The sequence below is a fragment of the Cervus elaphus genome, chromosome 12 (genome assembly GCF_910594005.1).
Source record: "Cervus elaphus chromosome 12, mCerEla1.1, whole genome shotgun sequence".
Lineage (NCBI taxonomy): Eukaryota > Metazoa > Chordata > Mammalia > Artiodactyla > Cervidae > Cervus > Cervus elaphus.
Genome location: NC_057826.1, coordinates 17,546,077 through 17,664,622, shown reverse-complemented (window position 1 = coordinate 17,664,622; position 118,546 = coordinate 17,546,077). Strand labels below are relative to the sequence as shown.

General features: G+C 39.9%; 4 protein-coding genes and 1 non-coding gene across 6 annotated transcripts; 4 read left to right on the top strand and 1 right to left on the bottom strand.

The window, feature by feature from the left end:
* The first annotated feature begins 14,427 nt into the window (after positions 1 to 14,427).
* Positions 14,428 to 36,292, top strand: LOC122704881 (acyl-coenzyme A thioesterase 1-like). The gene is made up of 3 exons (XM_043919964.1): positions 14,428 to 15,360; positions 33,244 to 33,446; positions 34,912 to 36,292. Exons 1-3 carry the CDS (start codon positions 14,904 to 14,906, stop codon positions 35,515 to 35,517), a joined length of 1,266 nt encoding a protein of 421 aa, XP_043775899.1. The 5' UTR covers positions 14,428 to 14,903; the 3' UTR covers positions 35,518 to 36,292.
* A 9,258-nt stretch (positions 36,293 to 45,550) lies between these two features.
* On the top strand, positions 45,551 to 49,201 carry ACOT4 (acyl-CoA thioesterase 4). Its single transcript, XM_043919965.1, is given in 4 exon segments — positions 45,551 to 46,501; positions 47,356 to 47,558; positions 48,350 to 48,589; positions 48,591 to 49,201. Coding segments are annotated over 4 exon segments (1,251 nt in total). The 5' UTR covers positions 45,551 to 46,044; the 3' UTR covers positions 48,942 to 49,201.
* A 10,110-nt stretch (positions 49,202 to 59,311) lies between these two features.
* On the top strand, positions 59,312 to 64,342 carry ACOT6 (acyl-CoA thioesterase 6). Of its 2 annotated transcripts, none has more exons than XM_043920794.1 (3): positions 59,312 to 59,944; positions 61,845 to 62,047; positions 63,687 to 64,342. In XM_043920794.1, the coding sequence occupies exons 1-3, from the start codon at positions 59,488 to 59,490 to the stop codon at positions 64,290 to 64,292; spliced, it is 1,266 nt and encodes a 421-aa protein (XP_043776729.1). In that variant the 5' UTR covers positions 59,312 to 59,487; the 3' UTR covers positions 64,293 to 64,342. The 2 variants fall into 2 exon arrangements, with proteins under 2 accessions (XP_043776729.1, XP_043776730.1); XM_043920795.1 differs by having other exon boundaries at positions 59,813 to 59,944; positions 61,963 to 62,047.
* Positions 64,343 to 71,980: 7,638 nt separating this feature from the next.
* On the bottom strand, positions 71,981 to 72,087 carry LOC122705966. The gene has a single exon (XR_006344235.1). It is a non-coding gene; the product is annotated as a U6 spliceosomal RNA (small nuclear RNA).
* A 3,851-nt stretch (positions 72,088 to 75,938) lies between these two features.
* On the top strand, positions 75,939 to 117,663 carry DNAL1 (dynein axonemal light chain 1). The gene is made up of 9 exons (XM_043920275.1): positions 75,939 to 76,059; positions 79,555 to 79,861; positions 87,120 to 87,158; positions 91,538 to 91,647; positions 94,289 to 94,344; positions 102,045 to 102,100; positions 108,633 to 108,759; positions 109,616 to 109,756; positions 112,537 to 117,663. Exons 2-9 carry the CDS (start codon positions 79,859 to 79,861, stop codon positions 112,575 to 112,577), a joined length of 573 nt encoding a protein of 190 aa, XP_043776210.1. The 5' UTR covers positions 75,939 to 76,059; positions 79,555 to 79,858; the 3' UTR covers positions 112,578 to 117,663.
* The last annotated feature ends 883 nt before the right edge of the window (positions 117,664 to 118,546 follow it).

The window sequence follows — 118,546 nt, the reverse complement described above, 5'->3', positions numbered from 1 at the left end:
TTTTTTTTAAATTCTAAAGACACAATTCAGAGAGATACTGGCTTTTGATATGTGTCTTTTTATATGTGTCTTAACTGATACGATTTCTTTTTTATGAATCTAAAGTAATATAAATTCATAGAAAACTTGGAAAACAGAGAAAATTATTCATTAAAAAATGAGTTTCATGTAATCCATTCACTTTTTTAACATGATTTTTAAAAAATTGTTTATTTTAATTTCGGTTATGCTGGGTCTTTGTTGCTACAACTGGGGACTCCTCTTCGTTGTGGCACACAGGCTTCTGACTGCGGTGTTTCTCTGTTGTGGAGCACAGGCTCAAGGCAGGAGGGCTTCAGTAGTTGCAGCTCCCAGCCTCTAGAGTAGGGGCTTAGTAGTTGTGGCATATGGGCTTAGTTGACCCATGGCATGTGGAATCTTCCTGGCCCAGGGGTTGAACTCATCAACTCTGTATTGGCAGGTGGCTTCTTATCCACTATACCACTAGGAAAGTCCAGAAACTAGCACACTTAACATTTTAGTATATATCTCTCTTTTTCTTCAGACTTTGATTTTCTATTTATGTATGAATATTTTAGGAAACTGGGATTTTTGTGTGTATTGAGATTTTAATCAATTAAGTGTACATCCTTTTTACCTTAGCATTATATGATGATTATTTTACCATATTTACATTCTTCAAATGCATGATTTTTAAAAAACAGTGGCTTATACTCTATTGGTGCTAGTATCCTTCATTTAAACAATCCCTGATGATTTTTCATAATGAAGTCTGGTGCTGGGGTAATGGGACATGTACATGTATTAAGTCTGTGTGTCACTGATTTTCTTCTTAATTTTTTAATTTGGCTGTGCTAGGTCTTAGCTGAGGCAATGTGATCTTCAGTGCTGCGTGAGAGATTTTTGTTGTCGCATGCAGGATCTAGTTTCCTAACCAAGGATCAAACCCAGGCTCCCTGCATTGGGAGCACAGAGTCTTAACCACTGGACCACTAGGGAAGTTCCCTGGTTATGTCTTTAAGAGAGATTCTTTGAAAAGAAATTATGGGGTCAAACTTGTAAACAGGATTCTTTGCTATACATACCAGAAACTGTCAATTACACCATCAAGGACCCTGTGAGACAGCCAGCCATGCCGCATTGCTAACGCTGGTGTAATGTGGGTATGCATGTGTGCCCATGTATCTAATTTTTATAATTTTATAAATTTTATGGTTTGAAAAGAGAATCTCATATTGTTGTGCTTTTCTGTTTTTGTTACTGAGGTTGAATATTCTCTCTTATCGGGAAAATATTTGTATTCCTTTTAAACTACATTTCCCATTCCTTCAGAATGTTCATCTATGACTTCATGACCTATAGCAGCATTTCATTATGTATTACAGAAGTAAATAATTCTAATATATTTTAGTCACATTATATCAGCTTGTTATTTGCCATTTAAACTATGTGTATGTGTGTGAATATATATATATATATGTGTTAGTTTTACAAGATGAGTTGATGATGGATGGTGGAAATGATAAGAAATATGTATATTGATCTCTACCTGTACCTTTCTCCTAACTTCCAGCACAGAGCTCCTAAAACCCTAAATTCCTAAGTGATACAAGCACCAGTAGCATCTTTTGTTCTATTGAAGTGACTCTGGGTGGGCTCCTTGGCTGGAGACTAGTAACCAGAAAGACCAATCCATGATTAGAAGCTTGGAATTGTCAGCCTGCTTGCCCTATTCTCCAGAGGAGAGAGGGGCCAGAAACTAGTGAATAATTCATCATGCCTCTGTGAGGAAGCCTCCATAAAAATCCCAATAGAATGGGGTTTGTAGAGCTTTCAGGTTAGAAGGTCACAAAACAAGTTTGTTAATTTAAGATTACTGAAATCATACCAAGCATTTTTTTACTACAGTGGGGTGAGACTAGAATTCAATTACAAGGGGAAAAAATTACAAAACACCCCCCTTCACAAACACATGAAATCTAAACAATATGCTACTAAGCAACCAATGGGTATGGAAAAAAATCAAAGGTGATATAAAAATAAATACCTGGATACAAGTAAAAATGGAAACAACAATCCAAAATCTATAGAATGCAGCAAAAGCAGTTTTATGAGGCAAGTTCAGCTGGATATAAGCCTACCTCAAGAAACAAGAAAAATCTTAAATAAATAACCTAACCTTTCACCTAAAAGAAATTTTTTTAAAAGGCCAAAAAGAAAAACCCCTGAAAGTTAGTAGAAGGAAAGACATAATAAAGATCACAACAGAAATAAATTTTTTTTCTTAGAAATAAATTTAAAAGAGACCCAAAAAAAGGGGGTGGGGGAGGTCAATGAAACTCAGAGCTGCTGCTTTGAAAAATAAATAAAATTGATAAATCAGACTCTTCAAGAAAAATAATTTAAATGACCCCTAAATCAGAAAATAAAAAATAAAGAAGTTATACTGACACCACAAAAATACAAAGATCATAAGCAACTACTACAAATAATTAATGTCAATAAAATGTACAACCTAGAAGAACTGGATAAATTATTAGAAATGTACAATCTACCAAGGCTGAATCAAGAAGAAATAGAAATAGGAACACACAGATTACCATAATGAAATGAATCAGTAGTAAAAATTCTACCAAACATTTAAAGAGTTAACACCTCACCTTTTCAAACTATCCCCAAAATTTAAGAAGTACAAAGTGAAGGCTTCTGAACTCATTCTATAAAAACAACATCATCCTAATACCAAAATCTGGCAAAGACACTACAAAAATACAAAACAAACAAACAAAAAATATATAAAACCAACATCATTGATGAAAATAGATATAAAAATTCTCAACAAAATACTAGCAAACCCAGTTTAATAATACATTAAAAGGATCATATACCATGATTAAGGATTTATCCCAAGGATGCAAGGATAGTTCAATATTCAGAAATCAATGTGATTAATTAACTGAAGAATAAAAACATGATCATCTCGACAGATGCACCAAAAACTTTAACAAATTTGACATCCATTTATAATAAGAACTCTCAACAAAGTGAGAAGAGAAGAAATAGACCTCAACACACTAACAAGCACATATAACAAGCCTATAGCTAGCATCATACTCAATGGTCAAAAGCTGTGAGCATTTCCTTTAAGATCAGGAACAAGACAAGGATTCCCACTCTCTCCACTTTTATTCAACAGTGTATTGGAAGTCCTAGCCATAGAAATCAGACAAGAAAAAGAAAAAAATGCATCCAAACTGGAAAGGTAGAAATAAAACTCACTGTAGGTGACATGATACTATATATAGGTAAGCCTAATGACTCTCCTAAAAGCTCTGGGAGCTGGTGATGGACTGGCATGCTGCAGTCCATGGGCTTGCAAAGAGGCAGACATGACTGAGTGACTGAACTGAACTGAACGACTCTGCCAAGAAATTATTAGAACTCATAAATGAATTCAGTAAAGTTGCAGGATACAAAGGTAATACAGAGAAATCTGTTTCTTCTCTACATACAAACTATCAGAAAGAGAAATGAAGAAAACAATTCCATTTATAATGCATCAAATAGAATAAAACACCTAGGAATAAATATAACTAAGGAGGGCAATATCTGTACTCTGAAAATTATAAACCATTGGTGAAAGAAACTAAAGACAAAAAACCAAATGAAATGATATGCCATGCTCATGGGTTGGAATATTTAATATTATTAAAGTGAATGTACAACCAAAGGAAATCTACTCATTTGGTAGAATCCCTATCAAAATCCAATGGCATGTTCACATAACTAGAATAAATAATCCTGAAGTTTATATGGAAGCCCAAAGGACCGTATATAGCCATAGCATTCTTGAACAAACAAGTAGAACAAAACTGGAGGTATCACATGCCCTGATTTCATACTATACTACAAAGCTGCAGTCATTAAAACAGTATGGTATTAGTATAAAAACAGATATATAGATCAATGGAACATAACATACAGTCCAGGAATAATCCCATACTTATGTGGTCAACTGATTTATGATAAAATATGCAAAAATATGCAGGGAGGAAAAGATAGTCTCTTCAATAAATGGTGTTGAGAAAACTGCTCAGCTACATGCAAAAGAGTCAAAATGGGTTACTTTCTCACACCATATACAAAAGTAAACTCAAAATGGAGTAAAGACTTAAATATAAGACCTGAAACCATAAAACTTCTGGAAGAAAACCTAGACAGTATGCTCTTGGACATGGTCTGAGCAATGTATTTTTGGATATGGCTCATCAGGCAAGGGAAAACAAAAGCAAAATGAAACAAGTGTAAGTACATCAAACCAAAAAGCTTATTAATGGTAATGGAAACTATCAACAAAATGAAAAGGCAGCCTATTGAATGGGAGAAGATATCTGCAATCCATACGTCTGATAGTGGTTAACATCCAAAATATACAAAGAACTCAAAACTCCCTTATGATTATACAGTGGAGGTGACAAATAGATTCAAGGGATTAGATCTGGTAGACAGAGTACCTCAAGAACTTTGGATGAAAAAAAAAAAAGAACTTTGAATGGAGGTTTGTAACATTGTACAGGAGGCAGTGGCCAAAACCATCCTCAAGAAAAAGAAATGCAAGAAGGTATAAAGTGGTTGTCTGATGAGGCTTTACAAATACCTGAGGAAAGAAGAGAAGGAGAAGACAAGGGAGAAAGAGTAAGATATACCCGACTGAATGCAGAATTCCACAGAATAGCAAGGAGAGATAACAAGTTCTTCTTAAACGAACATTGCAAAGAAATAGAGGAAAACAATAGAATGGGAAAGACTAGAGATCTCTTCAAGAAAATTGGAGATATCAGAGAACATTTCATGCAAGGATAAGCACAGGCTAGAATAAAGGATAGAAATAAAGGATAGAAACGGTAAGGACCTAACAGAAGCAGGAGAGACTTAGAAGAGGTAGCAAGAATACACAGAAGAACTATACAAAAAAGGTCTTATGACCCAGATAACAATGATGGTGTGGTCACTCACTTAGAGCCAGACATCCTGGAGTATGAAGTCAAGTGGGCCTTAGGAAGCATTACTATGAACAAAGCTAGAGGAGGTGATGAAATTCCACCTGAGCTATTTCAAATCCTAAAAGATGATGCTGTTAAAGTGCAAGGTCAGCCATTCTGGAAAACTCAGCAGTGGCCACAGGACTGGAAAAGGTCAGTTTTCATTCCAGTCCCAAAGAAGGGCAATGCCCAAGAATGTGCAAACTACTGTACAGTTGCACTCATTTCACGTGCTATTAAGGTTATGTTCAAAGTCCTTCAAGCTAGACTTCAGTGGTATATGAATGGAGAACTTCAGATGTACAAGCTGGGTTTAGAAAAGGTAGAGGAACCAGAGATCAAATTGCCAACATTTGTTGAATCATAGAGAAAGCAAGGAAATTCCAGAATAAAACATCTACTTCACTGACTGTGCTAAAGCCTTTGACTGTGTGGATCACAACAAACTGGGGGAAACTCTTTAAGAGATAGGAGTACCAGACCACCTTACCTGTCTCCTGAGAAACCTGTATTTGAGTCAAGAAGCAATGCTTACAACCAGACATGGAACAACTGGTTCAAAATTGGGAAAGGAATATGTCAAGGCAGTATATTATCACCCTGCTTATTTAGCTTACATGCAAAATATATCATGCAAAATGCTAGGCTGGATGAATCACAAGCTGGAATCAAGACTGTCAGGAAAAATATCAAACTTCAGATATGCAAATTATACCACTCTAAAGGCAGAAAGTGAAGAGGAACTAAAGAGCCTCTAGATGAGGGTGAAAGAGAAGAGTGAAAAAGCTGGCTTAAAACTCAACATTCAAAAAACTAAGATCATGGCATCCAGTCCCATCACTTCATGGTGAATAGAAGGGGGAAAGAGGAAGCAGTGACAGATTTTATTTTCTTGGGCTCCCAAATCACTGCAAATGGTGACTGCAGCCATGAAATTAAAAGATGCTTGCTCCTTGGAAGGAAAGCTATGACAAACCTAGACAGTGTATTAAAAAGCAGAGACATCACTTTGCCAACAAAGGTCTGTCTAGTCAAAGCTACGGTTTTTCCAGTAGTCATATATGGATGTGAGAGTTGCATCATAAAGAAGGCAGAGCACCAAAGAACTGATGCTTTCGAATTGTGGTGCTGAAGACTCCTGAGATTCGCTTGTACTGCAAGGAGATCAACCAGTCAACGCTAATGGATCAACCCTGAATATTCATTTTGAAGGACTGAAGCTGAAGCTCCAATACTTTGGCCACTTGAGGCAAAGAGCAGACTCAGTAGAAAAGACCCTGATGCTGGGAAAGATTGAAGACAAAAGGAGAAGCCTGTGATAGAGGATGAGATGGTTGGATGGCATCACCAACTCAATGCACATGAATTTGAGCAAGTTCCAGGAGATACTGGAAGACAGAGGAGCCTGGCATGCTGCTGTCCATGGGGTCAGAAAGAATTGGACAGGACTTGTTGACTGAACAACATAAAACTCAACATCAAAAAAATAAATAAATAAACAACACATAAAAAATGGGCAGAGGAACTGAATAGGTATTTTCCCAAAGAAGACATAATAAATGGCCAACAGGCACATGAAAAGATGCTTAACATCACTAATCATTAGGGAAACAAAAGTCAAAGCCACAGTGAGATAGCACCTCACATCTCTCAGAATGGCTATTATCAAAAAGACAACAAATAACAAGTGGTTGGGAAGATGTGGAGAAAAGGAAACCCTCTTGTATTGCTGGTGTGAATGTAAATTGGTATAGCCACTCGGAAAACCATATGGAGGTTTTTCAAAAACTTAAATATAAAACACTCATATGATCCAGTAATTCTACTTCTGGGTATTTTTCCAAAGAAAACAAAAACACTAATTCAAAAAGATATATGCACCCCAACATTCATAGCAGCATTATTTACAACAGCCTAAATATGGGAGCAACCTAAGTGTCCATCAATAAGTGAATGGGTAAAGAAGACGTGTTATATATGTACAGTGACGTATTGTGTGCTTAGTCACTCAGTCATGTCCAACTCTTATGACCCCATGGACTGTAGCCTGCCAGGCTCCTCTGTCCATGGGATTCTCGAGGTAAGAATATTGCAGTGGGTCGCCATTTCCTTCTCCAGGAGATCTTCCTGGGCCAGGGATTGAATGCAGGTCTCCTGAATTGCAGGCAGACTCCATACCAACTGAGCTACGAGGGAAGCCCTATAGTGGTGTGTTACTCATACATTTAAAAAAAGTGAAATATCGCCACTTGTGAGAACACAGATGGATCTTAAAAATTCATTTTAAAAGTTTAAAAGTTTTAAGTGGTTGAAAGTGAAACAGTACAAAAACAAATGACATGTTTTTAAACTTAAGAAAATCAAAGAGTAGTAGTATAGCATGTTCATATATGGTATGCCATGGTATACTTACCTACTGTAAGTAGGGATGGTATATACATACCTACTGTAAACATTAAAAGAAAAATCTAGTTGGATGCTCCCATCCTTGGGGGAAAGTGGTCACTGGAGGGAATATAGATACTATCACATCACATTGTAAACTTTTACGTATTGCTTACATATGTTTTTGGAAAATACATATTTTTCCTTTAAGAAACCTATGATTTTTCCTTATAAAGAAATCTAAAAAACAATATGCATACCTGGAGACCATGAGAAACAAAACATATCAGCTCACTCTCTATTATGAAATCAATCATTACATTTTGCTTTCCAGTATTTTTCTAAGACTTCCAACTACACTATCATGTTTGATCCCCATATGGGGGTCTTCTGTCATGTTACACACAAGAACTGTTTATATCCAGAGAATTAACTTAGTTAAGGCTACAGAACTACTTAGTGCTGACGCCAGAACTAGAACTCTAATTATAGTTCACCAGTGTGGCTTCTCACGGTTGAATTCCACATTGGGAGTTAGTCAGGGTTCTGACAGGGGTTGATCTTCAGCAGCTTAACATTCACTACGTCTCAGGATCCTCCTTTTCAATATTTGAAAAATATTGCCAGTGTTTTATGAATTTGTTAAATAGTGTATGTAACACAGATGGGACATTGCTAAACAATAGCTGTTACTATACTATATATCTAATAAAATGCTGGACATCCCTGAACATTATACATTAACATTGCTTCTAGGATCACATTCAAAAGGTTGACATTTAGTATCTACTAAGGCTGAACACTTTCATTCCCTGAAAGTGAAATGAAAGGGTTAATCGCTCAGTCGTGTCCAACTCTTTGCAACCCCATGAACTGTGTAGCCCGCCAGGCTCCTCTGTCCATGGAATTCTCCAGGCAAGAGTACTGGAGTGGGTTGCCATTCCCTTCTCCAGGGATGAGAGGTCCCTTCTTCTCGACCCAGGGATGGAACCTGGGTCTCCGGCATTGCAGGCAGACTTATTTACCGTCCCTTATGACACAGAAATTCCACTCCCAGGCATTCACTCCATTGAAACACACATATATGTCCCTCAAAATGGACATAAGTTTATTGAATTTTCAGAGCACTAAACCTAAGAGTCCCAAACTGGGAACTACGAAATGCCCATAGTCAGTAAAATTTGACAAATACTTTTATGATCACAAAATGGAATACTATTTGGCAGTGATAATGAGAACTCTACAACTACTCCCAACAATACCAATGAGCAAAATCAAACTGACACTTTAGTTTGCCTTCTTTAGAAGGCACAGTGATAATTCATCAACATAAAATAAAGAGTTGGGAAAAACTAACCCATTTTAATGGAATCAGAATAGAGTATTTTAGGGAAGGGAAAAGTGCCTGTGAAACCAAACAAAGGCTGTTTGCCCTATGGGCAGCCATCCAACCACTGAGAGATCTAGGTTTGAGGCTGAGAAATTGTTTATTAACAAAGCAGCCAAATGAGGAGACTGGAGAGCAAGTCTCAGATCTGTCTTCCCATAGATGAGGGCGTTGGGATATTTATGGGATAGCAGTGGTGCAAGGTGATTGGAGACAGGGAAAAGCTGAGGTAATGGATGTTCTCTGCAACCATACCTGGATTACATGCTTCTGCATATTCAAAAGTGGAGTCCCTTAGGATAAACTGAGTTTGGATTTTCCTGGCCCTCTGACATCAAAAAGGACTGGAAAAGGTCAGTTTTCATCCCAATCCCATAGAAAGGCAATGCCAAAAAATGCTCAAACTAATGCACAATTTTACTCATCTCACACGCTAGCAAAATAATGCTCAAAATTCTCCAAGCCAGGCTTCAACAGTACATGAACTGTGAACTTCCAGATGTTCACACTGGTTTTAGAAAAGGCAGAGGAACCAGAGATCAAATTGCCAACATCCGTTGGATCATCAAAAAAGCAAGAGTTCCAGAAAAACATCTATTTCTGCTTTATTGACCATGCCGAAGCCTTTGACTGTGTGGATCACCACAAACTGTGGAACATTCTTAAAGGGATGGGAATACCAGACTACCTGACCTGCCTCTTGAGAAATGTGTATGCAGATCAGGAAGCAACAGTTTGAACTGGACATGGAACAAGATTGGTTTCAAATAGGAAAAGGAGTACATCAAGGCTGCATATTGTCACCCTGCTTATTTAACTTCTATGCAGAGTACATCATGAGAAATGCTGGGCTGGATGAAGCACAAGCTGGAATCAAGATTGCCAGGAGAAAGATCAATAACTTCAGATATGCAGATGACACCACTCTTATGGTAGAAAGTGAAGAAGAACTACAGAGCCTCTTGATGAAAGTGAAAGAGGAGAGTGAAAAAGTTGGCTTAAAGCTCAACATTCAGAAAACTAAGATCATGGCATCCGGTCCCATCACTTCATGGCAAATAGATAGGGAAACAATGGAAACAGTGAGAGACTTTATTTGGGGGGAGGGGGGCTTCAAAATCACTGCAGATGGTGACTGCAGCATGAAATTAAAAGATGCTTACTCCTTGGAAGGAAAGTTATGACCAACCTAGACAGCATATTAAAAAGCAGAGACGTTACTTTGCTGACAAAGGTCCGTCTAGTCAAAGCTATGGTTTTTCCAGTAGTCATGTATGGATGTGAGAGTTGGACCAATCCAAAGCTGAGTGCCAAAGAATTGATGCTTTTAAATTGGTGCTGGAGAAGACTCTTGAGAGTCCCTTGGACAGCAAGATCCAACCAGTCCATCCTAAAGGAAATCAGTCCTGAATATTTATTGGAAGGACTGATGCTGAAGTTGAAACTCCAATACTTTGGCCACCTGATATGAAGAACTGACTCATTGGAAAAGACCCTGATGCTGAGAAAGATTGAAGGCTGGGGGAGAAGGGGATGACAGCGGAAGAGATGGTTGAATGGCATCACCAACTCAGTGGACATGAGTTTGAGTAAACTCTGGGAGTTGGTGATGGATAGGGAGCCTGGTGTGCTATAGTCCATGGGGTTGCAAAGAGTCAGATATGACTGAGTGACTGAACTGAACTGAACTGACATCAAAAATCCATTCATCAGACACCTGTGCAGGCTCAGTTTTAGGGGTGATGGTCCCAACCAGCCTGAGCCATACCCCCACTGGACAAAAGCTGCCTTCAAGTTCCTATAAAACAATTAGACCTGGGAAGGTATGCAATTAGAGTGGCGGAAAAAAGAAAAAACAACTAGAGCAGCTTAATTAGTGAAGGCAGTTTACAAGTAGAGTGGCTTTAACAAGCTGTTCCCCAATCTGTCGCTCTATGAGATAAACTCAAAAACTCCTGCGAGCCATCACATTCTCTTAACACTATTGGGCCACTGCTTCATTTCATTCATTTGGAACTGGAATGAGCATGGCTTCCAGAGTGCTGGTAATGATATTTCTGCATCCTTCTGCTCAAGTGTTTACTTTGATGAATTTCCATACTGTATGTTCTGGCTGTGAAATTCATCAAACTATATACACATAAGATGTATGCAATATTTTTAAAAGTTTTTTTTTAATGTGGACCAGTTTTAAAGTCTTTATTGAATCTGTTACAATATAGTTTCTGTTTTTATGTTTTTGGTTTTTTTGGCCCCAAGGCATATGGGATCTTAGCTCTCCCAATAAGGGATCAAACCTGCACCCCCTTCATTGGAAGGTAAAATCTTAATACTGGACCACCAAAGAAGCCACTTTTTTGTATGTCCCTTCAGTTCAGCTCAGTCACTCAGTCATGTCTGACTCTTGCTGACCCCCTGTGCTGTGGTCCAGCCCCGGCAGGACCAGGAATACCCAAGGGATGAGTGGCATTGGCGAGGAAGACAGACAGACAGACACACAGAGAAGGTTGCGTAGAAGAGGTAGGTTTTCTTTTTATTTTTAGGATAGCTCAGTTTTTATAGAATGAACGTTACCTCCCCCTTAAGTCACCGTATATTACATCAGATATTGGTTTGTGCTTCTGTCAATATTTTTTCCCATGTTTTTCCCCTATGCATTCATCTAGAACGTTTCCGATTACAGGGTTTATACTCAAATGTCCTGTACATAGTCTTTTTGCCTCAATGGCCTAACATTATCACTCTAACAAAAACAATGTTCCACAAATCTCAGGTATAGTGTAAATTCTTTGGACAATAAAATAATACATGGGAAGGGTCACAGTAACATGTTTGACGTTTCTGAGAATAGTACCATGAGAAAAACCTGATATTTTTCTTTACCTGAAACCACAAAATCTCAATTTACAATGATTAACTATTAAACAGCAAAAACACCTCTAAAGCAGCAAAACACCTCTATTAATAGTGAGATAATGGCAGTGAAGCTGGTTAATATAAGTCTTCTATTGAAATCCTATATACCCCATTTTCTAATTTTACAAAAATACCCATAATATCCCATGTTGTTTAAAGAAAGGGAAACAATGAACAAATAGCAGCAAGGAAATAGCAATAATGAAAACCCTTTCAACCAAGGAGCAAGTAAACTACAGCAGTATATCTACTTCTAAATCTAAATGCCTCTACTCTTTTCTATTCTAGAACATTATAATCTTTTAAGCAAGGAGCCAAACTATACTGGTGGCCTTTTCTTTTTAGACTTGATATTTATGGTCGTGTCCTGAGCCAGAGCAATCATGAGCATTTCCAAAAAGGCTTGGACTTTTCCAGCGAGGCCTTTCTACTATATATTATTATTTCCAAAAACTAATAGAAAGCCCAACAACAGTAAGACAGAAGGAAGAAAGGGACATACAGAGCCCCCAGGACAACCTCAAGGGGAAGAGCTGCCTTGCAGGTTCCTTTCTCGTCCCGGCAGCTCCAGAGGGGACATATTGGGCCCTTGGGGCAGCCCCGTGTAAGGAAGAGCTGCCTTGCAGGTTCCTCTCTCGTCCCATGACCTTGTCATGGATTGGGCGCATCCCGGCGGCTCCCGACACCCCTGGACTTCAACATGCCAGGCTGCCTGTCCATCACCTACTCCTGGAGCTTACTCAAACTCATGTCCAAAAAGTCGGTGATGCCAACCATCTCATCCTCTGTCATCCCCTTCTCCTCTTGCCTTCAATCTTTCTCAGCATCAGGGTCTTTTCCAATGAGTCAATTCTTCATATCAGGTGGCCAAAGTATTGGAGTTTCAGCTTCAGCATCAATCCTTCCAATGAACACCCAGGACTAATTTCCTTTAGGATGGACTGGCTAGATCTCCTTGCAGTCCAAGGGACTCTCAAGAGTCTTCTCCAACACCACAGTTCAAAAGCATCAATTCTTTGGCGCTCAGCTTTGGGTTGGTTCAACTCTCACATCCATACATGACTACTGGAAAAACCATAGCCTTGACTAGACGGACCTTTGTCGGCAAAGTAATGTCTCTGCTTTTTAATATGCTGTCTAGGTTGATCATAGCTTTTTTCCAAGGAGCAAGTGTCTTTTAATTTCATGGCTGCAGTCACCATCTGCAGTGATTTTGGAGCCTAAGAAAATAGTCTCTCACTGTTTCCATTGTTTCCCTATCTATTTGCCATCAAGTGATGGGACCGGATGTCATGATCTTAGTTTTCTGAATGTTGAGCTTTAAGCCAACTTTTTCACTCTCCTCTTTCACTTTCATTCAAAGGCTCTTTAGTTCTTCACTTTCTGCCATAAGGGTGGTGTCACCTGCATATTTGAGGTTACTGATATTTTTCCTGGCAATCTTGATTCCAGTTTGTGTTTCATCCAGCCCAGAGTTTCTCATGACGTACTCCTCATAGAAGTTAAATAAGCAGGGTAAGAATATACTGCCTTGATGTACTCTTTTCCTGATTTGGAACCAGTCTGTTGTTGCATGTCCAGTTCTAACTGTTGCTTCCTGACCTGAATACAGATTTCTCAGGAGGGCAGGTCAGGTGGTCTGGTATTCCCATCTCTTGAAGAATTTTCCACAGGTTGTGGTGATCCACATAGTCAAAGGCTTTGGCATAGTCAATAAAGCAGAAGTAGATGTTTTTCTGGAACTCTCTTGCTTTTTCGATGATCCAACGAATGTTAGCAATTTGATCTCTGATTACATTGGCTTTTCTAAATCCAACTGGAACATCTGGAGTTTCACGGTTCATGTACTGTTGAAGCCTGGCTTGGAGAATTTTGAGCATTATTTTGCTACAGTGTGAGATAAGTGCAATTGTGCGGTAGTTTGAACATTCTTTGGCATTGCCTTTCTGTGGGATTGGAATGAAAACTGACCTTTTCCAGTCCTGTGGCCACTGCTGAGTTTTCCAAATTTGCTGGCATATTGAGTGCAGCACCTTAACAGCATCATCTTTTAGGATTTGAACCAGCTCAACTGGAATTCCATCACCTCCACTAGCTTTATTCGTAGTGATGCTTCCTAAGGCCCATTTGACTTCACATTCCAGGATGTCTGGCTTTAGGTGAATGATCACAGCATCGTGGTTATCTGGGTCATGAAGATCCTTTTTGTATAGTTCTTCTGTGTACTCTTGCCACCTCTTCTTAATATCTTCTGCTTCTATTAGGTCCATACCATTTCTGTCCTTTATTGTGCCCATCTTTGCATGAAATGTTCCCTTGGTATCTCTAATTTTTTTGAAGAGATCTCTAGTCTTTCCCATTCTATTATTTTCCTCTATTTCTTTGCACTGATCACTGAGGAAGGCTTTCTTAGCTCTCCTTGCTATTCTTTGGAAATCAGCATTCAAATGGGTATATCTTTCCTTTTCTCTTTTGCCTTTAGCTTATCTTCTTTTCTCAGCTATCTGTAAGGCCTCCTCAGACAACTATTTTGCCTTTTTGAATTTCTTTTCTTGGGGATGGTCTTGATCACTGCCTCCTGTTCAATGTCAGGAACCTCCGTCCATAGTTCTTTAGACACTGTCTATCAGCTCTAATCCCTGGAATCTATTTGTCACTTCCACTGTATAATGGTGAAAGATTTGATTTAGGTCATACCTGAATGGTCTAGTGGTTTTCCCTACTTTCTTAAATTTAAGTCTGAATTTTGCAATAAGGGTGTACTTTATAATTCAATCAATGATTGTTTTTTAAAGTTGTCCTTTTCCTTTTGTTGGAATTTTGCCTAAATCCACTAATCTCTGATTTCACCAACGAATCAGTTTAAGGCAGAGAAGAGGCATCGGTGAGCAGGCAGATTCGTGTCCTGGACAACAGTACATCCCTGTGCGTCCTGTCACCTGGCCCGGGTGAATGATCTGGTGCTTTTAACCTCAGACGACTCGGAGGAGCAGGGTCCACAGACCTGAAGCCCCAGGACGTTCCAAAGGCCGCTCAGTTACGAAACTTAACTTGGCTCCAGACCACTCCTGATCTCGTCGTGTCTCCGGGCGAGCTCCAGTCGCCTGAGACAAAACTCCAGCAGCCCTCCGCGCTCGCGCATTTAGAGTACGGGCCGAAGCTGTGCGTCTGAGATGACAGTGACGGTGACGCTGGAGCCGGCGGGCCGCTGCCGCTGGGACGAGCCCGTGCGCATCGCTGTCCGCGGCCTGGCGCCGGGGCAGCCGGTCACGCTGCGCGCGTCCCTGCGCGACGAGAAGGGCGCGCTCTTCAGGGCCCACGCGCGCTACTGCGCCGACGCCGCCGGCCTGCTGGACCTGGAGCGCGCGCCCGCGCTGGGCGGCAGCTTCGCGGGGCTCGAGCCCATGGGGCTCTTCTGGGCTCTGGAGCCCGAGAAGCCCTTGCTGCGCCTGGTGAAGCGGGACGTGCAGACGCCCTTCGCCGTGGAGCTGGAGGTGCTCGACGGTCACGAGCCCGAGGCCCAGCGGCTCCTGGGCCGGGCGGTGCACGAGCGCGACTTCCTGGCGCCCGGGGTGCGGCGCGAGCCGGTGCGCGCGGGCCGGGTGCGCGCCACGCTCTTCCTGCCGCCAGGTGAGCCGTCGGCATCCGCAACTTCATCTGTCCTTGTGCGAGAGGAAGGCAGTAAGTAGGTAGCTCCCAGCATTCCAAAAGTACGTTCGTTAGCTGTTGTTCCGGAACAGAGGTCAGGGCAAAGAGATCACAAGGAAAGGGAGAAAAGATAGTTGTGATGGAAAAAAAAAAAAGTTTTTATACGTAATTCCCAGTTTTTTAAGTTTTCTTTCCAAATCTCTCAATTTTACAACTTTGCTTCCTAACTCCCAACATGTATTAAAAGATTTAAGAAAATTAGGGGCCTTTCCTGGTGGCTCAGTGGTAAAGAATCCACCTGGGGCCACAAGTTCGACCCCTGGTCAGGGAAGATCCCATATGCCTCCAGAGCAGCTGGTTGTGTGTACTACACCTATTGAGCCTGTGTTCCACAACAAGAGAGGCCACCACAATGAGGGGCCAGCGTACCATAACTAGAGAGTAGACCCCACTCACCACAACTAAAGAAAAACCCACACAGCAACAAGGACCCAGCCCAATCCAAAAAAAAAAAAAAAAAGATTTAAGAAAATTAGCATGAAGGAGGAAAGCCTCTTGTTATCCACTGGAGATCTTTTGATATCAATAACCTCAGATATTCAGATGACACCACCCTTATGGCAGAGAATGAAGAGGAACTAAAAAGCCTCTTGATGAAAGTGAGAGGACAGTGAAAAAGTTGGCTTAAAGCTCACATCCAGAAAACTAAGATCATGGCATCTGGTCCCATCACTTCATGGGAAATAGATGGGGAAACAGTGGAAACAGTGTCAGACTTTATTTTTTTGGGCTCCAAAATCACTGCAGATGGTGATTGCAGCCATGAAATTAAAAGACGCTTATCTCTTGGAAAAAAGCTATGACCAACCTAGACAGCATATTAAAAAGCAGAGACATTACTTTGCCAACAAAGGTCCATCTAGTCAAGGCTGTGGTTTTTCCAGTGGTCATGTATGGATGTGAGAGTTGGACTGTAAAGAAAGCTGAGTGCCGAAAAATTGATGCTTTTGAACTGTGGTGTTGGAGAAGACTCTTGAGAGTCCCTTGGACTGCAAGGAGATCTAGCCAGTCCATCCTAAACGAGATCAGTCCTGGGTGTTCATTGGAATGACTGATGCTGAAGCTGAAACTCCAGTACTTTGGCCACCTGATGCTAAGAGTTGACTCATTGGAAAAGACCCTGATGCTGGGAGGGATTGGGGGCAGGAGGAGAAGGGGACAACAGAGGATGAGATGGCTGGATGGCATCACCAAGTCGATGGACATGAGTTTGAGTAAACTCTGGGAGTTGGTGATGGACAGGGAGGCCTGGCGTGCTGCGATTCATGGGGTCGCAAACAGTCGGACACGACTGAGCGACTGAACTGACTGAATTTGACCATTACATAACAAACAACCAATGAAACTGTTCAAAGGCAGTTATCTTCATTAGGAATCAGGCAAATGCAAAATAAAACTGATCTCAGTGGGAGGGCGGTGAGCCTTCCTGAAGAGAGATCTTAGTTCCCTGCCCAGGAACTGAACCTGGTTACCCAGGTAACTTGGATGAAAGTCCTAACCACTAGACCACCAGGGGCTAGAGGCTAAAAACAAAGTGGCCCTGGCTCTTGCCACTGTTTGAAAGCAAGAATGTTTCGAGGAGGCAAAAACTGTAAAAACAGGTACAAAGGCTATTAGAGACACAGCACAAAGTATGGGAGAGCACAGGGAGAAACAGATTGTTTATTTAAGACAGAATCAAGGCAGAAATGCACACTCGAAGAGGAGTGTGGGCATCCTGAGTGAGGTGCACACTAAGTCAAAAACTAGGCAGAAATGTACACCTGGAGAGAATCGGTATCGACGTCCTCTCTAAAGAGGAAGAGCGCAGTGAGTCAGAAGTCAGAAGCTCAGCAGAGGTACACACCAGGAGAGGAGTGTGGGCGTCCTGAGTAAGGAGAAGCACAGTAAGTTAGACACTAGGCAGAGATACACACCCAGAGAAAAAAGGGTATAGGCATCCTGAGTGAAGAGCATAGTATAGAGCTGATGTAAATCACTTATGTAGGACAGTCCTTCCTGGTCATTGTTTCCCTTTGGTCAGTTGTCTTGTTTCTTTCTTTACACTTGACTGGTCCTTGGATGCTCCACAAGATGTGTGTGCAACTTTTTTCTAATGGATCCCACTGCAGAGGCCTGTGGGTGCATGTCCACACTTATTATGGGGACCCCTCCATTTTTGACCCCTAATAAGCCTTCCTGTGCATGTGCAGACAGGGAAGTCTTCCTTGACCTCAAGTGTGGGCATCTTATCTCTTTGCTTTAGTAGAGCTCAGCTTTTGCCACTTACTTTGTGGAGTGTCTGGTGAGAACAAAGCTCGAATTTTACTCTACTTGACAAACACCAGATGTCCAATCCAGAGACCCTCTGTCTCCTACCTCAGAACTACACACTGTATTTCACACCCTCATAATTTAGAAGTCTAACATTACCAGTGTTTGACCAGTATATGGAGGAAAAGGAACTTCCATATACTGGTAAGAGAAATACAGTTATTCATCTACTCTGGAAAAAAATTGCTTTTGCTTAGTAAGTTGACTATGTCATTCTACTCCTGGTACACCAGTAGGGATTTATGTTTCTAAGAGCAAATTCAACAGAAACAGCCCAAATGTCCATCAATAATAAAACTGATGCATAAATTGAGGTATATTTACAGCACAAAAGTGAATGAACTAAAGTCACAGGAACCAACAGGATGAACCTCAAAAACAGTGTTGAGTGAAACATCAAGTTCCCGAAGAACACATCCAGTAGCATTACATTCAGATAACATTTTTTAAAAGGGCAAACCAAACAAAATGCCATTTAAAAAGTGCTTCCAAATGGTAAGACTAAAAAAATCAAGAGACTGATAAATTTAGAATAGTGGAAAGTGAGGGAAGAGAAATAGGAACTCACAGGGCTTTGATGGTTAGAACTGAATTATTAAAGTTCTGGATGTAAACTACTTTATAATTATTCCTTAAAAATTGCACATTATATACAAACTTTTATGTAAATAATGAAAATGTGAAATAACTAGAAGCACACCCAGTAGGTAACTTTTTGAGTCTAGCATAACACACTTGAGGTTCATTTGTGTTGCTCCATGCATTTGCTAGTGCCTTCTTGTATCTTACAAGTTTCCATTATATAGATGTGCCACAGTTTGTTAATTCATTAGCCAGGTGGAGGACATTTGAGTTTTGAGTCTTTGGAGATAGTGAATAAAGTCACTGCAAACACTTGAATCCATGTTTCTGTGTGAACACAAACTTTCATTTTTGGGGGTAAATACCTGGAAGTGAGATTACTGGGTCATAACCTAAATGTACCTTTAAATTTATAAGAACTTGGTCAGCTGTTTTCTAGGGTGATTGTTTCATTTTGCATCCTCACTGTTCCCCTTAAAAATAAAAGTTAGTTACTTAACTAGCAAAAACTGGGTTAACTTGGGAATAACAGAGAATTGTAATTTGGAAGAAGCATGCTATGGCAATAACTGTAGGTAAGTCCAACAGAACAAGGAGAGGAATGCTATTTTACAGAGAAAAAGAAGGAAGTCGGGAGATGTTGTTTTGAACAAAAATTCATCAAAGAAGAGTTTGGGGTGTCGACAATTTTTCATTGCTGAATTGCTGGGGTAGTCAATTTCTTGGAGGGGAGGCAATGTACATCTTTTTCTGTTGGGGCCTGTAATTGATGATTCTTTCCTGTTGAAGATCCTTCTGTTGTGATCTATAAGGGACAGTTATTCCTACAATTGATGTGGAGTGGTACTGCATGGCAGTTCCCCAGTTCTGTCCTCCAGACTCCATTTCGGTGAGGTTTCCCTTTATTAATTTTCACATTTCTCCCTTTTAATTAAGATTTTTCTCCCAAAACACCACTGATCAAGAGTCAGTGGTCTTTTGTACTTCAGTGTCTGGAAGAACCTTTCCTAGCTGTCATGTCCCTTGTTAGAGAGAAACCGCACAGATTAGAAACTTACTGAGGTCACATTTGAGTAACAAGGAGGGATAGGAGGAAGAACTTTACAACACTTTGCATCTGTAGTCCATATTTATCAAGACCCTAAGCAATAGGGTACACCACTTGGGGTACATTGTTTTTACAAAGGTCTAGCAGGCAACAAGTACAGAATCAAAAATAACAGGACAATTCCAAACCTTCAGTTGAAGGTAGCCAACTGAATAAATACTTGTCTTTGTTCAGTCGCTAAGTCATGTCTGACTCTTTTGCGACCCCATGAACTGTAGTCCGCCAGGCCTCTCTGTTTATGGGATTTCTCAGGCAAGAATACTGGAGTTGGTTGCCATTTCCTTCTTCAGGGGAATCTTCTCAACCCAGGGATCACACCCGGGTCTCCTGCATTGATTCGCAAGTGGGTTCTTTACCACTGAGCTATTAGGGAAGCCCCAGGCACTTATTCTGATTTCGAGGGGTAAAGTTCTCCCTATGGAAGTGAACCCAGAATCATGGATGTCTCCTGGATGTCCCCATTTAAAACAGCCAGGAGAGCAAAATAGAATAGTGAATACAATAAGAGCACACAAAATCTAAAAGAATTAACCCAGTGCATATGGGAAGATATAGTGCAGGCATAAACACAAAGCAATAGCTAATGAACTCTTCATGAAGACAGCAAAACTTCAAAGATATTTTAAAAGCAGTAGTGTAATCTCAAAAGAACTCTTTGGAAACAAATATGTTATCAGTAAGTAGCAAGGTATATAAGGTTACAAGTTCAGTTATCCTGAATTCGGGTAAGAATCCAGTCAGTTATCAGTCCAGATGAAAAAAGACATGTGAATCTTGAACTTTCTAATAGTCTTGTCCCTGACATTTTGGCAAAGATGTCTGGTCAGATGTTATCTGCTTCCGTTCTGGGAAGTCTTTGCTTTCAGGTCATCCTCTGGTGTAAGGTTCAGTCGGGGTTTGGTGCTCTTTTGAGATGTGTCATGTGAAATGAAGAGCCTATTCCCTGGAGTTTGGCAGCACAAGGGTTGGTTAGCAGTACCTGAAAGTGGCCTTTCCAGTGAAATTAAACAAGACTTTTTGGAGGTATCTTTTCCAGTAGATGAAATCTCTAAGATACAAGATATGATGCTTAAGGTCTTCATCTCCTGGGAGGGTTCTGTGACAAGGCTGCTCTATCAAAGCATGGTTATTTTTAATGGAAGCAACTAGGCCTTTATACTATGATGCATACTTCTTTTTATCAGCTGTGAATCAAAAGATGCAGGGGTCAGGTATATTGGAAGTCTTGTGACTTTCTCAAAGGGTGAGAGTTTTTGAGTTCCAAAGGGGGTAGAACTGAGATTTAGAAGGACCAACAGCAATGCTTTTGGCCAAGGTATTTGGAGGGTTTTACAAATTTTGCCAATTGAGTCTTAAAGTGCCCTTTGTTTGTTTGATTTACCCTGAGGATTGAGAATAAGCACAGAGAAAATGTCGTGAAACCAGCCAAATAGCACGGACTTATTGAAGTACTTGACCAGTTAAACAGGTTCCCTGATCTCTAGGCAGTTCAAGAGGGCTTCCTCAGGAAGCGATAATCTTTTACTAACAGAATTTTAGGAATTTTCTGACAAAGGTCCGTCTAGTCAAAGCTATGGTTTTTCCAGTAGTCATGTATGGATGTGAGAGTTGGACTATAAAGAAAGCTGAGCACTGAAGAATTGATGCCTTTGAACTGTGGTGTTGGAGAAGACTCTTGAGAGTCCCTTGGACTGCAAGGAGATCAAACCAGTCAATTCTAAAGGAAACCAGTCCTGAATATTCATTAGAAGGACTGATGCTAAAGCTGAAACTCCAATACTTTGGCCACCTGATGGGAAGAACTGACTCATTAGAAAAGACCCTGATGCTGGGAAAGATTGAAGGCAGGAGGAGAAGGGACGACAGAGGATGAGACGGTTGGATGGCATCGCTGACTCGATGGACATGAGTTTGAGCAAGCTCTGGGAGTTGGTGATAGGTAGGGAAGCCTGGTGTGCTGCAGTCCGTGGGGTTGCAAAGAGTTGGACATGACTGAATGACTGAACTGAACAGAATTTTAGCTATAGAAGAAGCAATGACCTGTCTACAGAGGAAAGTTTCACTCTAGTGAAAAAAATACAAACCATGACTAAAACATATTTAGTTTTGTGAGACAGAGGAAGCTGAATGAAATCTATTTGCAAGACTCCCATGTTCCATCAGACAATTCAGTGGCCAGGAGTTGTGCAAACAGGTTTTCCTGGATTCTAGTTTGAGCAGGTTGGACAAGTGAGGTGCAGGCACTTTTTGTGACTTTATATTTCCCCACCAATACCTGCTTGTGAATGCTATCATTTTGTCAGTAGACTAACGGTTTAATGTGTGCACAGAGGTAAGTAGTGGGAATTTTTGAATTTCTGGTAAGACCAGATTGTTGGCTTTTTTTAAAGTAAAGTATGTAGGGACTGGGCCATAAGAGAAATATTTGGAATCCAGTTTTGACAGTGGGCAGCTAGCCCAGGAAAACCTCATAATTGGCACTTAATTGTAGATTTCCAGATGTACAGGATGCCCCAGATCTACCTAGAACCAAAAGGAATCTGTTTTCCATAATCAGGTGACCTAAATATCCAACTTGCTTTAGAGGAAACTGCAGTTTTTCTTTAGAGACTTTCTGTCCTTTGAAGGCTGAAAGTTTTAACAGGCGAATGCTCTCCTGCCATGAAGAGTTTTATAGAGAGCAGAGAAGCAAATCATTCATGTACTGTGACAAAGTAAAGCCTGGAGAAAAGTTTATATCACCCAAATCAGCTTTCAAGACTTGTAAAAAGTAAGAGGAACTGTCTGTGAAAGCCTGGGACATTGCTGTCCAGGTGAATTGCCTTTTTTTCCTACGTGAAAGCAAACATGCATTCACTCACCTCATCAATTAAAATACTAAAGAATGCACTATAAATCAGTTACAGTGAAAAAGTTGCTTTCATTGGGACTAGATATCAGTAGTATATGGAGCTTAGGAACAAGGCAACAAGGGATAACTGTGTTTTTTTGCTCATAACTCTTGGACAAACTTCTTGCCCCATGTATTGGGTTTTCTCATAGCCTAAATGGGCTTCTCAGGTGGCACAGTGGTAAAGAACCCGCTTGCCAATGCAGAAGACCTGAGGTCGATCCCTGGGTCCGGAAGATCTCCTGGAGAAGGAGATGGCAACCCAATCCAGTATTCTTGCCTGGGAAATCCCATGGACAGAGGAGCCTGGCGGGCTGCAGTCCATGAGGTTGCAAAGAGTCAGAAGCAACTGAGCACACACAATCTAAATAGCAGTGTTCCAGGGACTAGTACAGGGGATAATAAGGCCCTGAGAATTTTAATCCTCTATCATGGGTTTGATGCCTTGCAGAAATTCTTTATTTCTAGGATACTGATTGATTTAGGGAGAAGTTTGGGTGTTGTTTGAATTCAACATTCAACATCTATTTGAATGTTGACAGAAGTTGCATTGTGGATTCCTCTAATATCAGCTGAAGATTTTGCCTGTAAAGAGGATGATGGTAGCTATCAAATAGGGACAATTATCAGCGTCCTCCAGATTCAGCTACAGTGCCATCAAAAATGGAGCTAATAAAATATGTCAAAATGAAAATATTAGATGCTCAGTCATGTCCAACTCTTTGTGACTTCATGGACTATAGCTCACCAGGCTCCTCTGTCCATGGAATTCTTCAGGCAAGAATATTGGAGTGGGTTGCCATTCCCTTCTCTAGGGGATCTTCCCAACCCAGGGGTCAAAACCGGGTCTACTGCATTGCAGGCAGATTCTTTACCGTCAGAGCCACCAGGAAAGCCATCAGAAATGGAGTCAATAGTGGAGTCAACAAAGATGTCAAAGGGTCACTTAATTCACTTGATTGGCTATTCGGATTGCTACTGTCAGATTCCAGAATTATCTCTGTGTGGGGAGAGAGAAATTCCAGCATGATATTTTTCTCTAAGTCTCAGTCTAATAAATGCATAGGGGCAGAGGAACTCAGGAGAAAAGGGTGTATTCTGTCAAGGAAACAAAAGGAAATAGGTTCAGAGACAGGAACTTCTTGAAATTCATTAGAGTCCAACTAATTGAAATATTTTAGAATTCCAAAGCCGGGGCTGCTTTACAGAAGTGGGGTTGAGTACTAGGAGTGTAGCTCTGGTGTCATTAAGGATAGAAAGAGCCTCATCCTTAATCTGGAGAAATGTTTCCCCAGGTGGATCAAGATGGAGGATTGGGAAGAGCCCCTCTAGTTCCTTGAAACCCCATCAATCGAAATTAGCAGGACACTGGAAAGGCTGGCTAGAAGGATGAAGGCACCCTGAATGCTAAAATTCTTTAGTGTCCTGTGTCTTCCCAACAATAGGAGGAACTAGAAGGTTTGGGGCTCTATTTAGGGACCTTCATTTGCCAGAGTTGAAAATTAAGAAATCTAGTGGTCTTTCTTATCAGTTGACTCATCTACTTTGCAAGTGAACTGATGTGCCAAATTAAATCTGGAGTGGATACAGTTTCTCATTCCACCCTGCTTATTTCAAATAAAGAGGAACATCCTGGTTCAGCACATAAATAAACAGAGTTAAAGGTTCAGTTCAGTTCAGTCGCTCAGTCATGTCCGACTCTTTGCGACCCCATGAATCGCACCACGCCAGGCCTCTCTGTCCATTACCAACTCCCAGAGTTAACTCAAACTCATGTCCGTCAACTTGGTGATGCCATCCAGCCATCTCATCCTCTGTTGTCCCCTTCTCCTCCTGCCCCCAATCCCTTCCAGCATCAGGGTCTTTTCCAATGAGTCAACTCTTAGCGTCAGGTGGCCAAAGTACTGGAGTTTCAGCTTCAGCATCAATCCTTCCAATGAACACCCAGGACTGATCTCTTTTAGGATGGACTGGTTGGATCTCCTTGCAGTCCAAGGAACTCTCAAGAGTCTTCTCCAACACCACAGTTCAAAAGCATCAATTTTTCGGTGCTCAGCTTTCTTCACAGTCCAACTCTCACATCCATACATGACCACTGGAAAAACCACAGCCTTGACTAGATGGACCTTTGTTGGCAATGTAATATCTCTGCTTTTTAATATGCTGTCTAGGTTGGTCATAACTTTCCTTCCAAGGGGTAAGCGTCTTTTAATTTCATGGCTGCAATCACCATCTGCAGTGATTTTGGAGCCCCCCAAAATAAAGTTTGCCATGTTTCCACTGTTTCCCCAACTATTTCCCATGAAGTGATGGGACCAGATGCCATGATCTTAGTTTTCTGAATGTTGAGCTTTAAGCCAACTTTTTCACTCTCCTCTTTCACTTTCATCAAGAGGCTTTTTAGTTCCTCCTCACTTTCTGCCATAAGAGTGGTGTCATCTGCATATCTGAGGTTGTTGATATTTCTCCAGCAATCTTGATTCCAGCTGTGCTTCTTCCAGCTCAGCATTTCTCATGATGTACTCTGCATAGAAGTTAAATAAGCAGAGTTAAAGGTTACCTGAGTGCATTCACCATCTGAAGGAAAATGAGAACTTGCGTTGCAAACAAATGAGAATTTGTTTGCTTTGCATACATTCTGAGAACGATTCTAATTGTCATAAACAGGTTCCTTAGGGTTTTGTGTGCAAGTCTGAATTTTGTTTCAATCAGTAGTTTTAAGAAAAGCTACAGGAGTTAGCGACAGGGAGGGCTAGGGCCCTGGGTTTAGTTGTGGGGGGCGGAGTTGGCCAGTTTAGGGTCTTAGGAGACAGTTGAGAGAGATGGCAGAGTTAGATGAGGTTGGGGGACTTGGGGTGCCAAGAGAAGGAAGGTTGACACGGGGAGTAGATCTTGGGGAAATTGTGCTGGGGAGAGCTGTGTTGAAAGGGCCAGCAGTAACCCAGGGGGAGGACGACCCTCCAGGCCTATCTGTCGCAGCTGTCTGCTGGAGAAGGGGAACTCGACCTTTGGGTGGGCACCGCTCATGTGTAGGCTGAGCAGGCCCCCAGTCAGTGCCCTGGTTTGTGTAGGAGGAGGAAGGCTGAGACAGGTGGAGGAGGTTGAGGGTCTTGCCTCCCTAGCTGGAGGCAGAATTGGTCAGTCAGTGCTTTGAAAAGGAGCTGGAAGGCAGGCAGTGGGGTGCAGGGTGGCAGGTGGGCAGGGAGGGCAGGACTTGAACTTGTCAATACCATCAGTCCCCTTTTTTTCCAGACAAAGGGTTGTGAGCCCTCCTGGGGATGAGGCCTCCTGTGGTGGAAGCTGCACTTAGCTTCGCGGGGCTGACAGCTCTGGCCCAGGGCGGTATGTAAGTCTGGCTCGGCCCAGGACAGGGTCCAGCCAGGCCCAGCCTGGTGAAACCCAGGTCTGGGTGTGAGGGTGGTCTAGGGAGTGAGTGAGGAGGTAAGGTACCGGTCCAAGCGTTTACTGGTATGTCTGGCAGGCGGGGGCTGTAGGCGGACAAAATTGACCCTCACTTTATTTTCCAGGTGGCAGTGCTCCCGTTTGGACTTTTCCTCTAGGTTCCACGCTAACCTCTTCTGTGAGCTCACTCTTCCCCCCCACTCCCCTTCACACTCTCGAGGTTACCCATTCACTTAAAACATTGCTTCTGGTAATCTGGTAAGCCGGGAAAGTTGTTGCCATCGGAGTTGATATCTTGGTAACCCTGAAGAGGAGAGGCAGCCCCTGCTGAGACTCTGGGTGGGTGGGGTGGTGGTGCTTGCCAGTGGAGAGGGTGGGGATTGAATGTGCACCCTGGGTGGGCCCGCAGCCACGGTACCATCTGAAAGCTACGAAAATGCCTCATAGACGGTGGTTTGTTACTGTAGTGTTCATCATGGCGATCTGATGGCACCAGGAGAAATGGAGCCCCTGGCCAGTGTGAGTCGTAGCGGTGCAGGAGGGGAGACCCTGGAGGAAAGAGCCCGCCTAAGTTGCTGTCTGCAGAGTGAATTTCCAGAGGCTTAGGAGGAGGAAGTTCTCCAGTGGCATGTTTCCAGGCCTTGCTCAGGAGGCCATCCTTTAAGGTGTTCGTGAGCTTATGCGGGGGCAGTCTGTAAAAGGCCAAAGCAGATGGATCCCGGGCCGTCAGATGTGTTGCTTTGAGTGTTCGATCCGGGAGCAACGATCTCTGGGCACGTGAATGTCAGCAGGCATGTCTCCTGGGTTGGAGGTTTCAGATGCTGCCATCTTCTAAATTGAGTCTCCTGTCATACTAGTGTGCTACGAACCTTGTTTCCAGGAGACTTTTAAGCTGTAGAACATTTTAACGCTGATGCCACAACACAGGTGATGCCTTGTAGATGGAGCTTGCAGATGGATCCCAGTGACCCTCATCTACCGGCCTGCCTGCCTGTGCTTTTGTTGGAGGAATTCTTAGTGTGATACATAATGTGTGTGTTGGGAAAGCGTTCCAGATTGAAATGCATTAGGCAAAAACTGGCGAAGTCGGAGGGTCGTGGGGGGCGGTCGTGGTCATTGTGCTGTGGTAGGTGGGAGGGTGTGAGATGGTCATGTCCAGATTGTGATAGAAATGGCAGGTTTAGTTTGGTCACTTCTGTCACCAGAAGGGAATAGTTAGGATACCGATAGTAATCTTCTGTTCATCTTGCTCTATATGCTTCTTAACTTACTTGATTAGATTTCAGAGTAATCTTAGTGTTCAAATGGGAGGGCCCTGAGGTGAGGGCATTGTGGGGTGGAAAACAGCCTAATGCTGGGAGGGGTGAGGTGAAAAAAAGAAGGTTGTGATTAGGTGTGGCTTGTAGAGGGTGGGAGTGGTAGGGAATGTGGCTTGAAGGGAATTCTCTGGAGAAAAGATCAGTAGGCAGAGCTCTGGGGAATAGAGCTCAAAGGCAAAGAAAATGCTGCCTTGTTAATGCTAGTTAAATTGTGACTTGAGAAGTTTCTGCAATGCTTAAAACTGCTAAGCGTGGGGAAGGATTTTTCCAAAGCAAAATTGTTTTGCTTTGCTACAAGAAGGGGAAGACTGAAAAGGTAACTGAAACCTGGATATCAGTCTCGAGAGATTGGTGTCAGGGACTTGCATCAGCAGATTAACATCTTTTACTGCTTTGCAAGCTTCTTAAGTGTTATCTGAAGGTGTGCAATGTTCAGGGACTAGTTTCAGAAAAGACTTTCAATACCCAAATTGTGGGCTTTTAAAGTATTTTGAGATTTTGGTATGCACTTAAGATGCTTAGATGCCCTCTTCTGGGTTTGTAACATTTTTATTCACTTGGTATTTTGCAGTTGAAAGTTTGAGCAAAGTGAAAACACAATAATTTCTAAAGGAATTTTGTACATTACTTCCTACCTTATAAACATCTTGTCTTTTCTTTGTAATGGGTAGTAATAGCCAAAGTGCTTTCTTTCCATCCTCATTGTAACAAGGAGAACATGATCACTCTCTAAATACTGTAATATTAGGTAGCAAACAATCTATGTACCCTTGCTAAAGTTCCAGTTAATAGTTTACTCCATCTTCAGTTTGAATGTTTGTGTTAAGTGAAGGAGTACTAGAGGGGAAACCACCAAAATTGGGTAGGGAAATAAGAGCAAAACTGGGGGTGGGGAGTTTCTTGCCTAGATTATGTATGTTTGTAAAAATTTAGGGAAGTATCAATCCTTTGTGATAAAGTAATACCAGTGACTTTTTATCCTGTCCCTTTTCCCATTTCGTTTTGAGAATTTCAGATCCTCAGTACTTATGACACGGAATTTTTCTGGGTTCTCTCGTTTTAATGTTTACAAGTATATTGATGTGATAGTTCTGTTCTTAACCTGTAACTTGGGCATGTGATACAGTTACTGTCATTGGAATTTAAAGAGTCTTAGTTATGCGTGTATGGGGAAATAAGCTGTTGTGAAATTGAAACTGTAAAAACAGGTGGAAAGGGTTCTTTTATGTTGCTCTGTATGGTAAGAACCAGTCCTTGTTGCATCATGTATATGACTACTAACACTTTTCTTCCCCTTTACAGCGTGAATAAAGGTTTGAGTTCTAAACTCATTAGAATTATTTGTACTGCTATATTTTTTCAACCCTGATCTTGTCTGTATATCATGAAGTGAAATGTACCTTTGTACTGTAGATTTAGGCCTAGATTCACTAATGTAACTCCAGACTGCGGTCATCGAGCTTGGTGTGGTAACCTCAACAGAACTGGTAGGTCCTGAATGAATGGCCTGCATCCCCAATGGCAGTTGGGGATGGACTCGGCTGACTGGGAGTGTGTGATGGTTGCGCAAAATGTGATGACAGACTACAGGCCAACGAAGGTCATTGTCAGGGTGGGGGGACTATTTCCTAACTTCTTGGAATTTTACCCAATTCTATTTCCAAATGGTACTGTTAAAAAGGGGATCTCTCTTGATGACTGTAAGCAGCCTAACAAGTGGAAAGGACATGTAATATATGCTTGACATACTTGTGGTCTTTGGGAGGCTGGAATGTGTCTGGGATTTGGGTTTAAGCACATACTTCTCATTTTACTAGAGCTGCAGAAGTGCTGTGCTAAGCAACTTGGAATCCAGGGTGTGTGTTGTGACTAAGCTGACCCTGTGTCCTGGGCGGGGAGAGCCCAGCAGTGCTGCTGTTACTCTCTGTTCATTGGGGCCCTAAGGTTTTGCTTTACAGGAGATGAACTTGGAGTAGAAACCACCACTTCTCAGCCTCTGCTGAGAAGACTTTTGTGTCCGTGGGAGTGGGAAGGGGAAAGGGACAGGCTGTGCTGTGACCACAGTGGGGGGCTGGGAGAGCAGCTGGGTGCGGCCTCTGCCCTCGTGTGTTTGCTGCAGACACTGGAATTCGGTGCCCGCCTGCCCAAGGCTCATGGCCCTGTCAAGAGTGGGCACTGCTGTGCAGTTTCAAGGATCTTTCCCCTGCTCGGCACCCTGTTCCTTGATTTCCCCATAACAATCTGGGCTTCCTTTCCCACCTTGCCCTTCTTGTTTTTGCTCAGTTCTCTACCTGCCTTGCCTTTTTTTCAGAGCTTATTTTTCCTTTTGTTTTTATACAGTGATTACCAAACTCAAGGGTAGCTGCTATGAGTGCCTCTGGGTACTGTTAGCTAGCGACTGGTGGGCTGATGAAGGGTTTCTCCACAGGGGTGTGAATGTTTGTCTTGGGAAAGGGACTCTGAAGTGGGCCTAGTAGTACAGGAGAGAGCAGGCAGCTGGGGGCTGTGCCCACGCCCTCCTGGCCTCTGCCTTGTCCCAGGGCCCTGCCTGTTCTTCACCCTCCTTTGTTCACGGGTGGGATAGGTCATAGATATTGTTGATGGTGTTGGTGATCCCTGCTGATTGGTTTGCATCCTCATACATCTGAATTCAGCCTTCCCTCTGAACTCTCAGATGGTACAATGAAATTCAGTGAGTGGGCTTGTGGCATGTAAGTAGAAAATGGAGATCTGGTGCAGCTAAAAGTAATGGAGTATAAAAATAGCAAGAGGTGAATTTGGAAGTTCTTTCAAAAAGAAACAGCCGGAGAGGAAGTGTTGGTTGAGGCTCCTTTGTGGGCCCAGGGTGCACACCCTGAGAACTGTGGAAATGGCCTGTGTTACCGAAGGGGTTCCTCACCCCCACTTCACTCTGTTGGCTGCCCTTGGTTTGTCCTACTGGTTGTGGCCATGAAGGGACTCGAACCTCTTATGCCAGGGCTAACCTCTTTGTACTTAAGTTTCTGGAGGAAATGTTAACCTCTGGCCTTGAGCAGTACTTGCTATTGTGCAGTGCTGATATTAAATGAAATGCCAAGACAGGCTTTGGATATTTGTGGTAAGTTTTAAATGTTTAACATGCAAAAATGTACAGATGCAGTCTGGAAATGACAAGAGGAAGATAGCAAAATAACCAAAAATAAGAAAGCTGTGTTTAGGGAGTGTGGCCTTGACCTTCCTCTGGGTGAGGGCAGCCAGCCCCTTCCACTCCCTGGTCTCCCAAGTAGGACACCTTTTGTTGAAGGCTCTACCTTCCAGGGGCCCTCAGCACTGCACCAACATCCCTTTCTTTTATTTTAAATAACTGTTAGTTCTCATGTTGTAAAAGGGGTTTATTGTAAAGTTTACAAATAAGAAAATTGATAAAAACAAAACTCAGTAATCTTACTGACAATTTTTATTGGTCTCTTTGCTTTTAGAGGTTTGTTTTTTTTCCTGTGTATAGGATATATATCTTTTTACACAAAAGTGAAATTATATTGTAGATTATGTTGTGCAGCTTTTTTCACTTAGGCATCTTTGTGGTGACATAATGTTCATTGTGTGACTTTATCAATTTAAATACTCATTTAGACATGTAAGTTATTTTCCAATTTTTCTTAGTAATGCTGTAATGACCTTCCTTCTAGCTCAAACTTTATCATATCTGATAGTATTTCTTTGGGATACATGAATATATTTCTACACATGAATTGCCTTTGTCAGACTTCTTACATCTAAGTTCATGTTGCTAAATTGCAACATGGGAGGGGTTTTGTAAATAGCATCCTCAGTCTGGAGGTAAACCTTGCTGTCCCCCCCCCAAAAAAAAAAAAAAGAAATAAAGAAAAGCTACAGTAACTGCTCAGTAGAGGTTTCCAGAAAATATTCTAGCATTTGGCCAAAAGTTAGGGGTTTTTCTAAATTCTGTTTGGGCTGTTCCCACCAGACGACCTTAATCACATGTTTGGGTTGACCCTCACCAACAAGCAGGTGGACTAACTGATAAAAATCTAAGCAACCAGGCTGGGAAGTTTGAATGAACTGCGTTAGACTCTTCAGCAAACCTGTGAGGGTTCTCGGTTACTTTAGGAAACTCTTCAACTATGACTCCCAATTCAGCCTTAGTCTAGGGAACATAAGAAATATAGGGTTTATCTGGGTGCTTGGAAGACATAATTTTAGAGAGGCGGGTTCTGATAGGTTCAGAGGAGGAGGGAGTGGAGAGAAGTGCCAAGAAAAAGAGAAATTCAGTGACAGCATTAGACTGGGCAAACTGAGGGTATAGAGGAGATGGAGGCAGTGCAGCAAGAGGCAGGCAGGCAGTAAGTGGCTGTCACGTGTCTGAAGTCAAAGGAAGGGAGAGGGAAAGAGAGGCCTCAGAAGCCTTTTGACTCCTTTAGTTGTTCATTTACCTCAGTTAATTTTGAAATTGTAATTTGCAGAGACGTAATTCTAGATTGCCAGTAATGACTGGAAGCCTCAGAATGCCAGTTAAATAGACGTTTAATTCAGTTTTAAGAAAAGTAAGTTTGGGGAGCTCAAATGTTCCTCATAATGTTGATTGGTGTTCTCAAATACTGTTCAGTCCATTTAATTAGAAATGCACATGAGGAGGGACCAAAGTTTTTAAACATAAAACCAGCCAGGGTCCCAGAAAGGAGGGGGGCATTGTCAAAGCATTTGGATGACAGGGATCCCATTTCTTAAAAGATTTTTCTCTAGAGCAAAAAGAAAAATTCCTAAACAGCAGAGTTCCAACAGGCACATCCCAGTACTCAAAGAAATCAGACCAAAGACCAAAGGAATACTCTCAGAAAGGACAAAGCCTTTAAATAGATCGCAAATAAAGATTGGGGAACTCAAAATGCAGACAGTGGAGCTTGAAATCCAGGACAGACTTACCCTCAAACTCCAGGCTTAGCTAGAAGGCAGTGAGCACATGGACTCTGTGGGGACTAGTGCAGGGAGCCGGCCTGAATGTACAGGCCCCTTACGGCCCTAAGAGAGATCAAAAGGTCTCTCTTTGTCCTGCCACCCCTTCTTGTTAAAGTATAGACTGGCATTTGTCTCCTTCAGGGAAAAAACACACCGGTGACCTTTTTGCCTGTTTTTCTGGTGCTGATAAGCTCATCATGCCTGAAACCTGTTTTCCATCTAATGTTCTATTGATGAAGCCTGTTTTCTATCTAATGTTCTAATGATCTTAATCATGTTGGGCGCTGGGGTAATTAATGCTTTACTGATCTTGAGTGTGGGAATTTTAAACATCTGTAGCTCTGCACGTATGCAAACCCTCGATCTATTCTTAGTAACTCCTGTTAGCGTATATATAGGTGTGGTAGTCTTCAATAAAGTTGGCGGAGTCAGACGCAAGCGGACTCCGTCCCTCTCAACCCCATCTTTCTCTTTCTGAGTCTTCTTTTTCCTAGGTACTCTGGTGATTGCGTTCTTGACCAGTTCGTTTGCCGGCAGGCTCCGGCAGACTAGCACCTGTGTCCTCACCAACCTGGGAGTTTGGGGGAGACCTCTTAGGATCCCACTTCCGAGCACCCGGTTATGTTGACCTTAAAACAGTTGTTTCACCAGCAAAAATGGGTTAATTCTAGAACACCAGAGAAGTGCAATTCAGGACAAGCAAGCCCTGACAAAAACCATAGGCAAGTTCAACAAATCAAAGAAAGGAATGTTAACTTTATAAAGAAGAAGGAGGAAGGTGGGAGGGGTTGCTTCCAATAGAAGTCTATTAGACGAAAGTGACAGTTTAGGGCGATGATGGTTTCTCATTGGCTGAGTTCCTGGGGTAGTCAATTTCTTGGAAGGGATGCAATGTACATCCTTTTTGTTGTTGTTGGGGCCTGTGATTGATGATTCTTTCCTGTTGATTCTTTTGTTGTGATTTGTAATTGAAAATTCTTCCTATAATTGATGTGGAGTGGTGCTCACAAAAGCAGTTCATGTTCTTTGCAAAAATCTGTGGGGCTTTGAGGCCCTGGGTGTAGAGGGGAATGTGGGTTTAAACTATGCCACAGTCTGGACCTTTGACGACCAGAGTTGTTTAGCATTTCTGATCATCAGTAGAAAACTGTGACATCACCAAAGGGCAAAAATGGCTTTTGACACCACAGCAAAGAGTTCAAGTATAGTTTAACTCTATGTTTTTTCTTCCCAAGAACCTGCGCCCTTTCCTGGGATTGTGGACATTTCTGCAGCTGGAGGTGGTCTTCTGGAATATCGAGCTAGTCTGCTGGCTGGGAAGGGTTTTGCTGTGATGGCGCTGGCTTATTACAACTATGAGGACCTGCCCAAGAGCCTGGAGAACTTCCACCTGGAGTACTTTGAAGAAGCTGTGAACTACCTGCTTAATCACCCTCAGGTTGGAACTTCTCTGGTTTCATGTTCTACATATCAGTTCTCCTTCTCTAAAATGCTCTTGGTTTTCACAGAACTTAACAAATTCATGACAGCCACTCTCTGCCCCCAACACACTCTACCTTTCACAGTAACTTCTCCCAGACAGTTTCCATGCAATTAGATGTTATTGTTAGATTTCCTGCTGGTAAAAGTGTCCTAGTTGAAATTATGGAATTTTAAATTCCAGTATTTTATCAAATTTCATTAAGAGCTCAACACATTGAGAACCCTCGGTTTGACCCAGGAAGTAAGAAGGGAAGGGGAAGTAATCACTCTCTCCAGAAGGCTGTCTCCAGTTTAAATGTTTGTATTTTACAATCCTCTCCTCCATGTGACCATCTAAGAGCAGAGTACTTACTTTTAATAAATCACCTAGTATAGTACCTGGGTACTAGTAAAGGACCTGGGTAGTAGGAAATGTTTGAGGGTTCAGTATATCAGAGGATTAGAACATATACCTTGCTCAGGATATTAGAGGATTAATAGGATTGTTTATTTTATAATTCAATCAGAGCTCAAGGTAGATGAAAGCCTTGGTGCTCCTAGAGAAGGTGATGGGGTGTAGTAGAACCAGTGTAATAGTGTATTTGATAGAGAAAAGTTAAATTTGAGGCTTGATTTTGCCAGTTACTAGCTCCTGGACCTTGGGGCTTATGTATCATACTCTCAAAAATTGGGATCACTATAATATCCCATTCCTAGTATTTATAAGGAATAAATAGCTGAAATCAGTCAAGAGTGCTATTGTAGAAACCATGATCCAAAAAAATTGCTGTTGATAGGTCAATCAAAAGGCCATTTACAGCAGAAGAATTTGGTAATTGACGAGAACAATCTTTCTGGAATAGGGCAAACTCAAACTACACTGGAGGGGACTGAGCAGAGAATTAAGACAAGAAAGTGAACAACTACAGACAAAATTTCCCACAAGTTTTGCTGTGAAAAGGAGTACAAACTAGGAGAGAGTGGATTTGAGGTCAAGGGATTGTTATTAAGGGCTTCCCAGGTGGTGCTTTTGGTAAAGAACCTGCCTGCCAATGCAGGAGATATGAGACGGGGGCTCAGTTCCTAGGTCGGGAAGATCCCCTGGAGGAGGACATGGCAACCCACTCCAGTATTCTTGCCTGGAGAGTCCCATGGACAGGGGCAGAGGAAAAGACCATTGGAGGTTTGGTGGTCAAAGGAACTTCAAGGCCAAAGTATTTCGTTGTCATCCACTTGGTTGTTGAAGGCACCAGGAATGGTGATGGAGAAATTGTGGAAAGCAAGGTACAAAAAAGGTTAAGTCAATATCCCAAGGCTGCAAACCTTGATAACTGGGAGAGCCCAGATTCAGGCTCAGTTCCCCGACTCTCAAGTCCAGGCACTACTGGCCACACTGCACTGTTCATGGACTCATTCTCCTTTTCCCTTTGACCTTTTCTCAGGTGAAGGGTCCAGGAGTTGGGCTGCTTGGGATTTCAAAAGGAGGTGAGCTCTGCCTCTCCATGGCTTCCTTCCTGAAGGGCATCTCTGCGGCTGTCATAATCAATGGTTCTGTGGTCAGTGTCTGCGGAACCTTACACTACAAAGGTGAGATTCTGCCGCCTGTGGGTTTCAACCAAAATCGAATCAAGATGACTAAAGATGGCTTTGTAGACATTGTGGAAATCCTGAACTGCCCTTTGGAAGGACCTGACCAGAAGAGCTTCATTCCTGTGGAAAGGGCTGAGTGCCCCTTCCTGTTTCTTGTGGGTCAGGATGACCACAACTGGAAGAGTGAATTCTATGCTAATGAGGCCTCTAAACGCTTGCAGGCCCATGGGAAGGCAAAACCCCAGGTCATCTGTTACCCAGGGACGGGGCACTACATTGAACCTCCTTACTTCCCCCTGTGCCCGGCTTCCCTGCACACCTTAGTGGGCGTTCCTGTCATCTGGGGAGGGGAGCCCAGGGCTCATGCCAGGGCCCAGGTAGATGCTTGGCAGCAGCTCCAGACTTTCTTCCATAAACACGTGGGTGGGGATAAGGGGACGATTCCGGCCAAGCTGTGATCAAGGGAAGGATAGAACAGCTAAGAACAGCTGCCACAGTTAGTATATACCGGTGTAGGTTTCTTCTGTTCAATAATTACTTAGAGTTTTTCCTCTTCAGTGTTAAAGTGAACTTACCAAGAAGCTTTTTAGATTTTTATAAATTACATACTTTTTCCGTTGTTTGAGCGGAGAGCGATTCTACAGAAAATGAAACAAATGGCCAAAAAAACATAATTGACAAAGCTTTAACTCTGAAAGGAAATGGTGAAATACACAGTTAACAGTACCTAGTACACAATTAGTGCTCCATAGTTATTTGAATTATTTAGCATTATAATTTGTTTTTAATTAATAAATAAATGATTACCTATTGTGGAAGAAAAGAATACAAAATATCAAAAATGTTATCAGATTTGAGTTTCTAATTTAAGAATGGAAGTGAACACCATAGCTGTAAATTAGCATACTAGTTAGATAACTACTTAGATGAAAACTACTAAAAATTTTCAAAGCAAATATGTTTTTAGTTCTTCAATCTTCTTGAATGAGGAAGGAGTCTCCTAGTGCCAATGTATTTTAATTACCTTTTTCATTTTCACATATGGACTTTGTGATTTAGTTGTTTTGAAAGCTGGCATAACATCATTTAGATGAATTTCTTAAGTGACTTTAATATTGATTAGCATGCAAATGAATGATTTAGTTTTGTATTACTTGAAATAAATACACATTAAACTAACTAAACTCTTCTAAAGTTGAATATGTTTAAAATAAAAGATACTTTAATTTATGATCATGGTGTTTTAGTTTCTCAACTTTCTTTTTCAGTAAAGCATCTTCTGACAGATGTTTTCTCTTGAAACTCAAAAACAGTGCTCCTTTTGCTTACTCAAGATTTTTCCTGTATTCCACTCTGAGGCAGATGTCATCTCCATTTTACAGATGAAACCAAGACTCAGAAAAATTCTTTGCATGGTACCTGTAGAGCTGGGGCTCAGTCTCCCCACATTCAATTTCTTCTCTCTTTGTTAAGCTCATCCATGCTCTCTGTAGGGTAACAGCCCCAGCCACAGGGAAAGAAAGTGGCTTTTCTTTCTTCTCCCTAAATTTTCAGTGGATTTCCTGGACTTGAAGTGTGAGGGTAGGGGTGGTTTCAGGGCACTAATGTTAAAAGTATAGTTCTGGAACCATGTTTAAATCCTGGCCTTTACCTAGTAGTATGGTTTTGCAGGAGCTGACAGGCAACTTTAAATGCCTACACTCCCTTCCCTTGATTATTAACAATGTGTATGTGATTTGCCCTCCTCCCTTCCTCTTTCCATATTTCTCTTTCCACCACTTTCTGTAAATAGCATGTTCCATGACAGTTGAAGGAATCTCCCATTAATCAAGCTGGAGAGTCAGGCTTCTCTAGAGATTCTGGGGCTGATCTTGAGGGATAAAAGGCAGAAGCAACAGAAATTTTGGGACCAATAAATGACCAAGTGAAACTGCAAACCACATGTTTCAAAAGACACAAAGATGACTTCCTCTTTAAATTCTTGTTAGTAGGAGAATCTAACAAAAGGGGACTAGAGACGTAACATAACATAACATAAGCCATAGGCTTATGTTATGGAGGGAGATGTGATATACTATGATGTGAAGATTAGAAAAGAATTCAGATAGTGGCCTTTGATATGGGTCTGAGCAGAGAGGATCTCTCTTTTTCTAAATCTAAAGTAATAAAAATTCATAGAAAACTTGGAAAATAGAGAAAACTATTCAGCAGAAAAGGAACTGCATATAATCCATTCACTAGAAACTAACGCACTTAACATGTCAGAATATTTCCATTTTCCTCTAGGCTTTTTGTTGTGTGTATTGAGTTTTTACTCAAGTGTACATCCTTTTTATTTTAATATCATATGGTGATTATTTTACCATGTTATTATTATATTCTTCAAACACATGACTTTTTAAAAACAGTGATATGTATTCTACTGATTGGTGCTACCACCCTTCATTTAATCAATCCTCTGTTGTTAGCCCTCGACATTGTTGATAGTTTTTCTTTATAAAGTCTGTTCTGAGATGAAGGGACATACACATGTATGTCTTTGTGTATCTTAAAGAAACTGATTGTTTCTTTAAGAGAGATTCTTTGAAAGGAAATTACTATGCATACCAGAAATGACCAGCTGCGCCATCAAGGACACTGGATGAAACAGCCATGTTACCAACATTGGTGCAATATGTGTGTATGTATACCTTTGTGTCTAATCCTTTATAATTTTATAAGTTTTATGGTTTGAAAAGATACTCTCATATTACTGTACTTTTGTTGTTGCTGTTAGTGAAGTTGAATATCTCCCCCTCTTATTGGGAAAATATCTGTATTCCTTTTAAACTACATTTCCCATTCCTTCAGAATGTTCTCCTATTCCTTCATGACCTACAGCACCATTTGATTATGTATTACAGAAGTAATTCTCATATATGTTGACCACATCACATCATCTTGTTATCTGCCATTTAAATTATGTGTATGTGTGTGAATATATGTATGTGTTAAGTTTTGCAAGGTGAGTTGATGATGGAAGGTGGAAATGATAAGAAATATGTATCTGCCTGTACCTTTCTCCCAACTTCCAGCACAGAGTTCCTAAAACTCTTGTAAATACCTAAGTGATAGCAGCACTAGCAGCATCTTTTGTTCTACTGAGGTGACTCTAGGTGGGCTCCTGGATGGGGACTGCGTGGGCACTAGTAACCAGAAAGACCAACCCATGATTAGAAGCTTGGAATTTTCAGCTGTCTCTCCCAATTTTCCAGAGAGACAAGGGGCCAGAAACTTAGTTAATAATTGAGCATGCCTATGAGAGGAAAGGGCCTCCCTGGTAGCTCAGCTAGTAAAGAATCCTCCTGCAATGCAGGAGACCCTGGTTTGATTCCTAGGTCGAGAAGTGCTCCTGGAGAAGGGGTAGGCTACCCACTCCAGTATTCTTGGGCTTCCAAGGTGGCTCAGACAATAAATAATCTGCTCGCAATATGGGAGACCTGGGTTAGATCCCTGGTTTGGGAAGATCCTCTGGAGAAGGGCATGGCAACCCAGTCTAGTATTCTTGCCTGGAAAATCTCCATGGACAGAGGAGCCTGGCAAGCCACAGTCCATGGGGTTGCAAAGAGTTGGACATGACATAGCAACTAAGCATATGTGAGGAAGCCTCCACAAAAATCCCAATAGAACAGGGTTTGGAGAGCTTTCAGTTTGGAGAACACATCCACACTGGTAGGGAGACATACCTCAGCTCCACAGGGACAAAAGCTCCTACACTGGGACTCTCCCAGACCTCGCCCAATGGAACTCTTCATCTGGCTGTTCTTCTGTATCCTTTATCATATTCTTCAATAAGGTAGTTGATGTAAGGGTTTCCCTGAGTTTGGTAAGCTGCTCTGGCAAATCAGTAGAACCTGAGGAAGGGGTTGTAGAAACCTTTATCATATTCTTCAATAAGGTAGTTGATGTAAGGGTTTCCCTGAGTTTGGTAAGCTGCTCTGGCAAATCAGTAGAACCTGAGGAAGGGGTTGTAGAAACCTCGGATTTATAGCCTAATCACACAGAGATTGTGGGTAACCTGGGGAGCTACTACTTGCAATTGGCAGCTGGGGTGGGGTGAGAGCAGTTTTGTGGGACTGAGACCTTAACCTCAGGGAACTGACACCATCTCCAGGTAGACAGTGTTAGAACTGAATTAAATTCTAGGACATCAGATGGTTGTCTCAAAGATTTACACTACACATATGGTGACCAGAAGTGTCAGAAGTGCAGTGTTCTGAGTAGTAAAGGAGTCACACAGAAAAGAGACACAGGAGGAGAACAGTAGGTTTTTCCTAAGATACACAAGGCATTTTAGGAAGTGGAAATGATTGCTGAGATACACAATGCAGTTGATGAGCTCAAAAACAAAATAGACATGGCTAGTAGTCAAATTAGGATTCATTAGAAGACTTAAGAAATCTCTCACAACTTCCAGAAATAAAAGGTAGGATATATATGAGAAAAAAATTAAGGCATAGAAGATTGTAAACTACAATCTGTTCCAGTAGTAGCAATGGTCTTGGTTTTGCATTAACAAATATACAAAACAGAATAGGCTTCATCAAGCACCAAGTTTACTTAGATTTAAAAACTCAGGATAAGAGAAAACACAAGCACAGTATAAAGTCATCATGCTCTCAGGAAGCATGTGCTCACACAAGATGAGGCTGAGTATTGTGTAGACAACTTTTGGCTTCAGATTAAAAGGCTGTATACAGAAATGAATAGAAAGCCATTAAAAATTTCCAACGGTGAACTGAAGAATTAATACTAACAAACAAGAGCCTGGCTTTTACTCTTGGCCACTATAAGGCTTCCCAGTGGCTCAATGGTAAAGAACCTGCTCGTCAGTGCAGGAGACGCAGGAGACTCCAGTTCAATAGTGGTTCAGGAAGATCTCCTGGGAAGAGGGCGTAGCAACCCACTCCAGTATTCTTGCTGGTAAAATCCCATGGACAGAGGATCCTGGTGGGTTAGAGACCATGGGGTTGCAAACAGTCAGACACAGCTGAGCAACCCTGGCAAACTAATATACTGCAAATTGATCTACAGATTCAATCTAACCTCCATCAAAATTCCAGCAAGTTTCTTTGCAGAAATTGGTAAGTTGATCTTAAAATTCCTATGGAAACTCAAGAAACCCACAATCTTGACAAAGAATAATAAAACTGGAAAATGCACAATGACCAATTTTAAAATAATTAAAATAATGTGGTACATGCATAAGAATAGACCAAAAAATCAATGGAATAGAAATGAGATTCCAGAAATAAATCCTGACATTTACCACACTTACAGTCAATTGATTTTTGACAAGAAAATTCAAGGGAGAAAGAATGGTCTTTTCAACAAATTGTGTTGACACAATATAATATCCATATGAAAAGAATTAATTTCAATCCTACCTCATAGCAAACACAAGAATGAACTCAAAATTGATTAAAGCTGTAAATGTAAGAGCTCAAATTATAGAATTATTTGAAGAAGATACAGAAGCAAATCTTTGTAACTTTGGGTTAGATAATGGTTTGACATCAAAGCATAAGCAAAAACAGAAAAAATAAATGAACTGGACATCAAATTTGAAAACCTTTATGCACCAAAGGATACTGTTAGCTAGTTAGAATAGGAAAAAGGAGTCCAGAATGGCGGTGGCTAAAAGACAAGGAAGGGGAAAGCCCATGAAAATAAAACAAAGGAAGGTCCAAGGACTGGAGTGGGGACCTCAGGTAGAACAAACAGCACTCCTGGCTAGCCCAATTTACAAACAGTAGGCCCAGGGGGAGGAAAAAACATATAAAAAGAGAAGCCAAAGGGCTGGGGGTCTCTCTTCTGCGCGCACGCTCTCTCTCTCTCTCGCTCTCTCTCTCGCTCTCTCTCTCTCGCTCTCTCTCTCTCTCTCGCTCGCTCTCTCTCTCTCTCTCTCTCTCTCTCTCTCTCTCTCTCTCTCTCTCTCCCTCTCTCTCGCTCGCTCTCTCTCTCTCTCGCTCTCTCTCTCGCTCTCTCTCTCTCGCTCTCTCTCTCTCTCTCGCTCGCTCTCTCTCTCTCTCGCTCTCTCTCTCTCTCTCTCTCTCTCGCTCGCTCTCTCTCTCTCTCGCTCTCTCTCTCTCTCTCTCTCTCTCTCTCTCTCTCTCCTCTTCACGTCTTTTGGGTCGGCGTGCTCTCTCTCTCTCTCTCCTCTTCACGTCTTTTGGGTCGGCGTGCCCTCACGCCTCGAGGATGTATTTTCCTTTTATTTTCTAAATAAAACTGAGCTGTAACACTGATCTGTCTGAGAGCTGAGAGCTGTGACACGGCCTGCCCAAGAGCTGAGACATATTCTGTCCAAGGTCTTTAACGTCCGTCACTTCAAATTTTTGTTGTGACAAGACAGAACCGAGGAAATTACACACTCCCCTGACAATACCATTACAAACTTGAAAAGACATCTCACACAATGGTAAGAAATATTTCCAAATCACATATATGTTAGAGACTTATATATACATAAAAATATATAAAGAGAATATATAAAGAACTCTTTCAATTCAACGGTAAAAATCAGCAAGAGAAAAGCAACTAGAAACATACATAAGAATTCCCATAAAAATTTCAGCTGAGGAACTTCCCTGGTGGTCCAGTGGTAAAGAATCCACCTACCAAAAAAAAAAAAAAAGAATCCACCTACCAATGCAGGGGACATGGCTTTGATCCCTGGTTCAGGAAGACGTCACATGCCGAGGGGCAATTAAGCCCCTGAGCCACAACTACTGAAGCCTATGTTCCCTAGAACCTGTGCTCCCCAACAAGAGAAGCCACCACAAGAAGCCCACACAAGCAGCAAGAGAAGATCCACAGCAGACAAAAATAGAGATATAAAAATTATTTTTTTAAACTGCCAGCTGACTTTTCAGCAGAAATGGCTTACCTGGTAAGACAGTAAAGAATCCACCCGAAATGCAGGAGACCCAGGTAGATGTGGGTTTGATCCCTGGGTTGTGAAGATCCCCTGGAGAAGGGAATGGCCACACACTCTAGTATTCTTATCTGGGAAATCCCATGGGCAGAGGAGCCTGGTGGGCTACAGTCTATGGGGTTGCAAAGAGCTGGACATGACTAAGTGACTAAGCACAGCAGATAAGAAGGGATCAGCATGATATATTTTTAAATGATGAAAGGAAAAAAACCTACAACCAAGAACACTCTACTCAGGAAGGCTATCACTCAGATTTGAAGGACAGATAAAGAATTTTAAAGATAAGCAAAAAATAAAAAAGTTCAGTATCACTAAACTACTTGAGAAGAAATGCTTTAAAAACTTCTCTAAGTATAAAAGAATAGGCAACTAGAAATATTAAAAGTATGGGGAAAAAAAGGCTCATTGGTAAAGGCACAAAAAAGGTAGTATAGTTCAACCACTTACAAAGCAAGGTTAAAAGACAAAGTAACCAAATCATCTATATCCACAATAAATAGGTTAAGATATACATAAGGGATGTAAAATATGATGTCACAAACAGTAAAAGGGGGGTAGGGTGGTGAGGGTAAAAATGCAGGGTGGTTAAAATGTGTCTGACATTAAGAGATCAGAAACTTAAAATAATCAAATATATATCCATAAATAAACCTCCTGGCCAGCACAAACAGAATTATATAACAGACAAACAGGAAAGAAAGGAATCTAAATATAAGACTAAATATAGTCATCAAGTTATAAGGAAGAGAGAAACAAAGAAGAAACAAAAAAGACCTAAAAAAACAACCAGAACATGGCCAACAAAATGGGGATAAGTACACATCTATCAACATTACTTCATTTTCGTTTTCCTGGCAGCACTATGAGATTCTCAGGATCTGACTTTCCTGATCACAGAAGTAAAAAAAGCCACAGCAGTAAAAAAAAAAAAAAAAAAAAAAAGCCACAGCAGTAAAAAAAGCACCAAATCCTAACCACAGCACCACCAGGGAATTCCCTCAACAATTACTTTAAATGTAGACAGATTAAATGCTTCAATCAGAAGACACAGAGTGGCTGAATGGGTTAAAAAACAAGACCCGTCTAGAGGTTGCCTACAAGAGGTTCACCTCAAATCTAAAGAGACACACAGACTGGAACTGAGGAGATGGAAAAGGCATGCCATACAAGTAGAAAATAAAACTGAAGCAAAAATAAATATATCAAATATATTAAAAATAATGCCTATTAATATTTTAAAAATTAAAATTTACATGAAACAAAGTGGTTGAAGAGAGAAAATAATACAAAAAATATGTAACATTTTTAATTTTAGAAAGCAAAGAACAAAAAAGAAAGTACCAATAATGTGTTTACACTCCCATATATTTACCTACTTTAAACATTAATCAAAATCTAGACGGATGCATTCATCTTTGGGGGAAAGTGGGAAAAGGACAAAGAGACTCTGATCATTTACCACTCTAGATTTGTCATTATTGCTTATGTATGTGCTCAGTCACTCACTCATGTCCGACTCTTTGTGACCCCATGGACAGTAGCCCGCCAGGCTTCTCTGTCCATGGGGATTCTCCAGGCAAAATACTGGAGTGGGTTGCCATGCCCTCCTCCAGAGCAACTACCCAAACCAGAGATCTAACCCATGTCTCCTGCAGTGCTGGTGGATTCTTTACGTCTGAGCCACCAGGGAAGCTGAAGAATACTGGAGTGAGTAGCCTATCCCTTTTCCAGGGTTACTGCCTGACCCAGAAATTCAATCGGGGTCTCCTGCAATGCAGGCAGATTCTTTACCAGCTGAGCCACTGGGGAAGCCCTTGCTTATGTATGCTTTGGAAAATTTGAAAAGCAGTATGCAAACCTATAGCAAATATCTGGAGACCACGAGAAAAAACACCCATGTAGGCTCAATCTCTATTACAAAATCACGCATGAATTTTGCTTCCTAGTATTCTTCTAAGAGTTTCACACACACTGTCACCTTGGATCCCCTTATAGCAGAGTTTCATCATGCTATACACAAGAACTCTTAAACCCCAAAAGCTATAAACTTATTTGAGCCTACGAAACTAGTCAGTGATGAAACCAGAGCTAGAACTTTAATTACCTTTCACTGCAATGCTGCAGCTCACTGTTGAGTTCCACACTGGAGCTGGTCAAGGCTCTGACAGTTATTAGAGCCTGCTGCTGCTGCTAAGTCGCTTCAGTCGTGTCCGACTCTATGCGGCCCCATAGGCAGCAGCCCACCAGGCTCCCCCGTCCCTGGGATTCTCCAGGCAAGAGTACTGGAGTGGGTTGCCATTGCCTTCTACATATTAAAGGGTAATCCTTAGCAGCTTTACATTTTCCAAGCCTCATGTTTCTCCTTTCCAATATTTGAAAAATACTCCCAGTGTTTTATGGACTTGTTAAATTGTGTATGTAAAATAGATGGGACATGGCTAAAGAGTAGCTATTACTACATTATATGCAAAATGCTGGGTATCCTTAAACATTATACCTACATTGCTTCTAGGATCACGTTCAAAAGGCTGACATTTAGTATCTACAAAGGCCAAACATTCTCATGCCCTATTGTTGGTCCTTTATTGGACCGGAACCTGGTGGTCCGGAGCCGACGAGAGAGTGAAAGAAGGAAAGAGGCTAATATTCCCTGGGTTACACAGCCGGCTTTCGCGCTCCAGGGAATCAGACAGAGAGAGAGAGAGAGAAAGACACGGGGACCCAAGCTCTGATGGAGCAAAGGTGCTTTATTGAATTCTGTGACAGTATATATACCAGTAGCTTCTTTAGATAAAGATCAAGAGACCAGACCTTACAAGTTTATCAAGGAAGCAAGGAGCAATAGAGGCCATACGGCCAAAAGGCGATCCATATGAAAATAGGGTCGTAAATAGTTACTTTTCACCTTATGGAAAAGCTAATGAAGGAAATCCTATGCAAGCATCCCATCTCTTTGATCTCTGTCCTGGGAGAGACTTGCCTGCTCCTCTTGCCCCAGACAGGGACTGATAAGGAACAGAGGGCTCAAGAGAGATAGGAAACAACACACAGGAATCTTACTGTTAAATGATTCCTGACACCTATGATACAGCAATTCGACTCCCAGGTATTCACTCCACTGAAAGGCACATATACGTCAATCAAAAGATATAGTCCTGAATATTCAGAGCACTATACCTAGGAGTCCCAACTGGAAACTACCAAAAGCCTATAGTCAGTAATATCTGACCACTACTTTTATGATCACAAAATAAAATACTATTTGGCAGAGATAAAGAACAATCTACAACTACATTCAAAAATAGCAATGAATCTCACAAATGTAATGCTCAGCGAAAGCAGACAATAAAAACGGCACACTGGAGGATTCATCACCATAAAATGCAGAGTTGGGGAAAAACTAACCCGTTTTGTTGGACTCAAAACCTTGGGCAAGGGAAAGTGCTACTGGGGTGCTGGCAATGATGTTTCTAGACCTTTGAGCTTGGTTCCCAAGTACGTTCGGGTTACGAAATACACTGAAATATACACGTAGGATTTATGCAGGGTTTTTGTGTGCGTGTGCGTGTATGTGTATAACTCATTAAAAGTTTTAGAAAAAAAAAGTTGGGAGAAGCTAGGATTCTTGGAATTTTGCCTAAAGGCATTCAGCTCCGGTTTCACCACGAATCCGTACCCAACTCGCTCCACTCCAACAAGCGAAGGAGGACTGAGGCAGAAAAGAGGCGTCGGCGGGGCGGGTTCCGCGCCACCTTATAGACAGCAGAAAATCCCTGTGCGCCCCGCCCTGAGCCAGAAGAAAGACCCGGTATCTTTACCTCCGACGAGCAGGGGTCCGAGACTTAAAAAGGACGCCTCCAGAGGCGGCTCAGCTACAGATCTCTCTCGGCTCGAGGCGACGCCTGACACCCTCGGACGTCCGAGCGCCGTCCTCCCGGCCTGAGGCAAAAACTCAAGTAGCCGCCCGCGCTTTCACGCTCAGGGTCCAGACTGCGGCTCTGGGCCCGGGATGGTGGCGACCGTGACTCTGGAGCCGGCGGGCCGCTGCCGCTGGGACGAGCCCGTGCGCATCGCTGTCCGCGGCCTGGCGCCGGGGCAGCCGGTCACGCTGCGCGCGTCCCTGCGCGACGAGAAGGGCGCGCTCTTCAGGGCCCACGCGCGCTACTGCGCCGACGCCGCCGGCCTGCTGGACCTGGAGCGCGCGCCCGCGCTGGGCGGCAGCTTCGCGGGGCTCGAGCCCATGGGGCTCTTCTGGGCTCTGGAGCCCGAGAAGCCTTTTTGGCGATTTCTGAAGCGGGATGTGCAGACGCCCTTCGCCGTGGAGCTGGAGGTGCTCGACGGTCACGAGCCCGAGGCCCAGCGGCTCCTGGGCCGGGCGGTGCACGAGCGCGACTTCCTGGCGCCCGGGGTGCGGCGCGAGCCGGTGCGCGCGGGCCGGGTGCGCGCCACGCTCTTCCTGCCGCCAGGTGAGCCTGGGGTGCTGGGGCCTGGCGAGCGTGTTCTCCAGGCCGTCTTGGTTTGCGATACCGCTTCCCAGGAAGAGTGGCTTGGGATCAGGGTCAGAGAAGAGGATGTTGACTAGATCAGTGACCTCACAGTCACAATGAAGGCACTCTGCTATGCCGTTTGCTTGCATTATCTCATTTAACCTCTGTATCCCAATGAGGTGGATACTGTTAGTATGCAGATTAAAAAAAAAAAAAAAGGACTCAATGGGGTCCGTAGGTTCATTTTGCTATTAATAACTACAGATTTCTATAACCTTCAGCTCCAACACAGTATGATGGTCTTACACAATATGATGACAGCCGAGGAAGCTAGTGCCACGTCACCCTTCTCCAATGTCCTGCGTACACTGGGCCCCTTACCCACTTTTTCATGCTCCTCTCTACCACAGATCATTTTTCAGACTTCACTGCCTTCCTCACCTAAAGCCTCGCAGGATCTCTTTCTTTCCTCTAAGCAGACATTTGAACCAAAGGTATCACCAAGAGTTTTGATTTGGTTTTGAAAGCTTCGTTTTCATTCTCAATTCTGTTCCCAATCCTATAAAAGAACACTTCGAATAAACTGTCTAAAATCCTCCTTCCATGGTATAGTCTTTAGACTTTATTACCCTTCTTTACAACTAAAGATTCTCTAAGTATACCTTGGAGATAATTTGGAATTTGTATCCCTTGTTCAATAATGACTCAGGGAGCTCTTTTCTTTCCTCTGATTCACAGGCACCCACTAAATACTTTAGAAAGATTTCTAAAAGGAAAGTAAATCCTTCAATAAATTACATAACACATTCTCTTTATAATACTGCCTTCTTTAGGATCTGGACCTTTCCCAGGGATCATTGACATCTTCGGTGTTGGAGGAGGCCTGTTGGAATATCGGGCCAGCCTTCTGGCTGGCCATGGCTTTGCCACATTGGCTCTAGCTTATTGTAGCTTTGAAGATCTCCCCAAGAAATTCGATACCATAGACCTGGACTACTTTGAAGAAACCCTGTGCTACATGCTTCAACACACCCAGGTTCTCCTAACCTCCTTTATCATTCTCTCTAGAACCTGCAGAGGGTGTCACTTTGCACTCACCTGTGCCAACAGCATTGATGCTGTTCTACTCTTCTTTCACAGACATTTCTTTTGAAGACTTCCTTGGTTTTAGGTACTCCACTTTCTCTGTCAGATGGATTAAAATTGCTGACTTCATTGTAAAATTCATGTGAGATTTTATTTCAGGGAATTATGTAGCAATATTAAAATTTCTTCAAGTGGAGTTTCTAATTTTTTAGCTTTGCATACTTTTTAATCTTTATATTTCTGATAGCAGAATATGTTTTCAGACTTGATCGAAACTTGTTCACCCATTTCAGAAGCTAAGAACTACTTAATTGGACTCTGAAGTCTTACTTTGTTTCTATAAAGTTAACCATTTTTCAGTATATATTTAGATGTGGTCTGATAATGATTCACTTCTTGGGACAGACTTTCGTTTCACAAGTTAGATACTCAAGAACATTGATGCCATAATTCCACCTGAATGAGGCTCTGAACTCAACAGGCTCCATGACTCAGCATTCTTCAGTGCATGACTCTCTGGAAGTTTGCAACTAGTTCCCAAATTTGCCAGTGAGTTTTTAGGATTTGTTTGCCACGTGTCCAGGAAGATAGTCTTTACAGGGAAAGAATATCCTCTGTCAGCTGAGGTTGAGTGTCTTGTGAGCAGTTCACAAGTCAAAGCTAGCAGCATCTCTAGCTGCATTTAGAAAAATGTTTTTCTCTGAGGTAGATTTTTTACTTTTGTCTCTTCTTTTCTTGCAGATAAAAGGCCCAGGCATTGGCCTTCTGGGCATTTCCTTAGGGGCTGATATTTGTCTCTCCATGGCCTCATTTTTGAAGAACATCTCAGCCACGGTTTCCATCAATGGATCTGGGTTCATTGGAAACAAAGCTATGTACTACAAAGAGAACAGCATTCCACCGTTGGGCCATGACCTGAGGCGAGTGAAGGTAGCTTTCTCAGGCCTCCTAGACATTGTGGATGTAAGGAATGATATTGTAGGGGGGGTGCGAGAACCCCTGCATGATTCCAATAGAGAAGGCCCAGGGACCCATCCTCTTCATTGTTGGTCAGGATGACCATAACTGGAGGAGTGAGTTTTGTGCCCAGATAGCCTCGGAACGGTTACAGGCCCATGGAAAGGAAAAACCCCAGATCATCTCTTATCCTGGGGCTGGGCACTACATTGAGCCTCCTTATTTCCCCATGTGCCCAGCTTCTTTGCACACGTCCTTGGACAAACCCGTAATGTGGGGTGGGGAGCCCAGGGCTCATTCTAAGGCCCAGGTAGATGCTTGGAAGCAAATTCTAACCTTCTTCACCAAACACCTTGGACCTTCCCCCAAATTGTAATGCACTGCTATGCTACTGACAGGAGAGAGAGATTCAAGGTTGGATTTTAGTGTTTAATAATCTTATGTGAATCATTTATCCCCTGGGTAACATTAAATTCATGTCATTGTTATTAATGATGTATTGTAGGAAACTTTTTGAAGTTTTATTTCATTATGAATTTTTCTAATGTAACACATACATCTTGTAGAAGATTGGATTAAAAGTATACAATACAAAATAATAAAAAGTATCCCCACTATTAAAATTTGTGTTTTTGTCTAGGTGTTTTTACATAACACTTGGGAGGTACAGGTGAAATTTAAAGCTGAACAAATACTGGGTTACTTTTTCCATCATTGGGAGAGAATGACCATTCAGCATTTGCTACTGGTTCAACTACTACTGACAGAATTTTCATTGGCTAAAATATACACAGAGGTGTTGATAGGATAGCCAGACTGACCTTTTTCTCATGGAGATTAAAGAAGAATCCCCTGGGAGAAGGAGTGATGGATAGGGGAGCATCTGGCTCTAGAACAGTTTAGTCAAAACTCTGATACAAAGGAGCGTGACTATGACCTATTTTTCTTGCTTCCTGGTTCTAAGAACAAACTTTGGAAACTCATATTGTGACGTTCCTAGAGGCATCATCACTTTCCCTGACAACAAAGCTACAAAGCATTATGTAGATATACTTGAAGAGATAATGGTTGAGAATTTTCTAAAACTGACATCAACCACATAGTCCGGAAGGACTATGTCTTACTTAGCTCAGGCTTCTCTGACAAAATACCATAGATAGAGTGGCTTAAACAACACACATTTCTCACAGTTGTGGAGTCTGAAAAGCCCAAGATCAAGGTTCTGGCAGATTCAGTTCCTGGTGGGGGCATTTTCTGGCTTAGAGACAGCTGCCTTCTCCCTGTCTCCTCACCTGGCAGGGAGAGGAGAAACCACCTCTGGTTTCTCTTCCTCATTTCATAAGGACACTAATCCCATCATGGGGGCCTCATTTGAACCTAACAACCTCTTAAAAGGCCTACCTTCAAATACCATTGCATTGAGGTTTCAGATTTCAACATTTGAGTTTTGAGGGGACATAACACCCATAAACTTCAAGTCAGTTAAAGAAAATCATATTTAACATATCACAGAAAAGTTGGTTCTTAAAAAATATTTATTTGGCTACATTGGGTCTTGGTTGCAGCATGCAGGCTCTTCCTTGTACCAAGTGGGCATCTCTCTATGTGGGCTTAGAGGCCCCATGGCGTATGGGATCCTAGTTCCATGACCTGGGATCAAACCTGCATTCCCTGCACTGGAAAGTGTACTCTTAAGGACTGGATCACCAGGAAAGTCCCAGAAAAATTGTTCATAACATTAATTCTTTGCTACTTCTAGCACCAAGAGGCGGGAGATCTACACCCTCTCCCCTCAATATGGATGGGTTTCTGACTGCTTCAGTTAGTACAGTAGGGCTGAACTGATGCTTTGTGACTTCAGAAGGTTGGTCATAAAGGCCATGACGATTCTACCTTGTTTGCTGGAAACACTTGCTCTTGGAGGGCTAAGCCACCCAATGAAGCTTGACAAACTTGAGGCTGTGATGCTGTGAGGAAGCCCCAAATACACAGAGAAGCCAACTGTAAGCACTTCCTGTGATCGTCCCAAATGAACTCAGCCTGTGAGTCATCTCAGCTCAGGTACTAGATACATGAGTGAACAAACCTCTAGATGATTCTAGCCCTAGCCACTGAATCTTCTTAGTGAAGGCCTCAGATATCCTGAAGCAGAGAAGGGTTGTCCAAGTCAAGCGCTGTCCAAATTGTGGATCTATGAACAAAATATTGTTTTATGTGACTATATTTGGGGTGTATTTCAATTATCTATTGCTATGTAACAAACTACCCTAAAACACAGTAACCTAAAACATTAACCATTCTATTTTTCTCACTCACCAGGCAGGGAAGTTGGTATTGGCTGTCAGTTAAGATCTCAGGCAGGGCTGTGGGTTCACAGGGTCTCAGTTCTCTCCATGTGGGCCTTTACAGTGGCTAATTTGGCTGGCTTCCAAGAGTGAGCATCCCAGTGTATCAAGGCCGAATTGCATGGCCTTATCTTTGACCTAGTCTTGGAAGCTACATAGTATCACTCCTGCCATACACTACTGGTCAAGGTGGGCTTCCCTGGTGGCTCAGATGGTAAAGTATCTGCCTGCAATGCAGTAGACCCGGGTTCAGTCTCTGGGTTGGGAAGATCTCCTGGAGAAGGGAATGGCTACCCACTCCAGTATTCTTGCCTGGATAATTCCATGGACAGAGGAGCCTGGCGGGCTACGGTCCATGGGGTCACAAAGAGTCAGACACGACTGAGTGACTAACACTTTCACTGGTCAAGACAATCACAAAGACCCACAAACTTTAAGGAGAACATAGAGTCTACCTCTCAAAAGGAGAGTGCAGAGTCTCTAGAAAAGCATGTGGAATGGGAAACACTGTAATCACCTTTTAAAATCTGCCTTCTAAGCCACACTATTCACATTCCTCCCACATGTAAAATACACCCATCCCTCCTTTGAGGACCTCCCTCCCCACCAGAGTCTCATTCTAGTATAGCACCATGCTCAGGCTCAAAGTCCAAGACTGCATCAATTATATCAGGTTCAGGTATAGATGAAGCTCCTCAGGTATAGCTCCTTGGGTATAGCTCCTTAAGCATCTTCTCAATCTTAAGACCTATGAACTAAATAAAGAAGTTAACTGTATGTACACATACATCAGGATATGGTGGTGGAGTAAGTATAATTCTCAGACATTCCTGTTAAAAAATGGGGAATGTCGGAGGCACATAACAGTCGCTGACCCCTAGCCATTCTGAAATCCAGCTGAAAACATGTTGCCAATTCTTTCATTACTGCTTAGTTTACACTCTGTGAGTTGTTCTCTGTAGCTCCTAAATGAGCGAAAAAACCCTCCTGGATCTGTTTCCTGGAAAAAATGGATGAGACCTCCAACTGTCTCTTTTTATTTTGCTGTCTTTGTTGTTCAGTTGCTAAGTCATGTCCGACTTTTGGTGAAGCCATGGACTACAGCACACCAGGTTTCCCTGTCCTACACCATCTCCCAGAGTATGCTCAAACTCATGTCCATTGAGTTGGTGATGCCATCCAACCATCTCATCATCTGTTGCCCCCTTCTCCTCCTGCCCTCAATCCTTCCCTCCTCAGGGTCTCTTCCAATGATTCAGCTCTTCTTATATTCTCTCTTTTTAGCATATTTCATATACTCTTTTAGTTCAGACTCTGTTTCCACCAGAACAATTCTCTTAAGAATTATGCAGGTTTTCTGAAAATTATTAGTGGGTTTCACTTTCTTAGATAATACACCACTGAAAATCTGTTTGAGATAGGAACTTCTCTGTCTGGGGGTCCTTGGGATGATGCTGCAGGCAAACATCCTTCAGGTTTCCATAAATTCTATTATTTAATAGACAGGATCTGCTAGGTACACCTTAAAATCTTTAGAGGACCTTTTGCCATTCTGAAATGTTTTATGAAACATTACCTGGAATCTTTTCTTAACAAAGTCTCTCACACAGATCCACCCTGGGTTTGACTTTGTTCTGAATTCTTGTCTCAATTACAGATTAATTTACTATCTGAAGAAGTTGTAAGAAGAAACAGTGTTATTGTTATATCTGGCAAGCCCTGGTTGCTTCCTATTTAGCAGTTCGTTCTTTAGCTCACCTCTTCCTCTTCCATTTTGTCATAGTTAGCAAGGAGAAGCATAGCTGATGATGTTCTTTAGTAGTGTGCCTGTGTTGCTTTTAGTTTTTGTGTGTCTGTTGTAGGTTTTTGATTCTGGTTACCACGGGTTTCATATATGATGCTGCTACTGCTAAGTTGCTTCAGTCATGTCTGACTCTGTGCGACTCCATAGATGGCAGCCCACCAGGCTCCGCTGTCCCTGGGATTCTCCAGGCAAGAACACTGGAGTGGGTTGCCATTTCCTTCTCCAATGCATGAAAGTGAAAAGTGAAAGTGAAGTCACTCAGCTGTGTCTGACTCTTCGCGACCCCATGGACTGTAGCCTACCAGGCTCCTCCCTCCATGGGATTTTCCAGGCAAGAGTACTGGAGTGGGTTGCCATTGCCTTCTCCAATATATGATGACCTATATCTATATCTACTTGTTTTGAAACTAGTAATCATTTAGTCCTTTAAGTTCAAACAGATTCTAAAAGATCTGCATTTTTATTCCCCTCACCTACATTTTGTGTTTTCAGTGTCAGATTTTACATTTTCATGTTTACCCTTAACTGTTTATTGTTGTTATAGTTGCCTTTTTGTCTTTGAATCTTCTTACTAGATTATTTAAGTGGTTAATATTCAACTCTTACTACACATTTTCCTTTCTTAGTGCAATTTTCCCTTTCCTAATGAATCTTCTTTTCCACTTAGAGAGGATCCTTTAACATTTAATCAAGGAAATGAAGCACCTATACTCTAAAAACTATAAAACACTGATGAAGAAAACTGAAGACAATACAAAAAAAAAAAAAAAAAAAAAAAGGAAAGATATCTTGAGTTCTTGGATTGGAAGAATTAGTACTTAAAATGGCCATAGTACCCAAAGCAATCTAGAGATGTACTGCAATCCCTATTAAAATACTCATGACATTTTTCACAGAAGTAAAATAAACCCTAAAATTTATATGGAATTACAACAGGTCCCAAACTGCCAAAAAAATCTTGAGAAAAGAAAAAAGACAGAGAGAACAAAGTTGGAGATATTATGTACCCTATCTTCAGACTATATTCCCAAGTTATAGTCATCAAAGCAACATGGTACTGGCACAAAAACAAGTATATAGGTCAACAGAACTGAATAGGGAGCCCAGAAATAAATCCATACACCTTTGGTCAGTTAACCTATGACAAAGTAAGCAATTAACCTATGACAAAGAATATGCAATGGCAAAATCATAGTCTCTTCAACAAGTTGTGCTGGAGAAACTGGATAGGTACATGTAAAACAATGGAATTAGAATATTTTCTCATACCATATACAAAAATAAACAAAAGATAGATTAAAGACCTAAATGTCAGGCTTAAAGCCATAAAACTCCTACAAGAAAATATAGGCAGAACACTCTGACATGAATCACAGCAACATTTTTTTTTTTATCTGTCCCCTAAGGCAAAAGAAATATGAGCAAAAAGAAGCAAATGGCACCTTAACAGGTTTTGCACAAAGGAAACCATCAACAAAACAATAAGACAACTTCCTGAACTGGGTAAAATATTTGCAAATGATATGACCAACAAGGGGATTATATCCAAAATAATAAACAACTCATACAACTAAATATCAAAAAGAACAAAACAATTAAAAAATGGTCGAAGACCTGAATAGATATTTTTCCAAAGATGGTGTACAGATGGCTAACAGGCATATGAAAAGATGCTCAACACTGCTCATCAATGCAAATCAAAACCACAATGAGATATCACCTCACAGAGTAGGGTGCTAACAATGCAGGTGATGAAAAGTGGTCAGATGCAGGATACATTCCAAAGTACAGCAGCAAAGTTTGATGGTGGGATGGAAAAAGAGAACACAAGAATGACTCCAAGCTGTCTTTTTTCTTTTTTTTTGATTCCTTAAACTAATGGATGAATTGTTGTTTGTTATTGAGTTGCTAAATCCCGTCTGAGTCTTTCACAACCCATGGACTGTAGCCCTCTAGGCTCCTCTGTTGATGGGTTTCCCAGGCAAGAAAACTGGAGTGGGATTACTCCCTTTTCCAGAGGATCTTCCCAACCCAGGGATCAAACCCATATCTCCTGCATTGCAGGCATATTCTTTACCACTGAGCCATCTGAGAAGTCAGTGGATGGACACTGATGCCATTTACTGAAACAGAGAACCCTAAGGAAAGAACAGTCTGGAGAAAAAAGCCAAGATTTCTATTTCTGTCATGTTACGTTTTCCTATTGGACATCCAAGTGAAGATGCCAAATACAAAATTAGACCAACAAGTCTGAATCTCAGAGGAGACATGAGAGCTGGAAATATAAATGTGAGAATTGACAATCAGGAAACTGGAAGATGAGTGACAACAAAAAACTGGGACGTAAGGGGATAAATTTTGACTTTACATTAAAATCCACCATGAATTTTGACTTAACAGACTACATTAAATACTGATAAATTAAAATGTGTGGACTTTTTTTTTCCATTTGAGGTATCTGAATTAATTTTCCCACTGTAAACAACTAATGCTCCTGGATAAAATAACTTCTAAAAGCATTTGTCCTCCTGATAAGAAAGCAAGTCTCAGACCAGCGACTGAATAAGGATGGTAAGATAAGCAAAGCAATGCAACCAGCTTCTTTCCTGAGAGCATCTGCTGAATCTCCATAACCCAGAGACAACTAGGCCCAATTATCTGACACTAGCTGTGAATGTTTTGAAATAAAGAGGAAGAAGAATGCAAGACTTTCATTACTTTGAGCCTTAACACCTACCCTAGACCAGGAGCCCAGGGAGTTTATATAACCTCTTGCAATTTCCCTGGGTTGGGTCACAGTTCTTAAAATGTTAGACTGTTGTGTTTTCAACCTTTGCCTTGCAAAGGAATAAAGTCATCTCTTCCCTCCAGGGCTTCCCTAATATCTTAGTTGGTAAATAATCCACCTGCAATACAGGAGACACCAGTTCCATTCCTGGGTCAGGAACATCTGTTGGAGAAGGAATAGGCTCCCCACTCCAGCCAGAATTCTTGGGCTTTCCTTGAGGCTCAGCTGGCAAAGAGTCCGCCCACAGTGCAGGAGACCTGGGTTCAATCCGTGGGTTGGAAAGGTCCCCTGGAGAAGGGAAAGGCTACCCACTCCATTTGGGAAGAGCCACTGGAGAAGGGAAAGGTTACAGACTCCAGCATTCTGGCCTGGAGAATTCCTTGCACTGTATATAGTCCATGGGGTCCCAAAGAGTTGGACACAACTGAGCGACTTTCACGTTCACTTCTCTTTCCTCCAAATCTCTGTCTCTATATGTGTTTGGTATGGGTGCACAAGGTGCCAAGATTTTTGGCACCAAATTGAAGGAAAAAACTCTCACTGAGCATCTACTACAGTATCAGTGCAGTGTCAAGCCTGTGTTTGCCTATTTCAGTTCAGTTCAGTCGCTCAGCCATGTCCAACTCTTTGCGACCCCGTGAACTGCAGCATGCCAGGTCTCCTTGTCCATCACCAACTCCCAGAGTCTACCCAAACCCATGTCCATTGAGTCAGAGATGCCATCCAACCATCTCATCCTATTTAAATAAATAGGTTAAATAGTCATGTCCTATTTAACCATCACAATAAATGCTTTACAGATAAGGAAACTGGATTCAGAGGCTTAATTATGTGCTTTGCTAAGGATCACTATTAAGGAGTAAGTCAGACTGGAACCCAGGAAGGTCACACTCCATAAATACCTACCTGCTCTGGAAGCCACTATGGGTTCTTGGTAAAAGGACTGAGGGACAAGAGTAGGATTAGGACTATGTTTCCAACAGATCCCCTGAGTTACAATCACCTGGGACGCTTTTTAATACTTAAATGCTTCTTGGAACTGCCAGTATCTTTCTCAGTCCCTTAGCTCTCGGCAGTCTTTGTTCCTCTATTTTGACACTCACCACCCTGGACTGCTTCAAGAAAATTAGAGATACCAAGGGAACATTTTATGCAAAGATGGGCTCAATAGAGGACAGAAATGGTAGGGACCTAACAGAAGCAGAAGATATCAAGAAGAGGTGGCTAGAATACACAGAACTATACAAAAAAGATCTTCATGACCCAGATAATCATGATGGTGTGATCACTCACTTAGAGCCAGACATCCTGGAATGTGAAGTCAAGTGGGCCTTAGGAAGCATCACTACAAACAAAGCTAGTGGGGTGATGGAATTCCAGTTGAGCTATTTCAAATGCTAAAACATGATGCTGTGAAAGTGCTGCACTCAATATGTCAGCAAATTTGGAAAACTCAGCAGTGGCCACAGGACTGGAAAAGGTCGGTTTTCATTCCAATCCCAAAGAAAAGCAATGCCAAAGAATGCTCAAACTACCACACAATTGCACTCATAAAGGAGTAAGTCAAGGCTATATATTGTCACCCTGCTTATTTAACTTATATGCAGAGTACATCATGAGAAATGCTGGGCTGGAAGAAGCACAAGCTGGAATCAAGATTGCCGGGAGAAATATCAATCACCTCAGATATGCAGATGACACCACCCTTATGGCAGAGAGTGAAGAGGAACTAAAAAGCCTCTTGATGAAAGTGAAAGAGGAGAGTGAAAAAGTTGGCTTAAAGCTTAACATTCAGAAAACTAAGATCATGGTATCTGGTCCCATCACTTCATGGGAAATAGATGGGGAGACAGTAGAAACAGTGTCAGACTTTATTTTTTGGGGCTCCAAAATCACTGCAGATGGTGACTGCAGCCATGAAATTAAAAGACGCTTACTCCTTGGAAGGAAAGTTATGACCAACCTAGATAGCATATTAAAAAGCAGAGACATTACTTTGCCAACAAAGGTCCACCTGGTCAAGGCTATGGTTTTTCCAGTGGTCATGTATGGATGTGAGAGTTGGACTATAAAGAAAGCTGAGTGCTGAGGAATTGATGCTTTTGAACTGTGGTGCTGGAGAAGACTCTTGCGAGTCCCTTGGACTGCAAAGAGATCCAACCAGTCCATCCTAAAGGAGATCAGTCCTGGGTGTTCATTGGAAGGACTGATGCTGAAGCTGAAACTCCAATACTTTGGCCACCTGATGCTAAGAGTTGACTCATTGGAAAAGACCCTGATGCTGGGAGGGATTGGGGGCAGGAGGAGAAGGGGCGACAGAGGATGAGATGGCTGGATGGCATCACCAAGTCGATGGACATGAGTTTGAGTAAACTCTGGGAGTTGGTGATGGACAGGGAGGCCTGGCGTGCTGTGATTCATGGGGTTGCAAAGAGTCAGACACGACTGAGCAACTGAACTGAACTGAACACACACTAGCTTAAAATTCCCCAAGCCAAAAAAAAAAAAAATTCTCCAAGCCAGGCTTCAGCAATACGCGAACCACCGTGAATTTCCAGATGTTCAAGCTGGTTTTAGAAAAGGCAGAGGAACCAGAGATCAAATTGGCAACATCCGCTGGATCATCGAAAAAGCAAGAGAGTCCCAGAAAAACATCTATTTCTGCTTTATTGACTATGCCAAAGCCTTTGACTGTGTGGATCACAATAAACTGGAAAATTTTTCAAGAGATGGGAATACCAGACCATTTGACCTGCCTCTTGAGAAATCTGTATGCAGGTCAGAAAGCAACAGTTAGAACTGGACATGGGCCAACAGACTGGTTCCAAATAGGAAAAGGAGTACACCAAGGCTGTATATTGTCACCCTACTTATTTAACTTCTATGCAGAGTAATCATGAGAAACGCTGGGCTGGAAGAAGCACAAGCTGGAATCAAGACTGCCGGGAGAAATATCAATAACCTCAGATATGCAGATGATACCACCCTTATGGCAGAAAGTGAAGAAGAACTAAAGAGCCTCTTGATGAAAGTGAAAGAGGAGCGTGAAAAAGTTGGCTTAAAGCTCAACATTCAGAAAACTAATATCATGGCATTTGGTCCCATCACTTCATGGCAAATAGATGGGGAAACAGTGGAAACATGGCAAACTTTATTTTGGGGGGCTCCAAAATCACTGCAGATGGTGATTGCAGTCATGAAAGTAAAAGACGCTTACTCCTTGGAAGGAAAGTTATGACCAACCTAGATAGCACATGAAAAAGCAGAGACATTACTTTGCCAACAAAGGTCCACCTAGTCAAGGCTATGGTTTTTGCAGTGGTCATGTATGGATGTGAGAGTTGGACTATAAAGAAAGCTGAGCGCTGAGGAATTGATGCTTTTGAACTGTGGTTTTGGAGAAGACTCTTGAGAGTCCCTTGGACTGCAAGGAGATCCAACCAGTCCATCCTAAAGGAGATCAGTCCTGAATATTCATTGGAAGGACTGATGTTGAAGCTGAAACTCCCAATACTTTGGGCACGGGATGCGAAGAGCTGACTCATTTGAAAAGACCCTAATGCTAGGAAAGACTGAGGGCATGAGGAGCAGAGGACGACAGAGGATGAGACGGTTGGATGGCATCACTGACTCAATGGATACGGGTTTGGGTGGATTCCGGGAGTTGGTGATGGACAAACAGGCCTGGCGTGCTGCGGTTCATGGGGTTGCAGCGTTGGACACGACTGAGCGACTAAACCGAACCCTGGACTGCAGGATTAATAATTAACGGTAACTTTCGCTTTAGCAGACACGTTCTTCCACTCAGGCAGTAGCGGACCGCACGTACTCTAGGAGACCTCACAAAGCAGCTTAGCAAGTGTCCCTACGACCACAAACGGGAGTAACTCAAAGGTTCCAACTGCGGCGCCCTTTTAGGGAGTTGGAGAGACGTCGGGCCCTGCCCTTCACTCTGACGGGCCACGCCTTTTCCGTCGGGATCTGGATGGCTGTGACGGTGACTCTGGAGCCGGCGGGCCGCTGCCGCTGGGACGAGCCCGTGCGCATCGCTGTCCGCGGCCTGGCGCCGGGGCAGCCGGTCACGCTGCGCGCGTCCCTGCGCGACGAGAAGGGCGCGCTCTTCAGGGCCCACGCGCGCTACTGCGCCGACGCCGCCGGCCTGCTGGACCTGGAGCGCGCGCCCGCGCTGGGCGGCAGCTTCGCGGGGCTCGAGCCCATGGGGCTCTTCTGGGCTCTGGAGCCTGAGGAGCCCTTAACGCGGCTGGTGAAGCGGGACGTGCAGACGCCCTTCGCCGTGGAGCTGGAGGTGTTCGACGGTCACGAGCCCGGGACCCAGCGGCTCCTGGGCCGGGCGGTGCACGAGCGCGACTTCCTGGCGCCCGGGGTGCGGCGCGAGCCGGTGCGCGCGGGCCGGGTGCGCGCCACGCTCTTCCTGCCGCCAGGTGAGCCGCTCCCTTTCCAGGCTGTTGTGGAAAGCTGGGTGTAGAACCGAGACCCTGGGCGGCCCCTTGCCTGCCTACGGAACCTGTGGTTGTGGAACTTCTCCAAACTCGCCCCCAAGCTCCAGAGACTGCCGTGAATTCTGGGTGGCAGTTTCTCCTCTAAATGTCAGGGCACTGCCTGCAGGTACTTCCACTCCCTTAGCTGTATGCTAAAAGTTCATTCAGCCCACTCAGAAAGGACATTTACGCTGCTTATGTGCCAGCCACGCGGCTGTATCTCAGATATTAATACTAATGTTAGGCAATGACTTCTGCTGATGTGCAAGAATGATTTTTGCCTTCTTTCACATCAAACTTACTGAAAAACAAACAAACTCCTTGCAGGTCCCCTCCTCCTGTCATAAACCATCTGTCAGTGGTCCTCAACCTGGATGATTTGCCCCACTCCAAGGGTATTTGGCAATATCTGGAGACATTTTTGCTTATCACAACTGAGGGTGGGGGGCTATTGGCACCTAGTGGGTAGTGGGTAGAGGCCAGATACGGTGCAAAACACCCACAATGCACAGGTCAACCCCACAACTAGAATTATCTTGCTCAAAGTATCTATAGTGCTAAGGTTAGAAACCCTAGTCTAAGTAAAAACAAGATGCTTGCTAGGTAAAAGTGGTCTGCAAACCGGACAGCTGACCCACCTCTTCCAACCAAATTCCTGACTGAAACCCCTACTATATATAAATGCTGGTGCTGCCACTGTTCACTGAATCCCTAAACTGAATTCTGTGATAATTCTCCAAAACAGGAAGCCCTACTTTATTCTTACAGTTCTTTAGCAATTTACAACTTTAACTGGTTGCTGCCCACTCAACTATGAACTCCTGGGGCTGGAATTGTGACTTACATATCCCAGAGGCTTACACAGGGATATAATAGGATCTCAATAAATCATGCTGACTGATTCAATAAGAATCTCCTAAAGACTTTCAGTTTTTTAAAAAAAAAATTTCTCTGCCCAGCCATGATATTTCAATTAAGTCAACTGTTAACTATTTTAGTACTACTGTGGCCCACTTAAAATTTACTGTGTTCTGACTCAAAGACTTTATGTAAACAATGTAGAAAAGTTCAGTCATTTAAATCAAGGATTATGCTACATACAGTAGCTAGCAAAGTCAGACGTGGGCCTCACTGTACCTCACACCTAAACAGAGTATATAGGCAACTATACTTGGATCTATGAATGGTAAGTGCTATGATATGGGACTTGTAGGCCCAGGGTGCTGGTGGGAACAAATGAAAGGCTACCTAATTCAACTCAGCCTGAGGGGGTTGGTGGGGGAGGTTGGGAAAGCTACCAGGAATGGAGATCTAAACTTAAATTTGAAGACTGCTGAATCAACCAGGTCAAAAAAGGTGGCGAGGGGAGGAGAATAGTGTACACCATTTTCAGGGGCCAGTGAGAACAGGGTACATTTAGGGATGGCATTCTTTAAGGCTGGAGCAGGGAGCAAAAGGAATTGGGGAGTATATTCTAATAATCCCCTGTATATGTAGAGTGTTTTACAGCTGTCAAAGCATTCTCAGGGTTGTTTTTTTTTTTTTTTAAGGAAAATTTGGTAGAAATGTATATTTCATGCTGTTATTTCTAACTTGGTTTATATTATCATTATTGTTTTTTGCAAATATGTGAAAAATTCTGGAGAAAATAAGGCATTTTGTTCCTCCTCCCTTCTCCCCTAAGTTTATTAATAAAAAGTGAAAAGAGTCCTCCTCCACCTTAACACCCCCACTTCATCCCCAACCTTCCTTGCCTTAAAAACTCCTTTTTGTGGACCAAATTCTGAAACGCAAGAATATCTTCTTAGGGCCTAAAAGCCTTATGATTTGTGGTGCTCTCCAGGCAGCAAACCCTTCCCTGGAATCCTCGACCTGTTTGGAAGTAGTGGTGGCCTTTGTGAATACAGGGCCAGCCTCCTGGCCGGACATGGTTTTGCTGTGCTTGCCCTGGCTTATTTCAGATTCGAAGACCTCCCTGAACATCTGAATGATGTGTGCCTGGAGTATTTTGAAGAAGCCGTGGACTTCATGCTACAGCATCCAAAGGTGGGTTCATGGTGCTTGCCTGAATGCAGAGCAGAGTGGGTGAAGCCAACACAGGGCTGGATCCAAAAGCTCTACCAGGACACCCAGGGCTGGAAATATGGCATGAGAGACAAAGGCTTATTCAAAAGTTGTTAGGATTATTGTTTTCATTTCTACCTCTCTCTCTCCAATCCCCTGTGGCTCAACTGTTTAGTTCCCTTTAGTTCTTGATCAGAATTCAAAGAGTTGGACTTAAAAGTCACTAACCTTAAGTTCTGGTTCTGGGTCTACTACCAAGTGGCCTTATCATCCTGAATAAAGGAGGTGCCCTCTCTGGGATTCAGTTTTTCTCATTTATAAGATTAATGTAGGTTCTTCCCTGGTGATCCAGTGGTGGTCCACTTGCACTTATACTGCAGGGGCCAGAGGTGTGATCTCTGGTCAGGGAACTAAGATCCTGCATGTACCGCCCCCCCCCAAAAGAAAATTAATGTAAATGTATAGAGGAGGAAAGTTTGCCTATAAAGAGATTTTTGAAGGAATTGGTGACATTTGAATAAAGGCATTTGTATTTGATGATGTGAAGGAATCATTAATTTTGTTAAGTGTGTTAACTGCATCATGGTTTTGTAGATAAAGTTCTTATCTGAGACTGAAAAAGTTAATTAAAACAGTTTGGAATTATTATAAATGGAACAGAATACATACTCTTTGCTACTATCTAGACTTAAAGAAACCCAAACATTCTAATGTTAAGGAATAAGATGTACTGCAAGGTCTAACTCTATTAGAATTCAGGGACTGGTCTCAACAAAGCTGCTAAACCTAGATGATCATGAACTGATGGTTTACTTATGGGTTATAAGGCCCCAGGAACAAGAGACTAATATATACTATCAGGCTTCTACTGGGAGCCTTTTGTTTTAGATGACCACTCTCTGGCCTTCCTTTGGCTGCATTCCTGCCCACAGGGTGTGGAGTTTGAGGGACCAAGGGAAAGTGTCTACCTGGAAACCATGTGCCCCTCCCACCATGCCCTTTAGATCTGGAACCCCAGAATTATATGCCAACCAGCTCTGATCTTGCTTCTAAGCCCTATGCCGCTTCTCTGGGTCCATTAATGGGAATATGCCTAGGTCTTAAACATATAGGCTGGGGTGTCCATGTGTAAGGGGGCTCTTAAGGTACATGATGGAGCCAGGGATGGGAAGAGAAGGAGAGCTGGCTAAAAACCAGAGACTGGGGCAGGGGCTGGTGCTCCCCCCATGCCATGTTCCAGTACAGAACTCCAAGGAGTTCCAAGATATAAAATTTGAACCCGACCTTATAACTTGTTATGGAGGTGTATTTATCAAGGTTACAGGAAAAATATATTTTATTTAACTTTTAAATATCTGTAACTTTTTAAAGTATTTAGGTATAGGGTATATGGGCCTCTGTGTGTACTCTTGACCCAGTTGCCATAAATGTTAGTGGAGGCCCTGTGTACTAGGAAATTAATTGATTTGCTCATTAGAAAATACATTTGAACTTTGTGGACTGTTGCATAAGAACAGAAAGCAAATGACATTTCAGAAAGCTGCCTAGAGAATGTAAACTCACAGTTAAATTCTCCATTTATGAATTCTAAACTTGTTCTTTCTCTCTCTCTTTTCATCAGGTGAAAGGCCCTGGTGTTGGGCTTCTTGGCTTCTCCAAAGGAGGTGACCTGTGTCTCTCAATGGCCTCTTTCTTAAAGGGCATCACAGCCACTGTAGTTATTAATGCCTGCGTGGCCAACACAATAGCTCCTCTGCGTTACAAAGATATGATTATTCCTGGGCTCAGCTATGACCTAAAAAAACATACAATCACTGAGTCAGGCTTTTTAAATTTTGTGGATATTTGGGAAAACCCACTGGAGAAAACGAACCACCAAAGTCTTATTCCATTGGAAAAGGCCCAGGGGCCCTTCCTGTTTATTGTTAGCATGGATGATCATAACTGGAAGAGTGAAGTCTATGCTCGTATAGCCTCTGAACGGTTACAAGCCCATGGGAAAGACAGACCCCAGATAATCTACTATCCAGGAAGTGGCCATTGTATTGACCCACCTTATTTTCCTCTTAGTAGAGCCTCTGTGCATGCAGTTTTGGGCCAACCAGTATTCCATGGAGGTGAGCCAAAGGCTCACTCAAAAGCACAAGCAGATGCCTGGCAGCAAATTCAAACTTTTTTCCATAAACATCTCAATGGTAAAAATTCTGTCAGGCCCAGCAAATTGTAACACTGTAATCATAGACCGTATATTAATAAAAATCCTGGATTTCCCTGGTAGTCCAGTGGTTAAGAATCTGCAGGGCACATGGTTTCAATCTCTGCTCCAGGAAGATTCCACATGCTACATACAGTACAACTAAGCCCACGTGCCACAACTCCTGAAGTCCAAACACTCTAAAGCCCATGCTCTGCAACAAGAGAAAGTACCACAAATGAGAAGCCTGTGCACCCCAACTAAACAGTAGCCCCCGCCTTGCCACAGCTAGAGAAAGCCTGTGTGTAGCAATGAAGACCCAGCACAGCCAAAAATAAGAAAATAAATTAAAAATAAATAAAACCATCTTATTTAAAAAAAAGAATCCTATTCATACAACATGTGTTGGGTTTTCCAGAGCACCTAGGAAACTTTTGTAACAAAGCAAGTATTTCCGACTCCTTGTCAGGTCCTACCAGGTTCTCAGCCCTAGCAACCCTACTTTCTAAACTAGTGGGTCCATCCCTTTCTCCCCTGAACTTTTCCCAGTGTATATAGGCTAAACCCTGATCTTCTCTGTAGGACCAATCTTAACCTTAAGCAAGAAAAATATAAGTGCCTGCTCAAGTCTCAACTGCTGGCCTAGATTTGGCCTTGAGTTCTGGTTTTGAGGACAGCTTTTGTTCCATTGAGAGTCCCATACACTCTTTGGGCCCTAACTGACCATATCTGGCTCCCTAGTGATTCAGACAGTAAAGAGTCTGCCTGCAATATGAGAGACCCAGATTCGATCCCTGGGTCAGATATATCCCCTGGAGAAGGAAAGGGCAACCCACTCCAGAATTCTTGCCTGGAAAATCCATGGACAGAGCAACCTAGTGGGCTACAGTGCATGGGGTCACAAAGAGTTGGACACGACTGAGCAACTTAACACTTTTTGACCATATCTGAAGCTTGGGAACTTGCCCACTGAAGTCCTTTAAGGAATGGACTCTGCTTCATTCTTGTCTCTGAACCCCACTCTGAGGTTTGGGAGCATCAACATATTTAATATCTTAAGCTTTGCTTTTATTTTATGAATACAGAGCTTTGCTTTTATGACCAAGGACCTAGACTTTAATCTCTTCCTTATTGAGAAAGTATCCTTTACAAATTTTGAATTTAAAATTCAAAGGATACTTTACAAAATAAAATTGAATCCTTTATCAAAAAAGCATTTGTTGTAAGCCAAACAGTTTATGATACATACTGTTGATATATTAATACTTATTCTTTATTGTCCAAATTTTCAACCTTGAAACTTGGCTACCTAGAGGAATGCCTTAACACCAGCAGATTTGGGGGACTTCATCTTTGGATGTCAGATTATAACTGTCAAATCAGATTTCCTCTCCATACCATCTGTTCCTATTAACTTCCTACTGGGAAGGACTGGGATCCGTCTGTCTCAATCCATTGCCTTGTACTGGGCACTATCTAGAGTTATGAGACCAGAGCAAAGGCTCTTCTGTGAGTGCAAGAATATTTTTCTGAGACACATCACTTGGTTTGCTGAGCGCACACTAAGTCTTTCACCAATCTGAGTCTATTCAAGCAAATGCCCATTAGACCTTAACTAATGAAAAGAAGCCCAGCGTGCCGCAGTTCATGGAGTCGCGAAGAGTCAGACACAACTTAGCAACTGAACAACAACAATGAAAAGAAGGGTTTCTTAGAAGTTACCTAGTTTTGACCAGTTGTTTAAAAATATGTGTTAAGTGTATTTATTTATTGTGTAGTATAATTTTCTGTAATTTGAATCCTTGAAGCCTCTGCTTTAACTCACTCCTGGGTGGTTCTACTACCCTAGAGATGCCTTTGGGATGGGACATCATAGAAAGAAGTTATAAAGCAAGTGGCTGGGAGGGTAAGGGCCAAGGTAACACCAGAAGCTAAATATGAGGATGATGACTTAACATCTCTGCATACTAAAGAGTTAGGTGTAGGGACAGCCCTCCACCTCCATTTATTTCTTACTGATAAAGTAGCACTGAAATGCCCTACACTAACTAAAGATATTTGGTGACTTTCCCCTCAGAGTTGATTATATGTGACCAGTTAGCTCTAAGAACAATATGAAAAGGCAAAAATATATGATGTTGAAAGACGAACCCCCCAGGTTGGTAGGTGTTCAGTATGCTACTGGAGAAGAGTGGAGAAATAGCTCTAGAAGGCATGAAGAGCCTAAGCCAAAGCAGAAACAATGCCCAGTTGTGGATGTGACTGGTGGTGAAAAGTAAAGTCCGATGCTGTAAAGAACAATACTGCAAAAAAAAAAAAAAAAAAACAAAAAAAAAGAACAAACAAAAAAAAAAAAAAAAAGAACAATACTGCATAGGAACCTGGAATGTTAGGTCCATGAATCAAGGTAAATTGGAAGTGGTCAAACAGAAGATGGCACGAGTGAACACTGGCATTTTAGAAATCAGTGAACTAAAATGGACAGGAATGGGCAAATTTAATTCAGAGGACCATTATATCTACTACTATGGGCAAGAACCCCCTTAGAAGAAATGGAGTAGCCCTCAGTCAACAGAAAAGTCTAAAGTGCAGAACATGGGTGCAGTCTCAAAAACAACAGAATGATCTCAGTTCACTTCCAAGGCAAACATTCAATATCACAGTAATCCAAGTGTATGCCCCAACCACTAATGCCAAAGAAGCTGAAGTTGAATGGGTCTATGAAGACCTACAAGACCTAGAACTAACACCAAAAAAAAAAAAAAAGATGTCCTTTCCATCATAGGGGACTGGAATGCAAATTAGGAAGTCAAGAGATACCTGGAATGACAGTCAAGTTTGGCCTTGGAGTACAGAATGAAGCAAGGCAAAGACTAAGAGAGTTTTGCCAAGAGAATGCACTGGTCATAGCAAACATCCTCTTCCAATAACACAAGAGACGACTCTACACATGGACATCACCAGGTGGTCAACAGATTGATTATATTCCTTGTAGCCGAAGATGGAGAAGCTCTCTATGGTCAGCAAAAGCAAGACAGGGAGCTGACTGTGGCTCAGATCACGAACTCCTTATTGCAAAATTCAGACTTAAATTGAAGAAAGTAGGGAAAGCCACTAGGCAATTCAGGTATGACCTAAATCAAACTCTTATGATTATACAGTGGAAGTTGTAGGGAATATGCTATGCACAGCCCTATACTATAATTAACAGGGACTCTTTGAAAAATAAAAATGACTTTCTCATCACCCCCAAGCGAAGGGCTGGGAATAGTAAAAAGTACATTGTGGAAAGATATCTTGAAAACAAGATGTTGAAGTACTGATGTGACTGATGGAAAGCCATTAGTGACTGTTCCCGTAACCAGAGCCTCGAGGGAGTTGCTGGGAAAGGGTGTCACTAGACGAAGGGCTAAACAAAGTCATGAAAGGCCTGAAGGTTTGACACTGAAGTGAAGTGAAGTCGCTCAGTCATGTCCAACTCTTTGCGACCCCATGGACTTTAGCCTACCAGGCTCCTCTGTCCATGGAATTCTCTAGGCAGAATACTGGAGTGGGTTCCCATTTCCTCCTCCAGGGGATCTTCCTAACCCAGGGATCGAACCCAGGTCTCCTGCACTGCAGGCAGACGCTTTACCGTCTGAGCCACAAGGACTGTGCATTGTATATCTTTATCCCTGATCCGAGATTGTAAAGAACAGATATCTCTAGAACATGAAGAAGTAGTAAGGAAGTAGAAGTTAACAATAAAAGGCATGCAAAGATTAGGATCTGGGCTTTTGCCTGCAAATGGCATCAGCTCCTGATCCACACTTTATTTCTGAGTCTTATTTTTCCTTATTCTTCTGCGGCACCACTCCCTCAGGTCATTTTGTGGTTGGACTGGTCCCAGCAGAAGTGACAAATAAATTCAAAGGATTAGATCTGATAGAGTGCCTGAAGAACTATGGACGAAGGTTTGTACGTAACATTGTACATGAGGCGGTGATCAAAACCATCACCAAGAAATGCAAGCAGGCAAAATGGTTGTTTGAGGAGGGCTTACAAATAGCTGAGAAAAGAAGAGAAGCTAAAGGCAAAGGAGAAGAGGGAAAATATACCCATCTGAAAGCAGAGTTCCAGAGAATAGCAAGGAGAGATAAGAAAGCCTTCCTCAGTGATCAATGCAAATAGAGGAAAACAATAGAATGGGAAAGACTAGAGACCTCTTCAAGAAAATTAGAGATACCAAGGGAACATTTCATGCAAAGATGGGCACAATAAATTACAGAAATTGTATGGGCCTAATAGAAGCAGAAGATAGAAGAAGTGCCAAGAATACACAGAAATACTATGCAAAAAAGATCATGGCCCAGATAACCACCATGGTGTGATCACTCACCTGGAGCCAGATATCCTGGAGTCCGAAGTCAGTGGGCCTTAGGAAGCATCACTACAAACAAAACTAGTGGAGGTGATGGAATTCCAGTTGAGCTATTTCAAATCCTAAAAGACGATGCTGTGAAAGTGCTGCACTCAATATGCCGGCAAATTTGGAAAACTCAGCAGTGGCCACAGGACTAGAAGAGATCAGTTTTCATTCCAATCCCAAAGAAGGGCAATGCCATAAAATGTTCAAATTACTGCACAGTTGCACTCATTTCATTCACATGCTAGCAAAGTAATGTTCAAAATTCTTCAAGCTAGGCATCAACCATATGAGAACTGAGAACTTCCAGATGTACAAGGTGGATTTAGAAAAGGCAGAAGAATCAGAGATCAAATTGCCAACATCCATTGGATCATAGAAGAAGCAAGAGAATTCCAGAAAAACTTCTGCTTCAATGACTATGCCAAAGCCTTTGACTGTGTGGATCACAACAAACTGTGGAAAATTCTTAGAAGAGATGGGAATACTAGACCACCTGACCTCCCTCCTGTGAAACCTGTATGCAGGTCAAGAAGCAGCAGTTAGAACTAGACATGGAACAATGGACTGGTTCCAAATTGGGAAAGAGGTACATCAAAGCTGTATATTGTTACCCTGCTTATTTAATTTATATGCAGAGTTCATCATGCAAAATGCCAGGATGGATGGAGCACAAGCTGGAAACAAGATTTTGGGGAGAAATATCAATAACCTCAGATATGCAGATGACACTACTTTATGGCAGAAAGCAAAGAGGAATTAAAGAGCCTCTTGATGAAGGTGAAAAGTGAAAGTGTTACTCGCTCAGCTGTGTCCGACTCTTTGTGACCCTGTGGACTGTAGCCTGCCAAGCTCCTCTGTCCATGGGATTTTCCAGTCAAGAATACTGGAGTGAAAAAAAAAAAGAATACTGGAGTGGATTGCCATTTCTTTCTCCAGGGGATCTTCCCAACCCAGGGATAGAAGCCAGGTTTCCTGCATTACAGTCAGTCTTTACCAGATGGAAAGCCCCCAGGGAAGCCCTAGAGGAGAGTGAAAAAAGCTGTCTCAAAACTCAACATTCAAAAAACAAAGATTATGGATTCAGTCCCATCACTTCATGGCAAATAGGTGGGGAAATGATGGAAACTGTGAAAGACTTTATTTTCTTGGGCTCCAAAATCACTTCAAACAGTGACGTCAGCCATGAAATTAAAAGATGCTTGCTCCTTGGAAGAAAAGCAATGACAAACTTAGACAGCATATTAAAAAGCAGAGACATTACTTTGACAACCAAGGTCCACCTAGTCAAAGCTATGGTTTTTCCAGTAGTCATGTATGGATGTGAGAGCTGGACAATACAAAAGGCTGAGTGCTGAAGAACTGATGTCTTCAAACTGTGGTGCTGGAGAAGATTCTTGAGAGTCCCTTGGACTGCAAGGAGATCAAACCAGTCAATCCTAAAGGAAATCAACCCTGAATATTCATTGGAAGGACTGATGTTGAAGCTGAAGCTCTAATACTTTGGCCACCTGATGTGAAGAACTGACTCATTGGAAAAGACACTGATGCTGGGAAAGATTGAAGGCAGGAGGAGAAGGAGTTGACAGAGGATGAGATGGTTGGATGGCATCACTGACTCAATGGAGAGGAGTTTGAGCAACTCCAGGAGATGGTGAAGGAAAGGGAAGCTGGGCATGCTGCAGTCCATGGGGTTGCAAAGAGTAGGACTGAGTGACTAAACAACAAGCTTTAAGATTTCAAAAAGTTTTCTTGGTGTTAAAAAGTTACCTAAAATATAGCAAATGTTAATTAAAAGGGAGAAAGGGAAAAGGTATCCATAAAATCGAGCCAGAAATGAGTCCCATACAATAGTGCTTATTGTGAAGTTCTATATACTTGCTTTGATTGGGCCACTCATTCAGCTGTTTGTTTTCTAATTTCTATGCAAAGAAGGAAACAAGTTACAGAAAATTTACAGCACTCATCAAATAAAAGCAGAGCTTAGAAATCAATTCCTCCCAAAGGCTTTCTTACTAAAAAACATTAAATGATTAAAAGGTAGTACCCTGAAGGTTGCCTCTAACAGCAGATATAAATCCCAGGATCCACCACTTACTGTGTGACCATGGGTAAGTTATTAATTTCTCTAAGCCTCCATTTCCTTATATATAAAGTGGAGATAATTATAGTGATAATAATGGAAACTACTTCACTGGGCTATTGTGATTAAATTAGATTGTCTAAGTAGAGCATGGAACATATTTAAACTCAAATATTAGGGTTTCCCTGATGGCTCAGATGGTGAAGAATCTGTCTGTAATGTGCAATGCAGGAGACTTGGGTTCAGTCCCTGGGTTGGGAAGATCCCTTGGAGGAGGTCATGGCAACCCACTCCAGTAGTCTAGCCTGGAGAATTCCACGAACAGAGGAGCCTGATGGGCTACAGTCCGTGGAGTCACAAAGATATGGATATGACTGAGTGATATTTAAACTCTCAAATATTAGCTCTTATTATTTCAGATGAGGAAATTGAGACCCGGGAGGATTAAGAAATATACTCAGTTGATAGGAGAATAGGGTCAGCCAACTCCAAAGTCCAAGGCCTTCACACAGCTTTCCAGCTGGATGAGATAAGCTCAAATAGTGTAGATCTGACTGATGAGGAATACTGGGAAGTTAAAGGTTTATTAGGGTCACATATTGAGGCTCCATAAACCAAATTGGACAGTTAAAATTTATTTTTTTTTTAAATTTTTTCCATTTATTTTTATTAGTTGGAGGCTAATTACTTTACAATATTGTAGTAGTTTTTGTCATACATTGACATGAATCAGCCATGGATTTACATGTATTCCCCATCCCGATCCCCCCTCCTACCTCCCTCTCTACCCGATCCCTCTGGGTCTTCCCAGTGCACCAGGCCTGAGCACTTGTCTCATGCATCCAACCTGGGCTGGTGATCTGTTTCACCATAGATAATACGCATGTTTCAATGCTGTTCTCTCAAAGCATCCCACCCTTGCCTTCTCCCACAGAGTCCAAAAGTCTGTTCTGTACTTCTGTGTCTCTTTTTCTGTTTTGCATATAGGGTTATCGTTACCATCTTTCTAAATTCCATATATATGTGTTAGTATACTGTAATGGTCTTTATCTTTCTGGCTTACTTCACTCTGTATAATGGGCTCCAGTTTCATCTATCTCATTAGAACTGATTCAAATGAATTCTTTTTAATGGCTGAGTAATATTCCATGGTGTATATGTACCACAGCTTCCTCATCCGTTCGTCTGCTGATGGGCATCTAGGTTGCTTCCATGTCCTGGCTATTATAAACAAAAAATATGGAATGCTTCACGAATTTGTGTGTCATCCTTGTGCAGGGGCCACATTAATCTTCTCTGTATCGTTCCAATTTTAGTATATGTGCTGCTGAAGCGAGCACTGGACAGTTAAAATTTAAAATGTTAAGAAATAAGGAACCATTTATAACATACTGATTTTTATTTTTTAATGACTGCCAATAATTTTCCCTTATGCTTAGTGGCTCAAATAGTTGAAGGTAAAAAAAAAAAAAAAGCTTAATTAGAAACACACAAAAAAGTAACAAAAACAAAAAACAAATCAGAAAATACAGCCAAATTTAGCCCATTGTTCTGCTTTTCCTTGTATACCTATTGCCCTTGGATGTACTTTCATCAGGGTGAGACAGGCCAGTGAACCATTTTGAAAGCAAATATATGTTTTTGTCAACCATTGATTATTTTTTAAAAAATTGTATAAACCTGTTATAAATATCAGCCAACTGAAAGCCACAAACACTTCTTAATTCTTTCGGAGTATCATGATTAAGCTATTGTGTACATTCATTTTAAATGGTCTTTGAACACTGGGAAGGTAAAAGCTCGTGGAAGGCATTCTATTTCTTCAGGTGATACATGCTGAGGTGCATAAAATCCATCATTCATGTCACTTTAATGATGAATGTGGGGAGCAGAAGTCAAAATTACTTGAGTTGTTTTCTAAAACTCAGAGTCAGCTATATGTTGTCCAAAGACAGACTTTAAACAAGTACTTTTCAAAAAGACGGGATTGTTGGTCCAGTAACTATGTGCTTTCAGTGGCAAATATTTTCCATCCATGAATCAGAATACATGACAATTACTGTCTTATTTATGGGATAAGTGGGATAAGATGCATATTTGAAAATGAGGTTGTTCCAAAAAGAATTCTAGATTACATATCCACACATCTTTCATGACACAGCAATTTAATAGAATGTTTTTACTTGGGTTAATTTAAGGGACTAGATCTGATAGACAGAGTGCCTGATTTACTATGGACGGAGGTTTATGACACGGTACAGGAGACAGGGCTCAAGACCATCCCCAAGAAAAAGAAATGCAAAAAAGCAAAATGGCTGTCTGAGGAGGCCTTACAAATAGCTGTGAAAAGAAAAGAAATGAAAAGCAAAGGAGAAAAGGAAAGATATACCCATTTGAATGCAGAGTTCCAAAGAATAGCAGGGAGAGATAAGAAAGCCTTCCTCAGTGATCAATGCAAAGAAATAGAGGAAACCAACAGAATGGGAAAGACTAGAGATCTCTTTAAGAAAATTAGAGATACCAAAGGAACATTTCATGCAAAGATGGGCTCAATAAAGGACAGAAATGGTATGGACCTAACAGAAGCAGAAGATATTAAGAAGAGGTGGCTAGAATACACAGAAGAACTATACAAAAAAGATCTTCATGACCCAGATAATCACTATGGTGTGATCACTCACCTAGAGCCAGACATCCTGGAATGTGTAGTCAAGTGGGCCTTAGGAAGCATCACTATGAACAAAGCTAGTGGAGACGACAGAATTCCAGTTGAGCTATTTCAAATCCTAAAAGATGATGCTGTGAAAGTGCTGCACTCAATATGGCAGCAAATTTGGAAAACTCAGCAGTGTCCACAGGACTGGAAAGGTCAGTTTTCATTCCAATCCCAATGAAAGGAAATGCCAAAAAATGCTCAAACTACTGCACAACTGCCCTCTTCTCACACGCTAGTAAAGAAATGCTCAAAATTCTCCAAGCCAGGCTTCAGCAATATGTTAACCATGAACTTCCAGATGTTCAAGCTGGTTTTAGAAAAGGCAGAGGAACCAGAGATCAAACTGCCAACATCCGCTAGATCATCGAAAAAGCAAGAGAGTTCCAGAAAAACATATATTTCTGCTTTATTGACTATGCCAAAGCCTTTGACTGTGTGGATCACAACAAACTGGAAAATTCTGAAAGATATGGGAATACCAGACCACCTGACCTGCCTCTTGAGAAACCGTATGCAGGTCAGGAAGCAACAGTTAGAACTGGACATGGACCAACAGACTGGTTCCAAATAGGAAAAGGAGCATGTCAAGGCTGTATATTGTCACCCTGCTTATTTAACTTATATGCAGATTAAGTCATGAGAAACGCTGGGCTGGAAGAAGCACAAGCTGGAATCAAGACTGCCTGGAGAAATATCAATAACCTCAGATATGCAGATGACACCACCCTTATGGCAGAAAGTGAAGAACTACAGAGCCTCTTGATGAAAGTGAAAGAGGAGAGTGAAAAAGTTGGCTTAAAGCTCAACATTCAGAAAACTAAGATCATGGCATCTGGTCCCATCACTTCATGGGAAATAGTTGGGGAAACAGTGGAAACATGGCAAACTTTATTTTGGGGGGCTCCAAAATCACTGCAGATGGTGATTGCATCCATGAAATTAAAAGACGCTTGCAACTTGGAAGGAAAATTATGACCAACCTAGACAGCATATGAAAAAGCAGAGACATTACTTTGTCAACAAAGGTCCAGCTAATCAAGGCTATGGTTTTTGCAGTGGTCATGTATGGATGTGAGAGTTGGACTATAAAGAAAGCTGAGCACTGAAGAGTTGATGCTTTTGAGCTGTGGTGTTGGAGAAGACTCTTGAGAGTCCCTTGGACTGCAAGGAGATCCAACCAGTCCATCCTAAAGGAGGTCAGTCCTGGGTGTTCATTGGAAGGACTGATGTTGAAGCTGAAACTCCAATACTTTGGTGCAAAGAGCTGACTCATTTGAAAAGACCCTGATGCTGGGAAAGATTGAGGGCAGGAGGAGAAGGGAATGACAGAGGATGAGATGGTTGGATGCCATCACCAACTCAATGGACATGAATTTGGTTAAACTCTGCGAGTTGGTGATGGACAGGGAGGCCTGGCGTGCTGCAGTTCATGGGGTCACAAAGAGTCTGACACTACTGAGCAACTGAACTGAACTGAACTTTGGTTAATTAACCTCATTTTACACATGCATTTTAAGGTAGAATTCTATGGTGGAAAACAAATTGTAAATTACATATGTCAATACATCCTTACTGTATAAGATTCAAGTAATACAGATAAAATTTTAAAAACCTCCACTCATTAATCAGTCTTAGTCTTCCTCCAGAGGTACTTACTAACTTGAAGTGTAGCCTTCCAGAACCATGTTATATAGATGTATACACAAATATTTATATGAATGAAGAAATATGGTTTCATTTATGGGTTCAATGCCTTTATCTTTAAAAAAAAACCATAAATGTCATATAATGTATTCTTTTCCCCCTGCATATAAAAATATATGTTTTAAATAATTTTGCCAGACAGTATAGATTATTTCCAGTGTATATCTCTGTACTCTACCTCATCTGAAACATTTAAATCTAATTTCAGGAGTCTTTTTTTCTTTCTTTTAAGTCTTGCTTAATCCTGGAAATATAATTTCAAGCAAGATAAGGAATTCGGCGGGAGCCTAGTACGTGTGGTGGTTTAGTCACTAAGTCGTGTCCCACTCTTGCGAACCCATGGACTGTAGCCTGCCTGTAGCTCTTCTGTCCATGGGATTCTCTGGACAAGAATACTGGAGTGGGTTGCCATATCCTTCTCCTCTAGTACGTGGAGCCTCCTTCAACTAGGTTTAGGAAACAGTGTCCCTGATTGCCAGGGAGGGATTTTTAGAGGCGGCATTTTCTATCAGAAATCATTAACTTACCATTCTCGATACTTCGAAGGGCAGGGATCCACTTTGGGATCTCCAAAAGCTCAACTGACCCCGGGCCCTCCTAAGTCACCCCTTCCTGGGGCCCTTTGCTGAACGGAGTCCCAGGAGCCAAGCCAGGTCCTCTGGCCCACCTGCCGGCTTCTGCCCCTCTGGGCCCCGCCCCTCTCCGGGCCCCGCCCCTACCAGCTGCACGCCAGCAGACCACGCCCCTTCTCAGCCCCACCCCGCCCCGCCTACTGGGCCCGGCTCCCCTGGCACCAAGCCACTTCTGTTTCGCTGCGGTCAAAGCCCCGAAGATCTCAGCACCCCGTGGCCGGCTGCATTTCGAACCCCCGAGACCCGGTCCAGCTTCGGAGGTGTGTCCACGTCATCCCCTTCCTTTCAAAAGGCCGTGACGCCTAAGACCGGGCTAACCAATGAGTTTCTGGGTATTAAAGTGGAAGGCTCAGGCTCCACGAAGGGGGCACTTTGGGGGGTCAGTGACCGAGGCTGCCTCGTCCTCTCGTCTGCCCACTATGAAGCAGAGGGCCGAGGGAGCGGGGGTGTGTTGGGCTCGGATAGGGACCAAGCTTGGCGGCGACTTCACAAGGCCTGCAGCCCAGGTGGCTTCTGTGGAGCCTCACGCCGACCGGCCTGAAGGATCCCTGCCTCCCCAAGGATGCCGAGGGCAGTGAATGAAAACCCTCCTCCCTGTGGTGGCGACCGTCCACCCCGCGCCGTGGTGGCTGGCAGTGCAGCTGGCCCTGGCGCTCGCCTCTTCCCGCGAGCAGCACCGGTTCTCCAGCCGCAGCCTCTTGGCCCTTGGAGGTGGGGGTGGGGGTGGGGGTGGGGGTGGCCGGCCACCTACGCGGCTTCCTGCTGCCCGCTGGTGGGTACGGCTTTTTACGCACAGGGCCTTGCAGTGGATTTAAGGACTGGACTTCGAAACTAACTTGCTTTGGTAGATAATTTGGCGTCTGAAAATAACGGGAGTGCCTTAATTCCTTTGTTTTGCCACCTAAATATAGGTGGGACATTCATTCCTCTAAATCGTGGTCGGGATTTAAATTTAATCTGCTTAGGTGCCCATCTTCCTAACTTCTAGTGAGGCAGAGTTATTCCTTGTGAGCATACATCTTGCAAGTTTGTTCTTACCAAACCTAAAATTGCTTTAGTTTCTAGCGTTCAATGCTTGTCTGCCTATCTCTGCTAGGCGGAGCTTTGTGTAAATTTAACTTTTTTCGTTATCATTTCTTGTTAAAATGGTGAGAGTAGTAGATACAAATATTGTCTGTCAGTGGTATCTGTTCAAGACCCAAAGTGACTGAGGTCACAGTATATTGTTCACGCTTTCTCCCTTCATGATAAGGTAAAGATGACCTTTTTGTTGTTTCTGACATACTCTAATATTGTGGAGACCTTCACCATGATGAGAAAACTGTTGTGTTATTCATTTCATAGGTCAAAGAACAGCTTATTTATAGTATAAATGAGGAACCAAGGCCTAAAGTGTTTTAATCAAATCAAATTAATCAAATCAGACAGTTAGCTGATGTTAAAATCAGGGTGCAGTCAAATTCTTTGAGCTCTAACTCTGACCTTTATAAACACAGGCTGGGTGAGTGAATCAATGAATGAAATAATTGGGTTTTTAAGAGCCCAGTATGGCATATGCCCTCCTCTCACCCTCAGGATCCTTAGGAACAACTAAGAATCATTTAAATGAGAGATTTAACATTTTCATAGCTAGGGGATGAGAGAGGGTAGGTTTTTTTTGGAAATAGCCTATAAAGTCCTCACAGATTTCCATAATGGGAATTAATTAATTGAAATAAACAAAATTCTCAGTTTTATTTAATGTGATAATCACATTAGAATTTTGAAGCCTGTGGCTGGAAATTCCATTGCCAGAATGATTTGAGGGTCTGTAGTTATGTCTTTTTCATGGTTTGCTTTAGTCTTTTTGGACCTGATCTTGAATCTAGAAGTGCTTGAGAGTTATCTGATTTTAAACAGAGCAGATCAAGATATGCTGAGATATCTGAATGTTGAGAAAACCACCTTGTAAAAGCACTACCTTAATATGTACACTCTACAACTTGTTTCTAGATTTGAGAATTTAACAATGGTCTCTGGCACTGGAATTTTTAGGCCTCTTAGTTTGGTTTGTATCCTAGTGTTCTTGTTTCTTCTTCTGTACGTATATGGATTTATTTGGCACCTTTAATTGGAATAACACAGAAGTATATATCAGAAAAACTAGGAGGAGGCAATTGGCTGGGAAATTCTCTTATTAAAGTGGTGATTGAATAACATAATCTCCAGTAGGGGTGTTGAAAGAGAAATAGCAGGCCAACATTAGGAGGATATTAATTTGACATTTTACTACCTTTCCACCCATACTGTTCACTTTATATTACACCTTCATTAGACCTTTAAAGTAATTTAAAGCTTGTTTAATTACAGATTTTGGTCAGTAACTTTGACTGAATCTTAAGTTTATTGAGAAGTCAAAGGGCCTTTTAAAACTTAATGTCTTTTTTTTTAATGAAGTATTATACTTTTATAACTCGAAACCTGCAGAACCTTTTTTTAGATTTACCAGGATTTACAACTTCAAATCATTTCCATTTCTTTGGTGCTAATTTTAGTAATTTTTTCCCATTTCCTAGTGATTTCCTCATGGAGGGAGGGTTAGAATATAAAACCATTTGTATATATGCAGCTTTAAAGTAGCCTGCTGTCTGGCAGAAAACTCTTTGATATAAATCACAGCAAGCCCCTCTGTGACCCACCCCCTAGAGTAATGGAAATAAAAACAAAAATAAACAAATGGGACCTAATTAAACTTAAAAGCTTTTGCACAATGAAGGAAACTATAAGCAAGGTGAAAACAGCCCTCAGAATGGGAGAAAGTAATAGTAAATGAAACAACTGACAAATAATTAAGCTCCAAAATATATAAGCAGCTCAATACCAGAAAAATTAACAGCCCAATAAAAAACAGCAAAAGACCTAAACAGACATTTCTCCAAAGACATAAACACATGGAAAGATGCTCAACATCACTCATTATTAGAGAAATGCAAATCAAAACCACAATGAGGTATCATCTCACTCCAGTCAGTATGGGCATCATCAAAAAGCCTACAAACAAATGCTGGAAAGGGTGTGGAGAAAAGGGAACCCTCTTATACTGTTGATGGGAATGCAAACTGGTACAGCCATTATGGTGAACAGTGAGGAGATTCCTTAAAAAACTGGAAATAGAATTGCCATATGATCCAGCAATCCCACAGAATAAAAGAAATACATGTACCCTCAATGTTCATTTCAGCACTATTTACAATATTGATATGGAAGCAACCTAGATGTCCATCAGCAGATGAATGGATAAACAAGTTGTGGTACACATACACAATGGAATCTGGAATACTACTCAGCTATAAAAAGGAATGCATTTGAATCAGTTCTAATGAGATGGATGTAACTAGAACCTATTATACAAAGGGAAGTCAAAAAGAGAAAAATAAATACTGTATATTAACATATATATATATGGAATTTAGAAAGAGGGTACTGGCAATCCTATATGCAGGAAAGCAAAGGAGACACAGATGTAAAGAACAGGCTTTTAGACTCAGTGGGAGAAGGCAAGTGTGGGATGATTTGAGACAACAGCATTGAAAAGGGATGGCCAGTCAAAGTTCAATGCACAAAGCAGGGCACCCAAAGCCGGTCCTCTGGGACAACCCAGAGGGTTGGGGGTGGGGGGTGAGAGGGGTGGAGTGGGGTGGGGATGGGCCGGGGCGGGGGGGGCTGTTACAGGGAGGTTTAAAAGCTTTAAACTCTAAGCACCTACCTCACTCCAGATTCGCCTGAAACTACTTTCACAAGAGAAAAAGATATCTCCCCACCTCTCTACGAGGTTAAGCTCCCGAGCTCCCTAAGTCACTCCCAGCTGCGCTGCAGTTCCTGGGAAACGAGCGCCGCCGAGCCACACGACTCCGGCGAACGCTCGCACGGTCCCACAATGCCCCGCTCGCGCCACCGTGAGGGCGGAGAGAAGAGACGGCTGCCCGTGTAGGGAATCCGAGGCGAGCTCCGAGAAGTGCGCATGCGCACTGACCCCGGCGGACCCTAGCAACCAGAGCAGTGACAGTAGCAACCGCCGGAATGGTAAGTACCCTCTAGGCCTCGCAGCCAAAGCTGCGAGTAGATTGAAAGTGGAAAAGGGTAACTGTGGAGGGTTGAGGGTGGGGGACGTCCTTGAACACCGGAAGGGAGCGAGTAGCGGATGCTTGCTCGGTGGATTCAGAGGCCTGGGGCGAAAGAGAAGCCCTGGCATTGGGTTGTCTGGGGGTGAGAGTGGCGCGGGCAGAGAAAAGGCAGTGCAAAGAGCAGAAAATTCTTGAAAAAGAGCGGATTAGAGTGGGACAGGTGATGGAAGGAAGAGTGTGAATAAGGATATCTTTTTAATATAAGTAATTTACCCCCCACTTCCAAGCGAGATGGAGGGTGGGGTTGGCTACGAGAGATTGTGTGTAACACCAATTGCTGTAATGTTTATAAACCTGTGATGTGCCCATGTTGCACTCTGAACGACTCTCAGTTCAGTTGTTAGTAACATTGTAAAACCCTCTCTGATAGAACATATTAGGATAATGTTTCTCAAATTTAAGTATGCATAAGTATGATTTTGGAGTAAACTGGAGTGCTGATTATGAATTTTTAACATAAGTGGGGATTTTCAGAAATGTGCATTTCAAGTGACTCTAAAATTAGAGAACTCCCCCTGACACTTTGAGAAATATTGCTCTCTTAGGCTTGAAATCTGTCGGTGGTCCATGCAATCAGATCTCTTTATGAAGTAATGATTTTACCTAGTGATGCTCCTCATTTCCTACTTAAATTGAGCACTGTCTTGCTTACATACTTGGTAGATCCAACTAGTAGTTTAGGTTGTTGGTTGGTTAAAGACCCAACCAAAGCTATTTAGCAAAGTATGTGATTGTCCTGCCTAATGGAAATATTTATTGTTGTTCAGTTGCTAAATCGTGTCCTACTTTTTGCAATCCCATGGATTGCAACAGGCCAGAATTCCCTGTCCTTCACTATCTCCGGAGTTTGCTCAAACTCATGTCCATTGAGTCCCTGATGCTACCTAACTGTCTTATCCTTTGCCACCTCCTTCTCCTTTTGTCTTCAATCTTTCCCAGCATCAGGGTCTTTTCCAATGAGAAATATTTATAAAGAATAAGTTTAACTAGTCTTCTGCTATAGAACTGAGCAGAAATTGAACCCTGGAAATTCAAATGAAGAAAACATGCCTGCCCTCAGCCACCAGGTTAAATGCTGCTCTTAAAAGTAGTTTCCCTTCTACATTTCCACAGGCATTTAGCTGGGGAAAAAAAGGAAAGTTTAAAAATTCTGGAACATAGATTTATATTCAGGTGAAGAAATAACTGGCCCTAAATAATTCTGAAAGTAGGAACCATAAGAATTATTGAAAATCTTCAAATAGAGAATCAGAACTAGTAATTAAGTGAAGCTCGCTGAAGTGGCGAGCATGTAGTTTTGGGGCCCTCTAGAAATACTGTCCCACATAGTTTTTTATTTAAGAAAATTAGCTTCTAGTGTCTTAAAAATGATCATATTTTACACCAAGATGCAGATTTCTGGCTTCTCTGAAAAATCAGAAATACCATATTTTACTATCAGACACATCTTTTTTTATATTTTTGTATTACTGAAATATGATGGTGTGATATAATTGGCAGCATATTTTCTTTCCTGATGGTACATAAAGTAAGGGTGTTACTTTCAATTAACAAGAGTTTTCATATTTGAAGAAATGTGATATTAGGGTAACTCTGGTCCCAAGTCCCACCTGCCAGTGGTTTTCTAGAACCAAATAGTGGTTATCCTCTTTACATGGCCAGCTTTACCCATTAATGATGTCCATTGGTTATTTAGACATTTCAGGTTTTAACTCCTGCTACCTATAGGGGAACTAGTCACTTTATAGACCAATTGATAGATAACTTGATTGCTTCCAACTTGAAAGTGTTCCTATAAGTGTCTTTCTTTGGATCCATCCATGGATTTCTCTAGGGCTTCCTTAGTGACTCAGTGGTAAAGAATCCACCTGCCAAAGCAGGAGACATGGATTTGATCCTTGGGTTGGGAAGATCCCCTGGAGAAGGAAATGGCAATCCACTCCAGTATTCTTGCCTGGGAAATCCCAGGGACAGAGGAGCCTGGCAGGCTACAGTCCATGAGGTTGTAAAGAATCAGACATGACTTAATAACTAAAGCAACAACAACAAGGATTTCCCTGGAAAATATACCCAGGAGTGAGACTGTGGGATCATAGGATCTCTGCATACTTAATTTCCCTAGGCACTGTCAGATTGGGCCCCAGAACAGCTATACTATTTCTTACTTCCTTCAGTGATGCATGAAAGTTTCTATTTCTCTACATTCTCACCAATTTTCTGACTTTTGCCTATATGAGGATGTATTTTAGTATTCCATTGTTTTACTGCATTTCTCTGATTTTCAGTGAGTTCAAATATCCCATTGTTAATCATCATCTGGATTTCAGTTTCTATAAATTTCTGTATTTATTTTTTGCCAACTTTTCCCTTTTTTAAATTTGGTTTTTAATTTCATGAGTTCCTTGTATATTCTAGATATTAGTCCTTTGTTGGTTTTATTTTGAAAATATCTCTCAATTTTTCTAACCTGTCAACAGTGTTCTGCATTTGCTGTACTCCATCTATTCTAGTATTTATTAGTTTATTCTATTGCATTTTCTACACAGATGATCATCTACACATAGTTTTATTTTTTAGTGTAATATTGATAAAGATCTTTTGTACCATGTTAAACAGTAGCAGTGGTAGGAACTAGGCATCCTTGATGTGTCTGGGATCTTAAAGAGAATACTTTTTTCTTTTCTATTGAAGTATAGTTGATTTACAGTGTTGTTTTCTGGTATATAGCAAAGTGATTCAGTTACACATATTTATGTATATTTATATATATTCTTTTTCATATTCTTTTTCATTATAGTTTCTTTTAAGACATTGAATATAGTTCCCAGTGCTAAACAGGGACCTTGTTGTTTATCTATTTTATAAATAGTAGCGTGTATATGTTGTTCCCAAATTCCTAATTTATCCCTCCTCCATTTTTTCCCTTTGGTAACCATAAGTTTGTTTTCTATGTCTATGAGTCTACCTCTGTTTTGTAAATAAGTTAATTTGTAACTTTTTTTTAGATTCCACATGTAAGTGATAGCATATGATATTTGTCTTTCTCTGTCTAGCTTACTTCACTTAGTATGATAATCTCTAGGTCCATCCATATGGCTGCAAATGGCATTATTTCATTCTTTTATGGCTGAGTAGTATTCTAGTGGGAGAAGGCAATGGCACCCCACTCTAGTACTCTTGCCTGGAAAATCCCATGGATGGAGGAGCCTGGTAGGCTGCAGTCCATGGGGTCGCTAAGAGTTGGGCACGACTGAGTGACTTCACTTTCACTTTTCACTTTCATGCATTGGAGAAGGAAATGGCCACCCACTCCAGTATTCTTGCCTGGAGAATCCCAGGGATGGGGGAACCTGGTGGGCTGCCGTCAATGGGGTCGCAGAGTCGGACACGACTGAAGTGAAGCAGCTGCCGCAGCAGTATTCCATTATACATATATATGTACCACATCTTCTTTATTCATTCATCTGTCAATGGACATTTAGCCTTGTCTTGGCTATTGTAAAATTGTGCTTCAATGAACACTGGAATGTATATATCTTTTCAAATTATGGTTTTCTCCAGATATATGCCCAGGAGTAGGACTGCTGGATCATATATAGTATTTCTCTTTCTAGTTTTTTTAAGGAACTTCCATTCTATTTTCTGTACTGGCTGCACCAATTTACATTCCCACCTAAAGGGCAGGAGTGTTCTCTTTTCTCCAAATCCTTGCCAACATTTATTATCTGTGGACTTAAATTAAAAAAATTTTTTTTGTTGACGTATAGTTGATGATTTTGAAATTATGGTGCTGGAGAAGACTCTTAAGAGTCTCTTGCATTTCGAGGACATCAAACTAGTCAATCCTAAAGGAAATCAACCCTGAATATTCATTGGAAGGACTGTTGCTGAAGCTCCAGTACTCTGGCCACCTGATATGAAGAGCCAACTCATTGGAAAAGACCCCGATGCTGGGAAAGATTGAAGGCAAAACAAACTCCAAGAGATAGTGGATGACAGAGGAGCCAGGCATGCTGCAGTCTGGGGTCACAAAGAGTCAGACACAGCTTAGCAATTGAGTAACAATGACAACAACAACAACATAGTTAATATACAGTGTTGTGTTAGTTTCAGGTGACCGCAAAGTGAACCAGTATAGACTTTTTAATAATGGCTGTTCTGACTCGTGTGAGATGATACCTCATTGTAGTTTTGATTTGCATTTCTCTATTAATTAGTGATGTTGAACATCTTTCATGTGCCTATTGGCCATCTGTATGTCTTCTTTGGAGAAATGTCTGTTTAGGTTTTCTGCTCATTTTTTCAGTGGGTTGTTTGTTTGTTTTTTTACCATACCATGCAGCATGTGGGATCCTGTTTCCCAACCACGGATTGAACCTATGCCCCCTGTAGTGGAAGCCTGGAGTCTTAACTGCTGGACCACCAGAGAAGTCCCTGAGTTTTTTTTGTTATTGTTACTGAGTTATATGAGCTGTTTGTATATTTTGGAAATTAAGCCCTTCATCGATCACATCATTTACAAATATTTTCTTCCAGCCCACAGGTTGTTTTGTTTATGGTGGTTTTGCTGTGCAAAACTTTTGAGTTTGATTAGGTCCCATCTGTCTATTTTTGCTTTTATTTCTATTACTTTTTTTGCCTATGTTGTCTTCTAGGAGTTTGAGGATACTTTAATGTTACCTTCTCAATTTGGCCCACCTTGACCACCTTATTTAAAATAAATATCCACCATACACATATACACACATCCTGATACTCTTTACTGAGCTCAGCTTTTTCTTTTTCCTTACTAATTATCACCTTCTAATATACTGTATATGACTTATCTATTTATTTATTATATCAGTTACCATTGGTCTCCCAGCAATAGATGTAGATTCCCGTAAGGCAGGTATCTTTGTTTTGTTCATTGATACATCTGAAGCAAGTGGAAGAATGTTTGGTATATAGGAGGTAATCAGTGAATATTTGCTCAAATGAATGAATTTATTTATTCATTAAGCTGGTATTGGTTAGAGCTTTTTGATATATGCATGCGTGAGTGCTAAGTTGCTTCAGTCGTATCCGACTCTCTACGACCTATGGACTGTAGCCTGCTAGGCTCCTCTGTCCGTGGGATTCTCCAGGCAAAAATACTGGAGTGGGTTGCCATTTCCTTCTCCATTTTGATATATAACTTTTATCAAATAAGGAATTTTGCTTTAATCCTTAGTTAAAAGCTTTTAATATCAGAGGTAGAACTTTATCAACTGCTCTTTCTGCACTTACTGAAATAAGTGTAATTTCCCCCTTTTAATCCATTTATAAATGGTTTACATTTGTAATAGATTTTTCTGTTGTTAAACAATCTTTATGCCCCTGGCATAAGCCATTTTTAATCATGATCATTATACACCATTGGCTTTGGAAATCTAATATTGTGCATCTAAGATTTTTCAAATCTGTTTTGAGAAGTAAAGAGGGCCCCTTATCTGGTTATGGCATCAAAATTATTCTAGTCTCATAAAATAAGTTGGCAGCTTTGCCTCTTTTTCTTTCTGGTTTCTGAAACAACTTGCATAACAAGGAATATCTGCTCCTTGAAAGGTTGGTAGAACTTATTTGTAATTTATCTAGATTTGGGGCTTTACAGGGGGAGGGTATGGGTAAATCTCTTTGATTATATTTTTAATTTTCAAATAGTTATTGGTCTATTCATATTTCCTGATTCTTTTTGTGAGTTTTGGCATTTTTGTTTTTTTCTAGAAATGTATACTTTAGGTTTTCAAACTTATTGCTGTCTGTTTGCTTATAATATTTATTTTAAAAATCTCTGTGGTATCTGTCATCTCTCCTTGTTTATTCTGTATTTTTAATTTGTATATCTCTCTGTTTAGCTCAGTTAGGCTTGCCAGAAACTTAAGAACCAGCTTTTAGTTTTGTTCATCTTTTTTCCTCTCATTCTGTTTTTCATTGATTTCTTCCTTTCTATTTCCTTCTACCTTCATGATGTACTTTTCCAAATATTTTGAATGCTTAATTTGTTTTCTATCTCTTGCTTTCTCTTATTTTTTAAAATTTATTTTATTGGAGTATAGTTGATTTGCAGTGTTGTGTTTACTCCTGCTAAACAGCAAAGTGATTCAGTTATACATATATATATATTCCTTTTCATATTATTTTCCATTATGGTTTATCACAGAATATTGAATAGGGTTCCCTGTTCTCTTATTTTTAAATTAATGTATTTTAAGCATAAGTTTCCTTTTAAGTGTTATATTCCTCAAATTTTATTTTTAACTTGTGTTATTTATTAGTGCATCTTTACTTCAGAGACATAATTCCTTTTGTTATTGTTTAGGGTTATCTCTTTTATAAAATAAGCTCCAGCAATGATTCAAAGGATGTCTTCCTTTTCTTACCTTTAAAGTTTTTAATATCATATTAAATTGAATCTAAGATACTATTGATTATAAGGTGCAACATTATTTCATCTTCTTCTAAGAAAGAAAATTAATGTTGTTGTACACCAGGAACCAACACAACCTTGTAAAGCAATTATCTTCCAATTAAAAAATAAGAAAAATAAGAAGTTGGAATTAAACTGTGACATAATTTCCTATCACTTAGAAATTTTATTTTGTATTTATTGATGGAGTTATTTTAAATGTGTTTAGGCATATAGATTTTTATCATGCTAAAATTTTTATCATTTTTATTTTTTGATAAACATAAAAGTGAATTTATATGGTATGTATATTAAACAAGATGGCTAATATTTTTCTGAATCTTCATCAGTGCTACCTGGCTGCAGCAATTATAAATTTTTCCTGGTTATAAGATGTATCTAAACTTCAAAGATATTAAAATGTAAAGGAAGATATAAATCTTAGAATAATGAAATGTTATATTTTAATATCAGTGTTGACAGCTCTGTTGTTTGTAAATCACGTGAGAGTAAAGCATATGACATGATACATCATGATTTCCTTAATTTCTCTGAGAGGTGTTTAAGTATTTCTGATTTTAGGAAATTAAAACATTCTCTTTTCATATAAAGTCTCAAAAAAAGAAATCTTTTTAATGGTAGATGCCAGGGCTAATAGTTGTTACATGAAAATTGAGTCAACAAATCACACCAATAAAGATAACCTTGTGTTTTTTTTTCTCTTTTTAAGGCGAAAGCAACAACAATCAAAGAAGCCCTAGCCAGATGGGTGAGTTTATGAGTTTTTACTTCTAGAAACCGTATTAGGATAATTTTTGGACAGTTATTTAAATCTGACCATTCAATACAGGGGATCTTTTGGTACTGAAAGTGTTTTGTTATCTTGATGGTGTTAGTGGATACATGAGCCTACACAGGTGATAAAATTTGATAGACTTAATACACACATGCAAACACATTCACACTCTCATGTACAAATGAGTACAAGTAAACTTGGGAAAATCTGATTAAAATTAGTGGATTGTATCAATATCAATATCTTGGTTGTGATACTATAATCTTGAAAAATGTTACCATTAGGGGAAACTGGGCAAAGTGTATAAAGGCTCTCTCTGTATTATTTCTTGTAACCACACATAACTCTTCAAATATCTCAATAAAAATTTCAGTTAAAAAGTCTGACCATTGGAAAATTTAAATCTGGAAAGGCTAATTTGTCTGTTACTGCGATAGCTGGAATCTCCATGTTCTTTTTCAACTTTGTCATTATTAAACCACATATCATTTTTTGGTAATAGAGTGATATGTGCTATGGATTATCTAGGTTTTAAATAAATGATGGTTTTAGTCTCTTGGAGGTTAGAACAGAGACAGTCAATGTGAACAAATGAAAATCATGCATAGACAAATGAAAAAATCTCAAATAAAAATTCTAAAATGATACTCAACATGACTGATCATCAGGGAAATGCAAATCAAAACCTCAAAGAGATATCACCTTACACCTGTTAAAATGGCTGTCATCAAAAATATGAGAGAAAAGTGTTGGTGAGGATGTGGAAGAAAGGCAACCCTTTTGCACTTTGGTGGGAATGTAAGTTGGTATAGTGTTATGATGGAGTGGTTAATATAAACACTGTGGAGATTCCTCAAAAATTAAAAGTAGAACTACCATATGATCCAGGAGTCCCACTTCTGGATGTATATCTGAAGGAAATGAAATCACTAACTCAAAGAGATACCTTTATCCCCAGGTTCATTGCAGCATTATTCAGAATAGCCAAGATATGAAAACAACCTAAATGGCTATCAGTAGATGAATGGATAAAGAAAATACATATTTGTATACAATAGAATATTACTCAGCCATAAAAAGAAAGAAAGTCCTGCCTTTTGTGACAACATGGAAGGACCTTGAGGGCATTATGCTAAATGATGTAGTCAGATAGGTAAAGACAATTTGAGGTTTTTTTAATTTGTGATCTCACTTATATGTGAAATCTAAAGAAGCCAACTCATAGAAACAGATTATAATGGTGGTTACCAAAGTTGAGGAATGGAAGAAATGGGGGAAAGTTGGTCAAAGCGTAGAAGCTTTCAGTTATAAGACCAATACGTTCTGGAAATCTGTGTACAGCATAGTTAATAATACTGTATTATATATTTGAAAGTTGCTAAAAGAGTAATCTTAAATGTTCTCAACACACAAAAAATTGATTGTATGAGGTGCTGGATGTGTTAACCTTATTCTGGTAATCATCTTGCAATATATACATATATCAAAGTATCACATTGCATACCTTAAACATAAATAATGTTGTATGTCAATTATATCTCAATAAATCTGTAAAAGTAGTGATAATTTTGTACTGAAATATTGAATCACTGTGTTGTACACCAGGAACTAACATAGCACTGTAAGTCAATTATGTTTCAACAAACAGACAAATTCATAGAAAGACACTAGATTTGTGGCAACCAGAGGCAAGGGGTAGGAGTAGGGGAAATTGGATGAAGATAGTCAATAGGTACAAACTTCCAGTTACAAGATAAGTAAGTACTAGGGATGCAGTGTACAAAATTATTAATGTAATTAACATTGGTCACATCACGTCATGGCAAATAGATGGGGGAAAGTGGAAACAGTGACAGATTTTATTTTCTTGGGCTCCAAAATCACTTTGGACAGTGATTGTAACCTTGAAATTAAAAGACGCTTGCTCCTTGAAAGAAAAGCTATGACAAACCTAGACAGCGTATGAAAAAGTGGAGACATCCCTTTGCCAACAAAAGTCCATATAGTCAAAGCTATGGTTTTTCCAGTAGTCATGTATGGATGTGAGAGTTGGACCGTAAAGAAGGCTGAATACCAAAGAATTGATGCTTTTGAACTGTGGTGCTGAAGTAGATGCTTGAGAATCCCTTGGACTGCAAGGAGATCTAACCAGTCAGTCCTAAAGGAAATCAACCTTCCTATTCATTGGAAGGATGATGCTGAAGCTGAAGCTCCAATGTTTTGGCCACCTGATGCGAAGAGCTGACTCACTGGAAAAAGAGCTGACTCACTTTCCCTGATGCTGGGAAAGATTGAGGGCAAGAGGAGAAGAGGGCGACACAGGATGAGATCGTTGGATGGCATCACTGACTCAGTGCATGTGAATTTGAGCAAACTCCAGGAGATGGTGAAGGACAGGGAAGCCTGGCAAGCTGTAGTCCATGGGGTGGCAAAGAGCTGGACAGAATGTATCAACTGAAGAACAAGAACCCTGCAGTATGTTATATATGAAAGTTAAAAGAGTAAGTCCCAAGAGTTTTCATCACAAGGGAAAAAAATTATTTCTTTTATTTTGTATCTACTTGAGATGATGGATGTTCACTAAACTTTCTGTGGTCATCATTTCATGCTTATGTAAGTCAAATCAGTATGTTGTATGTCTTAAACTTATTCAGTGCTGCATATCAATTATATCTGGAAAAATACATAAGATACATTTTTTAAAAGCACATAGTAATGTTAGGAAATGGCATTGTAAAAAATGTGCATTAAATTTAAACAAATATTTTGAATATAAAATTCTATAAAGTTTGAATGTTTGTATTTCAGCATTATGGATAGAATTTCCAGAGAGTATAGAGATGGCTCTCAATTTCTATCCCCAGTGATAGCTTACTTGACCAGTGTTATCAGTTTTTTGTATAATAATGTATCTTTGCTTTTGTAACTGGGTTTTAAATAAAAAGTCTTTCAAGAAACTTGGTGTCTATGTAAAATAGACAAAGTATCTAGGATAATGAAATATTTGAATTCCTGTTTTTAGTGCTTATAAGTTTCTTTATACCCTAATTGCAATTTAAAAATTCCTTTCTGTTTAGCTAGTGAAAAATCTGTTTTGTTTCATTAAAAAAGTATGGAGTAGCTTAGTACTCAATACAGTTTCCTTGAAGCAGATTTTAGGATAATGTAATAATATTTATATTAACAAGTGGTTAATAACACTTGGTTTATAATAACAAGTGGTTGGCTATTTGGTTTGGTTTGTACGTTTTATTTCTAGATTATATTATGGCCGTAAGTCTTTTTTTTTTTCTTTTGGCCATAAATATTTAACTTTAAGATTATTTGAAGATATCATACTCATTCTTACTCTCATTAACACAACATTTATTAAAGATGTCAGTCTCCCACCTCCTAACCTATGGCACACAAAAAATACTGAGTGGATATGCATTAGATGTCTTTCAACTGATTATATATTTTCTATTATTGATGTTGTAATTTGATTTAAAAAAAAATCTCTTTTGTGTCTTATATCACACTAGTTATAGAAAACATGAGTTTGAGCACGTTCCGGGAGATAGTCAAGGACAGGGAAACCTGAGTGCTGCAGTTCATGGGGTCACAAGGGGTCAGACACAACTTAGCAACTAAACAACAACAATAGAAAACATAGGAAAGCAAAAAAAATGGTCCCTGAGCTGCAGTATCTTCTTGTTTTGTTGGAGAGATAGAACTAAGTATTGAGGTACTTAGGAAATATTATTAGGCAGCATATCCTGGTAATTGAAATTTAAATTATATTAGATACTAAAATTAAACTGTAACACAGAATGTAGTAGTAAATTATTGTAGAACAAATAAATTTGACCTTAGCCTTGTCATAAAGAGAATACCTTCCCAAATTCTTGGTATTTGGTGGTTGTAACTCAGACTAAATTGTATATAGGAATAGAAAGATGAAATGACAAAAACAGCTGGTCTTATAGATCTAAATCTGATACTTAAGAAAAGTTTGTTTGGGGACAAGGAATCCTTCCCAGGAAAATGTTTTTGTTATTGGGTTTTAGTTTTGTTTGTTAATTGACAGACTCTTAAAAGATTTAAAAAACTACAGAAATAAAATTTATTTTCTTTCCTATTTCCCGTTTGGCTGAGACCTCACAGGGAATTATCTGAATCAGCCATGTATAAGCTAGTTATCAGGTTCAGTAAGTAAATGTTGTCAGTAAGTGTTCTGTCAAGAATGTACAGAATTACTGAATTTTAATAGCTATTTTGAAATAAATATTGAAAAGCCTTGAGAAACCTGGCCTTTTTAGTTCCATATTATAATCTGGGATTATTTTCTTCCACATTAATTTTTATTATAGGAAGAGAAAACCAGCCAGAAGCCATCTGAAGCCAGAGAGATAAAGCTGTATGCCCAGATCCCCCCTATAGAGAAGATGGATGCATCCTTGTCCACACTTTCTAATTGCGAGTAAGCGCTTGTCTTTTTTCATCCTTTCTAGTATTGCTGTTAAGTTTCCCTTCCTTTTCTAAATACACAGACGAAAAAAATTTATTTATTTTCTTGGTCTTCATTTCCCTTCCTCCCTCCCTTCCTTCCTTCCTGTGATTCTCCCTTTGGCAAAGCCAAACATAAAAGATTATTGGTTTATAGGGTCGTTAATAGAGTAATCCTAAACTATCCTCTATCTTTTTTTTTTTTTTTTAACAGTATGATCTTTTTTTTTGGTTGTGCTGGGTCATTGTTGCAGTGCAAGGGCTTAATTGCCCCGTGATTCTTAGTTCCCCAACCAAGGATCGCATCTGTGTCCCCTGCATTAGAAGGTGGATTCTTTACCCAAATTTCCTTGTCTCTTAGGAGAAGCTAAATAACACAATAAAACTATTTCTCTGTCGTAAAATCTAGTAGTTTCTCTTGTAAATTATCCATCAAAGTCAATACTATACTTGCTCAGAAGCATAAAAGTTACCACTTTTGAAAAATTTCTCAAATTATGAAAATACATTGTAAAACATCTAGAAAATATTAATAACACAAAGAAAAGGAAATACCAACCAAAATTGCACCAGTTTTTGAGTACCAAGGTTAGCATTTTTTAAAATTTCATTTTATTATTATTATTATTGGTTGTTCCGCATGGCGTATAGGATCTTAGTTCCCTGACCAGGGATTGAACCCATGCAATGGAAGCATGAAGTCTTAACTACTGGACCACCAGGGAAGTCCTAGCATTCTCATGTAGAGCCTTCTAATTTTTTTTTTCCTCATTGGCACTAAATTACACTTATTTATAATCTTGTTTTCCCAAGACTTTAAGTATTATATCTATGTTTATTATTTTAACTGATTTCCTGAATATTCTGCATGCTTTTTAGCAGGGTTCTGTGACTAATTTGAGGCAATTATGCCATGACACCTTGTAACCATGCTCTTAAGCTGCAGTGTCTTGTCAGGGCTATAGAATGTTATAGAATCACTTGTTATAGAATATTGGAAAATCCTATATTTTCCTAAGTGTGGTTCCCTGACTACCTACATAAGAACCTCCTTGTGCAGCAGATAAGCCCCACTTCAAATTTATAGAAGAATCTACTGATGAAACTAGGTATCTGTATTTACAGCAAGCAATCTAAATGTCTCATCAGCACATATTTGTGACTGCATGCATTAGACTAATGTCTATCTTTGGAATTAAAGGGAAAAGCAAACGTAATTTAGTTATTGTATGCAGCTTGTCCTTTGTGATGAGAACACAGAACATTAAAATCCACCTTAAAAAAAAATCCACCTTAAATGTGTTTTTGGCTTCAAAATCATGATTTCAAAGAGCATTATTTCAAAGTGGTCAAATGTCTTTTTATCAAACCTTGAGAAGGTTCTATACCTCATACTGAAGTACCCTAGAAACTGCTTAAGGGTCATCCTGTTCATATTTTTGCTGACAATCTTTGAGCAGGTTGCCTATACAACAATTACAGAATTGTTCCCTAACTGTATTCCTGCTTTTCCACTCCATTTTTCACTTTCACTGGTAATTCTTGGGAGTGGGGAATGACTAGAAAATACACACATATGACCAATAATTTACAGTGTACAGTAATTGCTTTTACTGTTTTAAGCAAAAAAAAAAAAAGAATAATTCCTCTTCAAATCAAATCAGAAGGATAAGATCACATGTTCTAGGGTCAGTTTTGAGTAGTTTTAAATTTGGATCTGCTACTTTCTGGCTGTGTAATAGAAGGCAAATTGCTTAACATCTTTGTGTCTCAGTTTCCTCATTTATAAAATATGGTTACTAATATGTAGTTCATAGGATCATTCTGATGGTTAAAATAGTTAATACATGTAAAGTATTTAGAAGAATACTAGGCACATATGAAGCATTCAATAAAATTAGCTTTTATTATATTCTTTGCATGAAGTTTACTAAGATTTTAAACATTTTTGTCAAGAGAAGATTAATAGTGTGTAATTATGCTCCCTTTAAAATTTTGTTTTTATACAATTAAAGTATATATAGGGAAAAAATATAGAAAAATATATATAAACTGGTGAAAGTATCTCTGGGGGAATGTCTGGGGTGGTTAGGATTACGTGACTTTTTATAATATACATATCATGGACGTTTTCCAAAGTTGGTATGTATGGCCCGATCTTGTTTGTTTTAGTGGAAACATAGTATTTTGTTATCTGTATTCCTCAGCTGACGGGTGTTTATAAATTTTTTTCCCATTTTTTGGCTATTATAATAATACAGTAAATAGTTTAATTCATATATATTTGGCTTTAGTATTTCCATAGAATATGTTCCTATAAATGAATTACTGGGTCAAAGAAAATATGCATTTAAAAAATTTAATAGAAAACACCAAATTGTCCACAAAAAGGTTTTTTTAATTTTATACAGTGAATGTTTATTAACTTTTGTAATCAGGGAAAAAAGTATGAAGATTTCAAAATGAAAGAATACATGCATGCAAAGAATACATTCTGAGAAGGGAAAAAAGGATTCAGTGTGAAAAGGAAATGTCAGAGCACTTGAGGAATAATTTCTGTTATACTATTAACTTTTTTTCTTATTAATTCAAGTATTCTTTTTTTACTCTTTTAGGAAGCTTTCACTGTCTACAAACTGCATTGAAAAAATTGCAAACCTGAATGGCTTAAGTAAGTGATCCACAGTAACAGATGGTTCTAGGGTTTTTTTAGTTATTTGGAATAAACATTCCAGAGACACTGCATGATCCTAGAAGCTGGCACCTGTTTCAACCACAGTAATTGTCAGATGATAGAAAGAATATATAAACTATGTATCTTGTTTGACTATCCAAAGAAAATTAGTGATAACATGAAACCTGAATAGTTTAAAGACATTTTAAAGCTTGTAGAGTTAGAACTGAAATATCTTAACTAGAAAAATCAAGTTTTTATTAATTAATTAAATCTGTTTTTGTCCAGATTTCTCTTGTGTTTCATATTTGTTCTATTTAAAATTTTGTTCCTCATATCCTTGTTTTTCCTATGCTCCTTGTCTTTTTTAGTGGCATTGACTCCTTCCCAGTTGTCAAGATTCCTTATGCAAGTTGCCTCTGGGCTGCAAACACTTGGTGGCTGAAAGCTTCAGAAATTTATTCCCTCACAATTCTAGAGGCCAGAAGTCTGAAATCAATTTCACTGAGCCAATATCAGTGTTCTAAGAGGGCTACAGTTTCTCTGGAGGCTTTAGGGGAGAATCTTTTCCTTGCCTTTTCTGGGTTCTAATGACTGCCACGTTCCTTGACTTGTGACTGTGTCACTCCAGTATCTGCCTCTGTGATCGTATTTCCTTCTACCGTTTTGTCTCCGTCATATCTTTTTCTGTCACCGTCTTATAAGGACACACATGATTGCATTTAGGAAACACTTGGATAATCAAGGATATTTTCCCCATCTTTAGATTCCTAACTTACTCTTATCTGTAAAATATTTTTTCCCATATATGGTAACATTCACATCCAGGGATTAGGATGTAGGTATCTTTTGATGAGCCATCGTTTATCTTATAATAGTTCCCCTTTATTTCCCTCAAGCCCCTACATCCAGGTTCATCACTGAGTCCTGTTAAATTTATTCTTTGAAAGAGCTCTCAAATAATTTGTTGCGTTTCCATTTCCAGGAGCTACAGCTTTAATTTAGACCCTCATCATTTTCCCCTTAGGTCATCTTTTTCAAACTTTTTTTTAACACTTCCCACAATAAGAAATACATTTGCATTAATAACTCAGTACATACGTTCATAGGGCTTCCCAGGTGGCTCAGTGGTAAAGAATCTGTCCGCCAGTGCAGGAGACGTGACTTTAATCCCTGGGTTGAGAAGATCCACTGAAGGAGAAGATGGCAACCCCCTCCAGTATTGGCTGGAAAATCCCATGGACACAGGAGCCTGGTGGGCTACAGTCCATGGAGTAGCAAAGAGTCAGACACGGCTTAGAGACTGTGCATGTACACACATGAATATACATATCAAATATACACATATGAACTGGATTGAAATGTGTAAAACAGTATTTACCCTGATAGCATCGATTCCATTATTGAAAAATTGTTAGTGTGAGTTCATGTTTTTTTAAATGTTTGTCACAATCCACTAAGCTTTCTTCTGTTTGTTGTATTGGAGTATAGTTGATTCACAATGCTATGTTACTTTCAGATGTACTGCACAGTGATTCAGTTACACATGTGCACATATTCATTCTCTTTTAGATTCTTTTCTCATGTAGGTTGTCACAGGATATTGAATAGATTTTCCTGTTATTAATATATAGTAGGTCCTTGCTGACAGCCCATTAAGTTAATTTCACATGATACACAATTTGAAAAAACACTGCCTTACAACTTTTGTGATAGCCACCCAGTTGATCTCCTTGTCTCCTATCTTTCTGCTCTTCAGTTGACCTTCAGCACTGACACCAGAGTTTTCTTTGTGAAAATATTGTTCTATTTATCATTCCTCCAGACCAGAGACCTTTAATGACTCCCCTTTGCCTAGTAAAGACCAAATGCCTTAAGGTTGCATTCAGAGTCATTTAAAAGTTTGTAACATCCTCTTTACACCCAAACATGTCATTCTTTTTTATGACTTTGTACACTTGTTAATGCAGTGCTTTTCATTGAGAACAGCCCCTTCCTGTAACAGGAAAACCCTACAAGAAACAAAATTAACATTAAGAATGCAAAGTTTAAATGTTATTTAGAGGAAGATCTCTAAAGACTTCTGATTTCCGTCATCATAATTACTCTTTCTTGGAAACATTTATAACAGTCTACCTTGGATTATAATCCAGAAAGTGAAGAGGAACTAAAGAGCCTCTTGATGAAGGTGAAAGAGGAGAGTGATAAAGCTGGCTTGAAACTCAACATTCAAAAAACAAAGATCATGGTATCTGGTCCTATCAGTTCATGTCAAATAGATGGGGTAAATGTGAAAATAGTGTCAGATTTCATTTTCTTGGACTCCAGTATCAATGTGGATGGTGACTGCAGCCGTGAAATCAAAAGACACTTGTTCCTTGAAAAAAAGCTATGACAAACCTAGACAGTGTATTAAAAAGCAGAGACATCACTTTGCTGACAAAGATCCATATAGTCAAAGCTATGGTTTTTCTAGTAGTCATGTATGGATGTGGAGTTGGACCATAAAGAAGATTGAGCGCCAAAGAATTGATGCTTTTGAACTGTGGTGTTGGAGAAGACTCTTGAGAGTCCCTTGGACTGCAAGGAGATCAAACCAGTCAATCCTTAAGGAAATCAACCCTGAATATTCATTGGAAGGACTGGTGCTGAAGCTGAAGCTCCAGTACTTTGGCCACCTAATGCATAGAACTGACTCATTGGAAAAGACCCTGATACTGGGAAAGATTGAGGGCAAGAGGAGAAGGGGTCGACAGAGGATGAGATGGTTGGATGCCATCACAACTCAATGGACATGAGTTTGAGCAGACTCAGGAAATGGTGAAGGACAGGGAAGCTTTGCATGCTGCAGTTCATGGTCGCAAAGAGTCAGACACGACTTAGCAACTAAACAACAGCTTCATATATTTATTTTGAATATTAAATGAGTCAGTGTGTATAAAGTGCTTAGAATAGTGCCTGGTGCATATAAATGCTCAAGAAATAGTAGCTGTTGTTATAGTTAGGAATATGTTCTGTCTCTTTAGATAATGAGCCCCTTAGGGCAAGCACCATATTTTATTAATCTTTTGATCTTCTATTCCTAATCTCCGTCTCCCCCTGCCCCTGCCTTGTACCTTACTCAAAGTTGCATTCAGTATTTATATAGTGCTGGAGAGGAAGTGTTTACCATTAGAGTTGTATTTAAAATGATTCAGTCTATTCCAGTTTTCACTGACTCATTAAACAATTTGAGATATTTCATTTTCTTCTCTTTCGGTTTCTTTGCAATTGAAATAACTTGCTTACATGAGGCTAAATTGATAACATTTATCAGTATGAACAACATGCTTTTCTTTCATAAAAACATGACTATGACATATGAAATCGGGTAAACTTCTATAAAGGGCTGGTAACTCTTATTCTCTTTGATCACTTGGTAGTGACTCTCAGGAAAATCACATTAAAAAGAGTTCCAGAAATTCAGTGGAAAAGAGTACCTTCCTCAATTATTGATGTCTAATATAGACATGGAAAGAGAGAGGATAGGCATTTGTATCATGTATTTGTTATACTGGACACATCTCATTTTAGTTCTGCTTGTAACAAATGGTATTTCTGCAGTCTACAGAGAATACACTTTGTCTGTGACTATGAAGCAAAATGAAGCAACTGATCCGTATAAAATACTGAATATATGACTCTAGCTTGCCTCCTACCCCTTTCCTTTCATGAGCACTATGTCTTACCTACTATGCTAATATGAAAAGATCTGAAATAAACAAGTATTGCTATTTAACAGGGGGGTTTTAAGGCAGATTAACCCTAACAGTTGTGGCGAGAAAATGGTATGACATGATTATGTTCAAACTGTGGCTAAAAAGCTGTACAATATAAATAATACTCTCATTTAAAGATTAGAAAGTAAATATTGTTGTTAAAGCAGTATACTCAAAAAAAAAAAAAAAAAAAGCAGTATACTCCTTCAGTTTACTAAGTAAATAAATATAACTTTATGATAATGTTTTGATTTTCCTCAAGACCTAAAAACTGTTTTCCATATAGTGGCATTCTACTTATGCAGCATATAAAAATATGGAAAATATGTAATTGTGTAATGTTAGAATAGTTAGTCTATTAACTTTGATATCATAATTTACCTCCCTGGACAGCAATAAATAAGATCCTTTTAGCCCTCTCATTGCCATTTCATTTTTTAGAAAGAGTTGTATATATTAAGCTAGATATTATCTTTGAAAGATCTGCATGTATCTGTTATCTCTGATCTGAGGTCATTTCTCAATTCTTATCTTAGTTGACCTAAGTGCATTTTGACATGATTTCTGTATTGGGTTTCTAGGATAATGTACCCTTTTGATTTCCTCCCGCCTTTCTGGCTGCTTCCTCCCAGTCTCATGTCCTCAAATTTTTTAATGTTGGGGTATTCCTGGCCTCAGTTCTTGGATCTTTTTTCTGTCTTTACCTACTCCACATTCTCATCCAGTTCATGGCTTTACCATCTGTATGCTGATGGTTCCCAAATTTATAGCTCAAGTCCATACATCTCCTCTGAACTCCAGGCTTACACATTCAGTTGCCCGACATTTCCACTGAATGTCTCCTAGACATTTCATACTTAACAGGTTCAAAACTGAGTCCTGCTATCCTTACCCAGCCTTTGTTAACCCAGCTTCTTGTGTGTCTGTATCAGGCAGTGACAACTGCATTCTTCTAGCTGCTCATACCAAATTCCTTGGTAATTTCTTGACTCCTCTGTCATATCCCCTATAAGGCCTGTTTGTTTTTTTTTTCTTCTAATTTTATCTCCTATTACTCTCCTCTCATTCTCTCAGCCAGGTTGTGTTTTGTGAATAGTTCTGTTATGGTCCTGCTTTGAAGCCTTTGCAGCTGAAGTTCCCTCTGCATGTTTTCCCTCCAGATAGCCTCCCGTCTAGCTGCTTCACTTCCTTTGAATCTTTACTTTGAAGTCACCTTCTATCTAACATGTTGGATGCTTCTACCCCCTGCTGTTTCATTCTTTTTGCCTGCTTTTCTTTCTGCTTTACACTTGTCACTATCTAATACACTTAATTGTTTTGCTTACTGTCTGCCAGAAATTATCTCCATGACAAGCAAGAATTTGAATCTGTATTATTCACTGTTATATTGGAAGCACTTATAGCTATGCCTGGCACATAATAGATGCTCAATAATTATGTATTGAATGAATGACTTTTTGAATAAGGTTTTTATTCTGCATTAAATAGAAAAAGATAGTGTTTTTCCATATTAAGAAGCTTTAAAGAAAATCGATTATGTGATTTTCTTATATATTTAATTTCCACATATTTATAGTTATATGTAAAGTATATTAGTTTGCTAGGGCTGCCATAACAAATCCCACAGACTGGATGACTTACACAACAGAAAGTTATTTTCTCATAGTTGACAGGTTAGAAGTCCAAAATCAAGGTGTAGGTACAATTGATTTCTTCTGAAGCCTCTCTCCTCGGCTTGTGTGTAGCCGTCTTTTCCCTTTGTCTTTGTTTCTGTCTGTGTCCTCATCTTCTCTCTTGTAAGGGCACCAGTCATACTGGATTTTACCTAAAATGTCATCTTACTTTAATTGCCCCTTTAAAGTTTCTGTTAACAAATAGAGTCACATTCTGAGGTACTGGGGGTTAGGACCTCAACATATGGATTTGTAGGGGACAATTCAGCCTATAACATGGGGTTTTATTTCAACTATTTTGCAAGAATTAGATTGTTTTTAAAATATTAATACCTTGTTCTGAAAACTAAATGTTTCTTATAAGATAATTTGAAAATTTTACTAAATTAAATAAATTAAAACCAAAACTTATGTAACTGTATATGCCTGATACCTATACACACATACATCATTTATTGTGTACTTACTATGGATTAGGCATTATGCTGAATATTTTAGACAATTATCTCATTTAGTCCTTATATTCCTATAAGATGGAGTCTATACTTCCTCATTTTACATAAAAGAAAACTGAGATTCCAAGAGGTTTAGTTACTTCCTTGGAGAGCTTGGATTGGATTTTGTTCTTAACCATTGAATTATGGATGTTATAGAACAGTGTTAACCAATAGAATTATCTGTATTGTCCCAATATAGTACCCACTAGCCATTTATAGCTATTAAGTTCTTGAAATGTGGTTAATGTGACTGAGAAACTGAATTTATGTATAATTTTAATTAAATTAATATGGTCCTATCACTTTATGGCAAATAGATGGGTAAAAAGTGGATACAGTGTCAGATTTCATTTTCTTGGGCTCCAAAATCATTGCAGATGGTGGATGCAGTCATGAAATTAAAAAACACTTGTTCCTGGGAAGAAAAGCTATAACAAACCTAGACAGTGTATCAAAAAGCAGAGACATCACTTTGCTGACAAAGATCCATATAGTCAAAGCTCTGGTTTTTCCAGTGATCATGTATGGATTTGAGAGTTGGACCATAAAGAAGGCTGAGCACCAAAGAATTGATGCTTTTGAACTGTGGTGCTGGAGAAGACTCTTGAGCATCCCTTGGACAGCAAGGAGATCAAACCAGTCAATCCTAAAGGAAATCAACCCTGGATATTCATTGGAAGGACTAATGCTGAGGCTGAAGCTCTAATACTTTGACTACCTGATGCAAATAGCCAACTCATTGGAAAAGATCCTGATGCTGGGAAAGATTGAGGGCAAAAGGAGAAGAGAGCGACACAGGATGAGATGGTTGGATAGCATCACTGACTCAATGGACATGAGTTTGGGCAAGCTCAGGGAGATAGCGAAGGACAGGGAAGCCTGGAGTATTGCAGTTCATGGGGTTGCAAAGAGTCGGACTCGACTTAGTGACTGTTTCAATGTGGTTAGTAACTACCATATTGGATAGCAGAGTTATAAAAGTTTAAGTTGTGAAGATTAAATGTATAACTTATGCATAAGTGATCACAGTAGATTTTTAGGACAGAAGTGAGATTGCATGTTTTACTAGAAATCTTTTAATTTTGAAAAATAATATGTGTGTATGGTGTTATGCAAATAAGTTCAGAAGAAGCTAAATTAAAAATATCTTCCTCTGCCCATAGACTGACTCTCAGTTCCTCCCCCAAACCAACCACTGTTTCTACTTTTTTTTCTTCCAGAACTAACCTTATAAATAGACAAAAGAAACATCCTTTTAAAAAACACAAATAGACTTCTTTTTAAACCAAATTGCAACCTAATTATTCTAAAAAATAAAAGAAAAGATTTTTAAAATAGTAATTCACTTGATTTCACTTCTAATCTTTTGTGGAGTGATGTGGGGACTGTACATGGGAATGTTTCTATTTTCTAGTATAAGTCCTCATACTATAAAAGATTTGAAATGTATATGCTCCCAAATTTAAAGTTCAAACCTCCTTTCTCTTATTTTATCTGTGTAATATTTCTTACTAGCCAGTAATTTAAAACCATGCATTTCAAATAGCTAAACATTTAAAATTTAATATTGATGTTATGTGCAATTGTAGAGTTTACCTTAGTGTAGGTCAGTGTTATTTCCTACTTGATTACCACTTTTTATTAGTACAGCCTTTCTTATTACATAAGGATATTTATTATATAAATGTATTAAAGCTTTATTATATTAGATTTATAACAATTGTGTGATATGATTCTAATAAAGCAAAATTGCTTTCTTTCCTCTACAGAAAACTTGAGAATATTGTCTTTAGGAAGAAACAACATAAAGAACTTAAATGGTCTGGTAGGTTGTTATTTACTACTTAAAAAAGGATACACTCTTTTTCTTGAATATATAAGTAATACTTGTCTGTTGCAGAAACTTTTCAAAATAGAAAAGCAAATATAAAAAGTACCTATATAAAAAAAATACCTATATAAAGAAGATGTGGCACATATATGCAATGAAATAATATTCAGCCATAAAAAAGAACGAATTTGAGTCAGTTCTAGTGAGGTGGATGAGCCTAGAGCCTATTATACAGAGTGAAGTAAGTCAGCGAAAACCAAATTTAGTATATTAATATATATATGGAATCTAGAAAAATGGTATTAATGAACCTATTTGCAGGGAAGGAATGGAGATGCAGATGTAGAGAATGGACTTGTAGACAGTGAGAGAAAGAAAGAGTGGGATGAATGGAGAAAGCAGCATCAGCATATATACAGTGCCTTGTGTAAAACGGAGAGCTGGTAAGAAGTTGCTGTCTAACACAGGGAGCCCAGTCTGGTGCTCTGTGATGACCTCAGGGGTGGGATGGGGGAAGGGGAGGGAGGCACAGTAGGGAGGGGATATGTGTATAATTGTGGCTGATTTGCATTGCTGTGTGGCAGAAACCAATAGAACATTGTAAAAATTTTTTAAAAAGAAAGAAAAATTACTCTTTGTAAACAGGGGTATTCAGAGGTGAATCGAAGGGTTCTGTGCTGTTCACTTTCAGCAAACAAACTTCATCTATTCAGTCTTTAAAAGGAAGCATTACCCAATAAGCCAACTTCCAAAGAGCAGCTTTGAAACTGCTCCCATTTGCAAGCACTGAGATTATTGACAGTAAAACTGAAATCCTGTGGGCTGGTTTTAAAAACAAAAAGTACCCATAAACCACTGCTAACATTTTGATTGACAGACATCTTTCTTACCTTTTTTTCTTTGCTTTGGTGAGAATGTAGAAAATGAAATCATGTTATACATTTTGTTTTGCATCTCTTTTTTTTTTTTTACTTAATATACAAAGATAATGTTTCCATGTCATTCATTCATTCAGCAAATCCATACAGTATATTTCCTGAATGCCTTTTAGCCAGGCACTTTTCTAGGCACTAGAGATACAGCAGAATATAAAATAAAGTCCTTGTTCTCATTGAACTTACATTGTAGTGGAGGGAGACAGACTAGAAAATAATTGTATAATAATATATCAAGTGGTGGTGAATGCAATGAAGAAAAATGAGGCATATAAGAGAACGTGGATTGATGGGAAGTCCTCTCTGAAAGTGAGAATGTAGGCTTATAGAGCTGACCAAGGGACCAGCGCTCCAGACTAGAGAGGAAGAGCAAGTGCAAATGTCCTGAAACTGAAGCTGCTTGGTTACTTGAGTAAGAGCAAAAATGTTGAATGAGGAAGAACTGCTCTCATTGAAGTCGACAGAGCCAAGAACCAGCCCTTATAGGACATGATAAGATTTTAGATTTTTTCCCAAGTGGCTTGCAAAGCCATTGGAAGTTTTTGATCAGAGGATATTAAGTTTTTAAAATAATTTGCAACCATATTCTTTTTTTAATGACAGCATAATATTCTATTTTATTGGTATACCATAATTTATTTAAATAAGTTACTCATTATTCATAATCAACGCTATTATGAGTCTCCTTTTAGTTATATTATTGCACACATCTATGAATAATTCCTTGAATAAATTCCTTGAAATGGAATTGCAGGGTCAAAAGGTATGAATTTCTTTTAAGGCTTTTGTGATATATTATCAAGTTACCCTGTGGAAAGTTGGTACCAATTTATACCACCACCAGTAATGTAACAGGCTTCCCATTTCCCCTTACCAAACGTGGGTTTGTTAAGATTTTTGACAGTATATTTTATTTGCATATTTATTCGCCATCTCAGTTTCCTTGCAAAGAGGTTGAAATGAAAGAATATTGTAAAACTAGGCAAATTCAGAAAAGATGAAGTTAATTTTTTTTTCTTGTATATGTTCCCCCAAAGACAATAATTTTTTTAAAGTGCATATTGTTAAATACTTCATAAAAACTCTGAAATATTTTGTAACTCTGGTCTCCTGTTCCCCCACCCACCTCAGTAAGTCTAGCTTGTGCTTCATCAGAGTCATTGAGGTTGACGCTGTTTTGCTTCTGAAACTAGTATACTACAGAATAGTAACTGCCCATGACCAGACAGGCCACAGTGGCCACCACCATTTCACCCCTTTACAGAAACAGCCAAAACACCTGAATAGGAATCAGTGTTCAGAGGAGCAATTTTGGCATTATCTTGAATTATCTGGTAATATCCCCACATCTGCATGTCTGCTTACCCACATAAATTCATCAAATGCTTAGAAATTCTTAGAGATTACATTCTGAAGTTAATAAAAGGAAGTTTTTTCCCCAACACAATAGCCAGTAGATGAATTGTTTGCTTTCTAGCTAGATATAATTTATAAAATCCTCAGTTCAGTTCAGTCGCTCAGTCGTGTCCAACTCTTTGTGACCCCATGAACTGCAGCACTATAAAATTTCAGAATTTGTTATACTTGAGGCTAAACATTACTTTGAATTTTCTATAAAGGAAGAATTCGCAAATAAATACACCCCCAAATTTTTAGGACCAATATGATAGATGCTGGATGTTCCCCCAGGTATTTACTGAACACTAACTAGATTCTTAAGTATTGATATGGTGTATAAGTTCTCCCATGAAATGTAATATATACCTAGAAACCAATAACAAATGGTAAATATAGGATTAAAGGCATGAATGGAGATATCAATCTAGCTGAAGCATCACTTAGATCTCTTAACTTTCTGTAAACTGCTATCAGTAAACCCCAACAGTTGCTTTTCCCCCCTCAGTTTGTGTGTGTGTGTGTACATATACCAAAAACAACATTTAATGCATCCAGAAGCTTTCTACTTATGCACAGACTGAAGAAAAATAAGTCTGCATATGGATACAGATGCTGGACTTCAGACAGGTTCACATACTAACTGATTTATTCATCTAGACACATTTGCCTCATAGCATGATTTGAATAGCTGCCTCAGTAACTTACAAATAACTATTCTAATATATGAAATATGGAATGTTAAATTGAAGGAAGGGAGTCTATATAAAACTACTTAGAACTATTTGTTGTTGTTGGATTTCCACATTACTGGCTCCTTAACTTTCACACTTCAGTTCAGATGTCACTTCCTCAGAAGAGACTCAACTATCCTATCCTAAAACAGAACTCTAGTCAATAAGTCTTACCACTCTTAATTTTTCCCGTTTTTCTTATTTGTTTATTCTCTTTCCCTCTCTCTATCTTTCCCTCTCTTTCTGTCTGTGTCACACACCAATCCTGATAAGTGTTATCAGTTTTGTTCATCAGCTTCTACACTGGTGCTTGATACATGTAGTAGGCACTCTGTAAATATTTATTGTGACTCCAAATATTTTATTACTACTTACAAAAACTATTAGGTTAAATTTTAAATTCTAAGAGTAATACATGTAATTGTAAAAAACAAATCAAGCAACTCATAAATAAATGAAATACACTGTGAAAGTCTTTCCTCTTTCTACCTTAGCTCTATGAATAACGGAAATAATATTTGTATACTTTAAATTTTTTTCTGTGTAGAAACAGATATCTGTGTATGTGTATGTGCATGCAAGTGTGAGTGTGTGTATGTTATATTTGTACTGATAATATATTGTGCATATTTTTCCTGCTTTTTAAAATCAGGAATAGCCTTCCATGTAAAAACAGGCAGATTTAATGCATTCTTTCCCATAGCTGTTGTTTTCTACTTTATCAGTATATACGGCAATGTGTTTTAACTATTCCAATACAGCTGAGCATGTAGAGTATTTCCATGTATTTTATTGAGGAAGGGGGTCTTTCTCTCTTTTTTCTTTTTTTGCTATTACATATCATACTGTAGTGAGCATCTTTTTACATATATCCTTTAGCAATTGTTTGAATATTTAGATAGGCTAGATTCCTAAAAATAGAAAAGCTGAGGTTATTTCTGTGCATTTAAAATTTGACAAGTACCTCAGATTGCTCCCATGGTGTTTATGCCAGTCTCCACTTCCCATCAGTGGTATAAAAATGAGGATTACCCCCTCCACCCTCAATATCCCTGAGTATTATCCATATTTTTAATATTTGCCAATATGTTAGAAACAATATATTGTTTTAATCTGTATGATTTTGAACATCTTTTTATATATTTATTTGTTATGTATGTTTCCTCTTTTGGAAATTGACCTAATGTATTTTTTACCCAGTTTCTGCTTTTATCTTTTTCTTCTTAAATTCTAGGCACTCTCCAATATTCCTAATAATTATCCAGTATTGATAATTATGTAGCAGACTCTTTACATGCATTATCTGACTTGAAACTCATAAGTAAATAATATCCTCATTTTAAGATAATCTTCAATCTTCATTTTCAGATAAGAATCTGAGGCTCAGATAGTTATGTAAAGTGTCCAAGTATAGTGAACAGGCACTGTTAAACCCTGTTGCTGGGATAAGTAGTCTGCCAATAGTTATCGCAGTCTTCAGTGTGTATTTACTTTGTCCCAACTATTCTCTATCAGTAAAAGAGTAAATTCAGCAAATTGGCTATTTGGAGAATTGATCAAGTTGGCTATGTGAAAACTGACCAAGAGTCCTCACCTGCATATGTAAAATGACACTAAATAAGTGGAAGAACCCTAGAATTGAGCCTAAGTTTTCTAATTAGTATTTAATCGCTATTTTTCTCTGCTGCCTCACACATTCTAAACTGGAGATAATGAGATGGATGGGGACTCAGTGCAATGAAAATGTATGTAACAAAGTTTAAATTATCTGAAGACTGATGCTATATATGATATACTAATTAGATCCTTTGAGAGAAGGTATCAGAATTTACCTGAGGGAGGCTGGTTAAATCATGAAGTTCTAATATAAACTAATTTAGTTCTAATAAAGTGCTGGAATGGACTGATTTAAAAGTTTTACTTTGAAACTGTTGTTTCTTCTACTTAGAAAGTTGAAGTTAAGATAAACTGTGGGCCTTGGGATGACACACAGAACTAACTCAGGCCACTCCATTCTCAGCTTTTCCCCTTGGTTCCATCTGTATGGAAAATGCATTTGTGATCTTTATCCAGAGTACATTTATTCTCTTTATAGTTTTTGAAGTGACAGGTACCAGAACACAGACCTGGGTCCTACATTCTAGACATTACCATGCAGATGTAGGTGAATTCTTTTGGGTTAAGAGGGGATTGAGGGAGTATCCTGGCAGTTCAGTGGTTAAGACTCCACTCTGTCACTGCAGAATGCACAGGTTCAATCCCTGGTTAGGGAACTAAGATCCTACATGCTCAGCCAAAAAAAAAAAAGAGGACTTTGAACGTTGAATTGATTCTGCCTAGTAGTTTTTGTTTTTTAAGCAACAAATAATCATTACATTTTGTCTTTTGTATATGAAAGAAAAGGTTTTGTGCTACCATTGATTGTATCTAGCATTTAAGAGTCAGTATGATATAATCTTTATATTGTAATGATGGGTTTTGAGTTTTATACATCAAAAAAAAAAAAGAAAGAGATGGGGAATATGTGTAAATCTATGGCTGATTCATATCAATGTATGACAAAACCCCCAAAAAATAAATAAATAAATTTAAAAAAAATAAAAATAAAAAAAAAAACAAAAAAAAAAAAGAGAGAGAGATGAATTGATGGATAGGTAGGAGGGATAAATGGACAGATATGTGATAGGAAAAGATAGTAAAATGTTACAGTAGAAACTGGGTAGTGGATATATGGATATTTATGATAATATTCTTTCAACATTTTTATGTTTGAAAGTTTTCATAACAAATATTGGGAAAAAAAAAAAAACACCCTGAAATTTAGACCTGGGTCTACCTTTTTTCTTTTTTTGCTGCACCCTGCGACATGTGAGACCTTAGTCTCATAAGCTGCACCCTCTGCCCTGAAGGCATAGATTGTAACCACTGGACCACCAGGGAAGTCTCCTAGGTCTACTGTCTAATAGCATTGTTGGGAATTCCCTGGTGGTCCAGTGGTGAGGACTCTGAGCCTTCACTGCTGTGGGCCCAAGTTCCATCCCTGGTTGGAGAACCAAGATCCCACAAGCTACGTGGTGTGGTCAAAAACAAAATAGCGTTGTGATCTTAGAAAAAGCCCTTAATCTATGCTAGAAATTAAATAACATGATTTTCCTATTTTAAATTAGGATCAAATAATACCATGTATAGGGAAGTAATTTGAAAAGTATATTGTTCAATAAAAGTGATAAAATAGTACTGTTATTCCCCCTCTTGATGATTTCAGTAGCTATTCTTAGTTCACATTAGTTTGGAGAAAGGAAGAAAATGTTTTACATGGCTTTCTTAATGAGAAAAAACTCCCATACAGTCTTCAGCTCTCCTGTCAGTGGACAGGAGGGTCTCAGTTCTCTCTGAAGGCCACTGTCTTTATATTTTTATATAAAAAAATAAGCTTGTAAATCAAATTGCTTTCTTTTTCAGGAAGCAGTAGGGGACACATTAGAAGAACTGTGGATCTCCTACAATTTTATTGAGAAGTTGAAAGGGATCCATGTAATGAAGAAACTGAAGATTCTCTACATGTCTAATAACCTGGTGAAAGACTGGGGTGAGGCTAGCTTTTTGCTAATCTTCTACCTCATGTTTATAGCAAATAGCCCAGTAGGGAACAAGATACAATTGAGAACATTTCTTTCTCAGCACAGAGGGAAATAGCTATATGAGTTCCTATATTTCATCTAAACACTTGACATTTACATTTAAATGGTTACTTAGAAATGATTGTAAGGTCCTGGTCCTATTAATCATGAAAATAAATTTCAATTATTGTCCAAAGGCTAAAAGGAATCAGCTTAATAATTCTTAGGTGGAAGACTTATTTAACATGAAATTGCTTTTCTTTTTTGTTGTACACCATCCATTTAGCATTTTAAAGCCCTGCTGTGTGCCTTGAGCCATGCCAAGCTCTTGAGATACATAATTGAATAGGATACTATCCCTGCCCTCAAGGAGTTCACAGCTTACTGGGCAAGATTAGTTTATGAGTTAATCATTCAAACACTATGTGTTACGTTCTACAGTAGAGGCTTGAATGTACTTAAGGCTTTAAGTATTCAGAGATGAAGGGATGGACAGAGACAAAAGCAGTCTAATTTAGCTGATACTGATGCAGTACAGTATAGAGAAGACCTCCCACTGGAGGTTGATTGGTTGATTCTGAACCTCATTTCTTCTTTGTATCCCATCCTTAGGCTAAGGCAAAGGTAGAAGAGGTATGTCACCTTTTCTGTAATGTCTTCAGAGAATGGCTTCCTATGGTATAATTTCCCCTACTTCCTTCAAAATCTTAACAAGTTGTTCTGAATAGTCACAAACTGAGAGCTAGTGATGTTGGAATTCAGCCCCTAAAATCATAATGGTAAAACTTGCCATTTTAATATGTAATGTATTCTTTGTCCTTGCAGCTGAATTTGTGAAGCTGGCAGAACTGCCATGCCTGGAAGACCTGGTGTTTGTAGGCAATCCCTTGGAAGAGAAACATTCTGCTGAGGGGAACTGGATTGAAGAGGCAACCAAGAGAGTGCCCAAACTGAAAAAGCTAGATGGTGAGTGACTGTGGGCCAGCCTGGAAGTATTTTCTTGGTGTAAGAATTGAATTTGTAGCACGGAATCATGAAAAGCAGCAAAACTGAAGAAAATGATAGGTTATCTCTCTTCTCCAAGGCCATTTCTGCCCATAGGAAATTTTATGATCTCAGTTTGGGCCAGAATGAGATGAAAAACTTCTAGGATCATCCCTAAACCAAAAGCTTATGAGAAATCTGGGTTTATTCTCAAGTCCCAAAGATATTATATTGCTAAATAATTAGACATAAATGGTAAACAGTTGCTTTTTCACAATTGGATCAAAATTGTAGTGTTTTCTCTCCTCCTCCTCCTCCCTAATTTTAGTTTCCCAATACCTAAAATTAGAGAAGGAAATGGCAACCCACTCCAGTATTCTTGCCTGGAAATTTCCATGGACAGAGGAGCCTGGCAGGCTACAGTCCATGGGGTCACAAAGCATTGGACACAACTGAGCAACTGAGCACACGCACTCAATACCTAAGATTGGTGACAATGTCAAGAAAAATCCTTGACTGATTGGGTTCAAGTCCCAGTTCCACCACTTATTAGCTTTTTTGTCATGGGTTCAAGTCCCAGTTCTACCACTTAATAGCTTTTTTGTCATTGTGCTGGTTAATAATTCATCTTACCAAACTTTGTCATCTAAAAACTAGAAATGATAAAAGTCACAGAACTCTCTGGGTCATTCCTCCTCCCAGTGGTGCTATCAGGAAGCCATTCATGCAGTATGTTCCCTTTTTTCCCTCTGGTTACTTATCAAAGGGTAAAATAACAAAAACTGCAGACTGCCTCTTGTAGGAGGTATAGGAATAAACATGAAGAGGCAAACAGGTTTCTTAGAAACTGGTGATGTTCTAGTTCTTAAATTGGATGATGGGTATATAAAAATTGGTTCTGTTATTCTTTAAATTATTTATATTGTACCTATATGAAAGAATGCTCATAATTTAAAATAAAATAGCAGAAAAGAGAGGGTATATTAGAATCTTGGACTTTAGCCTTTTTGTGTTCCAACTTTGGTTGGACTCCAAAACTATTTGAAATCATTTGTCTTCCTTTCTGATTGTGCACAGAAAGTGAATCCCTTCCATTAAGAATAGAAAAGAATCTCTTATGTAGACCCTGAATAGACCATGCCACATTTAGCCTTTTGGACCAAGTATTGACTTCAGGCCAGTATGAAGAGCCCCTGGAAGAATGACCTTGATCTACCTTAAACCAGTGAGATAGAACATACATGGCCACAGCTGCTAACAAGCCTATTTTTGTTCCTCTTCAGTTGCTTGTAAGAAAAATTGAGAGATGTTAAAGAGCTAAAATGAAAAAGACAGACTATACCAAATGTTAGTAGAAAGTGGAGCAACTAGAACTCTCATAACCTGCTGGATGGCAACATAACTTGGTATAACTTTGGAAAACTAGCATTATCTGCAAAAGCACTACATACACACCCCTTATGACCCAGCAAATTTTCTCCTAGTTACATACCCAAAAGAAAAGAGTGTGGATGTTTACCAAAAGGCGTGTATGACAATGCTTATAGCACCACTATTTTAATAACTGTAAATTGGAAACAACTCAAATGCCCACCAACAATAGATAAATAAATTATGACATATTCGTACAATGGAACATTAAACAACAATGAGAATGAATGAACTATAACTTCACACAATGTACATGAATGATACAAACATATTGCTGAGCAAAAGAAGCCAAACACAGAGTGTATGCAATATCATTCTATTCATAACCAATTTCAAAATCAGGCAAAATAATCTATGGTGTTAGACATTAGGATAGAATATACCTTTTGTTGGGGGACAGTGACTAGGAGGGGGCTTGAGGAAGTTTGGGAGATTCTGATAATGTTCTCTTCCTAATCTGGGTGCTGGTTACCAGATATGTCTATCTTGGGTACATTTATCAATCTGCATACTTGCAATTTGTGTACTTTGTATGTGTATTTCAATAAGACATTCACTAGCCTCCACAACAGATGCTGTGGGAAGTACAGAGAGGTAAACTCTGCTCATGACCATAAAGAAGAATCACACAGGAGGCGGCACTGGGGTTGGTTCTTAATTAAAGCTTGGGCTTAGATGGGAGGCCATTCCACAATGGAGGAACTTTGTTAACCAAGAGTCCAGAGGTGTAGTGGTTTGTAAGATGAGTTTGGGAGACAGTTGAGTTGATCAGTTTATTTGGAGTGGAGGGTGACTGATTGAAGAGGTAAGACACAATAGTTGACTAAGGTCAAATTATGGGCATGCTTCAAATGCCAGAGCTCAGAAATGGGTTGCCCAGTGAGAGCCTGAAGATATATTTTGTTTTCTGTTCCTTGGTTCTTTTTTTTTTTCCAATTTATCCTCAATGTTTAATATCTGGGGGAGTAACATGGAAATTCAGATTCTGGCAATACTGGGATTGCATATTTTATTGTGAAAAATGAGTATTTCTTTGTGTTTAACGTACAAAGTTTTTCTTGTGTATAGGGCCTTATTTTTCTGCCTGGTACCTGTAGGTGTTTTTATTTGCAGCTCTTCATTTGGGGAGCTGAATATTTATAATTACCTAATCAGCTTGGAAATTCTTCTTCGAGGTTTTTTGGATAACTTTAAATTTAAAAGATTATTTTATGATATCATTTTATTATGGCACGCTTCACAACATCCTCAGGTTTACAGAAAAAATATTTTCATTTAGAATTTCACAATCTCTTGAGAATGACCAGAAATAATTTTCTTTTTAATTCTAGGTACCCCAGTAATTAAAGAAGATGAGGAAGAAGATAACTAACACTACATTTTCCACTTTGTGTTAACTTATTTAAATGTCATAAGAACAATAGATAAGTTTTGTATAGTTGTTTATTTTAAAGATTCTGTGTGGGGCAAATGGTTCTTAAAACAAACCTCTCATTCCTGTCTTTTATTCTCTTAAACCTATTCAGTATATCTCCCCCACACCACCACCAACCTTAAATATTCCAGTTCTCTTTTTAGAAACTATACATTTTCAGTTTTTGTTTTCAGTCCCAGTTACATACTGTGTGGCCTCATCTACTGAAACCTTTATAGACCAGTCATTTTTAATAACAAAAGAAATGTGTTGCTTTATTCAGTTTGTTTAGATTTTTTTTAGTCCAGGCATTTAAATATATATACTTAACTATTGAATCTGTAGGCCATCTTTCCTGAAGGTCCATCTCTTTATGACTCAGAGGCACAAATATGTCATGCCTTTGGTTTGGGAAGAGTTCCTCTTAGAAATACAGCAGCAGCCCTAGAATCAAGACACCAAAGTCGAATTGGAAAAGTTAGGGCGTTAAAAAGGAAAAATTAGTACCTTGGAGGCCTTATAAGCGCATGTTCTATTTACTTATTTTTTGTTCCACAAGTGTGTGCATTGTCAACTGGAATTTATGTTGTGTTGACCTGCATGTCCACTCAAGTCCTGTACACAATCAGCCAATTGTTCTGTGATCCAGGTCTGTGGTTAAAATGACTGTCATGATCACTCCTTTGACCAATACTTTGGCCTTATTACACATGTGGACCTGATCTTTAGGCACACTTTTTTGGTTTATAGTTCCTTATTTGTTCGATAAGGAAATGTATAAACCAGTAGTTATATTTGAATTGCTAGCTTAAATGTTGGCCTTTCATATTTTTTAAAATTTGCCCTAATAACTTCGGTCTGTTGACTGTCACATTGAAAGAAGTAATTGTAAAGGTAAAGAACTTAAAAGACTGGATCTGGTATCTTTCAATAAGTCAAATTTAGTATTTCAAAGTATATTTTTAGAAATGTTTAAGTTAAACAGCTCTAAAAATAAATTATGTAAATGGTTGTGGAAGGAAAAGAGATGTTTCATTATGGAATCCCAGGCATATGGCAATATTTTTAAGGATTGCCTCTTCTGTGAAGGATACTAGGTGATTAACCTCAGAACTGCAAAGCAATAGCTGGATGCAGAGTTTAGAATTTATCATATAAGAAAAATTGTTTTTGGAAAATGCAAGATATGGTAGTCAGTAATCCAGATGAAGTCCATAGTAGGCCGTGACTGAGTCACTGATAGATTGCAAAAAGGAAGTCGAGGCCCTCTGCCAAATTGTGCCTAAAGTCCCTCAACCAGAGACTATTAATGGTTGCTATTAATATTTCCCCATTTACTTGTGTAAAACCAGTCAAAGAAACAAAAGTAGTCCTGGCTTTCAGAAGTTTTCAGCTATTTTAGTAGGAACTACATGATTTCTCTGAATCACTCTGATAAAAAGGGACCACTGCTTTGACAATCAGTTCTAAATAAAAGTCCAGTACTTTTTTAGCTTCCTTATGCTCTTCCTTAGTTTGATAGGAAGAAATCTTTGCTCTGACTGGCTTGTACGTTCAGAGCCTTTGAGTATTTTTTTCCAAACCATAGGCAATGAGAATTACCCTTGGTGATATTTAAGGCCCGTAAACTAAGAGGGAAGACGATCTTCTTTTCTTGTACTTTGCACTTCATCTAGTAGGTAAGTTTGAAGCCATATTGCTATGCATGGATGTGTTTTGAAAAGTTTCGCTGGAAATGAATATAATAGGGAATGAATGAATGACTTCATATTGAATTTATTTATAAAATGGCTTACACTGTTAATGATTGATTTTTTTTGAATTCTGTAGTATAGGAACTAATTTTCTGTTTCTCCTTTTTAAAAAATTTTTTTTAATTGGAGGATAATTGCTTTATCTCCTTGTTTCCTAATGTCTTTTAATCACTGGTAGTTCTCAGAGAAGTGTAAGGTGCTTTTCTGTGTTCATTTCACACACAATTTATAATTCAGTTTCACTCAACAAATATTTGAATGACTTCTGTGCATCCTTTTCTTAGAATTAGAGCCAGAATTCATGTCATTAGAAAATGAAAGATAAGGTATATGAAGAAGTTCAGAATATTCTTTCAAATAATTCTTTATGTCATCCTTGACTGCTGCAAATTTAGCTGACAGTAAATGCCTTTGGTTTATGCTTCTAGGATTAGATATTTGACCTACTTGAAATGGATTCTGTGTTCCTTGTTTAAAGCATAATGCCATTTTAGTGGATCATTCAATTTCTCCTATTCCTGTAGTGATGGAATCAGTGAAAGTGAAAAGTGAAGGTCACTCGGTTGTGTCTGACTCTTTGTGATCCTGTGGACTGTAGTCCGCCAGGCTCCTCTGTCCCTGGAGTTCTCCAGGCCAGAATACTGGAGTGGGTAGCTGTTCCCTTCTCCAGGGGATCTTCCTGACCCAGGGATTGAACCAGGGTCTCCTGCATTGCAGGCAGATTCTTTACCAGCTGAGCTACCAGGGAATCAGTACAGTATTTTTTCACGGGAAGTTTTATTACAGCCTACCGAGGAATTCAGCTTTCCTGTGTTCCCTAACTCTTAAGCTTATGTTTGTATTACCTAGTCAGGTTTTGAAAGATTTTTGTGTTCCTTTAAACCAGAGTTTCTCAACCTGGCACTATAAATATTTTACGCTGGATGGTGTTGCAGGGTATGGCTGTTCCTTGTAGTATGGGATGTTTAGCAGCATCTCTGGCTCTTACACACTAGATGCCAGTAGAACACCGTCCCCAGTTGTGACAACCAGAAGCATCTGTAGACATCGCCATCTGTCCTCTGGGGCATGAGGGTGGGGACAGATTCGCCCCTGGTCAAGAACCAGCGCTTTGTAGCAACATTGCTTTTTCCAAGGTCCATTTATTTTCATTCTGTAGTCATATGCTACGTGAGTTGTTTCAGAAGAAAAGGTGATGTATTTGATAATCATAGATGGAAGAAAATGGTCCCTGGTGTTTTCCTTGTAACGCTGTTTTTAATAATTTTCATATAACATTAGAAACTCAGGGCTGGAAGGCTCAACTTAGGTTTTTCAGCAGGGTCTCTACTTTTATTGTTTAGCATTCTTATTTATCTTAGGACAGTAAGTGTTAACCTACCTCTCCTTACTATCAACAGATTCCAACTTTATGATAGATTTTGCTTTGTCTCTGAAGTTTAACATTTTGAGTATACTTTAGAAAATGGATCATCATTCTTTAGGTGTTCATTCTTTATTCATTGTCCAATAATGCACAAAGTTTGTAGACTGTAGCAGTCATTGAATACAGAAAAATATTGTATAAAATTTGGTAATTATATATGAAAGTAGCTGGCATAGACACTGATTTTGCATGTGATCAGAAGAATGTCTGGTCATGATAATTGGCCAGTAACTTGGTATGGTTACTGGATCTATTCCACAAATAGAGGTGGTATAAGACATGTTAATGTGGTTCCTGTGTTAGAAAGAGAAATTTTGACTTGAATAGATGCTTCTGATACCACTTACCAATTGGCCTGAATTAGAATAAGGAGGAATAAGAAATGACCCTTAACGGTTAACTTATCCTCAGAGTTGGTGATGTGTAAGTTGAGTTGAAGGTAGTTGTCTATGTGACCCAGAATCTTCCGGCTGGATTTTTCTTAGGACTAAATGGAAAATGCATAGGGCCTAGAAAGGTTGGATTAAGTGACTAACTTTAAAAAGAAAATTGGGAGGAAGTATCAGAGCATCAATGATGATTAGTTTGATTGTCTAACTGCAATCTGTCTGTTCACAAAGACCTTACATTGCAAATATTGGCAAAGGGAGAAAAATAACTGTTAAATTGGAAGTTATCCTTTAGCAGAAATCAGTTCCTTTGGCATGCATTTTATTTGGCCTGCTTAATATGTCTGTAAATAACTGAATATAAAACAAATTCAGTGCAGCAGAGCTGGTGCTTCTGACACAGCTGACTTGACCATATTCCTTTATCTTCACTTTAGCATGAGTGTTTTTAACTATAAAGTAAGTGCAATAAAAAAAAAGGGTATGTTTTTTAAAAAAAATCACTGAACTTTTAGAAATCCCTTCTTTACATCTCCATTCCTGCCTTATTATCAACCAGCGACTACAAAGAAAGAAAATGAACAAGTAGACTGAGTCTTACCTTTTTCTAACCTAAGATAAATTTTCAGTTGACATTTGGAGCAGTCATAACTGGATTCTAGTTAATTTCCCATATTGGGCCGGTTGGAAGGAACCAGCCAACCAAATTATGATCTAGCAAATTTAACGAGGTGGGGGAGAGGAAGCTATTTTACAGTAGATTTGCACTTTAAAATGAACTGGATGTTGGTGAAAAGTACTCTCAAAGGGCAGATGGGTAAATACCTAGCCTGCATGTGGATATTAGAGAATTAAAGCTCATTTTTGCTCATTCTGAGCCCACCAGAGCAGTAGTTGTGTGTCAACATAATCAGAGTCAGGATTTCCTTATTTCCTGAGTTGGTGTCATCTTCCATGTCTGCTACATGAAGTCATCCCTCTGGGGGATTTACTAAGTAGAATTCTGCTACTCAGAATGGAAACTTTGTGAGTTATCTTTCCTACATCTAGATTTTAAAAATTAATTTAGATGTTGGCTAGATTAAGTTGTGGCTAATGTTACAACGGTGGGATGTTCTTTGCTTTTTTGATCAGCAGGGTACCTGCCTCTGAGGTGCTATTGCCTAGAGGGATCAATATCAAAAGACCAGTGAGTTGGTAGCTGTAGAGAATATACATATAGGCAGCTCCTTCTCCCAGGATGTCAGTCATGGTCACGAGCATCATTCCAGAATCTTTGGCTTCTAGAACCAACTCCATTCTGAAGAACATTTTAACATGTATTAATACTTTGGTAATAATCTTTTATATGCAGGAATTTTGTAGCATGACTTTATGACTAAACTTATTGTGTTAAATTATTTAGAAACGTTGAGTTTCTGAATGTTATTTTGTGAGACTTGTTTTAAAACAGTAATAAATTGTGTTATTTTATAAAGAATCTATTTGTATCTTTTTTGGTTACTGTCCATTAGTTTTAACTAATACAGAGCAATTATGTGAACTCTCAATGATACTCAGTTCCAAAGAAATTCAGTCTTTAGATAACATTCCACACAGCTTATGTGTGAGAGGGAGAAAAAGGAAGGATTGACTCATTCCTTTGTGCTAAAATTATTTTTCAGTAGTTTACTACCAGTGATAATCACCTCCTGTCTCAGGTTTGTAAGTCTTACCCAGAAGTTCTCTGGGCACCACTTCAAATGACTTAAGATCCTGGAAGAAGCACTTCCAGAGACAGCAAGTTACTACCACACTTGGCCATTGCTAGTCCTCTCCTCACCTCCAGAAGTGTACAAGGTTAAGCTTGGCCGATAGACCCTTGATTTGTTGTCTGAAATGGCCTGGTGTTGGCCAGCTCTTTTCTGATACACAAGAAGCAGGAAGAACCCAGCAATAGCAGTAATATTACACATTTTCCCAGCACATATTCTGTGCTATCAAATATAACTTTGGTCACAGAATGGGACTGTAATGCAGTTTCTACTTCTTTATTCCACAGTTCTTTGGTTATGAGGATATGTTTCTTGCTATTGTCCTCCTTTATAAAGCACATTTTGAGCCTATAAAGAGAAAACCTTAATTCAGATCATAAATAGCATGTTATTTTCAGTTCATTGTTTTCTAGAATAAAGGGTGAACATCTAGAGTTCTGACATTGTTTTCTGCCATATATATGTATTGCATTAGTATGTGTGTGTGTCTATGTCAATATATGCAATTATTATATATAGTGAGAGAATCCTAAGTGATGACCTTCCCTCCTAAAATGCAATAAACTCTGCAGCCATAAAAAGATATGGTGTATCCCTATATACA

Bases quoted from the DNA above. Each gene is read 5' to 3' on its own strand.
- LOC122704881 (XM_043919964.1), top strand. From the start codon at position 14,904: ATGACAGTGACGGTGACGCTGGAGCCGGCGGGCCGCTGCCGCTGGGAC. The intron at 15,361-33,243 runs GTGAGCCGTCGG...TTTCTTCCCAAG, and splicing joins CACGCTCTTCCTGCCGCCAG to AACCTGCGCCCTTTCCTGGG. The intron at 33,447-34,911 runs GTTGGAACTTCT...ACCTTTTCTCAG, and splicing joins ACCTGCTTAATCACCCTCAG to GTGAAGGGTCCAGGAGTTGG.
- ACOT6 (XM_043920794.1), top strand. From the start codon at position 59,488: ATGGCTGTGACGGTGACTCTGGAGCCGGCGGGCCGCTGCCGCTGGGAC. The intron at 59,945-61,844 runs GTGAGCCGCTCC...GGTGCTCTCCAG, and splicing joins CACGCTCTTCCTGCCGCCAG to GCAGCAAACCCTTCCCTGGA. The intron at 62,048-63,686 runs GTGGGTTCATGG...TCTTTTCATCAG, and splicing joins TCATGCTACAGCATCCAAAG to GTGAAAGGCCCTGGTGTTGG.
- DNAL1 (XM_043920275.1), top strand. The intron at 94,345-102,044 runs GTAAGTGATCCA...TTTCCTCTACAG, and splicing joins TGCAAACCTGAATGGCTTAA to AAAACTTGAGAATATTGTCT. The intron at 108,760-109,615 runs GTGAGGCTAGCT...TTGTCCTTGCAG, and splicing joins TAACCTGGTGAAAGACTGGG to CTGAATTTGTGAAGCTGGCA.